The 121,896-nt window shown below is 55.3% G+C and overlaps 5 protein-coding genes and 3 long non-coding RNA genes across 26 annotated transcripts; 5 read left to right on the top strand and 3 right to left on the bottom strand.

Annotated features, from left to right (window-relative positions):
- Positions 1 to 616: 616 nt before the first annotated feature.
- RNF185 (ring finger protein 185) lies at positions 617 to 47,017 on the bottom strand. Of its 3 annotated transcripts, none has more exons than XM_008272146.4 (7): positions 46,861 to 47,017; positions 20,685 to 20,907; positions 14,676 to 14,694; positions 12,354 to 12,466; positions 11,077 to 11,131; positions 4,729 to 4,846; positions 617 to 2,951 (listed from the first exon to the last, which is right to left on the bottom strand). In XM_008272146.4, the coding sequence occupies exons 2-7, from the start codon at positions 20,858 to 20,860 to the stop codon at positions 2,854 to 2,856; spliced, it is 579 nt and encodes a 192-aa protein (XP_008270368.1). In that variant the 5' UTR covers positions 20,861 to 20,907; positions 46,861 to 47,017; the 3' UTR covers positions 617 to 2,853. The 3 variants fall into 3 exon arrangements, with proteins under 3 accessions (XP_008270368.1, XP_008270369.1, XP_069921940.1); XM_008272147.4 differs by lacking the exon at positions 46,861 to 47,017 and adding an exon at positions 28,190 to 28,548; XM_070065839.1 differs by lacking the exon at positions 46,861 to 47,017 and adding an exon at positions 28,247 to 28,548.
- LOC103351710 (uncharacterized) lies at positions 47,005 to 55,264 on the top strand. Of its 3 annotated transcripts, none has more exons than XR_007911875.2 (4): positions 47,005 to 47,199; positions 49,343 to 49,495; positions 54,709 to 54,855; positions 54,998 to 55,264. It is a non-coding gene; the product is annotated as an uncharacterized lncRNA (long non-coding RNA). The 3 variants fall into 3 exon arrangements; XR_011385154.1 differs by having other exon boundaries at positions 54,653 to 54,855; XR_011385153.1 differs by lacking the exon at positions 49,343 to 49,495 and having other exon boundaries at positions 47,009 to 47,199.
- A 1,067-nt stretch (positions 55,265 to 56,331) lies between these two features.
- LOC138847381 (uncharacterized) lies at positions 56,332 to 60,803 on the top strand. Its single transcript, XR_011385155.1, has 2 exons — positions 56,332 to 56,648; positions 60,747 to 60,803. It is a non-coding gene; the product is annotated as an uncharacterized lncRNA (long non-coding RNA).
- A 4,442-nt stretch (positions 60,804 to 65,245) lies between these two features.
- PLA2G3 (phospholipase A2 group III) lies at positions 65,246 to 71,145 on the top strand. Its single transcript, XM_002719711.5, has 7 exons — positions 65,246 to 65,904; positions 66,848 to 66,980; positions 67,219 to 67,353; positions 67,569 to 67,876; positions 68,826 to 68,955; positions 69,264 to 69,380; positions 70,047 to 71,145. The coding sequence occupies exons 1-7, from the start codon at positions 65,397 to 65,399 to the stop codon at positions 70,345 to 70,347; spliced, it is 1,632 nt and encodes a 543-aa protein (XP_002719757.3). The 5' UTR covers positions 65,246 to 65,396; the 3' UTR covers positions 70,348 to 71,145.
- Positions 71,146 to 71,243: 98 nt separating this feature from the next.
- On the bottom strand, positions 71,244 to 81,370 carry INPP5J (inositol polyphosphate-5-phosphatase J). Of its 3 annotated transcripts, none has more exons than XM_051826528.2 (13): positions 81,191 to 81,370; positions 78,667 to 79,751; positions 78,266 to 78,379; positions 78,030 to 78,138; positions 77,775 to 77,891; positions 77,375 to 77,550; positions 76,733 to 76,844; positions 76,476 to 76,585; positions 76,166 to 76,349; positions 72,622 to 72,759; positions 72,373 to 72,450; positions 72,133 to 72,237; positions 71,244 to 72,036 (listed from the first exon to the last, which is right to left on the bottom strand). In XM_051826528.2, the coding sequence occupies exons 1-13, from the start codon at positions 81,293 to 81,295 to the stop codon at positions 71,530 to 71,532; spliced, it is 2,940 nt and encodes a 979-aa protein (XP_051682488.2). In that variant the 5' UTR covers positions 81,296 to 81,370; the 3' UTR covers positions 71,244 to 71,529. The 3 variants fall into 3 exon arrangements, with proteins under 3 accessions (XP_051682488.2, XP_051682489.1, XP_069921939.1); XM_051826529.2 differs by having other exon boundaries at positions 78,667 to 78,727; positions 81,191 to 81,209; XM_070065838.1 differs by lacking the exons at positions 78,667 to 79,751; positions 81,191 to 81,370 and having other exon boundaries at positions 78,288 to 78,380.
- Positions 81,371 to 89,461: 8,091 nt separating this feature from the next.
- On the top strand, positions 89,462 to 91,743 carry SELENOM (selenoprotein M). Its single transcript, NM_001199842.1, is given in 5 exon segments — positions 89,462 to 89,665; positions 90,744 to 90,779; positions 90,962 to 90,996; positions 91,219 to 91,297; positions 91,384 to 91,743. Coding segments are annotated over 5 exon segments (453 nt in total). The 5' UTR covers positions 89,462 to 89,521; the 3' UTR covers positions 91,543 to 91,743.
- A 145-nt stretch (positions 91,744 to 91,888) lies between these two features.
- SMTN (smoothelin) lies at positions 91,889 to 114,180 on the bottom strand. Of its 13 annotated transcripts, none has more exons than XM_051826533.2 (22): positions 114,040 to 114,175; positions 112,222 to 112,352; positions 108,061 to 108,209; positions 106,073 to 106,166; positions 105,896 to 105,974; positions 105,694 to 105,794; positions 104,478 to 104,804; positions 104,309 to 104,381; positions 103,675 to 103,746; positions 103,066 to 103,593; positions 102,713 to 102,885; positions 100,712 to 100,804; positions 99,513 to 99,665; positions 99,363 to 99,438; positions 98,152 to 98,316; positions 97,986 to 98,048; positions 97,720 to 97,786; positions 96,718 to 96,891; positions 96,434 to 96,551; positions 95,898 to 96,049; positions 94,805 to 94,969; positions 91,889 to 92,189 (listed from the first exon to the last, which is right to left on the bottom strand). In XM_051826533.2, exons 2-21 carry the CDS (start codon positions 112,270 to 112,272, stop codon positions 94,825 to 94,827), a joined length of 2,853 nt encoding a protein of 950 aa, XP_051682493.2. In that variant the 5' UTR covers positions 112,273 to 112,352; positions 114,040 to 114,175; the 3' UTR covers positions 91,889 to 92,189; positions 94,805 to 94,824. The 13 variants fall into 13 exon arrangements, with proteins under 13 accessions (XP_051682493.2, XP_069921934.1, XP_069921935.1 ...); XM_070065833.1 differs by having other exon boundaries at positions 96,434 to 96,548; XM_070065834.1 differs by lacking the exon at positions 103,675 to 103,746 and having other exon boundaries at positions 114,040 to 114,180.
- A 138-nt stretch (positions 114,181 to 114,318) lies between these two features.
- Positions 114,319 to 115,529, top strand: LOC127484705 (uncharacterized). Its single transcript, XR_007911874.2, has 2 exons — positions 114,319 to 114,461; positions 115,311 to 115,529. It is a non-coding gene; the product is annotated as an uncharacterized lncRNA (long non-coding RNA).
- The last annotated feature ends 6,367 nt before the right edge of the window (positions 115,530 to 121,896 follow it).

Genomic DNA, 121,896 nt, shown 5'->3' with positions numbered 1-121,896 from the left:
TCTACTACTGCGTCTGTTTTATGTTCTTTATGGCAAACAAAAGCCCTGTTCTTTTCTTCCTGGGAATGCGAGTTCCTGACGGTCTCTTATCTTTGCACTCCCTACCATGTCTTGGCACTGTTCAGCTGGATGACTGGGAGGTCAAAGTGTAACAGGAAGAAAGGCGCTCTTGGCAGGGGCCTGACCTGCAGCTCTGGTGCACTGGGGGAGCTGGCAAGTTCACCAACATCTTCCTTCTCACACCACACCCCGTGTTTTGAGGAACCCTGGAGAGAGCCCACCTGTCCTGTTGCTGAACGTCCGGGAGAGATGCTGACACTAAGTGACCTGTGATCATCGTAAGCCTCTGATGGCCCCAGGTGCAGCCTCACTGTGGCAGCTCTCTGGCAAGCTCAGGAACTCTGCGCACTTGGCAGGACCGGGGCTGCCTGTCAGACAGGCTACACCCAGGGCAGGGCTGTGTGAAGCCCCACACCTCTCACCTGGATCAGTGGCTGGCGGAGGACTTTCATCTTCAGTGTGACAGACACACAGGTGGCCCGCAGAGGCCGGGCGGGTGGGGTGCCGCCCCACCCACAAGCTTCTCAAGACACAGACAAGGAGGCCAAGCTCACAATAATGTAAAACCATTTGTTTAATTCTAAGTCGAAATCACTTTCACCACAGTGAAAATTAGTGACTGGTCGAGGTGTGCCACTGTACATATTTCACCATTTTCTGCCTGTGGTCAGGAACCGGGTCTGGTCCTAGTCCACAAGGGTAGCAGGAGGCGGCTAGAGGCTGAGAACACGGGAAACACATGAAAGAGAGGGGCGCTGCCTTGGCAGAGGGGGAGCTGGTGAGCCTGTGGAGGGGTAGCGGAAGGGCTCCCTGTCGGCTCTCCTGCCCCAGCTCCTGGCGGAGGGTGAATGGGGACCTCTGAGGTTCAGAAGCAAAGGGTGTGGTCGGCCTGGCCTTGCTGGCAGGTTCCCAGGATGCCTCTGCTGGCAGAGCTCTCCTGGGCTCACCCTATTTCTTTAGAGTCCAAGCGATTCATCGTCCTATCCACAAGTCTTCTTGAATCTTCCTTCTGGAAACTCAGCTTTGCTGAGGCCATGTACCCCAAGTCTTCTCTCCCTCCTCTAGCTGGGGGCCGCTGCATTCAGGCAGTTGCACGCCCAACTCTCTCCACGGCAGAGGAACGCCAAGGGCCCTCTGCTGGGGACTTCCGGAAGGTGAGGAGAACAGCGCACCTGAGTGAGTGCCCAAGGTTGCCGAAGGCCCATCAGGCGCGCCGCAGGGCTGCGGTTTATTCCCACTCACGTGGATTCGGCAGCTGAACCACCAGCTCAACACTTTGTTTTGTCTCTTTAAACACTGAACTCTGGCACTGACAGGTGCAAAGGGGAAGGCGTGGGGGCTGCAGAGAGGGGAGGAGACTTCCCTCACCATCTTCAAGGGCTTGGTTTCCACAAACTAGAAACAGAGTCATATTGGGGGCGGGGGAGGAGCACTAAGTGTGGCTTTCTAGCATTTTGTGGCTCTTGCTGGGGTTAGCCAGGGGCAGTGTGGCTGGCGATGTTAGGAAGTCCATCTCTCGTCACCCTCGGGGTTCTGCAGGAGGTGGCTGGCAGAGGAGGAACAGCACAGCTCCACCAGGTGAACGGCCCTTACCTGCCAGGGCCCATACTACGTCAGTCAGATTTGGAACTGAGAAACAGATCAAGGGCTTGGGTTGGATGCTTTCCCCGGATTCCACGGAAGGAAGCCCACATCATCCCGCTGTGTGGAGGCTCCCAGGCCCTGCTGCCTGGCTTGCCCAATCAACAAGGCGGCTGCTCGGGAGGCCCAGGCTGCACAGGCTTCAGCCAAGCAGCTACACCAAGACCCGCTCACATGCTGCTCTCCCTCTTCGCGTGTCTTCACAAAGCACAACTCAGCCTCTGAGGATGGTGGTCTTGAACACGCGGCTGGGCTGAGCTGACAGAGCGCCGGTTTTCTCTGGGTGGGGCCCAGCTCTCACAGCCTCGAGGTCGGGCAGGGCTGCTCCTTGCTTGTTCCTGCAGAGCTCCAAAGCCCTGGCACCAGGTCTCTCCTAACACACAGCAGTCGGTCCCGGCGTCAGCGGCAGTCTAGGCCATGTGCCCTCTGCCAGGGGGAGTCAGGTGCACACAGGTTCGGCAGGAAAGCTGACGAGAGATCCGGAGGCCGCTCCAGCTGCTCTCTGGGGCTGAAGACACCAGGGCCGCTAAGAGATCTTTGCATCTCTGGTGACTTCATGAAATGACACCAGCTTCAGCTGCCACAATTAGGGTCTTCCTGGGACAGTAATTTCTTGAGTCTCTGCTGAGGAAGGGGTGCAGGGTTGGGGGTGGGGCAGTATGAGGAAAGAGAACAGAGCAGCACGGGAAGGGAGAACCCCCTCGGTATGAGAAGCCCCTCTGGCTTCTGAGGCCTCTATAAAGGGCGAAGAGATGCAAGTTTCCAGAAATACCATTTGGCTCATCCCTTGGTTTCGCAGGACTAAGCTCCGGTGAGATGGCACTCCGAGTGCCTCGACCCCACCTCCTCCCTGTGCAGTCAGGACCTGCTAAACTGGCTGGAACAGGATCTCACGGAGTCACTGGTGAGAGAGGACTCAGAGCCAAGGCCTGAGGTTACAGCAGGGTGTTTACAGCAGTGGTGACACTCGGGGATCCTTGACAACTCGTCTTGAGCTCCCAAGTTCTGAGGGAGAAGCGAGACTCCTTGATGTGTTACAACCCCCACTGATTGCAGGGGTCAGGATTAGCCAGGAAGCCAAACACCAGGAGTGAGGGTGGCACGTGACCAGTCCAGTGGCTCTGGACGGATGGATGCAGGCAGAGTCCAGCATTAGGCTATCAGGAGCCAGAACATGATCACCAGGGCCACAAACAGGAAGAGGCGTGACAAGAACTGCTCATCCACATACTGGGGCGTCCCAGGGACAGCTGGAGAGAGAGGAGGGAGGAGAGAGGCTGTCAGCACCACAGCTGTGCACACGGCCCACCTGGGCCAGAAACCGAGCGCCTCCATCTTCATGCATGCTAAAGACTGCCAAACCCCCAAGTAACAGCAGGCAAGGCAAAAATAAAAGGGACGGGGCTGGCGCTGTGGTTTAGTAGGCTAAGCCTCTGCCTGCAGCGCCAGCATCCCATATGGGCACCAGTTCGAGTCCCAGCTGCTCCACTTCTAATCCAGCCCTCTGTTATGACCTGGGAAAGCAGTAAAAAAGTCCTTGGGCCCCTGCACCTGTGTGGGAGACCCGGGAGGAGCCCCTGGCTCCTGGCTATGGATCTATGGATCATCCAGACGTTGCGGCCATCTGGGAAGTGAACCATTTAGATGGAAGACCCTTCTCTATGTCTCTCCCTCTCTCTCTAACTCTCCCTCTCAAATACAACAAATTTAAAAAATCTTAAAAAAAAAAAATACATGGGATAATGTAATGACAAGAACAAGGTCTCCAATTTACCCTTAAAGGGCATGGCCTGCACATGGGAAAACGAGTTGACTAACAGGAAACTCTAAAGGAAACAGTACAGGAAAAGCTACTGTTTATCAGGCACCCGCTGCATGCTGAGTGTTGCGTACACAGTACTGCTTGGTGGATACCATTACTCCCATTTCTCTTCAGCAGCCTTGGAAACACGGTAGGCCATGGCCTGCCCGAGAGCAGGAGGCTCCTGAGGCAGCAGCCAAGCTTGCCGGGGTGTGTGTGTGTGTGTGTGTGTGTGTGCACGTTGCCTCCAGAGCCCCCCTGTGCAGTGCCAGTGCCTCCCTTTCCCAAAAGAGAACTGGGGCCCAGGCAGGCAAAACGACTGCTCTCCCCCACCGCCTGGCACAGCCGTGGCAGTTGGGCTGAGAACCCTGGTCTATTCCTCTGTGCTCTGAGAAGAGCCATCGTTCTGAGCTCCCTGTCCTGACTCTGGGACAAGGAGAGGAAGATGATCTACATCCAGGATGGGCAAACTGTAGCACCCCTGCTGAGGGCAAACTCTGAGGGTGGCAGAGAAACAGGTTCAGAGCCCAGCCTGGCTGTGGAGTCTGTTTAATGGGGCGGCGGGGGTGGGGGGGCAGGGTGAGCCCCGGACCAGGTTAGAAGGCGGGTCCTGCTCCTGCACAGGGCACAGCAGAGCCTGGCCTTTGGGGTCTCCTTCCTGAGAATACCACGTGTGAACAGAGGAGAAACTTTGCAGGCAGATAAGGTGAGGAAGGGCAGTGGCAGCCGCCTCGGTGCTATGCTCAACTCCCCAGCTGGGGACGCTGATGGGCTCGTGCAGGTGGGCGTATCCACCCTCTGCCATGGGCCAGGAGCAGAGTGGGGCAGACAACCTGTGGGCCGACTCAGGAGCGGGTTCCTGGCCAGACCCTCCCTCTGGTCACTTCTGCATCCTGTCCTGTGCCCACGCACACGAGGCACTGGGGAATGCGAGTAGCTTCTCTCCTGGCCCCACAGTGAGGATCCTGGCTCAGCTGCCAGACAGCACTGCAGCCCAGGCTCCCGCCTCGCTGCCCGGCTCCGCGCCAAGTGCAGCTGCCACTCTCGAGCGGCCTGCCTGCCTGCCTATGTCGGTGCTGTCAGTACTGCTCGCTCGCGTTCCGGGATATGAAGAGATTACCCACGTAAGGACAGCTATCTGTAACTCACGTCTGTCAGACCGCAAGGAGCTTTCAAGTGGGATCATTAGGATATTCTCCTGATTTCTCAAGGGAACAGGGTCTTACCTGGAGGAGGTCGCCCATCATTTATGTTAAATGCTGTGGCAAAAATCCCAAAGGGAAATGCCCCAATTCCAAAAGACATCTGAAAGCCACCATCTCCAAATCCAAATCCTTGAAATCCCTGCGGAAGAAATGCAATTAAGAGGAGGAGAAAAACGTAGGCTGCTTCTGCACCTGCCAGATGGGGGACACCTTACATGTCACCTGTCGTGTGTCCCTCTGCAGCCTGTTTCCAAGAGGTGGACAGCGTTTCCACCCAGCTAGACCCCAAAGCAGAGGAACCTGGTGGCCTCTCTGCTTCTCTGGCCTTCATCCCCAGCTAAGGAGCAGGGAAAGGCCACAGCACTGGCTCCGACCCAGCGTGAAACACTCCGCGGACTCAAGCCAGAGTTCTTGGGCCTGAGGTTCTTTCCCAGCATCCCACTTTAGCCAGAAATTTCTGCACGCTTTCTAACAGCAGAATTGTCCATCATCCCCATGCCCAATTACAGGGCAGCAGCAAAACGAGCTATGCATTATCTGTTACAGCAAAAGTTAGAACCCCAATTAGCCAACAACGGAAGTCATGATCTAGATCTTAACATACTTTCAAAAGAACATGATGCTAACTTATGCGGCAACACAGAACTCTTGTGATCATCAGACAAGAGTCAACACCATGGTCACGAGCGCATGCTATCTGTAGGTAAGTAGGCAAGACACAGCTAAGTGTTTTTCCTTAAAAATAATTTAAAAAATTTTACAGCTGAAAATACTTTTTCTGACCACAAAAGTAATGATATATGCTTGTTATAAGAAATTCATGCATTATAGGATTGCTGAGAAAGACAGAGGTCTCTGAGTTAGACCCCCATCTCACAGTCACTTCCCTCAAGTCCACCTCCCCCCAAAAAACCCCCACTATCAGCAGATAAGCTATCATCCTCATTTTTTCTTATTTCTTTTCTTTCTTTTTTTAAGATTTATTTATTTAATTAAAAGGCAGAGTTAGAGAGGCGCGCGTGGGGGGGGGGGGTTCCTTCTATCTGCTAGTTCACTCCCCAAATGGCTGCAACGGGTAGAGCTGGGCCAGTTTGAAGCCAGGAGCCATGTAGGTGCAGGGGCCCAAGAACCTGGGCCATCTTCCACTGCTTTCCCAGACCATAGCAGAGAGCTGGATTAGAAGTAGAGCAGCCGGGACTGGAACTGGTGCCCATATGGGATACGGGCACTGCAGATGGTGGCTTTACCCGCTAAGGGACAGTGCTGGCCCCCCTCATTGTTTTCCATGTGCCGGTTTCAATGCTTTATCTTTCATATGAAAAGATTCAGTAAGGAAAATAATATTATGAACAAGAAGCTCCCTTTTTCTAAGTGTAAACTGTGCCACGCACCATTTACGTTCAGCACTGGGACACATGCATCATTTAATTCTTACATTTCTATAAAAGAATCATATAATTATATATTTGAATTATATATAAAAATTACATTTGCATTTTACAGATGGCCGAGGAGAAAATAACTTGATCATGGTGCAGAGTTTAAAGCTAAAACTGTCTATTTTATCTGAAAACTCATGCTTCTTAATTACTATGAACATCTTAGAAAACCTTTTTCTCTTCTCCTGCATCTCTGGCAAGATCTCTAGAGCAAATGATTTAAAAATAAATAAAGGGGCAGTTGGGACCTGTGTTGTGGCACAGCAGGTTAAGTTGCCACCTATGATCCCATACCAGAGCGCTGGTTTAAGTCCTGGTTATTCTACTTCTGATCCAGCTCTCTGCTAACGTGCCTGGCAAAGCAGCAGAAGATGGCCAAGTGCTTGGGACCCTGCCACTCACATAGGAAATGCAGATGGAGTTCTAGGCTCGTGGCTTGGGCCTAGTCCAGCCCTGGTCATTGTGGCCATTTGGGGAGTGAACCAGCAGATGGAAGATCTTTTTCTGTCTGTCTCTTCCTTTCTGTTACTCTTTCAAATAAATAAATCTTTTTTTTTTTTTTTTAAGGGGGATGGGGCAGTCATTTGTCACAGCGGTTAAGACCATATGAGAGTGCCTGGGCTCGAGCTCTGCTTCCAAGCTCAGCTTCCTGCTAATGCACGCCCTGGGATCTGGCTTCCCCTGTTGTGGGCATTTGGGGAGTAAACTAGCAGCTGTAAGATCTCTCCTTCCCTGCCTCTTTCTTTGCCTTTCAAATAAAATGAAAGAAAAAAATAAAAGGAAAAAAAGCCCTGAGGCAACTGCCCTCCCCAGAGTTGTGTGGCCTTCATTTGTAAGTTTTTTCGAGGTCACAAAAGTGGCTGTTCCCTGTCCCTGGCATCCAGCTGCCAGCTCTGTGCCAAGCAGCACCACCCATAAAGCCGGAACGCTGATCGAATCAGAGGGCAAACCTACGGGGAACGAAACAACCGGTTTCCACCTCTTCAGCACAGAAAGGCCTCCTCCTCTGACCCAGCATGGCTGAGTCTGAGGGCTCCTGGGACTGGCCTGCCTTACCCGGGAAGGTGTAACTGTTTCATCAGGAAGCACAGCGCTAGCAGTGAATCCCGAGGACTGACTGTCCACTCCCGTCTGCACCATCCCCCAAGTCCTCACTTCTGCCGGGTTCATGCTTCTGTGTGCAACAGGCATCACTAGAGGCTACAGGTGTGTGTGAACACTAGCAGCGGGCACTGCAGCCACTGGGGTCACAGCCCCTCGACCCCTTTCTGAGTTGCTAATGCTGTCAGGAACCAGAGCCCGAGGGGGCAGAAGGGGTGCTGCCTGGTGTTCAAGGACAGACACTGCAGAATCAGGCACATCTGGATTTCAGGTCTCTGTGGTCCTCAACGTCACTTCACCTATCTGGGCTTCAGTTTCCTCTTCCGCTACATGGGTTGAGGTGAGATTTAAAGGAGACCATGCATAGCAAGCGCTTGCCATGTAATGTTCTGCATATACCCATTCAACAACTGTTCACTGCTCACAAGTGAGCTAAAAGACCTTCAGTTCCCATCAAGACCTTTGACTCCTGGGGCCAGTGCTGTGGCATAGCAGGTAAAGCCACTGCCTGCAATGCTGGCATCTCACATGGGTACCAGTTCGAGTCCCGGCTGCTCCTCATCTGATCCAGCTCCCTGCTACGGCCTGGGAAAGCAGTAGAGACAGCCCAAGTCCTTGGGCCCCTGCATTTGCATGGGAGACCTGGAAGAAGCTCCTGGTTCCTGGCTTTGGATCAGTGCAGCTCCAGCCATTGAGGCCATCTAGGGAGTGAATCAGCGGATGGAAGACCTCTCTCTTTCTCTCTCTGCCTCTGCCTCTCTGTAACTCTGCCTTTTTTTTTTTTTGACAGGCAAAGTGGACAGTGAGAGAGAGAGACAGAGAGAAAGGTCTTCCTTTGCCGTTGGTTCACCTTCTAATGGCCGCTGTGGCTGGCGTGCTGCGGCCGGCGCACCGCGCTGATCCGATGACAGGAGCCAGGTACTTCTCCTGGTCTCCCATGGGGTGCAGGGCCCAAGCACTTGGGCCATCCTCCACTGCACTCCCGGGCCACAGCAGAGAGCTGGCCTGGAAGAGGGGCAACCGGGACAGAATCCGGCGCCCTGATCGGGACTAGAACCCGGTGTGCCGGCACCGCAAGGCGGAGGATTAGCCTACTGAGCCGCGGAGCCGGTGAACTCTGCCTTTCATATAAATAAATAATTTTTTTTTTTTGACAGGCAGAGTTAGACACTGAGAGAGAGAGAGAGAGACAGAGAGAAAGGTCTTCCTTCCATTGGTTCACCCCCTAAATGGCCACTACGGCCAGAAGACTGCAACCAGCATGCTGCGCTGATCCGAAGCCAGGAGCCAGGTGCTTCCTCCTGGTCTCCCAAGCGGGTGCAGGGCTCAAGCACTTGGGCCATCCTCCACTGCCTTCCCGGGCCACAGCAGAGAGCTGGCCTGGAAGAGGGGCAACCGGGACAGAATCCGGCGCCCTGACTGGGACTAGAACCCGGTGTGCCGGTGCCGCAGGCAGAGGATTAGCGCCAGCCAATAAATAAATCTTAAAAAACAACAAAAAAAAGACCTTTGACTCCTATTCCTGGGAACCTTAAATGAATGCACTAATTCAAATAAGAAAAAAGAAATGTATGCAAAGATTATCTCTAACATTAGTTTCTTAAATTTATTTCCTTGAAAGACATAATTACAGAGAGAGAGAGAGAGGCAGAGAGAGAGATCTTTTATCTGCTGATTCACTTCTCAAATGGCTGCAATGGCTGGGCTAGGCCAGGTCAAAGCCAGGAGCCAGGAAACCCATCCAGGTTTCCCACCAGGGTGGCAGGGGCCCAGGAACTTGGGCCATGCCACCTTCCACTGTTTCCCAGGTGCATTATTAGCAGGGAACTGGCTCAGAGGTGGAGAAGCCAGGATTGGTGCTCATAAGGAATGCCAGCATCGCAGAAAGTGGTTTAACACACTGTGCCAATACTGGCCCTTCTCTGTAGTATTATTCAAAAAATAAAATCCAGAAGCAACTAAAAGATCCTTCAAAAAGGAAAAATATCTAAATTATAATGCACAAAAATTCAATGGGATAAAAGGCAGCCTTTGAAAAATAATAGAGTGGGTGGGTGTTGCAGTGCCGTGGGTTAAACCAATCCTTAGGACACTTCATTCCACAATGCAGTGCCTGGTTCAAGTCCTGGCTACTCTGTGCTTCCAATCCAGCTTCCTGCTATGCCCCTGGGTGGCACCTAAAGTTAATCCTCTGTCTGCAGTGCCAGCATCTCATATAGGTACTGGTTCGAGCCCAGCTGCTTCTCTTCCAATCGAGCTCTCTGCTATGCCCTGGGAAAGCAGTAGAAGATGGCCCAAGTGCTTGGGCCCCTGCACCTGCATGGGAGACCTGGAAGAAGCTCCTGGCTCCTGGCGTCGGATTGGCACAGCTCTGGCAGTTGCAACCATTTGGGGAGTGAACCAGCGGATGGAAGCCCTCTCTCTCTGTCCCTCTTACTGTCTGTAACTCTGCCTCTCAAATAAATAAGTAAATAAATCTTTAAAAAAAAAAATAAAGAGAACATTTCAGAACATCATGGAAAACACTGCCAAAGTTAAATTTTAAGCAGCAGACAGAATTGTGGCTGCATAAATATACACAGGTACTTTTAAAAGTTGAGGGGAAATGGAATGAAAAGATAAGGTCATTTTGGTAAAAACCTTTTGAAATCCATGCAAAGTTTTCTCATAATACACATTTTCCGTGAACTTTCTGAAGATCCCCTGGTACAGACACAAGTAAGCAGATGAGAAGGCCATGGGGAATGAGCATATACCTGCTCTGGGATTCTGGCAGTCTGAGTAAATACTCTGCTTTTAAAATTTAACATTTTAACATGAAATTGGTGTTTTTAAGGATTAATATCTAATTTAAAGGTACATATTTTTGAGCAATGCATTCTAGTTCTATCAAAATGCGAATCTGCTAAAAAAAAGTGTTAAGTTCATCTACAATATTTTTAATACAGAAAAAATGAAGGAAATAGTTAAACAGCTAACAAAAGACTAGTTACGTAAATTAAGTCCACACGACTGAACACTAAAGACCCACTCAGTAAAATATTGCTGGCATGTAAGTCTCAAGTTGCGTGAGTACTGCTGAGCGTCTCCCACTCAGAATGTAAATGCCATTAGGGGTAGGGGTGCTTGTCATGTTCCTGGAAACATGACCACTGCTAGAATAGCCCTCAGCACGCAGAAGGCACTCAATATCTGTAGAATGAGTGAACTTTTTAAAAAGGGTTACAAAACAGGAGCCATGTGCTACAAAAAAATTGAAAATAAAAAATGGGAGGTGTTGTGGCTCACTAAAGTGAAGCTGTCACTTGGGACACTCACATCCCATACTGGCTACTCCGCTTCGAATCAGCTCCCTGGGAAGGCGGCAGATGATGGCTCCAGTGCCTGGGCCCTTGCAAACTACACTGGAGACCCAGATGGAATTCCGGGCTTCTGCTTCATCCTGACCCAGCTCTGGCTGTTGTAGCATGTAGGAAATAAACCGGCAGAGAAAAGATCTCTGTCTCTGCTGTCCTGCTTTTCAAGTTAATGAAAACAAGTAACATTTTTAAAGATTAAAAAAAAGTGTATTTACATCCCTAAAATCACAAATGTAAACAGATCTATAAAAATCTGTATGCTTATATATTTAATCATAAAAGAATGTAAGAGAAAATAGAGCAAATGTCCCTGGTGGTTATCCCTGGACGGCGGGATCCCACTTCTCCTTTCAGTATTTACACACTTTCCTTTCCTTTCATGAACAAGGAGAAAAAATGATAAGGCGAAGAGGGGAAACCTCTAAAGTCATGGGCTCATTTCTAGAAATTTCTCCTAGAATGTTTCTTACCCCTCTGTTCTCTGGCTCTGGTCTCTGTCCCTGAGGACGGGGAGGGGTCTTCTCTCTGAAACAGAAACGTTGTAAGGTAAGTTTACTACAAAATACTCTGCATTTCTGCTCATTGGAACTGGGAGCTCAAACAAGGTAAGGACCATGAACCTTATTCTCTGCCCAGCACATGAACTTACACTGAATTCAACCAAACACTAACTCTCCCGTCCACCTGCAATTGTTTTTCCCCAACTATTCAGAAAACCCGTGAGAAAGTCAGTCTGTTACAAGACAGCTGGCAGACGCACGACAGCCTACACCCAGAGCATCTGACGCAGACTGCTCTGAAGAGCGCCCAGACACCTTTCCTGGGACCGTATGATACTGGGCTCATGGATGTTAGGAACCCCTAATTCACACCGAGGCCAAGAGTGCTTGGCAGCAGAGCGGGCTGAGCTTCCGGCCTCTCTAGTCTGCCCGTTAGCTTCGCTATGCCTCTCGCTACTCCTGAACGAGTCCCCTTAAGCTATTCTTTTTGCCTCAGGGGTTTCGGCTTCTCTGATCACCCCCCCCCCCCGAAGGCAGGTGCTACCAATGCTGAGGCTGATGACATATGCGACTCTCGAGGTAGTCATTGTTTCAAGGGGGAGCAATACCATTCACAAAACGCTGTGGACAGGGACTTCCCTAATCCACTGAGGTGGGAGAATGGGTGCGAGCAACTCATGGATGGTGGGAAGAAACACAACTTCTAGGAGGAGGTGAGGGGGCCCAGGCAGGCCTGGGGGAGGCAGATGAGAGAGCAAGTGCAAAGCCTTACGAATGGGAAAGGGCAAGCCCCTTAGAGTGGACCAAGAGGTCTGGTGTACATGCGGGGTGGGGTGGGGTGGCAGAAGGTAAGAGACTCTTCTGGAGAGGCGTGGGTACCAGACCATGGAGGGCTTGGGCCTGCAGAATGCAGGACCCACCCACACCTCCATTTCTGGAAAAAAAGCCACCTGGACGCCCTGTTTGGTCCCCTCCATGCTAACACATGGCTGCTGCAGGAACCCGACTCCCTGCAGGCTCTATGGCTGCACGTCAGCCCCAGGTGGCACGAGGTGCTCTCTCTGCACCCTAGCAGCTGTGATGTCTCATGCGCTGCTGGCAGACGGCACTCAGTAGGTATCCGTACTGTGGCTTGGCAAGTGGCAACTTGGCTCCCTTCTAGACCAGAATGCCTCGGAACCGAAGGATCACCAAGCACCAGGCAAGGGTGGGGAGAAGCGGGTGCAAGAGGAACCCCAAATCCTCACCTGGGGTCCTGCTGTCCAGTGCTGCCCCTGCCGTAGAGCGGGATGACTTTGTCTCGGCTGATGCCAGCTTTGCAAACTGGACACACCTGTCGATTAGGTCTGGTCTCCAACCACTGCAAGCAGGAGAGAAAGAGGCATTAATGGCTCAGAGCCCATCACAGAATGGCCAGTCAGAGCCAGTGGGAAAACCACAAGGATCACAGACTTGGTGCAAAGAACACCTCGAGGAACCCGCGATTTCCTGCTCCTAGCACTCAATAAATATTTACTAGTGGTGAAATAAAAATTGCCTTTAAATGCCATCATAATTGAACAGGCTTCTTCATGCTTTGCTGCTCTCTAGGGGCTCCTAGCAATTCGGCGGCAGGAACCGCAAGCCTGGGGCTGTCAAGGGGCCGACGCATCCAGCCTCAGTTGAGGCTGCCAGAGTGGAAGGAACAAACCTTAAATCTCTAGCTTCCCCAGAGCCTCAACTGCATTACCTTGGCACTCATTTTTCGTTCTGTGATTTCTCATTTTTGTAGCACTTCTCAACAACTGTGTATCCTAAACATCAACATCGGGGCGTTAGCTGATCATTTTCTGGTGATTTACCAGATGCTAAAGGATAGATTCTCATCATTCTCTAAATTTGATTTTTCAAAATGCACTCTCATCAATTTTTGCATTTAATTAAGATTTTAAAAAAACCTCAGAATTCTAAGTATTTTTTAGGCCTTTTCACTAGTTTGATAAAGACATGTTACCTGCTGTGTCTTTGTTAAATAATTCTGTATGTAGATTTTTGTCAACATTTATTTTACAACGTAGAATACAAATAGATTATGCCTTGAGATCCAATGATAAAGGGAACTCTAGGACTACAGAGCTGTGGACACTACAGCATTTAGTGATTTTATAGCCCACTTTATTGAACTTGTTGTCGCCAGTTATTCTTCCGGAACTCCTAGCTAGCATGCTACCAGGGGCTGCTGGGGCCAGAGTGTACAGCCCTGTCCCTCCCTCCTTCCTCCCACCCAGGCTAGAACTTGACCTCCTCCACATTCCTACGCCACACACACATGGCGCTCTGCTGCTGACAACCTTGGAGGTGGTCATTGGCAGTGGTTCTTCACAGCCATTCGTGAATGCCAGGCCCAAGTCTAGCGCACAAAGCAATCTTGCTGAACGTGAACTGGTTCTCCTAACAGTCTAAAGCTGGGAAAACAGACTTTTCCTCTTCTTCACAAAAGCTCTGTTGATACTAAAAAGTTTTCCCCTTCCTAACATATTCAAGACCTTTAAGGATGGGAGGAGGGGCAGCACTGCAGCATAGTGGGTAAAGCCGCTGCCTGCAGTGCTGGCATCCCATGTGGGTGCCGGTTCCAATCCAGCTCTCTGCTATGGCCTGGGAAAGCATTAGAAGAAGGCACAAGCCCTTGTGGCCCCTGCACCTGTGTGGGAGACCCAGAAGAAACTCCTGGCTCCTGGCTTCAGATCTGCCCAGCTCTGGCCATTGAGGCCATCTGGGGAGTGAACCAGTGGATGAAGACCTCTCTCTCTCTCTGCCTCTGCTTCTCTGTAGCTCGCCTTTCAAATAAATAAATAAATAAATAAATAAATAAAATTTTTTGTTGACAGGCAGAGTGGACAGTGAGAGAGAGAGAGACAGAGAGAAAGGTCTTCCTTTTCCATTGGTTCACCCCGCAATGGCCGCTGCAGCGGGCACACTGTGGCCAGTGCACTGCACTGATCCGAAGCCAGGAGCCAGGTGCTTCTCATGGTTTCCCATGCGGGTGCAGGGCCCAAGGACCTGGGCCATCTTCCACTGCACTCCCGGGCCACAGCAGAGAGCTGGCCTGGAAGAGGGGCAACCGGGACAGAATCCGGTACCCCGACCAGAACTAGAATCTGGGGTGCCGGCGCCCTAGGCAGAGGATTAGCCTAGTGAGCCATGGTGCCAGCGTAAATAAATCTTTAGAAAGAAAAAAAGGATGGGGGTATACTGCTGATATGATAGGGGGTGCCTCTTCTAGAGGCAGAATCTCAAAACTGAAAAAGGACCTCATATATAAAATCCAACCCAACTTACAAATGAGGATTGAAATCCAAACAAGTGAAAACTGGTGGCAGAGCTGGGACCATCTCGGGTTTACGCTAACCCTTTACTTCATCAAGTCCCTGTTGGGGGACAGGTGTGTAAAGAGGGCTGGGGGGTGGTGAGCAAGCAAATGAGCCCACAAGCAGGGGACATTGCAGCGTCTGACAGCAGTCTCCAGAGACCAGGGCCGCCTTGTGCAACCACAGCTGATGAAAGACAAAGTAAAATGAAATGCATCTTACCTGATGTAAACATGGCCAACTGCAGGAGTCCCGAGGGCAACAGTCATTAAGGAGAAGAGAGAAGGGGAAAGGAAGAAAAATGCTTTCATTAGTAGAAACACTTGACAGGTGGGAGCAGCAGAACCTGGAAGGAGAACAGGAGAAAACCGGGCTATGCCATCCCATGGAGGTATCCGAGAACAGGAAAGGCTGGGCTACAATCTGGTCTCCACATCCGGGGTTCTACTACACGTGAAGATGCTCAGGGCCTGGACCACCCAGACCCAATTCCCCTACAAGTTAACCTTGGAGAAGTTACAACCTCTGAAGGAATCCAATAAAAGCTAAGGACCCTCTGCAGAAGAACTCAGGGACATTCTCACGTGTGCGCACACACGGACACTCTGACAGCCACCTGCAGTGGGCTCACAGCTCTCAGGCTCCCGGAGCTGGGTGGACTCCCAGGTGGTTGAACAAAACCTTGAGAGCTCTGCTGGCTGGAAGCAGCCTCCAAGTTCAGCTCTACTCAGAAAACACCTGTGAGTAATGGAAAGGTTGGAGATGCTACCTGGCAGAACAGGCCACCTTCTTAGCGAGTTGCTACCCAACCTCGCATCCTTCAAAAGAGGGAAATGTGGCTAAGAAACATGAAATAACTTGCACCAGGACTAACAACTACGTCTCTGGACTTCCAGTTCAATGCGCTTTTTATTGCCCAGCACTGTACGCAAAAAGTGACATGAATTCATTCTCTCTCATTCATTTCTTTAAGAGGTATCTATTACAAACCCACTAGGTGCCCGAGCAACGGAAGATGCACACACGGCTTCTGCACCTCACACATCATGTGTCTGCTACAGCCGAGTTCACCCTGGACTCAGGATAGTTCCTTTTTCAATTTCAGAACCAGGTTAGCTTCACAAAACAGTCCCACAGTCTCCCAGGACATAACAGAAGCCTCATCTCTAGCTCCAGCATTAATCATGTGACCCCATTCTGAACTGAGTGGAGGGTCTCTGTCACAGATCTCCCCTGGCAGCTTCCCTCTAAGGTTGTGGGGGGAGGGGGCATCTAGCTGGTGGTTAAGATGCCCACATGCCATATCTGATTACCTGGGGTCAATACTGGGCTCTAATGCAAACCTTGGAAGGCAATGGTGATGGCTCAAATAACTGGGTTCTGGCCACTCACATGGGAGACAGGACTGAGTTCCTGGTTCCCAGCTTTGGCCTCTCGCCTGGGGCCCCCACAAGCAAATAAAATAAATTTTTTATTTTTATTATTATTTTTTTTATTTTTTTATTTTTTATTTTTTGACAGGCAGAGTGGATAGTGAGAGAGAGAGACAGAGAGAAAGGTCTTCCTTTGCCGTTGGTTCACCCTCCAATGGCTGCCGCGGCCGGCGCGCTGCGGCCGGCGCACCGCGCTGATCCGATGGCAGGAGCCAGGAGCCAGGTGCTTTTCCTGGTCTCCCATGGGGTGCAGGGCCCAAGCACCTGGGCCATCCTCCACTGCACTCCCTGGCCACAGCAGAGGGCTGGCCTGGAAGAGGGGCAACCGGGACAGAATCCGGCGCCCCGACCGGGACTAGAACCCGGTGTGCCGGCGCCGCTAGGCGGAGGATTAGCCTATTGAGCCGCGGCGCCGGCCAAATAAAATAAATTTTAAATAAATAAATGCAAAGGCTGTGGGAGAGAAATGGAGGTGACTGAATGACCCTTAGGAGAAAGTCTGGGGTTTTAAGAACGATGGGGATTCCTATTTATTAAGGAATTACTGAGCAGGAAGAACGGGCCATCAAAGGAGGTACCTTTCTCTGAAGGGAGGAGAGAACTTCTGCTTTGCTTATGGCCTGGTCTAAATAAGGTCGGAGTTTGTAGACTCAAAAGGCTTCCATAGCCTTGGCAGCTCATGATAAGAGCCTCGGGTGATTACTGACGTCATAAATAAGAGTGTCGATTGTTAAATCAACAGGAGTCACTGTGCACTTGCTCCCCACGTAGGACCTCTGTCCTTAATGTGTTGTACTATGAGAATTAACGGTAAAACTTGTTTTCCAACAGTACTTTATATTTTGTGTGTCTGTGCGGGTGCAAACTGTTGAAATCTTTACTTAGTATATACTAAGTTGATCTTTTGTATAAAAAGATAATTAAAAATGAATCTTAATGAAGAATGCGATGGGAGAGGGAGTAGGAGATGGGATGGTTTGCAGGTGGGAGGGTGGTTATGGGGGGGAAAAACTGTTATAATCCAAAAGTTGTACTTTCGAAATTTATTTATTTATTTGACAGGCAGAGTGGACAGTGAGAGAGAGAGAGGGAGAAAGGTCTTCCTTTGCCGTTGGTTCATCCCCCAATGGCCACTGCGGCTGGCGCGCTGCGGCCAGCACACCGCACTGATCCGAAGCCAGGAGCCAGGTGCTTCCTCCTGGTCTCCCAAGCGGGTGCAGGGCTCAAGCACTTGGGCCATCCTCCACTGCCTTCCCAGGCCACAGCAGAGAGCTGGCCTGGAAGAGGAGCAACCGGAACAGAATCCGGCGCCCCAACCGGGACGAGAACCCGGGGTGCTGGCGCCACAGGTGGAGGATTAGCCTACTGAACCGCGGCGCCAGCCTCAAAATTTATATTTATTAAATAAAAGTTTTCTAAAAAGAAATTACTAGGGCCAGCATTGCAGTGCCGGCATCCCATGTGAGCACCAGTTCAGGTCCCGGCTGCTCCGCTTCTGATCCAGCTGTTATGGCCTGGGAAAGCAGCGGAAGATGACCCAAATGCTTGGGCCCCTGCACCCACATAGGAGACCTCGAAGAAGTTCCTGGCTCCTAGCTTCATATCGGCACAGCTCCGGCCATTTTAGCCAATTGGGGAGTAAACAAGTGGATGGAAGACTTCTTGCTCTCTGCCCCTCCTTCTCTCTCTGTGTAACTCTAAACTTTCAAATAAATAAATAAATCTTAAAAAAAAAAAAAAAAAAAAAAGAAGAAGAGGAGGAAGAAAAAAGAAATTACTGTGTGGGACGGACGCTGAGGCGTAGTGGGCTAAGTCTCCGCCTACGGTGCCGGCATCCCATATGGGCACTGATTCTAGTCCCAGCTGCTCCTCTTCTGATCCAGCTCTCTCCTATAGCCTGAGAAAGCAGTAGAAGATGGCCCAAGTGCCTGGGCCCCTGCACCCATGTGGGAGACCTGGAGGAAGCTCCTAGCTCCTGGCTTTGGATCCACCTAGCCCCAGCTGTTGCGGCTGTTTGGGGAGTGAACCAGCAGATGGAAGACCTTTCTCTCTGTCTCTCTCTGTCTGTAACTCTGCCTCTCAAATAAATAAAATATTAAAAAAAAAATTACTGTGTGGCTGAATAGCTCGTCATTGATTAACATCATTCGATGGTGTCATTAACCTACAGGGGGTGCAATTATCTCCACTTTACAGATGAGGAAATTGAAGAGAAGCTAGCAGATTTGCCCACCACCAGGCTGGAAGCATCCTGTTTTTAGAATCTGTGTTCTTTCCAATGGTAGTCTGCCTCTTACTTAACTCTGCCACTCTTTCCAACTCCTGGTTTTATGATTCCCTGACACAGCTCCAATTCCTTCCTCCCTCCCTCCCTCCCTCCCTCCCTCCCTTCCTTCCTTTCTTTTTAGATTTATTTATTTATTTGAAATGCAGAGTTAGAGAGAGGCAGAGGCAGAGAGAGAGAGTGAGAGGTCTTCCATCTGCTGGTTCACTCCCCAGATGGCCGCAACAGCCAGAGCTGTGCCCATCCGAAGCCAGGAGCCTCTTCCGGGTCTCCTATGCGGGTGCAGGGGCCCAGGCACTTGGGCCATCTTCTACTGTTTTTCCAGGCCATAGCACAGATTTGGATCAGAAGTGGAGCAGCTGGGTCTCAAACCGGTGCTGCACTGCAGGCAATGGCTTTACCTGCTACACCACAGCACTGGCCCTATATCTCCAATTTCTAAGAAAAGAGTGATCACAACTGTTTCTACAAAAAACCATGATTAGGGCAAGAGTTTGGAGAAAAAAAGAAATCTGTCCCATTTTATTCATTCACCAATAAATTTATCTTTACACTGTTGGCAATTTAAACTCTCTTAAATACTGCTTAAATGACCCTTTCTTCACAGCACTTCCCTGATCAAAAATACTCATTAACTCTATGTTCTCTCAGTCAAATCTGGGTTTGATAATCTGGCCCAACTCTCACACAACCATTCTTATTTCCCAACACTCCTCGCCTCCCATCCAGGGTGCTGTGAGAGGTATATAGTAGGCTCTGGATCTCATATGAATTCAACAGCCCACAAGCCTGTCCTTAGAAATTGCTTGCCTTAGGGTTGCACACATCCTTTGCCTCAACAGGCATTTTCCTATTTACCCAAATTTACCCTTTCAAGGATCAGCTCAAAATGTCAACAGAAAAAAACAGAACTCAGTATTCACCCAGGGTCTCCAAGCCAGGAGGCACTTCTATAACCACTGGGGTTGCAATGGACACTGTCACTACTACTTCATTTTGAGATACACTGATATATATATAAAATACAGTAAGGGGCCAGCGCTGTTGTATAGCATGTAAAGCCGCTGCCTGCAGTGCTGGCATCCCATATGGGTGCCGGTTCGAGACCCGGTTGCTCTACTTCCAATCCAGCTCTCTGCTATAGCCTGGGAAAGCAGTAGAAGATGGCCCAAGTGCTTGGGCCCCTGTACCCGCATGGGAGACCCAGAAGAAGCTCCTGGCTCCTGACTATCGATCAGCCCAGCTCTGGCTGCTGCAGCCATTTGGGGAGTGAACCAGCAGATGGATGACTCTCTGCCTCTGCCTCTCTGTAACTGCCTTTCAAATAAATATTTAAAAAAAAAAAAAAAAAAACAGCTACAGTAACAATTACTATGGGTATTGCTGACACAGTATTTTCTCCATGCTATGTGTTCCTCTAAGCCTTTTACATATTTCAAGTCTTTTAATACTCATAAACAGTTGAGTAAAATTAGGGAGAGTGCATGTAAGCATCTTGCCCAAGTTCATCCACAGGAAAGTGGCAGAGCCACGATTCAGAAGGAGACATCTTCTGAATTATGGCATACAGTCCTTGCTCATAACTACCATGCCACACTGCTATAGGCTAAGCAAGCAAAGTACAGGTAGCAGGTGCTCACAAAATGGTGAGTGTTGTGGCGTAGCAGCTTAAGCTGCTGCCTGTGATGCCGCCACCCATATGGGTGCTGGTGCGTGTCCCAACTGCCCCACTTCTGATCCAGCCCTCTGTTACCGTGCCCGGGGAAAGCAGTGGAAGATAGCCCAAGTGCTTGGGCCCCTGTCACATGGGTGACTCAGGTGTCTTCAGCCTGGCCCCAGTGCTGGCTGTTGCGTTCATCTGGGGAGTGAACCAGCGGATGTTAGATCTCTCTGTCTCTCCCTCTTACTCTGTTAACTCTACCTTTCAAATAAATCAATCTTTTTTTTTTTTTTGGACAGGCAGAGTTAGACAGTGAGAGAGAGAGACAGAGAGAGAGTAATAGACAGTGAGAAAGAGACAGAGAAAAAGGTCTTCCTTCCGTTGGTTCACTCCCCTAATGGCTGCCATGGCCGGCACGGTGCCGATCCGAAGCCAGGAGCTGGGTACTTCCTCCCCGTCTCCCATATGGGTGCAGGGACCCAAGCACTTGGGCCATCCTCCACTGCCCTCCTGGGCCTCAGCAGAGAGCTGGACTGGAAGAGGAGCAACTGGGACTAGTAACCAGCGCCCCAACCAGGACTAGAACCCGGGGTGCCAGTGCCGCAGGCGGAGGATTAGCCAAGTGAGCCACAGCACCGGCCTAAATCAATCTTTTTTAAGAAGGTTGTGAGTGTCATTACTCTAGAAAGGAGAAGGAGCATGATCTGCCCAAGGTCATCTAGCTCAGCAGCAGGCCCTGTGGGGTCCGAGTCTAACAGGACCCAAAATGGGCGGGAGGTCTTCTGCTCCAAGGCTTCCAGGGCTACCAGCCCCCCAAACGCAGCACCATGTTTTCTGGGGCAGCGGGTACTGACCAGAAGAGGTGGCCACACAGGCTGATGACGGCATCCTTGGCTGTGTCCAGGCAGATGTTGCACTCGAAGGTGCTGTCCTGCCCTCCGCTTTCCCCAGCGCCGTTGCTGCTCCCACTGGGGCCCCCTGCGCTGGAGTTCTCAGGGGATGCAGAGGCCGACGGCCCCTTGCTCGCCATCCTTGGCTGTCAGCAAAGTTTTTGGTGAAGATTCTGCCAGGGAAATCCTGAAAGGCAGAGAGCCCTTGGTTACCCACTTCTGCAGCCCACACCCCCTGCCTTCCATGCCAAACCACCCCCGTCCAACACGTCTTCTCTCAACTCCAGTCTCCGGCTGTGCCTGCGGCCCTGGGTAGACTTCCAAGGGTCTGCAAAGGACAACAGTTGTGGGACACTACCCAAAGGGCAACGACTCCGAAACTTCCCATGAACATGGCCCCGAATACACTACACAAATATATCAACCGCACATATACGTCAACAAGTTAACGGAAAAATACGAAAAGCTTATTTGAGTGCAGTAAAGTTTCTGAAATACGTGCAGCTTACTAATATATGCACTTTCAGGAGCCTTTTGAAGACCCCTGTACAAAAACCCTGCAGATGGCCTTCCACAGGAACCAGGACCCTGTCTGAGTTATCTTCACATGCTCCTCTGAGAACCCAGGTGATAAATATATGTTCAATTCCACGGAAAGTTCAGGCTGTCCTCTAATTGTGGACAGCCTCCAATACTAGCAATGAACTCTGCTCAGGCAGGAGGGCTGTGACTGGCACGTGCCAGACTATGAAGACATGCCTGTAGCGGTGAAAACCGAGGAGGTTACTAGGAAGGACCAGAAGGCTCATCCGGTCCAGTGTTTTTCACACTGTGATCTTTTTCACTGTCTTTTCTGCCACGTTGGAATATCACCTACATTATTTCGTCTAAATCTATCCACATTTTGTTTTAAGCTTCAATACATTTAAAGAAGAGGCTTATATCATTGTAATGGATAGAAATTAAATGGAAAACCAGTACTACCTCTACCATAAGTGGAAAACAAGGATTAATGTAACAAGGAAAAGCTATTTATCCTCACACCACCTGAAGTATCTGGCACGCTCATAATCTGCTTCGGGAAATCCTGCTCTGGCCCAGCCTCTTTTGGAAACTGCAGCCTGAGCTACCTTGGCTGGCTGACTCATGCGGAGCTGAACCACATTTGTATTCAAGCCACTGTACCACCACAGACCAGCTGACCGCCAAAGGCTGCTAGAGAGAGACCACTGTTGACCACCACCTCCAAGTTGAAGAACCCAGCCAGGAGCTGACCAAGACCAAGGGATGCTCAAAATTCTGGGTGCACATGAAGGATCCTCAGCTGGTCCCCTCAACATCCCAGAAATTCTAAGAAAGCAATGTTGGCTGCCATCGTTAGAGAACTGAGGCCTGAATGCTGGCCTCAGCGGAGCCTCCAGCTTGCCAGGTGGTTTGGGGACCTCCCCTTCCCACCCCCGGCCACCTTTTCCTGATCTGTAAAATGAGGCATTAGACTCCCTGGTCTCCGGGGTGCCCCCGCCAGCCCCTTGACTGTGCTGCTCCACATCTTCTCGCCTCCGCAGGTCTAGGACTCACCACTGGAGCACCTGAAGGCCACCTTGATGTCAGCTCCCAGAGTGCAGGGGGTAGGGACCAACGAGCTGCAGCCCTTGCAGACCTGGAAGCTGCCTTCCCTTCCCGCGGTAGACGAGAGCACTGCACTCAGGAACCTGCCTCAGCAAAGCAGCAGCTCGCCGCCTGGAGCAGGGAGAGGAGGCCGGCTCGCCGCCACTTTTTCACGCAGTTACATCATTTTACATGATGTCCCAGAAGGGCAGCAGGTTGCTGGCAGCACCGGTGCCTTGCAGGCCTTGGCTCCAAGACCTCCTCCCCGACCCTACGCTTCCCCTCTCCAACACATCTGCTCTCCACACCTTGGGGTGCAGTCTGTTTTGGGGGGGCCACACTGTGGCCTTTCCTTATCATTCCTGCTCAAGGAGCCTAGGAACCAACCCATTTGAGTGTCCTTGTTTAAAAAGATTTTTTAAAATTAAGAACTATGTATCCAGGTTCACTGATCAATCTTAACAACGCCTCTGACATGATGCAATAAGAAGTACACAGCACCACCAATGAAGCATTTGTATCTCACAATGTAGACCCCGATCACGCATCTAAAGTAAATGACCTATTTATAGAAAGTACACACATGTGTTAACTGCAGGGGAGGCCACTGTGGCTCAGCAGGTTAACTGGCTGCTTGTGAAGCCAGCATCCCACATCAGAGTGCTGGTTCGAGTCCCGGCTGCTCTGCTTCTGACCAAGCTCCCTGCCTATGCTCCTATGAAGGCAGCAGATGATGGCCCAAGCACTCGGGCCCCTGCCACCCACGTGGGAAACAGATGAGAGTTTCTGGTTCCTGGCTTCTTCCTGGCCCAGGCCTGGCCATCATGGCCATTTGCGGAGTGAACCAGGTGAAGCAGCGGATGGAAGCCCACTTTTTCCCCGCGACCACTCCTCTGTAATTCTTTCAAACAAATAAATCAATCTCAAACACACACACACACACTGTGTGTGTGCATACTCCATGACGATATAATCAGCCAAATCCAGAATGTGAAAGTTTCTACAGGAAAAATTACATTTCTCCAAAAATAAACAGCATGGGTGAAGCTCAGAGATAGAGGTTGAGAAATAAGACATCCTAACAATTTTCAGTGTGTGGATCTCACTGGAATCAGATTCAAACAAATTAATTATGAAAGACAGTCAGCCTGGGTATTAGTCAATTTCACAGGATCGTTAACTTTGTTGAGTATGATAACAGTATTTTTATTAAAAAAATTCTCATCTGCTAGAGATACACACTTAAGTATCTGTGAAGGAATAATAACATGTTGGGGATCTGCTTTAGAATACTCTAGGAGGGGCGGCGCTGTGGCTCACTAGGCTAATCCTCCGCCTGCGGCGCCGGCACCCCAGGTTCTAGTCCCGGTTGGGGCGCCAGATTCTGTTCCGATGGCTCCTCTTCCAGTCCAGCTCTCTGCTGTGGCCCGGGAAGGCAGTGGAGGATGGCCCAAGTGTTTGGGCCCTGCACCCGCATGGAAGACCAGGAGGAAGCACCTGGCTCCTGGCTTTGGATCGGCGCAGCACCGGCCGTAGTTGCCACTTGAGGGGTGAACCAACGGAAAAAGGAAGACCTTTCTCTCTGTCTCTCTCACAGTCTAACTCTGCCTGTCAAAAAAAAATAATAAATTAAAAATACTCTAGGAGGAAAAATACAGTGGAGAGAAAAGATGAAACAAGAATAAAGAAGTGATTGTTAGGGTGGCACTGTGGTGTAGTAGGTTAGGTAACCACCTGTGGTACTGGTATCCCATGGGGCACTGGTTCATGTCCTGGCTGCTCCTCTTCCGACCCAGCTCCCTGCTGATGTGTCTGGGAAAGCAGAGGAAGATGGCGCAAGAGCTTGGGCCCATGCACGCACACTGGAGACCTGGAAGAAGCTCCTGCTCCTGGCTTCAGACTGGCTCAGCTCCAGCTATTGAGGCCATTTGGGGAGTGAACCAGCAGATGGAAAACCTTTCTCTCTCTCTCTCTGTAACTTTGCCTCTCAAATAAATAAATCTTAAAAAAAAAAACAACTGATTGTTGGGGCTGGATGATGAATGGGGGCCAACTATATTGTCTATTCTTATGTTTGGAAAATCCCATAATAAGTGGTATCCTCCTTAAAAAGTCCAAGTTGTATAAGAGAATGTATATGAATTTACTTGGGTAAAAACAAACATTATAAATGCATATGTGTGTGAAAGAAAATGTGTAGAAGGCACACCCTTAACTAACAATAGTTACTTCTGGAATTAGAGCCAGGAAATGCTGAATTTTTATAGTCTTATCCTATTTTAACTTTTTATAACAAGTACCAATTTTAAATTAATATTTTATGCTATAGTAATGAATCTAAATATTAGAAAATATATTTTATGATGTGGAAGAACACACCAAACTGTTAATGGTGATTATCTCTCTATGGGTAGGGGCTTATGGGGGATGACTCATGCTTTTTAAGTCCTCTGAGTTTATAAACTGACATTTTTCCATATATTATTTTTGAAATCAGAAGAGCAATGGTACATTAAAAAAAAAGGTGTTTTTCACTAATATCTGTTTTCTCCAAGCCTGAAAGTCCCGAGTTTAAGTCCTGGCTCCATCACTGACAGGCTGCGTGGCTCTGGCTCTTCCCCTGGTGGCCTGCATCCCTTTTCTCACCTGAAAAGGGAGAGCACCAGCCTTCTACAGGGCTACTGAGGTGGCCCCAAGAGACAGCAGAGTGACCTAACGGGACCACCAAGGCAGTTCTAGCTCCTGGGCAGGTACACATACACACCACTTACCCTGGTCCCTAGACCCGGCAAGGCTCTGCACGGCCCCTCTTCCTACACCCAGACATGAAGGAGACAACCAGGGTCAAGGTAGGTGTTAGGGTGAAACTGGTCAGGAGACACGAACAGATCAGCTCAGGAGTTAGTAGGGAGTGGTGGCCTTGTAGCAGGCCAGCTCTGGGACGGACTCCCACGTCCTCACTCGACACAGATGGCGACACTCTCATTCTAATTCCTAGTAGGCTGACCACGTGATCCCTACCCAGGCCCTACAGTCACATCCCAGCCGGTACTCAGATATTTGCTGAGTGAGTAGCTGTAGGCATGTGTGACTGTTTGTGGTCAACTCCAAAGCCAGCGGCTCACAAACTCCTCTTTGCAACATATCCTGGGTCCTGGTGCTACATACCCATCCCCAGGACCTTCTCTCCTCTCCTCACCTCCTCCCTGCTCCTATGCACAGGAACCCCTCTCCACATCAGGGGACATGGCAGAGATGAGCAACCTCCCCAGGGACTGTCTGCAAAACAAAAGAATGCAGCCACAGCCTCATGGACCCACCAGGAATGGGACAGTGACCTAGAGGACATAGGGCCCTGGTCAGCTCAGGAACCATACAGAAGGAAGCAGGCCCTGAGCATGCCTGAGCTCAAGTCATGCCTAAATCTCTCCTGGTCCTTGGAGGGCCTATGAGCTTTAACCTAACCATGTTTTTTTGTGGCTGTTTTAAATTTTTATTTATTTATTTTCATTTCATTTGAAAGATAGCAAGATAGACACAGAGATAGAGAAATAGAGACAGAGACATAGAGGTAGGCTTTCATCCACTGGTTTCCTCTCCAAATCCCTGCAATGGCCAGGGCTGGGCTTGACTGAAGACAGGAGCTGGGAACTCAACTTGGGTCTCCCACGTGGGTGGCAGGGACCTAAATACTTGATCCACCATCTGCTGCCTCCCAGGGTGTGCATTAGCAGGAAGCTGGATTGTAAGCAGAAGAGCTAGGACTCAGATCATGCATATGGGAGATGGGTGTGCCAAGCTGCATTTTTTTTAAAGATTTATTTATTTATTTGAGAGGTGGAGTTACAGGAGAGAGACAGACAGAGAGAGGTCTTCTATCCGCTGTTTTCACCCCCAAATGGCCACAATGGCAGGAGCTGGGTTGATCTGAAGCCAGGAGCCAGGAGCTTCTTCCAGGTCTCCCATGTGGGTGCAGGGGCCTAAGCACTTGGGCCATCTTCTACTGCTTTTCCCAGGCGCATTAGCAGGGAGCTGGATTGGATATGGAGCAGCCGGGACTCGAACTGGCACCCACGTGGGATGCCGGCACAGCAGGCAGAGGCTGGGCCTACTATGCCACAGCACTGTCCACCCTCCCCTACCTCCTCCTAAATGACATCTTAACTGTTGTGCCAAACGCCCTCCCCCATAGCAACCTGTGGCTCCTGTCCCCAGCCTGACCATTCTTCATTCCTGATCTGGATCCACTTCCCAGTTTTCAAAGCAGGTTCACATCAATCACTGCTTTAGACATCAGTCTTTTTTTTTTTTTTTTTTTTTTAATTTTCTTTTTTTTCTTTTCTTTATTTATTTGACAGGTAGAGTTATAGACAGTGAGAGAGAGAGACAGAGAGAAAGGTCTTCCTTCCATTGGTTCACTCCCCAAATGGCCACTACAGCCGGCGTGGCGCCGATCCTAAGCCAGGAGCCAGGTGCCTCCTCCTGGTCTCCCATGGGGTGCAGGGCCCAAGCACTTGGGCCATCCTCCACTGCACTCCCAGGCCACAGCAGAGAGCTGGACTGGAAGAGGAGCAACCAGTACTAGAACCCGGCACCCATATGGGATACCGGCACTGCAGGTGGAGGATTAACCAAGTGAGCCAGGGCGCCGGCCTTGAGGGCATCAGTCTTAGAGAGGTTAGAGGACTTGCCTAAGGCCAGGTCACCATGCAGTGCCAAACTCAAACTTCCCAACACAACACTGGCATTCTTTCCATTCTTTTTTGTTGCCCTATCCACATGCTACTTTACAAAATACATGGTTCTCCCCGCTCTCCCGGGGACTCATCACACAACGTTGTAACTTTTGTGCTCTCTGGAGTACAAACCAAACTCTGCACTTCTCTATTCATTCGACCAACAGTTCTCCAGTGCCAAGCACCTTTAAGGAAAGTCCGGTGCTACCAACCGTGGAGGAGTCACACAGGAGAGCGACACCTGGAGTCTAGCGCAGGAGCTGAAGAAGGCACATGGATAATTTATATAACATTTCCTAACTAGGGGCTCCATCAAACACCTGTTTGTTGTGTGTGTGTGTTTTTTTTTTTTAAGATTTATTTATTTATTTGAAAATCAGAGTTACACAGAGAGAGGAGAGGCAGAGAGAGTCTTCCATCCACTGGTTCACACCCCAGACGGCCGCAACAGCCGGAGCTGTGCCAATCCAAAACCAGCAGCCAGGAGCTTCCTCTGGGTCTCCCACATGGGTGCAGGGGCCCAAGGACTTGGGCTATCCTCCACTGCTTTCCCAGGCCATAGCAGAGAGCTGGATCAGAAGTGGAGCAGACGGGACTAGAACCGGCGCCCAAATGGGATGCCAGCACTTCAGGCCAGGGTATTAACCCGCTGTGCCACAGCACTAGCCCCAACTCTGCCTTTCAAATAAAAAAAAAAACCACATGCATGTGCACGCACACACACACACAAAGCAATACTAACACAACACTGTGTCTGAGAGGGACAGGAACCTCAGGGAATGTCCTTCAGAATGCACAACCCCTGGTTACCATCCAGAGGGGCTACAGAGAGGTCAGATAAACTTGGGAGTGGAGGGCAAGTCTGTTGAGATCTCAGCCCTGCCAGACTTGGCCTACCTGGGAGATAGCTGATCATGTAAGAAAGGAGTTCACAGCTAGTTTTGAAAAACACTCCTCAGTTAAGAGATGTCAAGGGCAACCCTACGTGGTGGTGGGACTCAGGCCGATTTGCAATACTTAGCGATCCTGCAGAGACGCAGAGCCTGGCCGATGAGGGTGACTGGCCGGCCTTCTCACTCCTGTTACCGCCCCAGAGCTGCCTCCCTTCCTCTGGCCCCGGCTCACTTCACAGGAACGGAGCAAGTCAGAGAGCGCAGTGCGGGAGCCACCAGGGAAGCTGACCTCACGAGCAACTCTCTTCGCAGCATTCTCTGGTTCGGGTCTCCGTTTCTGCAGAACTGTAGGAATTCATAGTCTGCCTTCTCCATCTGTTTAACTCTGAGAATCCTGAACCAGAGTGCACGGAGGCACCTGGAAATGTTCATCTTGGTCATCAGCATTACAGATCTGTGTTGGTTCTCGTGGGCACATGCTCGTTCCTATGGGAGCTTCGTGCCAGGAGCCCTGGCATGCCTGAGCCCATCTATGCTGCTCACGAGGCTGCTCCCAACCACGTGGAGGCAGAGCAGGCAGGGATGAGACCTGCATTCCAAGAATGTCTACATCACACTCACCGGTCGGAATGGGAAGACATCTGAGTAACTTCAGTGGAACTCGGAACACACAGAAACCAGTTCTTGGGTGTTGAGGTCCCGAGGCCAGCCCACATGGACCTGACCCTCAAATACAGGACCAAGGGAACAAACGGCCTTTCAGCCCCCAAAAGACAGAGGATCCGCGAGGACTGGGCTCTTCACAGGCTGCACCAGCCCTTTTCTCTGGTACTCTCGTATCTCCCTATCTACGCGAACAACGCTACTCCTACCTTGAAAGGTTTATTAAAGATCCAGGCATTCAGGACACAGAGATATCCAGCTTCCTGCTAACGCAGACCTGGCAGGCAGCAGGGAAAGCTCAGCTACTCGGATCCCTGCCAGCTACGTGACAGACCTGGACTGAGTTTTCAGCTTCTGGCTTCAGCCTGGCCCAGTCCACGTCCTTTGCAGCATTTGGGGAGTGAGCCAGCGGGTAGGAGCTCTTTGTCTCTCAAATAAATAAAGCACATTTTAAAAGGATGCAGACATAAAAAAGCTTCAGTCTAAAGGAGGAAATAGAAAAGTAAACTAGGAAAGCTGCCCAGTTACCGGGCCCTGGCAGAGATGTGTAAGCACCTGTGTGTGTGAGGGCAGGGTATTCTGGGAGAGGATGTGGACACAGCACACAGGACAGCGCACAGTTCGCTGTGCCAAGGGCAGAGGAGCTGGAGCCCACAGCACATGTAGGGATGGTAAGGAAGCAAGGGCAGGCCTAAGCCAAGAAGAAAGGCCTTGGAGTCGCACTGCCTTCAGCTCTGGCTTGCATGGCTCACGTTCTCTATGAGAGCACATAACCCAGACCCGCCAAACCTTCCAAGGGGTCCCACGACTTTCAGGACCCTTTTTCTTCCCATTCCCTGGCTAAGTAAACGGGGTACTTCCTCATGGCAGACGACACTGGGTAATCCTCACTATCTGTTACACTCTCTTGGGCTAGTAAGCACAGATTACATTAAGCTTTCATACATGTTCTACTTACAAAGGAATTATAATTCTGACAGATGGTAAGTGAAAAAAGCAGGATGCAAAATTGCACACAAAACTGAAATATTTAAAATTTTTTAAATTTATCTTTTCGAAGAGATTTATATGCTATAAATAAAAATTGGTTGAAACAAAAATAAACAAAAAATTGAACATATTATATAATATCAACAGGTTAAAAAGACACAGGAAAAAAGAGGACAAAAATATTAATGATAATGGTCTCTAGATGGTGGAATTATAGAGAAGTTTCTTGGTTTTTTTCTTCTTTTTACTTATCCATCCTTCTTATTTTTCGCACAGTGAGTACTATTTTAATACTCAGGAAAAATGTTAAAGGTTCTAGACATTCAGATCTCTACAGAAGAGGGCAAAAAGAAAGCAATTTTATTAAGGAAGCTCCTTAATAAGAATAATTCTTAGAATAAATTCTCTCAAATTTTAGCATTTAAATTTTTTAAAATTTATTTTTAAAAAAGATTTATTTATTTATTTGAAAGGCAGAGTTACATGGGGCTGGCATTGTGGCACAGCAGGTAAAGCCTCCACCTGTGGTGCCGGCATCCCATATGAGCACTGGTTCAAGTCCCAGCTGCTCCACTTCCGATCCAGCTCTCTGCTATGGCCTGAGAAGGCAGAAGATGGCCCAAGTCCTTGGGCCCCCGCACCCGTGCGGGTAGACCCAGAAGAAGCTCCTGGCTCCTGGCTTCGGACTGGCCCAGATCCAGCCGTTGCGGCCAATTAGGGAGTGAACCAGCAGACAGAAGACCTCTCTCTCTCTCTGCCTTTCAAATAAATAAATAAATCTTTTAAAAAAAAAAAAAAGGCAGAGTTAAACAGAGAGGGAGGGAAGGAGAGAAAGAGACAGACATATCGATCTTCCATCCACTAGCTCACTCCCCAGATGGCCACAATGGCAGGAGCTGCGCCGATCCAAAGCCAAGAGCCAGGAGCTTCTTCCAGGTCTCCCACACGGGTTCAGGGGTCCAAGCACTTGGGCCATTTTCCTCTGCTTTTCCAGGAGCATCAGCAGGGAACTGGATCAGAAGTGGAGCAGTTGGGACTAGAAACAATGCCCATATGAGACACTGGAGCTGCAGGCGGCGGCCTTACCTGCTACACTGCAGTGCCAGCCCCTAGATTTAATTTTTAAAATAAATAAGCATCTGCAAGGCTCAAATTCAAACAGAACAAAAGGATACTGACCGTAGTCTCTCCCATTCCTGGAACCCAGCTGGCCTATCCCCCACCTTGGAGAACAATGGTACTAGACACTGATTTGGGATAAATCCAAGAAGTCGAAGTGCAAGGTCAAAAGTATCTAGGGGCTGGTGCTGTGGCACAGCAGGTAAAGCCACTGCCTGTAGGCCAAAATCCCATATGGGCACTGGTTTGTGTCCTGGCTACTCCATTTCTGATCCAGCTCCCTGCTAAAGCCTGGCAAAAGCAGCAGAGATTGGCCCAAACGTTTGGACCCCTGCAACCCACATACGAGACTAGTTGAAGTTCTGGGCTCTGAGCTTCAGCCTAGCCCAGGCCTAGTCATCGCTGCCATCTAGGGAATAAATCAGTGGATGGAAGATCTGTCTCTCCCTCTCTCTCTTCGTAACTCTGACTTTCAAAGAAATAAAGAAATTAAAAAAAAAAAAAAAAAAAAGCCAAAGCCACAGCTCACTAGGCTAATCTTCCACCTTGCGGCGCCGGCACACCGGGTTCTAGTCCCGGTCGGGGCGCCGGATTCTGTCCTGGTTGCCCCTCTTCCAGGCCAGCTCTCTGCTGTGGCCAGGGAGTGCAGTGGAGAATGGCCCAAGTCCTTGGGCCCTGCACCCCATGGGAGACCAGGATAAGTACCTGGCTCCTGCCATCGGATCAGCGCGGTGCACTGGCTTCAGCGCGCCAGCCGCGGCGGCCGTTGGAGGGTGAACCAACGGCAAAGGAAGACCTTTCTCTCTGTCTCTCTCTCTCTCACTCACTGTCCACTCTGCTTGTCAAAAAAAAAAAAAAAAAAAAAAAAAAAAAAAAAGAGTATCCATCTTTAGAACTTTGACAATGCCAAACACCCTCCCAAAACAATATACCAATTTGTATTCCCATGAAAAATACCTAGGTATTCTTATTTCCCATATCCTTGACAATGATGTGTGCTTTCAAAAGAGAATGCATCCTGGGGCTGGCGCTGTGGTGCAGTGGATTAAAGCCCTGGCCTGCAGTGCTGGCATCCCATATGGGCACTGGTTAGAGTCCCAGCTGCTCTTCTAATCCAGCTCCCTGCTAATGTGCCTGGGAAAGCAGCAGAAGATGGCCCAAGCCCTTGGGCCCCTGCACCTGTGTGGGAGACCTGGAGGAAGCTCCTGCCTCCTGGCTTCAGATTGGCTCAGCTCTAGCCATTGACAGCCATTTGGGGAGTGAATCAGCAGATGGAGGATCTCTCTCTCTCTGACACTCCCTCTCTCTCTAACTCTGCTTTTCAAATAAATAAATAAATCTTTAAAAAAAAGAAAAGAAAGAAAAGAAAGAAAGAAATTAGCATGGCAGAGGCTCTGAGTTCAAATCTCAGCTCCACCATTTATTCAGTAACTTTTCCCTGAGCATTTGTTTTACTCATCTGCGCAAATGGAGCTATTATCTTCTCAAGATAGTTGAAAGAATTAAAGTGATTAAACAGTAAGGAGCTAGCATGGCGCTCAGAAATGCTAATCTCTTTCCCTAATACATGCTCCCTCAGACTTCACTGAAGGTGTACTACTTATCTTCCACACAGAGCTATATAACCAGCAGGCAGTTGGTTAATTTGCTGAATGAGTCATAACTTCTCTTTCCGAATGAACATCATTCTTTGAAGGAAAAGCAGGTGAATCAGAACTATGCACGCTGATGTGCTGAGAGATCTAGAGTGACACGCTTAGTGATCCAGACAAAACCAGATACTTCTCAGGAGTGTTTAAATCAGAAGGCATTTGCCTATTTCTTGTCACTATTAAGCGGACTCACCCTCTGCCCATCCCTGTCTAATAAATGATCCCGTTTTATCTGTACTGCTTGCCTAGAGGTAAATACTCTATCCTTAGCATCCCCTGGGATGCTGATCAAGGCTCAGAGTAGTGCTGTCATTTGCTCATGGTCACATAGCCAGTCAGAGGCAAAGCCTCCCAACCCCAAGCCAGTGTGCTAAACAGATGGTACCTCGGTGATCTGCCCTTGTGTGTGTCTCCTCGCATCCAGACCCGACTTCCAGGTCCCTCACTCAACACAGGCCAGCTCCGCCAGAGTACCGGGCAGATCTGATGCTCAGGAGCACTTAGAACTTAAAACCAATCATGGCCGGCGCCGCGGCTCACTAGGCTAATCCTCCGCCTTGTGGCGCCGGCACACCGGGTTCTAGTCCCGGTCGGGGCACCGGATTCTGTCCCAGTTGCCCCCTCTTCCAGGCCAGCTCTCTGCTGTGCCCAGGGAGTGCAGTGGAGAATGGCCCAAGTCCTTGGGCCCTGCACCCCATGGGAGACCAGGAAAAGTACCTGGCTCCTGCCTTCGGATCAGCGCAGTGCGCCGGCCACAGCTTGCCGGCCGCGGCGGCCGTTGGAGGGTGAACCAACGGCAAAGGAAGACCTTTCTCTCTGTCTCTCTTACTGTCCACTCTGCCTGTCCAAAAAAAAAAAAAAAAATCAAGCTAGTCAGTTGAAGTTATGGGAAATCAGTATCTTTTAAGAACAAAACAGTCTTCAGTGATTATGTTCATCAAAACCAGAAATGTCAAATGACTGTCCTATAGTCATAGCTGTCTTACTTTTTAAAGAGGAAGCGCTGCCCCAAACCCTTCACTGGGGGGTGGAGGGTGGGAAATACCAGGGATCAGCAGCCAGAAAATAGTTCAAGTTCTCTTACATTGGCATTCACTTCATTAGAGATGCTACTACTCAGCCAAAGGATTAATTATGCGCTGAATAATCCACACTAGGGAGACATCTTCCAGGGCCAACAGGACAGTGGCTGCCAGGAGGCAGATGTTTGACCATAAACGTATGAGACTAAATGACGAGGATTTGCCAATTTCCATTCAAACCAATATAGCTGGGGAAAATACCGTATCAAAGAGATGCTCTTCAGACTGGAGAGATCCCAGCTAAAGGCTGTGGATGTCTTTTTTTTTTTTTTTTTTTTAAGATTTATTTATTTATTTGAGAGGCAGAGTTACAGACAGAGAGAGGGAAGAGACAAAGAGAGGTCTTCCATCTGCTAGTTCACATTCAAATGGTCGAAATTGCCAGAGCTGAGCTGATCTGGAGCCAGGAGCCTCCTCTGGGTCTCCCATGTGGGTGCAGGGGCCCAATCACTTGGGCCGGGCCATCCTCCACTGCTGTCACAGGTCATTAGCAGGGAGCTGGATTGGAAGTAGAGCAGCCAGGACAGCAGGCGGTGGCGGCTTAACCTACTATGCCATAGAGCTGGGCCCGGGGCTACGGATTTGGATTTCTCGGGTAACACTGTAGAAAGGAGGAACAATGTGGAGCCCGAGAACCTCACCTCAGAGGAAGCTCAGCCTCACACTGAGCCAGTGTCTTCACTTGCAAGTGGAGGTAACTGTCCCTGCCTTTGTTAATGGGGTTTTGCTGTCATTTTCATGCAGTTCACAGAAACTCATTAATTCAAATTCTACACAATCTCACTAATTCAGATTGTACCTGAGGTTGACCTAAAGGCTTCTAAAATAATCTGAAGGAAGAGTATAAAAAGAAAGTGAGTCAAGTTGACAAGATTCAACCATTTAAGAAGAAAACTTTCCAAAAGCAACACTCAGCCTTTATTTGACAAAACTCAGATCTCACTTTCAATAGGAGATCCCAAGGAGGACTAGCTATGGTTGAAAATAACAAAACAGGGGTGGGCGTTTGGTGTAGCAGGAAGACACCACTCGGGAATGCCCACATCCTGCATGGGAGTGCCTGGGCTCCAGTCCTGACTGTACTTCCAATTCCAGCTTCCTGCTAATGTGTACCCTGGAGGCAGCATGCGATGTCTCCAGCAGTTGGGGCCCTGCCACCTGTACAAGCAGACCTGGACTGAGTTCCCAGCTTTCAGCTCCTGCCTGGCTCGGTCACCACGGGCATTTGGGAAGTAAACCAGAAGATGGGAGTGCGCGCTCTCTCTCTTTGCGTTCCCCCTTCTCTGCCACTCAAATAAAATAAAATTTTATTTTATTAAGAAAAGAAAAAACAAGAAACGTCTGTGGGTTTGCCCAGGCTCCATTCCCACCTTCCGAGAGTGTTCATCTTTACAAACCCTTAGCACATGGCATTTCTAGGGAGTTACTGGGACAATGGGTATTACATGGACAGGTGCTACGGTGACTACCATGGGAGTCAATCTGCTGACTGGCCCCAGGATGGAATGGCCAGCCAGTCCCCTAGGTCATTTCCACAGAAGCAGGCGTGGCCTGACTCAATGACCACAACACTGCTGCCTCTGATCTGTGTCCCTGTCCCCAGCTGAAGGACAAGGACCCACCACTGAGGGGCTCCCACTGACCAGTGAAATGAAAATGGATCTGTGTCAGCTCTAGCAGATGTGAAGAGGAAAGAGGTAGGGTCATGGCAGCCAGGCCACAAATAGGGCAACCGCTGAGAATCTTAAACCAGAAGCCACTTGGTTCGTACTTTAAAAACTACATTTCTGGGGGTGGTTGTTGTGGTTAAGCTGGGCATATCACACTGGAGTGTCAGTTGGTGTCTCAGCTACTTACTTCCAATCCAGTTAATATGCCTGAGAAGGCAACAAAAGATGGCCTAAGATGCCATCCATGTGGGAGACAAGGTTGTAGTTCCTGGCGCCTGGCTTTAGCTTGGCCCAGATCTGGCTGTTGTGGCCATTTGAGAAGTCAATCAGCAGATGGAAGATTTCTCTCTCTGTCTCTCCCTACCGCTTTTTCAAATAAATAAATAAATCCTTAAAAAAAACCACCCTATTATTTCCAGCAATGAATTCTTGGATATGACACCAAAGGGAGAGGTAATAGCAACAACAAAAAAACCTGACAAATTGGATTTCATGAAATCTTTTAGGTTCTGTGCATCACAAGACACTATTAACAGAGTAAAATGGCAATAAACAGAAAGGGAAAAATATTTGTAAATCATATATCTGATACAGGCTTAATATCCAAAATATAATGAGAACTCCTAAATCCCAACAAAAACAATCTAATTCAAAAATGGGCAAAGGACTTGATGAACATTTCTCCAAAGAAAATATTCAAATAGCTAATCATTAGGGAAATGCAAATCAAAATTATAACGAAATATCACCTCACCCCATTTAACATGGCTACTATGATAAAAACGGAAGAGCAGCGAAGGTGAGGATCTGGAGAAATGGGATGCTTGGGCTTTGCTGGTGCGAATGGAAATGGTGTGGCTGCCACAGAAAACTGTACGGAAGTTTCTAAAAAAGTTAAATGTAGGCCGGCGCCGCGGCTCACTAGGCTAATCCTCCGCCTGCGGCGCCGGCGCCCCGGGTTCTAGTCCCGGTTGCTCCTCTTCCAGTCCAGCTCTCTGCTGTGGCCCAGGAAGGCAGTGGAGAATGACCAAGTGCACCCACATGGAAGACCAGGAGGAAGCACCTGGCTCCTGGCTTCGGTTCGGCGTGGTGCGCCAGCCGTAGTGGCCATTTGGGGGTTGAACCAATGGAAAAGGAAGACCTTTTTCTCTCTGTCTCTCTCTCTCTCACTAACTCTGCCGGTAAAAAAAAAAAAAAAAAAAAAAAAAAAAGTTAAATGTAGAATTGCCATATGACCTGACATTCTGCTTCTGGGTATATAACAAAGAATTGAAAACAGGGTCTCAGAGAGATACTTATGTATACATGTCCCTAACAGCATTTTTCACAATTGCTAAAGCATGAACGCAATGCAAGTGTCCACTGACAGATGAATGGACAAGCAAAAACAGTTTATTCAGCCTTAACAAGGGAGTAAAGCTGACATATGCTACAACCTGGAGGGACCTTGAAACATTTGGCTAAGAGAGATAAGCAACTCACAAAAAGACAAACATGGTGCCAGCACTGTGGCATAGCGGGTAAAGCCACCACCTGCAGTGCCAGCATCCCATATGGGCACCAGTTTGAGTCCCGGCTGTTCCACTTCCAATCCAGCTCTCTGCTATGGCCTGGGAAAGCAGTAGAAGATGGCCCAAGTCCTTGGGTCCCTGCACCTGTGTGGGAGACCCAGAAGAAGCTCCTGGATTTAGATCAGTGCAGCTCTGGTCATTATGGCCAACTGGGGGGTGAACCAACAGATGAAAGACTTCTCTCTCTCTCTGCCTCTCCTTCTCTCTCTGTGTACCTCTGACTTTCAAATAAATAAATCTTAAAAAAAAAATAGGAAGCTATAGTGGTTTCCTATTTAAAAAAAAAAAAATGTTTACAAAGAGACAAACACTGTAGGATTCCATTTATCTGAGATACTGAAAGTAGCCAAGTCACAGAGGCAGAATAGGATTGTGACTGCCAGTGGCTAGAAAAAGGAGTTTTTGTTTCAAGAGTGTAGTTTTGGGGTTGGCACTGTGGCATAGCAATTAAAGTCATCGCCTGCAGTGCCAGCATCCCATATGGGTACCAGTTCGAGTCCTGGTTGCTGTACTTCCGATCCAGCTCTCTGCCATGGCCTGCGAAAGCAGAAGAAGATGGCCCAAGGCCTTGAGCCCCTGCGCCTACGTGTGAAACCCAGAAGAAGCGCCTAGCTCCTGGCTTCAGATCAGCACAGCTCCAGCCATTGCAGCCATCTGGGGAGTGGACCAAAGGATGGAAGACCTCTCTGTAACTCTGCCTTTCAAATAAATAAATAAATCTTAAAAACAAAAAAAAAAAAGTGTAGTTTTGGTTTTGCAAAATGAACAGAGTTGGAGACACACGATGGTGAGGTTTCCACAACATATGAATGTACTTAGTATCACTGAACTTTAAATGGTTAAGTTGGTAAGCTTAATGTTATCTGTATCTTACCACAATAAAAAAAAAAAAATCAGAAAAAAAGCCCCTACATTTCCACAAAGGATAATACGTTGTGATTTCCTTACAGAAAATACCTGGAATTGGCAAATTAAGAGAAAGAAACTGGCTTAGAGGTTACTAAATGGGGAGGGGAGAATGGGGAGTTACTGCCTAACAGAGTTTCTGTTTGAAGTGGTGAAAAAGTTTTAGAAACACATAATGGTGACGGTTACACATCACTGTCAAGCTACCTAATGTCACTGAATCGTACACTTAAAAATGGTAAAAATGATAAATTTTATGTTATGTAAATTTAACACAGTAAGGCTTAAAAAAAATCTGTGCTCCTTTAAAAATGTATCCAAACTACATTTCCACCCTACTAAGAACATGCAAGTGCTTGTTATACACATTGTGTCTACACAATCAGACTTACTGGCTTACTGACTTATTGAATCAGTGAAGCATGCTTATGGAAGAGGCTGGCAAAGCACGCAGAGAGCAGCATTACAACGTCAGCAGGGAAAAGCTAGAGAACTGTGTACAGTGAATGATTCCAACCACTAAAAATGTACCTGGTGTGGAGGAACGAGGAAAGAAAGCAACTGTAACAAAGACTCTCTTCACATACTGGAGCTGGGGAAACTGGGGTGGGGTGTCGCTCCCCGTCTTCGTGGAGGAACGACACAGGACCCTGCGCTGTTCTTTCGTCTGCTCGGCCCTCCCCGGGTTTGCTGCTGGTTCTTCCCGGGTTGGCTACCGACCCTTCCACCTCCGTGGAAGGGTGGTTCCCCCTGCCACATTCCCCACTTCCGCGGGGGAGCGGCACACCGCCGGCCGGCTCTCTCGCGGGCTGCACAGGTGTTCCTTCAGGTAGATGTTCCCCTTAGATGTTCCTGGTGCATGCTGTCTCTCTCCTCCCTTATAGTCCTCTTCCGCCAATCCCAACTCTGCTACCCACACGCTGAGTACGCTGCTCTCCTCCAATCAGGAGCAGGTCCTACAGTTTATTGGTTGAACTGGAGGCAGCTGTGTAGAAGCTGTTTCCTCCTCTCCCAGCGCCATATTGTGGGAGAGCAGATGCATAGAATAAGTCTTAATTCCAGTAACTTAGTCTAGTCCGGTTTGCTCCCAGTTGCTCCCCACAGTGGGGGAGGGAGGACTTTCTGTATCCTCTGAAATGTCTACATGTGCAGACATTACTTTCAGAATTACTGGGCTTGTCTGTTTTAGAGTACGTGTTCAAGATGGTTAAGTTCTGGCCAAACGCGGTGGGGACGGACAGACACTGGTGTTCTGGGCCGGAGCTGCCTGACTACCGCCAGTTCTGAGCATTCCAAACCACCACTCCGTCCTTTACTCCTGCCGGCACCTACACACCAGCATAGCCCCAGAGAGGAGGCAGGAGCCTCCAGGGGCCCTACCCTACCCTATCTTTGATGATGCTGTTTCTGATCATAAGTAGTACCCATCCCATTCGATCATGAGCACCCAGCGCTGCAAAGCTCCCAGTCTCAAATGGCCAATCTGCTCTGTGCCTCAGCATTCCCAAAAGCAACTATGTTCAGAGCGGGGACTTACTGGCAGCGCCCCAGGTTCTGCACTTCCACTCACTCTTAGTTACCTCAACTGTTGATTGATTTAACACTGCACACAATGACATATATCCCAATTATGAAATGGGCAAAGGATCTGAAGACACTTTTCTCTAAGACAGATGCTAACAGGCACCTGAAAAGATGCTAAACAATGTCAGTCATTAGGGAAGCACCAATCAAAACCACAAAGTAGAGGGTAGATGTAATTTTTAAAACGGGCAATAACAAGTGTTGATGAAGATGTGGAGGAGTTGGAACCCTGACATATTCTCAGTGCAAATGTCAAATGGTGCAGCCACTATGGAAAATAGTTGGGCAGTTCCTCAGAAAGTTAAATATAGAGTTGTCACATGACCTGGCAATTCCAACCCCGCATATACATCCAAGAAAACTGAAAAAATGTTCCAGGACCTGCGCTGTGGCGTTGCGGGTGAGGCCTCCGCCTGCACTGCTGGCACCCATATGGGTGCCAGTTCGAGACCTGGCTGCTCCATTTTGATCCAGTTTCCTGCTAATGCACCTAGGAAGGTAGTGGATGATGGCCCAAGTGCTTGGGCCCCTGCTAATACATGACAGACCCGGAGGAAGCTCCTGGCTCCTGACTTCAGACTGGCCCAGCTCTGGCCATTATGGCCATTTGGGGAATGAACCAGCAAATGGAGTATCTGTCTCTTCTCGCCCACTCCCTCCCCCCAACTCTGCTTTTCAGATAATTTGAAAGGCAGAAGCAGAGAGAGAGAGAGAGAAAGAGAGAGAGGGTTTCCATCTGCTGTGTCACTCCCCAAATGGCCACAACAGCTGGAGCTGAGCTGATCTGAAGTCAGAAGCCAGGAGCTTCTTCCAGGACTCCCCTGTGGGTGCAGGGGCCCAAGCACTTGGGCCATTCTCTACTGCTTTCCCAGGATATAGCAAAGAGCTGGATTGGAAGTAGAACAGTTAGGATGCGAACCAGTGCCCATATGGGATGCTGGCGCCAGAGGCGGCAGCTTTACCTGCTAATCCACAGTGCCAGCCCCAAAATAAATAGATCTTAAAAAATAATATATATATATTCTAGCAAAATCTTGTACTCAAATGTTCACAGCAGAATTATTCATAATTACCAAAAAGTGGTAACCTAAATATCATCTGATGAATAAACCAACAGATAAACACAATGTGGTATATTCTTACAATGGAATATTACTGAACAACAAAAAGGAATGAAGTACTGGTAATAAAAGGAATGAGTACTGGTAATAAAAGGAATGAATAAAAGGAATGCAATACTGATGAACCTAGGAAACACTGCACTTCATGAAAGAAGCCAGACACCAAAGGCCACATATTGTATGGGCCCATTTACATTAAATGTCCAGAAGAGACAAATCCAGAAACAAAGAGATTAGTGGTTGCCAGGAGATGGGAAGGGGGTAGAATAGGGAGTGACTGCTAACATGTACAGAGTTTCCTTTTGAGATAGTAAAAATATACTGGAATTAGTGGTGATTGCTGTACAATCTTGTACTATACTAAAACCCACTAAAAGCCGGCGCCGCGGCTCACTAGGCTAATCCTCCGCCTAGCGGCGCCGGCACACGGGGTTCTAGTCCCGGTCGGGGCGCCGGATTCTGTCCCGGTTGCCCCTCTTCCAGGCCAGCCCTCTGCTGTGGCCAGGGAGTGCAGTGGAGGATGGCCCAGGTGCTTGGGCCCTGCACCCCATGGGAGACCAGGAAAAGCACCTGGCTCCTGGCTCCTGCCACCGGATCAGCGCGGTGCGCCGGCCACAGCGCGCCGGCCGCGGCGGCCATTGGAGGGTGAACCAACGGCAAAGGAAGACCTTTCTCTCTGTCTCTCTCTCTCACTGTCCACTCTGCCTGTCAAAAAAAAAAAAAAAAAAAAAACCACTAAATTATACAGTTTATATGGTGAATCTGATGATATTGTGAATATCTCTGAAAATACAACCAGTCCTATTCAAAAGTTTACAAGTAGGAAAGAAAAAAAGACAGAGGAACTGGCTCAGATTTAAAAAGACTAAGAGGCTTGACAATTAAATATGACGTGGATCTTGGACTGGCTCCTGGAACAGAAAAAAGACATACATTGGACAACTGACCTATAGATTTGTTAGTATTACACCAATGTTAAATTTCTTCTTTAGATAATTTTAATACAATATGAAAAGTACTGTGGCATAGAAGGTTAAGCCTCCGGCCTGCATTGCTGGCATCTCATCTGAGTGCCGGTTCAAGTCCTGGCTACTTCATTTCTGATCCAGCTCCCTGCTAATACACCTGGGAAATAGTGGAAGATGGTTCAAGTGCTTGGGCCCCTGCACCCATGTGGGAGACCTGAAGAAGCTCCTGGTTCCTGGCTTTGGCTCAGAACCAGCCACTGGGGTCATTGGGGGAGTGAACCAGCAATAGAAGAGCTCTCTATTTCTGCCTTCCAAATAAATAAACAAATCTTTTTGGAAAAAAAAAAAAAAAAGAAAAGAAAAGTGCTAACAGTAGGGGAAGTTATATGAAGGGTATACAGGAAGTTTGTGGTTTACTTTTGTAAGCTTTTTCAGGTTTAAATTATTTTTTAGATAAAAAAATTAAGAAAACATACATAAGGTCATACAGTACATACTTTACACTAGGTAGACCATATGGTTTTGTTGTAACATCAATTTCACTGTTGTAGCATTAAAGCAGCCAACACCAATGTGTAAATAAATGGATGGGGCTGAAGTTTGATTGCCTATGACTTTTACATATGTTATTATTCTTCTTTTAATTTATTCTCCACTTAAAAATGGAAAAACCAGGAGTGGGTGGTGTTGTGCAGCGAGTGAAACTGTTGCTTAGGATGGCCACATCTCATGTCAGAGTGCCAGTTTGCATCTTGGCTACTTGGCTACTTGCTGATGCACCTGGGAAGGCAGCAGACGACGGCTCAAGTACTTGGGTCCCTGCTACTCATGTAGAAGATCCAGATGGAGTTTCGGGCTCATGGCTTCAGCCTGTCCCAGCTCTGGCTGTTGCAGGCATTTGGGGAGCAAACCAGAAGATGGAAAATCTCTTTCACTCTACATTCCAAATAAAACAAAACTTTTAAAAAATGGAAAAACCACTGTTAGCTCACAGTCCATAAAAATAAAGGGGTGGGGAGGATTTGTCCAGATTTGGTTCATAGGCTGTTCTGCAGACCCCAATTCTAGGTCAGAATTTGCTAATGTATGCTTCGTTTTTTTTCTTAAAGAATTATTTTTACTTATTTTTTGAAAGGCAGAGTTACAGACAGAGAGAGGGAGAGACAGAAAGAGATGTTCTATCCACTGGTTCACTCTCCAAATGGCCACAATGGCCGGGGACCTGCTGATCCAAAGCCAGGAGCCAGAAACATCATCTGGGTCTGCCACATGGGCATGGGGGCCCAAGCATTTGGGCCATCTTCTACCAGTTTCCCAGGACATTAGCAGAGAGCTGGATCGGAAGTGGAGCAGCCAGGACTCTAACTGGAGCCCATATGGTATGCCGGCACCACAGGTAGAGGCTTAACCTACTCCACCACAGAGCTGGCCCCTGCTTCAATTTTTTAAAAGGTTTCACATTACATAAATTTGGCAACCCCAGATTAAGTGAGATAAGTTATTATCCTGGCTTACAGTCCATCTCTTTACTTCATGATCTCTTAGTGCCTATAATGTGGTTCTATACTCTGAGAAACTCCAAGAAATGATAATGATGTTATGGTCTGAATAGAATTTGGCTCTCAAACTCACCCAGCTGTTTAAACCCCAAAGTCATAATAGTATGGAGAAGACGGAATCTGATTACGGTGATTAGAGGTGGGGTCTAGCGAGAGGTCGTCAGACGTCCTTTGGAGGCATGTCCTCAGAAGGTAATGCTCAGGACTGGTGTTGTTATGGTATAGCCAGGAAAGCAGCCACCTGCAATGCCAGCATCCCATGTGGGTGCCCCTTAGAGCCCTGGCTGCTCCACTTCTGACCCAATTTCCTGCTAATGTGCCTGGGAAAGCAGTGAAAGATGGCCCAAGTCCTTGGGCCCCTGCACCCTGTGAGAGACCTGGAAGAGGCTCCTGGCTCCTGGCTTGGATCGGCGCAGCTTCGGCCATTGCGGCCATCTAGGGAGTGAACCAGAGGATGGAAGACCTCTCTCTCTCTCTGCTTCTCCTTCTCTATGTTAACTGTGTTTCAAATAAATAAAAAATAATTCTTTAAAGAGAGAGAGATCTCCCATGCACTGGATCAATCCCCAAATGATTACAACTGGCCAAGGTCAGGAGCCTGGAGCTCTATCCGATCTCCCATGTGGGTGGCAGGGGCCCAAGCACTCGACCATTGTCTGCTGCCTTCCCATGCACATTAGCAGGAAGCTGGATCAGAAGAGGAACAGACAGAACTTGAACAGGCTCAAGTATGGGGTTCTGGCATCACAGGTGGCAGCTTAACCCACTGCACCACAATGCCAGCCCCGAGAAGGTAACTCTGGAGAGAGGGTTGGTTGTAAAGCCTAGTGGGACACAGCCTGTCTGCTCTCTGGCTTGCCATGATCCTTCCTCCACAAGGCTCTGCTGCTGCCAAGTGGCCTAATCACAGGCCAAATCAACAGAGCCTCAGTCTTGGACTGTGAACTTCCAGAACCAGGAGCCAAAGTGAACTCTCCTTCCTAAGCAGTTTTCTCTCCAGGTTTTTACTGTAGTCACTTAAAGCCGACTGATACGAATGTCATGTCATTTTCCCCAAACTTATTTTCGCCTTCGAACCCTTTATTCAGAAACACTCCTTCAGACCAGTAGCCTGAAGAACACCCTTACAAAAACACTAATTCACGTACTTCTCTAAAAGGAAATGAGATGTTCTAAAAACTCCAACAAATCAAGAGTATTTCAGGGGGCTGGCGCTGTGGAGTAGCAGGTAAGGCCGCCACCTATAGTGCTGGCATATCATATGGGCACCAGTTCAAGTCCCAGCTGCTCCACTTCTGATCCAGCTCTCTGCTATGGCCTGGAAAGCAGTAGAGGATAACCCAAGTCCTTGGGCCCCTGCTACCCACGTGGGAGATCTGGAAGAAGCTCCTGGCTCCTGGCTTCGGATCGGCCCAGCTCCGGCTGTTGCGGCCAATTAGGGAGTGAACCAGCAGATGAAAGACCCCTCCCTCCCCATGCTTCTCTGTGTAACTCTGACTTTTAAATAATAAATAAATCTTAAAAAAAAAAAAAAAGGAGTATTTTGGAGTTGGCATTGTGGCAAAGTGGATTAGCTGCTGCCTGCAGTGCTGGCATCCCATATGGGCACCAGTTCAAGTCCCGGTTGCTCTACTTCCAATCCAGCTCCCTGCTAACACACCCGGGAAAGCAGCAGAAGACAGCCCAAGTACTTGGACCCCTGCACCCATGTGGAAGACCCAGATGAAGCTCCTGGCTTTGGCCTGATCCAGCCCTGGCCACTGCAGCCATTTAGGGAGTGAACCAGCTAGGACAATCTCTGTCTCTCTTTCTCTCTGTGTAGCTCTGCCTTTCAAATAAGTAAACAAATCTTTAAAAAAAAAAAAAAAAGAGTATTGTACCTATCACCTGGATAACATCTGAGACAGCATTTCACAACTTTTTTTTTTTTTTTTTTTAATCTTGAGAAACACAAACATAAGGATAAACAAGGGCAGGTTTTGGCTCAACTTCAACCCTTTTTGTTTGGGGGTTGAGGGGAGCAACAGCAGAATTTGGTCATAATATGGAATCTGTGCTCCATAAGACAACATAAGCGTTTCGAAACAGGCATTGGAAAAGTGATCTACTTGGAGTTGGGTAAAGCCACAAGGTGAGGAAATCTGATGTTTGATTAGAAAACTAAAAATAAGCGAGAAGCATCACGTGCAGATTACAGGGAGGTGGGATGGCAAGTCAGGGCAATAAAAGGATGGTTCTACCTACTGGACAGAAAGCCAGCCTATAGGGCCAGCGTGGCGCTGCAGTGGGCTAAGCCGCTGCTTGAGACGCCAGCATCTCACACTGGGTCCTGGCTGCTCCACTTCCAATCCAGCTCCCTGCTAATGCACCTGGGAAGGCAACAGATGGTGGCCCAAGTGCCTGGGCCCCTGCCACCTACATGGAGCTCCTGGCTCGCGGCTTCCGCCTGGCTCAGTCCTGACTCTTGTGGCCATTTGGGGAGTGAAATCAGTGGGTGGAAAATACATCTTGACCTTGCTCGTGCATACTCTGTCATTCTGCAGTTCAAATAAACAAATAAATCTAAAAAAAAAAAAATTTAAAGCTACCCTCCATGCAAAAATCCACGTCTATATAGACAATGCTGAAGAGAGAATTAAAGAGGGAGAATATTCCAGGGAGAAGGCTGGCCTAAACAACCTGAAGAGACCTTTCCACTCTCGGCCCCTCGGCTCTGTGACCCAAAAACTCACTGCCTTCTCCTGGTCAAATACAAGGTCTTCAGTGCCATTTCCAAGTTGTTCTTAAAAAATAAGCTACTAACTGGATGGGGTGGGACCCTGTTTAGTTATTCATAACAAACATCTATCAGATACTGGGTCATTCCAAAGTCCTCGAAAAGAAGGATGGTGCACAGGCCAACCAGGAAGAGATTACATAAGGGCAGGCGTGTCGGCCTCACTTACTGCAGGGGGGGATGTCAAGAGCAGAGCAAATAATAATAATAAAATAAAAAGTCACACTTCGGGGGCTGAGTCAGCACCAGAAAGCTGCAAAATAACTACTCAGAATCAGAGATCTTGGAAGGGACTTCTGCCCAACACCTGTATGTTCCCTGCAACCCTTGCAGCCAATCCATTCTACCGCTGGTCATCTCTGACCACTCTCCCAAGTAAAAATCTTTCTGTAGAATCCACCTACTGCCCGCTCCTAATTCTGCCTTAAAGACAAAGCAGAAGCCCACTTCACCCTAACTTTTTTTTTTCCCCCTCCGGTTTTTAAAGACAGCTCTGTTCTAGCGAGTGCTCTCTTGTCCACGTTAAACCGCCCAGTCCGTTCAAAGTTCCCGAACTGCCTTCAGTTGCTGTCAAGCCAGGAACAAGGACCCAGCACTCCGCGCAGCCAGGCGCAGAGAATGAACCGGCGCCAAACAGCCGTGTGGACAGGACTCGCAAGCCTTAGGCTCCCCAGGTTCCCGCCCAGACTCCAAGCCAGATGTCCGATTCGAGTCCGGAACTGTCAAGCCGGCATCCCAGGCGGTTTCAAAACACAAGGTGCTAAGGACCATATCTGGGGGCACACTGCCCCCATTTTACAAATGAGAAGGCTGAGGCGCAGTCCAGCGAAGACATCTGGCCCAGAACTCGAACCCGAGTCTCTTTCAGCCCAGTGCGGTTCCTCACGCTCCGCGGTCTCGGCCTTCCCGCCTCGGCTCCAGCTCGCTCCACGCACCCCGACAAGAGACAGAGGCGGCCCCGCGTGAGGCAGAAAGGGGTCAGGGTGCGCCCCCCGCTCCCGGCCCGGGCCGGAAAGAACTCATGGGAGCAATTCCCGTTCTCAAGGCCTCAGTTTCCCCACCCTGTGATCAGGAGACGGAACACTACAACGCCAGCCGACCTTCCTTCTGCGGCGGAGAACCCCGGGCTTGGGCTTGGGCCCCCGGGTTCGGGTGTCGCAGCCCGCGAGCCTCAGAATTGGGGCTCCCGTCCCCGTCCCCCATTCTCGACGGCCCCTGCAGCTTCCCCAGCCCCTCTCGTACCTCCTCCGCGGAGCTATCGCCTCCAAGGCCGTGCCAGGCTGTCGGTCTGTCCGCGACTGGCCGGTCCTACCGCCCCGTCAGTCTTTAGGATCGGACCTCTGACCCCTCCTACGCGAACTCTGATCACCTGACACGGAACCGCCCCTTTCCGAAGGACTTCCGGCCCTAACCGGAAAAGGCTTGTCCGCCGCGTTGTTCTCCGGCCCAGGAGAGGGGCTTTAAGGTTCCGCTTGCCGGCAGGAGGCGGTTTTTCAGGGGAGCTGGGGGTTGGGGCTGCTTGAAGGAAAAGTTGTTTCGGAAAGTATCGGATAAACCTGGAACATCTTGTTGTACCAGCATGTAAGGATGATGCTAATAAGAATGATGGGGGGTGGGGGGCGATGGCGACGCTGTGGCGCCGCGGGTCAAAGCCCTGGCCGGAAGTGCTGGCATCCCATATGGGTGCCGGTTCGAGACCCGGTTGCTCTACTTCCAGTCCAGCTCTCTGTTATTGCCGGAAAGCACCCTGCATCTGCGCGTGGGACCCAGAGAAAGCTCCTGGCTCCTGGCTTCGGATTGGCGCAGCTCCAGCCATTGCGGCCAATTGGGGAGTGAACCAGCAGATGGAAGACCCCTCTGTCTCTGCCTCTCCTCTCTCTTTGTGTAACTCTGCCTTTTAAATATTAAATAAATAAATAAATCTTTTAAAAAGACACAACTTATTAAAAAAAAAGTAGTAGAGTATAACTAAGTGAATAATACTCCATGAGTCTTTACTAAAGTAAATATGTGAACAAATAATTGGAGAGAAAGAAACTCTTCCTTTCAGCAGAATACCGATGACTAAACATGTTGGATTTAGAATAGCAATAATGAATGGCGAAGTAAGGGAAGCAGGGTATTTACACAGTAATAGTGTCCGCCTTGTGGATGAGATATCTCTTGGAACACCTGCATGCACTTCAGAGTGGGTTTGAATCCCGGCACTACTCCTGACTCCGGCTTCCTACTAATGTTGACTGGGAGGCAGCAGGTCATGGCTGGAGGTGGTTGGGTCCCTGCTACACAGATGGGAGACTCAGACCAGGCAGGTGACTCAGAAAAGAATTGAGTGTCTAGTCCATTTTGAACTGGATTTTTTTATGGATATAAGTGTGGATCCACCTATTTCTCTTCCTCTCCTCCCTCTGATGAGAAATTACTGGGTAGGGGAGTTGGCTGGATATGGAGTTTCCAAAAAGCCTCCCAGCACAGTATTATTGGACCTAATAGCCCTGTTGGTGCAGGGCAGGGGAGATTCCCCTAAGCGGCACCCAGGGACAGGGCTGAAACCCATCTTTTTTTTTTTTTTTTTTATCTCTACATACTCTTTTTTTATTTTTATTTTTTTATTTTTGACAGGCAGAGTGGATAGTGAGAGAGACAGAGAGAAAGGTCTTCCTTTGCCGTTGGTTCACCCTCTAATGGCCGCCATGGCTGGCACGCTGTGGCCAGCGCACTGCGCTGATCCGAAGCCAGGAGCCAGGTGCTTCTCCTGGTCTCCCCTGGGGTGCAGGGCCCAAGCACTTGGGCCATCCTCCACTGCACTCCCTGGTCATAGCAGAGAGCTGGCCTGGAAGAGGGGCAACCGGGAAAGAATCCGGCGCCCTGACCGGGACTAGAACCCAGTGTGCCGGCGCCGCTGGGTGGAGGATTAGCCTATTGAGCTCGGTGCTGGCCCTGAAACCCATCTAACGGAGTTATTGAACAAGAGTGATTACTTTAGGTGTGATTGTTGGTCTGCTTTCAGAGCTTATCTCCTCATTCCATTGCACATAAATTCATTTTCTTTAAAAATTCCATTTTCTTTGGCCCCTCTTGCACACATACGCTTATGTCTACCTTGCTACTTTAGCATACTTAGAAGGACACAACGTATGTTCTGTGGTATCTCTGTGAAACGTGCATAGTCCAAATCGCATGAATAGGCATCAAATACATCCAAATCGAGGGACACTACAAAATAACTGTCAGTGAAATGGAAAACTGAGGGACTGCCCCAGTTTAAAGGAGAATTAAGAATCATGACAGGAAAGTGTGAGGTGTTATTCTAAACTGGAATAACTATAATGGATAATATTGAGACAACTAACCAAACTGTACTATGTTCATGGGTTAGCTGTTAATGTGTATTCTATCAAATCATACCTTGATAGTTGACGGAGCTGCGATTTGCACCCATAGAGTGGTTCTCTGGAGTTCTTTTATTTATTTATTTATTTATTTTAGATTTATTTATTTATTTGAAAGAGTTACACAGAGAGGAGAGGCAGAGAGAGAGAGACGTGGAATAAGGCCATGCCAAGATGGCTGCTGACAACAAAGCCTGCCTGGCAACAGGCTATGATTGGTTAGGGCATAGACCGCCCCTTGACCGGATTGGATGCCTTGGCTATATAAGTTGCTGTACCAACTGAAATAAAAGAGTCTGCATGCTGCTCACCTCTGGCCGGCTTTCACCCAGCTCCCGGGGTCTGTGTGGTGACTCTGCGCCTCTTGCCCCCACCGTGCTAGTTCTCCTCCTCTTCTCAGAACAAATCAACCTCAACATCTGGCGCCCAACGTGACTGAAGGAGAAAGTGTCAGACTTGGCGAGAACCCCCCTTGATTTTGGCAAGTAAGCCCCTCGGTGTTTTGTGTGCTGTTCGGTTCTTGAGCGTGAACACAGAACCCCCTCCTATGCCCCTTTCCTTGTCCTTGTCCTCGATCGAAGTGACCCCAGGTTAGGCACACACTGCCCAGAAGCATATCCCCACTTCTTGGCTCCTCCTTTTACTTTCGATTTGAATTAACGTAAGGGACTGATCATTCCAGAATTTGGAACCAAGTCATTTTCCCTTGCTTGAAAGAGGTGACGCTCTGGAGACACCATGTGAGCATACTGCCTTGACCTAATGAATCAAGGAAGTCCCCCACTAAGTACAGGACATACTTACGATCTGATGCACCACTGTCTGTTCATCTAACATAGGGAAACCCTTGCAGAATGCCATCAGCCGCTGAGGTGTCTTTCCTTTGGCTAGAGTTGGCGTGGCGTGCTGCTCTTAAGTACTCAAACATGGGGAAGATACCCCCCTCTCAGAAACCCACACAGATTACCAAACATAATGAATCTGTGAGTGATAAGAGCCTGTCACTCCAGGCCTCTGCCTCACAGACAACAGTTGATGACTTAGGGAGAGAGAACTCTGACAGTGAAAATGACATGACAGCAGACAATGCAGCAATGCCTAGTCAGACACCCCTCAAATATCCGTGGGATGAACTTAGATGAACTCGAGGCAATAACCCATGCGAGGTCATCCCATCCACACCCAGTGAGGATCTCCATGTTTGTGGCAGACCCCAGGCTCTCAGGGCAGCTGCTAAACCCCATCCCACCTGCGTGTTTGCCATTAATGTAGGAACGGATGCAGAATTCAGGCCCTGGATTCCAACGCTCCTGCTCCCGGAGTCTGTGTGGTGACTCTGTGCCTCTTGTCCCCACCATGCTCCTCCTCTCAGAACGAGTCCACAGCAACACACCCAAAGAGTGGTTCTCTGGGGTTCTTTTTTTTTTTTAAAGATTTATTTATTTATTTGAAAGAATTACACAGAGAGGAGAGGCAGAGAGAGAGAGAGACGTAGAGATGTCTTCCATCTGCTGGTTCACTTCCCAATTGGCTGCAGCAGCCAGAGCTGTGCCAATTTGAAGCCAGGAGCCAGGAGCTACCGCTGGGTCTTCCCACGCAGGTGTAGGGGCCTAAATACTTGGGCCATCTTTTACTGCTTTCCCAGGCCACAGCAGAGAGCTGGATCAGAAGTGGAGCGGCCAGGACGTGAACTGGTACCCATATGGGATGCCAGCACTGCAAGCAGCGGCTTTACCCACTACGCCACAGAGCCAGCACCATGGAGTTCTTGGCCATTATCTTCACCATTCCGTTTACTCTATAAACATTTATTTGTCTATTTATTAAAGATTTTTTTATGTGAAAAGAATAATGACAGAGAGGGAGAGACAGAGAGAAGAGATCTTCTATCTCTGGTTTACCCTCCAAATGGCTGTAATAGCAAAGGCTGGGTCAGTTTGAAGCCAGGAGCCAGGAGCTTCTCCCACGTGGGTGGCAGGGATCCAAGCACTTAGGCCATCTTCTGCTGCCTTCCCAGGTGTATTATCAGTAGCTGGATGGGAAACAGAGCAGCTGGGACTCAACTGGCACTCCAGTGTGGTCTGCTGGGATCATACACAGTGGCTTCACGCTCTAAGCCATGACACTAGCCCCACTGAACAAACATTTATTAAGTGCCAACAGTTAATCCAGGGACTGATAGAAACTGGACCTGAGTAGGAGATGAATGTAGTAGGTGAAATAAATTCGTAGTGAAATCTGCCAACAACCTTCTGAGTTTGTTCTGAATACGCAGTAACATGAAGGACTTTTGTCATCACACAAATCTGGATTTGAGTCTATGTTTTGAGAAACAGAAAAGCAGCCCCTGACATGCTGGAGGTCTGGCACTCACTGCTTAACTTCGGTGTTCTCTTGTTGAACATAAAAATCTCATAAAACATCAACCTGTGACCATGATGGGTCAAGATGATAGCAAGATCCCTCTGTAAGAATGTCTGAACTGGGAGTGGTGTTGTGGTGCAGTAGATTAAGCCACCACCTGCAATGCCAGAATCCCTTATGTCTGCTAGATGGAGTCTCGGCTGCTCCACTTCTGCTATAGCTCCCTGCTAAAGTACCAGAAGACTGGATGGAATTCCAGGCTCCTGACTTCACTTGTGGCCATTCAGGGAGTGAAACAGCAGATAGAAGAGCTCTCGCTCTCTCTCTCGCTCTTTCTCTAACTCTGCCTTTCAAAGAAATAATAAATAATGCCTTTAAAAAAAATGAATGTTTGAACCCAGACGAAACATCTGCCTATCCACAACTAAAGACAACAGCTTTAGCCTTAGCCTACCCTTCTCTCCTTCTAAATAAGATGTATTAAGCTTTCCACTGGCTGTACCCAATCCAGATCAAAGCCCCACTTCCTTAAACCCTCCTCAAAATCTCCTGACACAGCCGGAATTCTACCCAGCCTTTCTTACAGTGCTGCTGAGATACTGAATTGTTTCTCATGGTTCATATCTTGCTACCTCCCTACCTTCCCAGATCAAATGATAATCCCAACTTGTCTAACCACAGATGTGTTCTGATTTATTTCTACCTCAGAAGGTTGTGAGGATACTTAGAATAGGCTAAGGATAGAGTGAGCTTTCAACATACTTTTTAAATTTTCTTTTAAATTTTTTATATAGTCATTATTTGAGAGAGAAGAGAGAGAGAGAGAGATCTACTACTTGCTGGTTCATTCTCCAAATGACAGCAGCTGGCGCTGAGCCAGGTTTAAGCCAGGAACTCTGTCTAGGCCTCTCATGTGAGAGGTATGGACCCAACTACTTAAGCCAGTACCTGCTGCCCTCAAGGTGTGCATTAGCAGGAATCTGGAATCAGAACTGGAGCTGGAATTCGAGACCCAGGTACTCCAACATGGAATGTGGGTATCCAAGTGGCATCTTAACTGCTGAACCAACCACCTGTGCCTCAACATAGTTAAAAAAAAAAAAAAGAAAACAAAAGAGAAGTCAAGGCAAGACACCTGCTTGGGGGCTGACACTGTGAGTAAAGCTGCTGCTTGCAGTGCTGGCATCCCATATGGGCGCCGGTTCAAGTCCCAGTTGCTCCACTTCTGATCCGGCTCTCTGCTATGACCTGAGAAAGCAGTGGAAGATGGCCCAAGTCCTTGGGCCCCTGCACCTGCATGGGAGACCCGAAAGAAGCTCCTGGCTCCTGGCTTCAGATTGGCCCAGCTCCAGCCATTTCAGATGGGACATCGGTGATGAAGCCCACAGCAGCAGACCATCCGCATGAATTTGCAAGGAAAAGTTCATCTTGCCTGTGCCCTCACTGAAGAGGGCCAGCAACGAACAGCAGAAACAATAACCAACACCCAGACACTTCAGTTGGTTCAGCTTGCCCAGTTATTACAGGAAAGCTGAAGCAGAGGGAACTTACTACTTTACAGGTACCAAAACTGCTGCAGACAAGCGTGGAGTTTTCAATAGAAATTCTAAACACGTGGAACCAAGATCTTGAAGCATTTTTTCAAAAAATTGTAAGAGAAATAAAAAAATGGGGGGGGGTGCTTTTTCAATAGGACCCTGAAGACAAAGTACAATCAAAGCAATGGCTGTCAAGAGATGGGAGTGGCCCAGTCAAAGCAGAAGCAGACCTGCCGGAAGCAAAGGTCAAGGCAACAGTTCTTTTGGAATGCTCAAGGCATTATGTTGATTGACCTTCTGGAAGGCTGAAGAACAGTAACATCTGCGATTAGGAGTGTTTTGAGAAAGTTGGAAAAACACCTTCAGCGGAAAAACACCTGGGGAAATCAGAGTCCTTCTCCACCATAACATCGTAACATTGCTCCTGCTCATTCCGTGCGTCAAACAAGAACAACTGTGTGCGAGTTTTGGTGGGAAATCACTAGGCTTCCACTTTACAGTCCTGATTTGTCTCCATCTGACTTGTTTTTGTTTTCTAATTTTTTTTAAAAATAAGGTTTATTTGTTTATTTTAAAGGCAGAGTTCCACAGAGAGAAGAAGAGATCTTTCATCCACTGGTTTACTCCCCAGATGGTTGCAACATCTGGGGCTGGACCAGACAGGAGCCAGGAGCTTCTTCCAGATCTCCCACATGGGTGGCAGGAGCCCAAGGACTTGGGTCATCTTCTGCTGCTTTCTCAGGTGCATTAGCAGGGTGCTGGATCAGAAGTACAGCAACCAGGAGTCACGAGCTGGTGCTCCTGTGAGATGCCAGGATTGCAGGTGGCAGCTTAACCCATTGTGCCACAATACCAGTCCTTTATTTCCTAACCTTTGGGGAAAAAAAATCTTTGGAGAGCACTTAGTTTTCTTCAGTTGGTAATGTGAAAAAGACTATATTGGACATGGCTACCTTCCCCAGGATTCAGACGAAATGATTTGTTTCATTGCTTACAAAAGTATCTCAAATGTGATGGAGATTGTGGTGAGAAATAAAGCCCAAGTGCTTGGATCTCTACCACCCATGTAGGGGACCTGGCTGGAGCTCCTGGCTCCGGGCTTCATCTTGGCTCAGATCCAGCTGTTGCATGCACTTGGGGAGTGAACCAGCATATAAAAGATTCTCTCTCTCTCTCTCTCTCTCTCTCTCCCTCCCTCTTTCTCATTTAAAATAAATTTGAAAGTCAGAATAACAGAGAGAGAGAGACTTCATCCATCTGTTGGTCACTCCCCAAATGACCGCATCAGCTGGGCAGACTGAAGGCAGGCCCCACGACTTCCATCTGTGTCTCCCACATGAGAAGCAGTGACCCCAAAACTTGGGCCATTAGCCACTGCCTTCCCAGGAATGCTGGGTAGGGAGCAGAGCAGCTGGAACTTGAACCAGCGCTCTGCTCTGGACCACCAGGGTTGCGAGTGATGGCTTACCCTCTGGGCCACAATGGGCCCTCCATGAATGTTTTGAAGAGCCCTCGTAGAGCCTCTGGGGGTGCCAGACCCGGAGGCCTCAGATGTTCACCTGCCGTGTGAGCAGGGTGGGGTCCGAGAGGGCCCTGGGGCCTATTTGGTCGTTCAGGCCTCCCAGGTCCCTGCCTTTCCCTGGGCCTCGTTTTTCTTATCCGTTCGGTTCAGGGAGAAAGGATTCTGGAACCACTCCACTCTGGGAAACCAATGTCTCATCCTGAGCCTTTGCCTGGCAGGAGCCAGAAGGTTGCTTGGGCCAAGCCTCACTCCAGGTTACCCTGTCATCCTAAAGGAAGATCCTGTGTGTGGACAGGAGTGAGAATAAACCAGTGAAACCCCGGCCCCAACCTTTCCACGGAGGAGGTGGACAGATGGGAGTGTGGCCTCGTTTGTTGCTGATTCTGGAGCAAGTAGGCGGGTCCTCTCCGTGTGCCTTCAGGTATGTCGCCGGGACCCTGGCTGTCAGGTGCCTCTCATTCTCTCTGTGGGGTTCTGGGGTCAGACTGAAGCCCACTGCACCCCTGCCCTAAGCTCCCTGCCCCCAGGAAAGCTCAGAGTCCATGTCTTCTGCCTCTCACTAGGAGGCTGAGTTCAGTGTTGGGATGCCAAGAAAACAGGTTTGCACCTGCATGGGAGACCCGGAAGAAGCTCATGACTCCTGGCTTTGGATCGTCCCAGCTCCAGCTGTTGCGGCCATCTGGGGAGTGAACCAGTGGATGGAAGACCTCTCTCTCTCTCTCTCTCTCTCCCTCTCCCTCTCCCTCTCCCTCTCCCTCTCCCTCTCCCTCTCCCTCTCCCTCTCTCTGTCTGTAACTCTACATCTCAAATAAAATCTCTTAAAAAACAAAGATGCCTCTTAGGATGCTTGCATCCTATATCAGGGTGCGTGGGTTCGAATCCTGGCTCGGGCTTCCAACTCCAGCTTCCTGTGATTGTGCAGGTGATGGCTCTAGTCCTCAGCTCCTTGCCGCTCTCGTGGGAAACCCAGATTGAATTGTCAGCTGCTGGCTTCGGTCTGGCCAAGCCCTGGCTGCCGCAGGTATTTGGGGAGTGAACCAGCTGATGGGAATGAACCCTCTGTCTCTTAAATAAATACATTTTTTAAATTATTCATTCTTCATCTTAGATTAAAAATACTGCTTTGGGCCGGCGCTGCAGCTCACTAGGCTAATCCTTTGCCTGTGGCGCTGGCACCCCGGATTCTAGTCCCAGTTGGGGCGCCGGATTCTGTCCTGGTTGCTCCTCTTTCAGTCCAGCTCTCTGCTGTGGCCCGGGAAGGCAGTGGAGGATGGCCCAAGTCCTTGGGCTCTGCACTCGCATGGGAGACCAGGAGGAATCTCCTGGCTCCTGGCTTTGGATTGGTGCAGCGCCGGCCGTAGCGGACATTTAGGGGGTAAATCAACGGAAGGAAGACCTTTCTCTCTGTCTCTCTCTCTCACTGTCTAACTCTGCCTGTCAAAAAAAAAAAATACTGCTTTGGTTTGTTTGTAATTGTGGCGGTAGAATGTCTCGGTGTCATGAAGGGACAGAGCCTAGGACTGTGCTGCCCAGGAGGGTGACGTAACCCATGGCTCAAGCCAAGAGCAGGCTGAGGCACCAGCACCAGGCCACCAGGGGGCAGCCAAGGTCTGCATAGCGCTCATGTGGATAACCCGACACTTGCCCAGGGCCTGGGGTACAGAAGACGTCAGCCATCCCCAAACCTGCGCCCCACCTGTCCTCCCTCAGCCTCCACATCCCAGGAAGTGGCCACACCAGAAACTTGAAAATCACACGTTGCCCCCCAAGACTACGTAGAGTCTGCATACTAAAAAGGACAAAGTCTTTTTTTCTTTTTTAAATATTTATTTTATTTGAAAAGCAAAGTTGAGAGAGAGGGGGAGGGAGAGAGAGAGATTGATTCTATCTGCTGGTTCATTATCCAAATAGCTGCGACAGCCAGGGTGGGGCCAGGCTGAAACCAGGAGCCAGGAACTCCATCTGGGTCTTCTTTGTGGGTGACAGTACATCCTCTGTTGTTTTCCAGGTGCAGTAGCAGGGAGCTGGATCAGAGGCAGAGTAGCAGGAACTCGAACCAGAACTCCAATATGGGACACAGGCATTGAACATGGCAGCTTAATCCAGTGCACAATGATGTGGCCCCCAGACCCTGAGTCTCCTGGCTTGACATTTGACCTCTTCCAAGTCATACCCTTCCCTGAGACATCACCCAGTCCTCAGTAGAAACCTAAAGTACGCTTGTCCATCCTGGTGGTGGTGGGGGGCAGGGGGGGGGCTCCCTGGAAGGGACAGCTAACCAACATCTGCAGCATGAGTAGGAAGAAGTCAGGGGAGGGAGGGGGAAGAGTGTGTGCAAAGGCCCTGGGACAGCCTGGTGATTGAGGATGTTCTTGGCCCAGAGAAGTGGGGAGTGGGTGAGGTCAGCTGGGTTCAGATCCTGCAGGGCCTACCAGGCTCCCAACAGGGAGTGGGGAGCAGGGGCTGGATTTAGACAGGGGAGGGACCTGGCCAGGTCTGTGTTTTAGAAAGATTGGGCCTGCTGCCAATTGGAGAAGCCTTATTGTAAGAGAGAAAACTGAGAGGCAGAGGAGGGGGCTTGTTCAGGGTCATACGAGGGTGGTGGAGCCCAGGACAGGGAGGACTAAGAAGCCAGGAGGGATCAGACAGGTGCAGTTTCCCAGGGAGGTACTGGTGTTAGCCTTCCTCTAGGTGGCAGCAAAGTCCATGGGCCTGGGGCAGCGCCCCCGACCCCACCCCACCTGCCCCCTCTTTCTCACTGGCTTCTGGTTCCCGTCTCCCTGGTGTGGGCGTGACAGGACTGCAAGCCTGGCCTCCTCATTCCGACCTCGGAGCAGCAAGAAGAGCCCCGGGTGTCAGGAGGCTCAGAGACTGGCCCTGAGCCCCGACTCCCTGCTGCTGTTGACCTTGGGCAAGTTCAAGTTCACAGAGAAAACTGCTTGCGAGAACTTGAGTCTTTGGCTTTGGCAGTGGGAGGTCTCTGAAGCCAGGTCTCTGAACTGCTGGCTCCTCACCCGTAGGGCATACGGGCTAAGATCTCGCCCAGGTTCAAGCCTCAGCCCCCGAGCCCTCAGTAGAATGAAAGGTGGACAAATAGCAGAGCTCTGGACAACCCCATCTCCTTCCTGGGCCTCCACTCTGCGTTCCCTCCTCATTCGCCCCTGTCGAGTGGAGTTGTCAGATGCAGCCCATGAGAACACACAAGGGGCAGCTCCCAGTTCGCTTAGAATTTCAAATAACCAGCCGGCGCCGCGGCTCACTAGGCTAATCCTTCGCCTGTGGCGCCGGCACACCGGGTTCTAGTCCCAGTCGGGGCGCCAGATTCTGTCCTGGTTGCCCCTCTTCCAGGCCAGCTCTCTGCTGTGGCCAGGGTGTGCAGTGGAAGATGGCCCAAGTGCTTGGGCCCTGCACCCCATGGGAGACCAGGAAAAGCACCTGGCTCCTGGCTCCTGCCATCGGATCAGCGCGGTGCACCGGCCGCAGCGCGCCAGCTGTGGTAGCCATTGGAGGGTGAACCAATGGCAAAGGAAGACCTTTCTCTCTCTCTCTCTCTCTCTCTCACTGTCCACTCTGCCTGTCAAAAAAGGAAAAAAAAAAAAAAGAATTTCAAATAACCAAAGACGAATTACAACATTTGGAGCATACACTTAGGTGACCCGTGGTTTTCCAGAATCCACATTTAACGAGGCATCTCTATTTATTCTCCTTTTATTTGACAGGCAGGGAGAGGTCTTCCATCTGCTGGTTCACTCTCCAAATACGCACAAAAGCCGGGGCTGAGTCAGGCCCAAGTCAGGAGCCAGGAACTCCATCTGGATTTCCCAAGTGGGGTGGCAGGGATCCAAGTACTTTTGAGCCATCGCCTGCTGGCTCCCAGAGTGCACATGAACAGGAAGCCCATGAGGTGGCACTCTGACGTGGGATGTGGGCGTCCCAAGTGTTGACTTCACCGCCGAGCCAAACACCGCCTCTAGGTACTTCTATCTGATATGGCAACCCTGCCACTGGACATGGCAAATGGCATTGGAACAAGAGGAGTATTTGTGCTGTCCCATACCCCAAGGTTCCCAAGGCCCCACTGTCCAGCTAGATGGAGTTCTGAGGGCCCATATTCTAACCCTTGCTCCCATGGGTCTCCCCATGATTCCTTGCTGACTCTGAGGTTTCTACCCCTCAGTAAGATCCTTGTCCCTTCTCTGGACTTCGTCATACCCCTGGGAAGTAAAAAGTAAAGGCACGATCATCCCATCACCCCAGCCAGTACGGGGATTCAGCCAAAGGAAGTGGCTTGCCCAAGCGTGCCCCGTCAGGGGAGGTGGAGCCACAGGCTGAACCCATGATATGGGTAAAGGATCGCCTGCCCGTGCTTTGTAGGAGCCCTGCTCACAGGCTGGGGTCTCCTGGGATATAGAAGGAGCCCCACACTCTGCAGCCTGGAAGCCAGATATCAAATCAGTTACACGGTCATCTCAGCTGGCTCTGGCCCTGAAGTCTCCTTCTTTCTATTTGAAAGGCAGAGTTACAGCGAGCGTGAGAGGGGGAGAGGCAGAGAGAGAGAGAGAGAGAGAGAGAGAGAGAGAGAGAGAGAGAGGTGTCTTCCATCTGCTGGTTCACTCCCTAGACAGCTGCAATGGCTGGAGCTATGCAGATCTGAATGCAGGAGCCAGGAGCTTCTTTCAGGTCTCCCACATGGGTGCAGGGGCCCAAGGACTTGCGCCATCTTCCGCTGCTTTCCCAGGCCGTAGCAGAGAGCTAGATCGGAAGTGGAGCTTCTGGGACTCGAACCAGCACCCATATGGGATGCCGGCACTGCAGGCGACTTTACCCTCTACGCCACAGAGCCAACCGCATGACATGTGCACTCTTATCATCTCTACTTCATCAATAAGCCCCAAAGGGCCAAAAGGTCCTTTCGCACAGAAAATAAGGACAAAATCCAGCACTCCAATTGAGGCCTGCCCTGGGCTTGTTTTATTTTACCATACTGCTTCCCCTACACTCTAGCTCTTGGCTACTCCTGTGATCCTAGGTAGAAAATCAATCTACAGGGGCCAGAGTTGTGGAACAGCAGGTTAAGCCGCCACCTGCAAAGCCAGCATCCCCTAGGAGCGTCAGTTTGAATCCCAGCTGTTCCACTTCTTGTCCAGCACCCTGCTAATGTGTCTGGGGAGGAAGGGGAAGATGGCCCAAGTCCTTGGGCCCCTGCTACCCATGTGAGAGACCTGGATGGAGTTCCTGGCTCCTGGCTTTGGCCTGGCCCAGGCCTGGCCATTGTGGTTATTTGGGGAGTGAACCAGCAGATGGAAGATTCTCTCTCTCTCTCTCTCTCTCTCTCTCTCTCTCTTCTTTTCTCTCTGTAACTCTGCCTTTCAAATAAATAAGTAAATTTACATATATATGTGTATATGTATGCATATATATATAAAATAAATCTCACACCATTTCTGAAGGTTAGGAATTCAAGGGTAGCTTGGCTGCATGGTTCTGATTATGATTCATAAAGTTACCATCATGAAGTCAAGCATGTTGCTCCCAAGAAGACGGACAAGCAGCAACTGTGAAAAGTTGCTCAACATCATGACCCATGAGAGTGATGCACATGGAAGCCGGTGAGAAGCTTCCCAACAGGACGGCCACAAAGACAGACGATCACTGATGTTGGTGCAGATGTGCACAAATCCGAACCTGTCGCACACTGCGAAATGCCAGGGCTGCTTTCAAAATCAGACTGGCAGTTCTTCTGGATGCTAACTATAGAGTTCCCGTACGATCCTGCAATTTCATTTCTTGGTGTAGACCCCAGAGAAATAAAATTCCATGTGCACGCACAGATTTGTCCTTAAATAGGAGAGTTGTTCATAAGAGCCAAAAAGTGGCAATTACTCAAGTGTTTATTAGCTGCCGAGTGGGGAAACCCACAGTCTTTCACACAGTGGAATATTGTCCAATCATAACAAGTCATGGAGGGGCCGGCACTTTGGCTCAGCAGGGAAAGCCTCTACCTGCAATGCCGGCATCCCATATGGGCGCTGCTTCAAGTCCTGGCTGCTCCACTTCTGATCCAGCTCTCGGCTATGGCCTGGTAAAGCAGTAGAAGATGACCCAAGTCCTTGGGCCCCTGCACCCACGTGGGAGATGAGGAAGACACTCCTGGCTCCTGGCTTCAGAGCGGCACAGCTCTGGCCATGGTGGCCATCTGGGGAGTGAACCAGCAGATGGAAGACCTCTCTCTCTCTCTCTCTCTCTCTCTCTCTCTCCTTTCTCTGTGTAACTCTGACTTTCAAATAAATAATTAAATCTTTTTTTTTTAAGGCCTGGAGGAGTGACACACAGAATAGTGCCGATAAACCTTGGGAACCTTACACTAAATGGAAGAAGCCAATGACAAAAGACCACCTGCTGTATGAGTCTGTATGAAAAATAAACAGCAGGTAACTCTAAGGAACACAGCATAGATTAGTGGTTACTAGGGAAGGGACAGGAAGAGGGAGGAAGGCAAGGATGGCTGTTACTTGGGTACAGGTGTTTTTTTTTTTTTTTTTTTTTTTTTTTTTTTTGCGGGGAGATGACCTGGAATTTGATGATGGTGATGTTGCTCACCCACGAACATCCTAAAAACCACTGAATATTGCACTTTAAATGGGTGAATTGCATGGCGTGTGGATTATATCTCAAAAAAGCTGTTACAAAAGAAAAAAAAAAAACAGGGGCCAGCATTGGGGCACATTGGTTTAAATGACAGCTTGAGACTCTGGTATTCCATATCAGAGTGCCAGGTTGGAGTCCTGGCTGCTCCGCTTCCCATCCAGCTCCCTGCTAATGCGCCTTGGAAAGCAGCAGAGGACGGCCCAAGTCCTTGGGCCCCTGGACCCATGTGGGAGACCAGGATGGAGTTCCTGGCTCTCTGCTTTAGCCTGGCCCAGCCTGGGGTGTTATAATCATTTGGGGAGTGAGCCAGTGAATGGAAGTTAGCTTTTCCCCCGCCCCCCGCCCAGCCCCGGTTGCTCTGCCTTTTAAATAAATCTTTTTAAAAATATCAGATGTGGCTGAATTCACCTGAAGACTTGATTGGAGGTTAAGGGTCTCCTTCCTCGTGGCTCAACTCCTCCCTCCCACAAGGGCTCCATCCTTGTGACCTGGGGACCAGCTCCCTCGGAGCGCGTGTCACAAGAGAGAAAGCACAGGGCTGTTCATGGCTCAGGCCTCAGAAGTTACATCGCTCCCAGCACATTTTATCTGCTAGAAGCGAGTCACTTAATATAGCTCCTCCTCCTGGAGGGCAGTGAGTGAGCACCTAGAAATCTTCCGGGCACGGCCCTGTGCCCACCGATCCCTAGCCCACGGCCTGGGTTTGCCTCTTGGGCTTGCTCCCTACATGCCGGAACCCTGCTGTCTCCTGGTCTGCAGAGAGCCTGCCCCAGGGAGAAGCTGTGTGTCCAGTCACACCTGTCTGAGCAGCGTTGAAGCAGGGGCCTCTGTCTTCCCAGGGAGCCCCTGGCCAATGAGTGGGTGCAGCTGGGGGCGTGGCTGCCCGGCTGGCACTCAACTGTGGGTCATGGCTGAGCCCCCCTCCCACCCCCGTCTCCCTTCCCCACCGTCTCTCTCCTCATTGATGTGGGAGCTGAAACAGTCTGAACACTTTCCCTACCTCATCCTGCTTCCTCCCCTTTGTTGGTTCCAGGCATTTCCTCCAATAAATCTCTTGCACTTCTAACTCTTGGCAGTGGCCTCCTGGAGGATCCAAGTGACACTGGCTCCGTTCCCCACTACACCGGGGCGGGGGCTGGGTTTCCCTGTCCTTCCTTCCCCCGCCCCACCTCTCTCGGAAGCGGGCTCTGTCCAAGGTCTTGATCTGTGCCTGGCACCCAGTAGACGCGGCAATGATTTGTTTTCGAATGAACACAGAGAGTTCTGGAGTGAGGCACCGCCCACCCTGTTCTCCTGGCACAGAGAGCCACAAGCAGCCCTCGAGTAAGCCTGGGAGTGCCAGCTCCAAGGGGCGGAGTGGGGAGGAAGGCCCCCAAGAGGGGAGCTTTGGGGGGACCCACAAAAGCGTCTCCCAGGTCCTGGGGAGGCTGTCGCTCCCTGGCTGGTTTCTCTCCTGACCTGCTGGGTGACACCCACAAGTCACTCCCCTTCTTGGGCCTCCCCCCACCCCCCACCCCACGCTGTGAGTGAGGAGCCCCACCCTGCCTGTCTCTCCAGGGAGGGGCAGGGGCTGGTCATGGCTGGGAAAAGGTGAATGAATGGGAAAGAGCGAGACACACCCAGGGACTTCTGTGGGCCTGGGCCTGGGGTCCTGACGTGGAAGCGGGAGTCACGGTATGGAGGTGGGCAGGGGGACAGACAGAGAAAGGGGAAGAGGAGAATCAGGAGAGGGGGAGGAGCGGTAACACAGAAGAGAGGGAGACACACACACACGCACACACACACGCAGGTGCACACAGAAGCAAAGTTCTAAATGGGAGGTAGAAAAAAAGGGGAGGAGGGGAGGAGGAGGAAAGGGAGGAGAAAACCGAAAGAGAAACAAAGACAAACAGGTGCAGGTTCGGGGGTTAAGAGAGGGAGGCAGAGAAATAGAAGAATTGGGAGCAAGAAGAAAAGAGAGTTTGGGGTACGGAGAATCGAGCAGAAAAATGAGAAAGAGAAATAGGGAGGGAGGGAGGGAGGGAGGAAGAGAGAGAGAGAGAGAGAGAGAGAGAGAGAACACATGGGAGAGATGGAGGAGATAGAAAGAAGGGAAGAATTAGCACCAGAGAGAGAATGAGAAAAAGAGAGACAGAGACAGAGACAGTGCCCAAAGCCAAAGGAGGCGGAGAGGTGGGGCCCGAGGGAGACAGACGGTGACAGATGGTCAGCCCCCGACCCCCCTGGGCACCCACCTCACCCCAGGTGGGTGGGGACTCAGAGGAACCCTGAGGCCGCCCTCCGTGTGCAGGGCAGGGCCCATCCTGCTGGTTCAGGCCTCTCTCTTCTCTGCTCAGGGGCCTCCGAGGGGAACCCCGGTGGCAAGCCAGGCACAGTGTCCTGTGGGCTGAGTGACGTGGCTGCCTGGGGGGAGTCTGGCCTGCCTCCCTTTGGGCCCTGGACAGGAAGAGACCCCAGAGGTCAGCTGCACTCTGTTTGTTACCACAGAGAGGAGTACAGCCCCTGGCTGCCAGTCCCATCGTCCCCACCCATGCACCACGCACGGGTGCTGTGGGGTGAAAACCCTGGGACTTGCTCTGCCCTAGGGAAGCTGCTTCCTGCCCAGTGGCAGAGAGTCTCACCCAATGTCCTGTTAAGTGACTGCTGCGATTGTGCCCATTATACAGATGAGAAAACTAAGGCTCGGAGAAGTCACGACGGCTAAACCTAGCTGGGTCTTGGAAGCTGAGTTCCTGCTCCGATACCTCCCAGCCTCTCCAGTGATGGGCAGGGCAGCGATTCAGCAAGGGTAGGCAACAATCTATAACAGGACAGAGTGACCACAATGGTGGCTGATCCCGGAGCCAGAGAGGGGCCTGCCCACCCTGCGGCTCCCGTCCCGTTCTGGTTCTGCTGCACACTTCAGCGTCCCCTCCCCAGCTCTGCCCTGACTCTGCCCCCCGCCCCCACCGCAAGAGACTCTGACAGAGACGGTGGGGGTGGGGAAGCCCTGGGCTAATGGGCAGCTGGACAGACAGACAGGTCCCTATCCCAGCCAGCCCCGCTTCCCAGCCAAGTCTCTCAGGAGCGGCATTCCCAGCCTCCAGCCCCTCTGCCTGTCACCCAAGGGTGTCGCTGCGCCTCAGTCTCTTCGTCTGCACAGTGGGAGCAAGCACACCAGCCTCCCAGGGCAGCGGCAAGCTGGTGGCCGTAACTGCTGAGCGTGGCCGGTTCCTGGTGGAGACAGCCCTGTTTCTCAAGGACACATGATGCCCGCGGGGTCCCGCAGAACCACCCCCCACCCCGGGGGGCCACTCCCTGCTCCAGAGCATCGGGCCTGCCCTGCGTTGTTCTCCAGGCCTGCTCTCTCTCCCATCTGTCAGCCCATGAGGGCTGCTGCTGGGCCAGGCCTGAGCTTAAAGTCCCAGGAAGTGGCGATCGCTGGGACATTGTCCCCTCGGCAGGTCAAGGGGATTTCTTTTTAAATATTTATGTATTTTATTTATTTAGGAGGCAGAGAGAGAGAGAGACGGGGAGGAGGGGCTCCCATTTGCTGGTTCATTCCCCCAAATGGCTGCAATAGCCAGAAACTTAATCTAGGTCTCTGGGCAGGGCCCCAAGTGCTTGAGCCACCACCTGCTGCCTCCCAGGGTGCTCATTAGAGGGTAGGTGGAATCAGGAGTGGAATTGAGACTCGAACCCTGGCACTTTGATATGGGCGGCAGGCAACCCAAGTGTCCTTGGGCCAACCCCCTGCCCCAACCAGGAGCCTTTCTAAGGGGCAGGACTGGGGCTGGGGGTGGAATGGGGGGAGGCACTTCCCAGGGTGGTCACTCCCCAGCCCTGCCTTTACTTCCTACACCCAACCTTGAAGCATTGTCCCTGGCTTTCTGCCAGCCTGAAGGTGGGTGTGGCAGCCAGCGCTGGAGACGGAGGCCCAGGACCGGTTCTGGGAGCCTCCTCCAAGCTCTGGAACCCTCTTCCCTGCCCAAGGTGACCCAGAACCCCACCCGGCACCTGGCCTTACCCCCACAGCCGAAAGCCTTGGCCCCCACAGTCCCCATCCAGGCAGGGCTGGCAGCAGGTGACTGGATGGCGCTGAGAAGGGCTGGGTGAGTGGGGGCGTGGGCCCTGCAAGTGCACTCCTCAGCCAATCAGAGGCTTGCCCGGCCGGTGGATTCGGTTACAAGGCCAAGATCACCCCATACTCCGGCCTCTTTCCTCCTCCTCCGGCAGCTCCATTCATTGGCCCCGCTGCATGGAGCCTGCTGGGCACTGCTTCCGCTCAGCTGCTGCCTCGTGGGGCAGGCATCCCAGGGGCTTTGTCTGGCCAGGATGGGCCGGGCTGGGCTGGGGGTTCTGGCGGTACTGCTGGAGGCACTAAGCTTCCTGGCGTTGGCTCCGGGGAGCTCCCCTGCTCTCCACGGGGACACCACCTCCTGCCACTTGGTCAGGTCCAGCCCTGGCAGCCCCCTGAGCTCGCTGAGCTTCCTGGGCAAGGATGCCCAGCGCCTGGCACTGTTCCACGCCCGCTGGGATGCGCACGGGAGGCTGCAGGCCTGCAGCCGGCAGGATGAACCGAAGCTCACAGCAGCGTATGGCGCCCTCTGCACTCATGAGACCACCCGGGGCTCCTTCATCCACACCCCTGGACCCGAGCTGCAGAGAGTGCTGGCCACGCTTCCATGGGAGGCCTGCCCAGGGGCAGGGGCCAGGGAGAAGCGATCGGCCAGGCAGAGCGGAACGCCTGGCGGAGGGCGCTTGCGGGTGAAGAGGGGCTGGACCGTGCCGGGCACGCTGTGGTGTGGAGTCGGGGACTCTGCTGGGAACTCCTCGGAGCTGGGTGAGTCACGGGGGCGTGGGCTGAGGGTCTGACAGGGGCCAAGTGCCCGCTTCACTCCCCTTGGCTGTGTGTCCTCGGGGGAGTGACTTGGCCACTCTGAACCTCCATTTCCTTGCCTGCAAAATGAGGGTTCCTGTGAGTCTCGTTATGGGGTGCTTAAACGAGGTGGTGGGTGGAGACGCTTTAATCCCCCTCCAAGCGAGGGGGTACACTGGGTTGAATCCAGAGTCGGCTGAGCCAATAAAACTACTACCCAAGAATAGGTTTTTACTGGGGCACGTGCCAGGAACCCCAGCCCAGCGCCCTGAAGCTGAGCCAGGAGCCCCCCCCAACCCCAGTTTCCACACCTGTAGAGATAAGGTTCCTCACCTGTAAAAATAAGGCGGCACCTCCCTCGCCGGGCTGCCATGAACTCGGGTGCGGAAAGGGCTGGGCCCACAAGAAATGCTCAGTACTGCTTGTACGGTGATCAACTCGGATAACCTTTCTACACACTCAGTACAGCTCTTCCGTGCGCATACGTTGGGGCTGGGGAGGACTCTGCACACGAGCAGGGCAGGTTGGGGGGCTGGAAACGCCTCCTCGTGCCGGTGAGAAAGGATGTGCCTGTTTGCCATACCATGAGTCCTAACCCGGGACTCCTCTCCTTGGGAGCATGAGCTTGGGGACTCTGCAGAGAGAGAGAGAGAGAGACTCCCCAGTTCCCCAGAGGGAAAGTGCTCGCGGCTGGGGGGCTGGGAATTGCCCTAACAGGGGAGGGGCTGCAGCCTGGGTGCTCTCTGCAAGCTTTGAAACTGTTGTGGATCCCCCCAGAGGGAGAGGGGTGTGCTCCGGCCCCCAGGCAGGGCATCTGTGGGAGGGCTGGGACGAGAACCAGCAACTCTGCCCTCTGGAGGCCAAAGTGGGTAGAGCTGCTGAGCCGGCGCCGGGGCCCTCCCTGCAGGGATCTTCCAGGGCCCCGATCTCTGCTGCCGGGAACATGACCGCTGTCCGCAGACCATCTCGCCCCTGCAGTACAACTATGGCCTCCGCAACTTCCGGTTCCACACCATCTCCCACTGCGACTGTGACACCAGGTTAGTGGCCTGCAGGGGGGGGCAGGGACTCTGCTTGCCAGGTCCTAGATGTGGAACCGGACGGCACGGAAGAAGATCAGCCAGCTTGGACCCCATGGTACGGGTGGGAAAGCGGAGGCCCCACGGAAAGGACTTGGGGCTCCAAGCCAACCGGCAGGTGCACGGTGCCAGCGTGGGCCTTGGGAGGAGCCGGGTGGCCCTGTGTGGCCCAGTGACCTGAATGCTTGCTCTGGGGCAGATTCCAGCAATGCCTGAGGAGCCAGGGCGACTCCATCGCCGACCTCGTGGGCGTGGCCTTCTTCAACGTGCTGGAGATCCCCTGCTTTGTGCTGGAGGAGCAGGAGGCCTGTGTGGCGTGGTACTGGTGGGGCGGGTAGGTGGCTGCTCCCTGAGTCCTTCCCCAGCCAGAGCGGGAGCCTGGGCTGCCCTCCTGGTGAGGAGCGCTGCCTGCACACCCTTCCTGGGTGTCCCCCCGCCCCAGGGTGGGAGATGGGACTGGCACAGCCTTGGTCTCCTTGTGGGGTTGGGGGGGTGCTCCTGGGAGTGGGGATTGCAGGTCACTCATGACCACCAAACGCCACCCTCCAGGTGTAGGACGTATGGCCTGGTGCCCCTGGCACGTCTGCAGCCCAGGACTCGCTACAATGCCTCCTGGAGCTCCCCAGCCTCCTCCCTGCCTCCCAGCCCCCCAAGCCCAGCCCCTACCAGACCTGCAGAGAAGCCTCACCTGCGGAAGTGGTGGCCACGGCAGAAGGGGTCCCGGCGTCTCAGCACGGCCAATGCCACAGCCCCCCAGTCCCCTGGGGCCTCCCCCAGGCCTGGTGTGGGCCGCACAGCCCAGCCTGGGACCCCTCAGCCAGGCCTCCAGAGCCCACGGGGTGAACTCAAAGGCCAGGGTGAGCTCAGAGCCTAACCTTGGGGTGTCCTGATGGGGGGGGCACTGTTCTGACCTCTGCCTATGTGTGTGTCGGGGGAAGGGCAGGAGGGCCTGCATTGCTTCTTTTCCTGTTCCAAATGCATTCCAGGGGGTGGGCATTTGGCGAAGCCATTAAGACACCCCTTAGCAATCCTGCATCCCCTATCAGAGCGCCAGGTTCCAGCCCCAGCTCTGCCTCCCATGCCAGCTCCCCGCGCATCCTGGGAGGCAGCAGGTGATGGCTCGAATCCTTGGATCCGCTGCCGCCCACGTGGGAGACTGAGACTGAGTTCCTGTCTCCTAAAGTTGGCCTGGCCAAACCCTGACAGTTGCAGACATTTGGGGAGTGAACTAGCAGATAGAAGATCTCTCTCTCTCCTCTCTCTCTCTCTCTGCCAAATAGAAATAAATAGAATTAAAAACAAAAGCCAACGCCTCCCGGGGTCTCCCAGCCTTTCCCATCAAATCGCACCGCTGTGAAAGATGCTCCTGATCCTCACTTGCCGCTGAGCCGTCCCCTGGTGCCCCAACATCCGGGCCTCCAGGCCCTGTCCTGGCAGACCCCACTCCACAGCTGCAGCTTCACACACTTCCTGTGGTCCCACAGAAGCGGCAGGCTCTCTTCCACCTCTGGGCCTTTGCCCAGTCTCTTCTCCTCTTCTTCTCCCAGCCTCAGCTGAGCAGCCGCTGCCTCCAGGAAGCCTTTCCTGACCTCCTCTCAGCACCCTGGGCTTCCTCTACAGTGGCGTGGCTGTGTGTGTGTGTGCATGTGTGTGAGGGGGGGCGGGGTGCACTCCCGAATGTGCAGCACCCAAACACAGAGCGCTTGCGACACACAGGGAGACCAGGGTTTCTCCTGGATGGTGGTGGGCATTGGTGGGGCGGCCCTGGAGGACAGGGCTCCCATGACCACCACCTGCGCACCCCAGGTGCTCAACGGGCCTGCCGCAGCTTCCGCCGCTTGGATCAGTGTCAGCTCCGGATTGGCTCCCAGGAAACCAAGTTCCAGCTGCTCAATGGGGCCCCTGGGCCCCTCTTCCACTGCAACTGCACGCGCCGGTGAGGCTGACCAGGACCCCTGGGGGTGGGGCTGACCAGCACCCCTGGGGGTGGGGCCGACCAGGATCCCTGGGGGTGGGGCCGACCAGGACCCCTGGGGGTGAGGCTGACCAGGACCCCTGGGGGTGGGGCCGACCAGGATCCCTGGGGGTGGGGCCGACCAGGACCCCTGGGGGTGGGGCTGACCAGGCCCCCTGGGGGTGGGGCTGACCAGGACCCCTGGGGCTGTGCTGCCTGCTTCCAGGCTCTGGGAAGGGGCACCCGGCTGGCAGGGCAGAGCCCCAGCCTGAGCCTGCCTCTGCCCTCAGTCTGGCGCGCTTCCTGAGGCTCCACCGCCCACCCCCGGGCACCAGCGTGCTTTGGGAACTGCTGGGCACCACCTGTTTCACGCTGGCCCCGCCACTAGGCTGTGCTGAGAGTGAAGAGTAAGTGGTGGCAGAGCCAGGAGGGACGGGGGAGGGGGGAGTTTTCCCCAGAGGGCTACATCCTCTTTGAGTGTCTGGGGCCAAGGGGGTGGGGTTCTCTGAGCACCATCATCCTCCTCCTGTCTCCTGCTGCCCCAGGTCCAGCTCTGCCGTTGGCCTATGGGGGTCGCATCTTGGCCCTGTCATGTAGTTCCCGGTTGCCGTCGATAAGTTGATTGACTTTTCAGAGCCTTTATTCCCTTGTCTGTAAAATGGGTACAGGAAGTGGCCGAGGCCATGGCCCCCGGGGACATGACACTACTCAAGGCCTGACTCACGCACAGGAAAATGGCCACGGCTTGTTCCTAATCCACAACCTCAATTGGATTCTGGTTTTCAAAGCCAGCATCTCGTGGCCTATTTCACAGGGGGAGAAACTGAGGCCCAGATTGGCTCTGGTTTCCACAGCCGGCTCGTGGCAGGACTTGGGCCTCTGGGTACCGGCCCAGGTTTATTACGCCCCCTTCTAGGCATAACCCAGCCTCCCCCTTCTCCCACCATGCCTTGCAGGTGATTCTGGCCCCAGTCCTGCTGCTCTCTGGGCCGGCTCCCTTGCCTGTCTGCAGAGCAGGGCGACATCCTGGCCAGCGCCCTGACCACCCGCTCCCCTCCCCTCTGTCCCCACAGCTGTGCCAGGGACCCCAGGGCCATCAAGGTGTCAGCTCGGCATCTTCGGCGGCTTCGGCTTAAGCTCCAGGATGAAGACCCAGCGGCAGGGCAGCCATGGCCGTCAGAGCCCCCAGGGGCTCCCGTTTCATTCTATGAGCAGTGCTTGCAGCTAACCCAGGCGGCCTGGGAGACCCAACGGGCAGCACGAGGTCCCGAGCCAATGACCCCAGCTCCAGCTCTCCCGGGCACCAGACTGGGCATCGCCCCTGGCTTTGCCAGGCCTTGGGAGTCCCGGCCTCCTCCCCATGAGTTAGAATGAAGCATGGCAGAGGACATGCCAACAGCCTGGAGGCTGGCTGTGGCGGAACCCAAGGCCCAAATGCTGGACCGTGTCTCCCACTGTGCTGGGTGACACCGAGCTAGTCACATAACCCCTCTGTGCCTGCACGTCGTGTTCAGGAGGCTCCCTCTGATTCCCTGGGCTTAGACCCCGCCAGGGGATTTCACATCCCGTTGGGGAGGGGATACCTTATTGCAGTCGCCCCAGGAGGTGTCGGGGTACCTGCTCACTCTTGTAGCACAATTAATACATCTCAAGGATCGGCCTAGGGGAGCCCCAGCACACGGCAGCTGAGGCCCAAGGCAGCAAGTGAGGATATTAGGGTTGTCTCAGAATGGCTTACATCTGAATCCAGGAACGCACGCCTGACTCTAGGGGGCGCTGGAGAGGCCTTCCCAACTCCCCTCTTCCCAGGGAGGCCCCCTGTTTTCAACACTCCCTCGCTCAGCCGCCCTGGCCGGTTCTCTCTGCCCTCAGCCTACATTCAAACCTCCTCCTCGCCTTTGCACCAGGGACCTCCCCGCCACTTCTCTGAGAAAGGGAGTCTTAGACAGGAGCTACCTCATAAGGTTGTTGAAGATTCAATAGGCAAGCAGTGTTTAACACCTAGTAACTGTTCCTCCCCTTCAGCACACAGCCAGTCTGTGCGTTGCTGTCTGATCTTAACTTTTGGAGGCCTCAGTTTGCTCGCCTGGAAAATGGGTCTAAGAATGGCACTGAACCTGCAAGGCTACGGTGCAGATGAAAAAAAAAAAATGATACAAATGCCCCCAGGCGGCTGGTGCCTACTGAGTGTGAATTCTGTCCTGGCCTGCCTCTGCAGTCCTGCCTCTGACGACCCCGGTGCCCAGACTGCTAACAAGGCAGGCAGCAGGTGGGAGAGAACTGGAGAATTTAATTCCTAATGAGTGACCTCCAGGACCCAGTCGTCTGCCCAAGCTCCCCACCACCACCCCAGATGGGGGCCCAGACAGGGCTTGGCTGATTGTCACAGTTTGAGGGGCCGGGACTGAGATCTGGGGGACCCCAGTGAGCTTCCCTGGGCCAGGACAGTGTGACAGGAACAGATGCAGCTGGTGCAACAGCAGGAGAGAGACGAGTGGGATTGCAAAGGATTGTGGCAGAGTGGGGGCCGCCTGGGCCCATCCATCCAGTCCGCCCTCAGGGCCCCAGGCCTCCTTCCTCCAGCCCCTGCTGGCCCTGGGGGCTGGGAGACAGGCTGGCAGGGGCCGAGGCCTCCCGCTCAGGTCCCCAAGGGCCGCCGCCACCCGGGTCTACGGTCTCCAGCCGCAAGGCGGGTAGCAGGCCCAGGCTTCGAGGCACAGCTGGTGGGAAGGCCCAGGAGCCAGGCAGCCCAGAAGGCCCCTCCTCGCAGCTGCCCTGGCTGCTGCCACTGTTGCCCCTGTCGGGGGTACCCCGAGACAGCCGGCGGCTCTGGGGCGAGGGGCTCCGGCTGGCAGCACGGCGCTCGCGGGACGAGGGTCGGAGAGCGAGGCCGGGGAAACGGGCCAGGCCTGGGCTGCGGCTGCGATGTCGCTTGGACTTGCCAGGGCTGGGGCTGCGGGACTTGGGTGCAAGCAGCTCCAGGGTGCTGTCGTCCTCACCCTCTGAGCTGGTGCCCGAGCTGTCGGTGCTGCTGCTGGCCAGCTCCGAGGTAGGCAGCGAGATCTGGGGGCAAGTGCCGGTCATCGGGGTGCCCAGCCCAACCCGGGACCCTGCAGGTTGGCTTTTTTTTTTTTTTTTTTTTTTTTTTTTTTTTGTTACCTGGAAGGGTTCCGTGACACCGATGAGGATGCTGTGGTGATGGCTATAATAACCCAGGATGAAATCTCCATGGCCCTTCGGCAATGATTCCTCACTGAACGTCACCTGGTGGGCCCAGGGGTGCAGACCCAAGGGGGGGTTAGGTGGGCAGCCTCAGGACACGGCTGAGCTGAGTCCTGAGGTTCCCCAGACCAAAGGGACTCTCCCACCCGACCCCAACTCTGCTGCTCCTTCAAGTACCTGGTAGACACTGCCGTCCACGTCCTCATGTTTGGCCCAGACATAAGCCACGTAGTCCTTGCAGTGGCGAAAACCCACCTGGAGCGTGAGGAATCAGGGCGTGACACCCTCCTGCCCTGCCCCGCCCCTCCCCGGTCAGTGCCTGATCCCAACAGCTTCCAGGTGCGGCATCATAAAACCCGGGTCAAGTCACGTGCTCCTCCCGGCCCGTGGCCTCCCCGACGCCCAGATCCCACTCGCCCTACTCACCCGGTACAAGCCGATCCAGTCCCAGGAGCTGCGGGCGAACACGGTCTCCACGCGGTACCGCACCACAGCCTGCTCCGGCCGCACCCACTCATCTGCCACCTCCAGCCGCACCAGTGGCATGTCGTCCCTGAAGGCAAACTGCCCGGGCGAGGCAAGGGGGCCTGCATCAGGGGTCTCCCTCTAGCACGCCATGCACCTAGGGACTCTGGGGACTGAGTCTTCACAGACCAGCCCAGGGCTCCTTCTGCCCCTAGGAAGTGAGTGGAACGCAGCCCTGTAGCCAGCGTACCTCGGATTTGGCCCTGGCTCTGCCTTTGACAGGTTATACAACCCTGGATGAGTACCAAGGCTTCTGAATGCCAGCCAGGGCCCTTGCCTGCAAACTCATGGGCTCCCTAACTCTTGGGGTTGCTCTGCAGATTCAGGGAGGTGCCATTTGTAAAGCGTCCCAGGGGCCGGCACTGCGGTGTAGTAAGTAAGGCTGCAACTTGCAGCGCCGGCATCCTATACGGGCGCCGGTTCGTGTCCCGGCTGCTCCTCTTCTGATCCAGCTCTCTGCTATGGCCTGGGAAAGCAGTAGAAGTGCTTGGGCCCCTGCACCTGCGTGGGAGACCTGGAAGAAGCTCCTGGCTCCTGGCTTTGGATCGGCCCAGCTTTGGTTGTTGCAGCCATTTGGGGAGTGAACCAGTGGATGGACTCTGTATCTCTGTCTCTCCCTCTCCCAGTCTGTAATTCTACCTCTCAAATAAATAAATCAAATCTTAAAAAAAAATAATAGGCTGGCGCCGTGGCTCACTAGGCTAATCCTCCGCCTTGCGGCGCCGGCACACTGGGTTCTAGTCCCAGTCGGGGTGCCGGATTCTATCCCGGTTGCCCCTCTTCCAGGCCAGCTCTCTGCTGTGGCCAGGGAGTGCAGTGGAGGATGGCCCAAGTGCTTGGGCCCTGCACCTGCATGGGAGACCAGGAGAGGCACCTGGCTCCTGGCTTCGGATCAGTGCGGTGCCCCGGCCGCAGTGTGCCGGTCGCAGAGGCCATTGGAGGGTGAACCAACGGCAAAGGAGGACCTTTCTGTCTGTCTGTCTCTCTCTCACTGTCCACTCTGCCTGTCAAAAAATAAATAAATAATAAAGCATCCCATAAACTTCCCAGCATAGCAGCACGTGCTCAAGACGTGATCTCCCTTAAATGCTGGTGAGGGAGACAGGTAGAGGCCTAACATGTCCTGGGCATCCTGGGCTAAGCTGTGCACCACTGAGCGTGCCTGAATGAGAGATCAGAGGCCTCAGTTCATTTCTAGGCCCTGCCATTAGGCTGCTCTGTGACCCCAGACAAGGCCCTGGCCATCTCAAGCCTCAGTGTCCCCATCTGAATAAGGGGCCGTAACGATTGCTGGGTCGGCAGCGCATAAAACCTAATGATAGGCTGGCGCCGCGGCTCACTAGGCTAATCCTCCGCCTTGCGGCGCTGGCACACCGGGTTCTAGTCCTGGTTGGGGCGCCGGATTCTGTCCCGGTTGCCCCTCTTCCAGACCAGCTCTCTGCTGTGGCCAGGGAGTGCAGTGGAGGATGGCCCAAGTGCTTGGGCCCTGCACCCCATGGGAGACCAGGAGAAGCACCTGGCTCCTGCCATCGGATCAGCGCGGTGCACCGGTCGCAGCGCGCGGGCCGCGGCGGCCATTGGAGGGTGAACCAATGGCAAAGGAAGACCTTTCTCTCTGTCTCTCCCTCTCACTGTCCACTCTGCCTGTCAAAAATTAAAAAAAAACAAAAAAACAAAAAAAACAACAAACTAATGATAGCCACAAGTATCGAGGACCAACCCAGGTGGATTGAACAGGGCGTTACCTACAGGAGTGGCAGGTGGCCAGGGTACTGGCTCCACCTGTGTTCCCCGGGCAGGCAGGCGGCTCAGGTGTTGCCTGCAGCCTGGGGCCCTTGCTCAATTGTTTATCAGGTTTCAGGTTTCTCTCCCACAGCTTCTGAGCCAAGCTGCTCCAGAAGAAACTGGGACATGCTCTCTCGGCCCCTGGATCCCTAACAGCAACATCCGGCCAAGGGCAGAGCCTTGGAGATGGCCTCCAAGGTCTTAGCAGGGAGTCCTGTTCTGACTGCATTGTCTTGGGTGAGCAACCTGCGTTCCCTGAGTCTCAGTTTCTCTCTCCAGTAACACACAGAGGGGGAATTTAGGACACTTCAGGCCCATGGAGCCGTTCAAAGGGATGACAACAGGCAAAATGCTCTCCACAGGGCCTGCCGTGCCGGAGGTACTCAGCAGGTAATGTGTGGAGGGACAGGGTTCTGGGCGAGAAAGGGGCGATTCTCCAGGCAGCACCCCTGCCTGAGGGTTAAAACAAGCCCGAGCCCTTCATCAAAGGTCACGGCTGGCCAGGCACAGACAGATCTCCTCTCCCAGCTGAAAACATTGGCTGATGGCCCCACCGACTTGACCATGTGACCAAGTGACCGGGAAAAACATCCTCCCCCTGGAAGGGTTCCTTCTTATCCACCCAAGAAATCCGGAGAGCCCAGAGTTGGGTTTTGGGGCTGGCAAGATGGGATCGCCACCACTCCGCCACTGCTGAGCCTGCGTGGGACTTGGAGCAAGCGCCTACCCCAGCAGGAGCCTCAGATTTCAATTCCAGGATTTCTCCTTTGTAACTCTGGCAACCGGGGAACTCAGTCCTAATACAGTGCTAAGTTATAGTAGCTGCTTAGAGGTTAGCTTTGTAATGGCTAGATCTCTGCTTTCCCCCTTCTCATCGCTAATCATCATCCTCAGAATGCCTGGCACACGGGAACACAGGAAATAGTAGGTATATATAAACAATGAATGAACTTGAAGCGAGGTTATATGGGGTTTGAGGAAGTGTTACAGTTTTGCTAGTCTCATTATGTTTGCTGAATTGCAACATCATGTGCCCTAACCTTTTCTTGAAATAAGGGTAATAGAGGTGAATGAAAAAAAGGCATGAGCTATGGGCACTGTGGCGTAGCAGGTTAAGCCACCACCTGCTGTGCCAGCATCCCATATGGGCACTGGTTCGAGTCCCGGCTGCTCCACTTCCGATCCAGCTCTCTGCTGTGGCCTAGGAAAGCAGAAGATGGCCCAGGTGCTTGGGCCCCTGCACCCACGTGGGAGACCTGGAAGAAGCTCCTGGCTCCTGGCTTCAGATTGGCTCAGCTCTGGCTGTTGTGGCCATTTGGGGAGTGAACCAGTGGATGGAAGATTGATTCTCTCTCTGTCTCTCTCTGTCTCTCTGAAACTCGGACTTTCTAATAAAATAAGTAATTTTTAAAAAAAGTTCAATGCTTAAAAAAAAAAGGCATGAGTTCTGAGATTGGACTGGCTCAGGTTCAAACCCCACTCTTCCTCTCGGTAGCTGTGTGACTCTGGGCAAATGTTGCTGTGTCTCTGAGCCAAGTCCCTGGGTCTCACTTGGTTATGGCAAACAGCTGCCGCTCGGAGCAGGTGCAGGGGTTCCTGGTGGGCAGTGGGGTGCTGTACTGGGCTCGGGGTGTCATAAAAAGCCAATGCCAACACTCACATGCAGGATGAACTGGGCAGCCACGGGCTTGTGGTCGCTGACTGTGTATTCCATGTGGCTGCGGTAACTGTGCTGGGTCACCTGCAGCCGGTGGCTCTCCCGTCCCGACGGGCTGGGCCCCCCGCCTGGAGCCTTCACCTTCCACAAGATCCGGTCGGTCCAGGCCGGCTTCCGCTTCTTGGCACTGCAGTGGGCGGGGCAGCCCGAGTTTCAGGGGTCGAGGGTTAAGGCCCAACCCCCAGCCTTGCCTTCTGTCTGGTCTCGATCTCTCAAGACCTTACCACCTCCACGCCATCCCTGCTGAGCTCACCTGGTATCATATTTATTGGTACCCACATCGAACTTGAAGGTGGGAGCGAAGTTGAGGGGTCCCTCCTGGAAGCCTTTCAGGATAGGCCAGGTGTTCTTGGCCATGTTGAGCTGGGGGAAGAGCGAGTCCAGAAAGACCAAGTTGTACAGAAGCCTGGGCCCTTGGGTTCCCAGGGAGGGGTCAGGGCAGGTGAGGGTAGGGGAGTCCTGGGCATGCTTGGGGTGCTTGGGGGATGGGGAAGGGCTGGGATCCTCCACCTGGTCCTTCTCCCAGAGCTGATGGAGCTGGTCGCTGTCGATGGCGAACTTGACAAAGTGCAGGTCATAGCTCTCAATGCGGAAGTTCAGGTCCCCAAACCAGAACACGAGGCTGTTCGGGAGTGAGAGGGTTAAGTGGGTCCCGGTGGAGGTGGGAGGAAGGATCCTCCCTGGCGCCCATCCACCCCGACAGCACTGGCACCCCTAGAAATGCTTGCGGGTGGGCAGGGTGCTGACGCCTGAGTCCTCAGCCAGCCAGAGAAGCAGAGGGCAGTGAAGGGGCTGGGTCTCCAAGAAATTGGGTTCAACCTCCAGCGAGGCCCCGGCCCGTCGGCAAAGCTCCACCCCGCAGGCTCCGCCCCTCTTCGTCTACCAGCACGCGCGCCCTCACCCACCTGTAGTCTGGGGCGGGTGTCGCGCACTCCCACAGGCCCCGCCCCTTTTCATCAACCTGCAGTCGTGCCCCCCACCTGTGGTCTAGGGCTGCTGTCACTCACCCTCATCGGCCCCGCCCCTCTTCATCAACCTGCAGTCGTGCCCCCACCTGTAGGCTGGGGCTGCTGTCGCTCACCCTCACGGGCCCCGCCCCTCTCCTCCGAGACGGGCGCGGAGCCGCTCTCCCAAGCCCCGCCCAGCCCGTACTCGTGGTCCAGGATGCCGTGGGCGCCGGGGCCCTGGAACTGCTGCAGGCTGAGGATGGTCTGGAAGTTGTCCTTGCGCTGCTCCGCCTTGTCCATGTGCGCGGGCAGGTGGCAGTTCAGGAAGCAGAGCATGTGCCCGAAGGCCGCCAGGCGCACGCTCACGCCTCCCTTGTTACCCTGGGAAGGCGGGGGTGAATGAGTAGGGGGCGGGTCAGGGGGCTGGGCTTAGGCCGGGAGGAGGGCGGAGTGGGAAAGAGGGAAGGGTCTGGAGACTTGGGCGGGGCTTGGACGGGGCAGGTCGCAAGGTGGTGCCTGGAGTGCGCAGGGCGGGGACCTTGCAGGGTGCGAGTGCAGGTGCGGGGGGACTGGCGAAGCACTCCTGGGCCCGTTCGCACTCTCACCCAGTAGCCTCCGAGGCCAGTGCGCGTGCAGTCGGTCTGCACGTCCCGCAGGAAGGGCAGGTGGTAGTACTTGGCGAACAGCAGCAAGATGACGCCCTGCATCCTCACGGTACTCACCTGCGGCGGCGGGAGGCGGGGGCTGGGGGCGCCGGCTCCACCCCGCTCTCCCCGCCGCCGCCGCACCCTGTCCTTTAGGTCTGGGTGGGGAACCCAGCGTTGGGGGGGGGTCTGTCCGGAGGGTGAGGGCCGCCTTACCAGCACGAAGTTGAATGGCCCCAGCGCGTCCATGAAGAGCTCGCTCCACTGGTCCGTGAAGAGAGCGTCCTTGAGCCGCTTGTTGATCATGGAGTTCACCTCCTGCAATCTGGGGGAGGCGAGGTGGGGCTGCCATCGGATTGGAAGGGGTTTCCTAGAAGCCCCTGCTATGGGCGAGGAGCTAGGGGAGGCTCCAGGGGCTGGGGGGGGGGTGCCCACGCACCCTGGCCCCTCACCCTATGGCGATCATGTCCGCACCATCACTGTCATCGCCGCCGCCCAGGTGGAGGAGGGACGTGACGTCATCGGGGGGCATGGCTGTGCCCACGTTCCAAGTGACCACAGTGATCCTGGAGACAGGGCCATGGGAGAGCTTACTCCTGGGCTCCACTCCTACTCCCTCAATTTCCCTCTACCGAGCAGTCCACGGGGGAGACCAACCAAGGAGGGGACAGATCCCCTTAGATGGGGACCCAGGCTTTTGAGGGTCCCAAAGCAAACCCAGCACTCCCCTCCTCCCAACCAAGGACTCTTCCTTGGGGAGGCAAGCTGAGTCAGAACCGGCCAGCCACCCCAGAAGTGGGGCTCGGCTCAGAGCTCAAGCCCCAGCAACCTTGCTCAGGAAGAAGGCCCTCACCGGAACCCGGGGTCGCTCTTGCAGGTTGGCTGAGCTGACCAAGAGGCAGATGGCGAGATGGCTGTGGAAGGGGAGGTGGAGACTGGAGCCGGCGCTTCTTGGGTCTGGAGGACGGGGTTTGGGCACCTGCTAGGTGCCACACTCTGGGTGCCAGGCCTAGGGAGGGCTGTGTCAGGGGCTGGGGGCACATAGGAGGCACGGTTGGGGGAGCGGCTAGGGGAGCGGCTGGGAGACCGGGGTGGCTTGGGCAGAGGCGGGGGCACAGACTGGCCTGAGAGTGTCCCCGGCCGGAAGGTGGGGGACAGAAGTCCGGGAGAGCGGGTCCCAGGTTCTGCAGAGCCCTGGACCGCATCCAAGGGCAAGGTCTGCGGCGGCCGTGGCAGGACGGGACCTTCGGGGCTGCTGCGGGAGGCCTCGGGCCGGGCTCGGAAGGAGGGTGAGAGCCGGGGGTCTGGGGAGGGCACAGGACTGGTGGCCTGAGCTGGGGACTGAAGACGCCCCTCAGAAGGCGGGGTCAGCCTAGGGGCTGAGGCATCTCTGGGTCTGGCTGGGGTCCACCCTGGTGCCGGAGCCAGGGCCTGCTCCTGGGGAGGTGACAGAACGGGACTGGACACTGGAGAGGGTTTGGGAGGGACCTGTCGGGGCTGCTCGTGAGCAGCCACAGCCAGGCTCAGGCCTGAGGCTGCCAGCGCTGGCTTGGGTCTCATGGAGGTGGGTGACACCTGTTTCTGGTCCCTGGAAGCTGGAGCCGGACTGGGCCCCAGGGTGGCTGGCGGAGGCTTCGGGCCAGCCGAGGCAGAGACGACCAGCTGCCCTAGAGACGCTGGAGCCGGGACTGAGCCCGCGGGCACCGGGGGAAGGCTTGGTCCAGTGGAGGCAGACATCTGCAGCTGGCCTACAGATGCTGGGGCTAGGCTGGGGCTGCGGTGGGCGGGTGCGGTTTTCTGTCCTCCAGGGGTAAGGGGAGGGCGGGCAGACTCCAGAGCCAGCCTTGGTGCCTCAGGGGAAGGTGACAGAACTGCTCGCGGTCCCACAGGTGCCAGGGCCACCCTTGGTTCCAAGACTGCTGTATCCTTGGCTGAGAGCTGAAAACCACAGGCCACCTTGTAGAGGACACATTAAAGGCTCAGGGTGACCCTAAGCAGGGAGTTGGGCCCAGGTTTCTATGGAGACCCTGGCAGACCCCATCCAGCTAAGAAAGACACATTTTTCCAAGGAAAGTCCTTCCTATTATCTCACCCCAGCCCATGCTGCTGCGGGTCAGCTTCTGTCCTGGAGCAGACAGGACACAAAGCCCTAACCCCACCTCCTTCAAGTCGAAAACCCCTTTCTCAGATGGGCAAACTGAGACCCCGACTGGGATGAGGCAGAGTGTGGGTCTGAACTTGAGGTTCTCCCTGTCTAGCTTTCCCAGGCAACTCTCCCACTCCAGTCTCTGCAGCTCCTCCATGCCCAGGGGCCACTGACCCCCACCAGGCCCCCTGCCCCAGGTCTGCCCACACTGGCGCACTGGATCCAGCCGGGGAAACACTTCTTCCTCCTCCACAGGGCCCACAGACCCTCTGAACATCCCCAGACTCATTGCCAGGCGGATGACCCTCCCCCAAGGGCCTCAGTTTCCCTGTCTGTAAGACAAAGGGGCTGGGTGAAGGGTCCCTGGCCACACCACATTCGAGGGGAGGGGTGTTTCTCTGTCTCCTATTCTCTACCCCGTTACGAGAATTCCACCCAGCTCCATGGAACCAGCCATCCTCCCCAGGTACAGTTGTAACACCAAGATCAAGTTCGGGATTCCAAGTTGATCCTGCTGTCCCACCTCCCTGCCCTCTGCCATCTCCCCTGGGAGCAGGTGGAGCCCCCTGCTAGCACCTCTTTCTCCATTCTTCCCAGATTTCAGATGCCCGCTGCCCGCAGAAGAAAGCGCCCTTTGCCGTGGCCCAGAGGAAGGTCTATCCTCGCCCCAGGGTGGCCCCATCCCTGCCTCCAGAGACGCAGCTGTGTCTCTGTCCCGTGTCCTTCTCGCTTCAGGGAACCCGAAACTCTGCTTCCACCTCCAACTCAGCTCCCCAAACTCAGCTCAGGGAGGCTGCATTCTTGTCTCCAAGAGTCCCGCTGTGTGCCCCCTCCCCCCCCACCCCACTGCACCGCCCCAGCACCAACAACTTAGACATCCCAGATGTCACAGTCCTCGTCTTCAGAGACAAGCCCTCTCATTTTGCAAGGGCTCAGAGAGGATGAGCGACTTGCCCAAGGTCACACAGCATGGGCTGGAGCACAGCTGGATCCCCCGATGCCCCAGTCCAGGGCTGTCCTGGAGGCTCCTGGAGATGGTGCACTCCATCTCTCCTGCGCATCCTATTACTACCCCTCAGCTCCCAGGGTGCCCTCTGTACCAGCCTCTGCCTGGTGGGCGGAAGAGGGAGCCAGCCCCTCAGTTGGGGGCACCAGGGTGCCTGCAGTGTTTGTGTGTGGGGGTGTGGGGCCAGGGATCAGGAATGGGGGAGCTGGGTTTTAGCAGTCTTACCTTGGAGGGTGCCCCAGTTTGGGAAACCCCGTGGGGCACAGACAGGGAGCCCAGGGCAGCCCGGGCCCCCGGCCTCCTGCTGCTACCAACGCCCTGGCCCTCCATGTCTGCAGCCCCCGGCAGCCCGGCTCCCTCGGGCTCTGGCCCCAGCTCCTCGGCTCCCGGGAACCAGTGATGTCATCAGCCGTTTCAACCTGCTGAGAATTTAAAGGCACAGGCACCCGCTTCCTAGCCTGGAGGTGGCCAGGGCAAGGTGGCTACCCCCTGGGAGCCCTTAAACTGGCCGCTGAGGCTGCGATGGGCATGGGAGGTGGGAGACAGGGAGAGGGTGCCCGTCGGCTTGGAGCAGGTTCCGACTGGAAGCAGAAGGGAAGCTCTCTGCCCCCACCTTCCTGCTGGTAGGCTGGCCAGGCCTGGCTCCAGGGAGGGGCATGGCCTTTCCTGCAGGTAAGGCAGGGACAGGTGTTGCAGAAGCTGTCACCCTCTGTGGGGCCTCAGAGACACCTGACTCCTGATCTGATCCCGTGGCCTGGCTGACTGACTCCCTCCCAGCTCAGGGCGTGCCTTGGCTCCCACCCTTGCCCCATTTTTCAGGCTTTGGTGCCACCTGCCTCTCCCCACCCCCATTTCCCAGACCCCTGACCCCTGACCCTATATCTCCCCCATCCCAGAGCCAGGCACTCGGGCTCCAGCCCCACCTCAGCAATGCCTTCCTCCTCTGCAGATACCTCCGTGCCCCCAGATGCCCCCACAGCCAGGCTCAGCGCCTCTACTCAGCGGGTGTGGTGTGGGAGGAGGGGACTTGTTCAAGGTCACCCAGGGAACTGGCAGGGTCTCGGGAGTTTCGATGACCCTAGACCAGCGTGAGCAAATTCCGATAGCTGGGTGAAGGGAACCAGGGTGGAGAAGCAGCCGGCAGTGGGGAAGAGATCGGCAGGGTAGTAGAAAACAGGCTGGGCACAGGTGCTGGGACACAGCAGGTTGAGCCCGGGACACCTGCATCCTGTATCAGCACACCAGTTTGAATCCTGGCACCTCTGGCTGCTGATCGAGCTCCCTGCATTAACAGCTTGGGAAAAAAGTGCTTGGGAGAGCAGCAGATGCTGGCCCCATATACTTGGATCCCTGCCACCCACGTGGGAGACCTGGATGGAGTTCCTGGCTCCTGGCTTCAGCCTGGCCCAGCCCTGGCTGCAGTGGCCATTTGGAGAATGAACCAGGAGATGAAAGAATTGGAAGAATCGAATGATGAATTGGCCAGGATTGGCTGTGAGCTCTCTATTTCTGCCTCTTTTTAACCCCACTCCTCTCTCTTGAAATTCATTCTTCCAGAATGGCTGGGCTGCTTGGTGATCCCTGCCAGTGTAGGCAGGAAGTGTTCAGGGTTCTGAGCCCGGAATTCCCTACTGGTCCCCAGTCAGCCCCACATCTTCATGGGATGCTACGGTTCCCTGGGTCAAGGTCACATAGACAGGTGCTTTGTTCTCTCCTGGGTGAGCCCCCATCCTGCTCCACTGTCTCTGGGTCTCGCCTGTATTTCTAGGCCAGTACCGGTGTGAGGCTGGAGTCTGTAGGGGCTGAGATCCAGGTCGTATGAGGGTGCTGGGGTAAAAAGGTTCCTGGGCAGCGGTGGTGGCGATGGTGGCGGTGGCTGTGGGGTGGTGATTGCAATGGTGGACGTGATGGTGTCCTGAATTACGACAATGGAAGGGGCATCCTGACAGTGCTGGTGGAAGTCATGGTGATGGTAGAGGGTGGGGTGATGGCAGTGCAGAGGATGGGTGGCGGGGAGGGGATGGAGGCCCATGAGATGGTGGGGATGTTGTGTTGATGGAGGAGGTGGAGGTGACAGGGAGGGAGGACGTGAGAGGTCCTGATGCTGACTTTCCGGTCACCAGAAGAGAGAAGGATGAGTCCAACTCACCCTGCCCCGCCCGCTGACTCCTATTTCACAAGTGAGAAAACGGAGCCCACCCCCACAAAGCACCCAGCTTCTGATGCAACCCTGGAAGGGATAGGAAATGGACCCAGGCCCTGGGGACCAGTCCTAGCGCTCAGCCCCCAGGGGCTGGGACAGGGCCATCCATGGTCTTTGGAAGCCAGGCAAATAAGCAAATGAGTGAGCAGAGAATGCCTCGGGCCCCAGGGGAGCTTCCCGGGACTTCCCATCATGCCCCAGTCCCTGAGCTCAGATCCCACAGGGGCCTTTGCTTCTGGCCCTGTCACTTGATTTACTTGGGGAGGAGGCCACTTTAGGCTCCTGCTTTGGATCAGGGAGACGAAAACCATAGCTACGTCCTACGTGGCTGCTGTGAAGAAGATTAGCAAGAAAGAGCCCAGCAAGAGCAAGGTCTTAGCTGCTCTTTCATTGTCGTCGTCATCACCATCACCATCATCTTCATCACCATCATCATCATCACCATCATCATCGTTGTCTCCAGCCTGCCCATTTGGCAGATGCTGAAACTGAGGCCTGGAGCGGTTGTATTCCTGGGAGGAAAGGGAAAAGGGGCGGCGGGGGGCGGACCCCCGGCTCGGAGGGGAACAGTGGGAGCTATATTTGAGCTCCTGATGTGATGACTAAGGAGGCTGATAACAGGCTCTGGGGCTCAGGGCGGCAGGCAGGCCGGGGGCAGCTGCCAGAGAGAACCGCCCCCTGCAGACGGCTGTCTCCGGAGGCCCCTCCTGGCTCCCTCCGTTCCCTCAGCTCATCCGCCCCTTGTGGAATCTCTCAGTGCTACCCTTTAAGCTAGGGAGTGGGGCGGGGCGGGGGGGGGCGCGCATAGTTCACAGCTTCTTATTCTAGTCTCTGTTGCTAGCTAGCAATGCTGTGAGGTTGGTAATACAGGCCCCCATTGCACAGAGGAAGAAACTGAGGCCCATAGAAGACACGGGCAGTAGAAAACCGAGCACTGGGTTCCTGGCGAGGTCGCAGATCAATGTCCCCTGCAGAAGAGGGGAGCGTTGAGCCCCTGCTTGGAAAGAAGGTCCCTGTTGCCAATCCCAAAACAAGCAGCTCTCTGAGAAGCAGAAGGAAGAGCAGGGACAGAGGTCTGGGGTGTGCAGGTCCCGGCTGTGAAAAGATGCAGCATCTGGACGTGTGCCCTCTGCACTCGGCTCCGAGCAAACGCATCCTGAACGGGGAAGGCAGTGGAGTCCTTCTTTCTCCCGTCTTCCCCTCCTCTTCCTCCCTCCTTCCAGGAGCAGCCAAGGCTGGCAGTAGCACAGGAGGGTCTGGGCTCCCCTCTCCCTCCCTGGGCCCCCTGATCCACTCTCCGGGAATCATCTGGAAAGCTGTAGAGGACCCCACGAGATATGCTGTGGGAAGGTGGAAGGGATCAGCCCCCAGCCAGGGCTTCCTTGAGGAAGACGCCAAAGACCACCGCTTCTCCCCAGATTTGGCTTCAAGCATCCCGATCGATCGGGGTCCATGGGATGCACTGGGCCCTCGTCCCCACCCTCTGGGGCAGGTGTCGTCCTGGGTCCCAATTCTACCTCTCGGGCAGTGGACTGGAGGGGGGAGAGACTTTGCCAAGGTCATACAGTTGGGGTTGAGCTCTGGCATCCAGTCTCTCTCCTCGGCTCCCCTCCTCCCAGGCAGCCGGCACCCGCTGTCAGCTGCTGTGGAGTGAGTGGCTATTTTTATGCTGGCGTGAGGGGATCCAGGCAGCAGAAGCAGGTAGGTTAGAAGGCTGCAGGACACAGGTCCTTAGCAGACAAGGGGACGCTTACTGCAGGGACCAGACCCCGCTGAGCTGAGATCCCCCCTCCACCAGGGACGGGTTGGGGGTGGAGGAAGGGGAGTCTCATTTCCTGCAACTTGACCTGTCCTGGGGGGCCATGTTACCAGAAACTTCATTTGTGGAGCTCAGAACTTGAGCATGGAGCCCTCACAGGGACTCAGCTCCTCCACGTGACCACAGGCACCTTGGTCGTAACCACCATCTTGTCCCTTAGGTAGCTGTGGTGGTCATCCCAAACGTGATGGGCTAAAGGAAGTGGTTAAGGTAACCTGGCAGGTGTTTTGTGCCAGCTGGGACTCTGGAGTGTCCCTTAGAGAAAGTCCTGGTTCGCTTAGGGGAGCCCGAATAGCCCTTATCTACATACAAAGCACTTTTTCCTCCTGCCTTGTGGCATGGGGATCCATTGTCTTGTTTCTGTCTATAAGCCCCTCCCCTAATAAATCACATTCTGTGTAACCTTGGATTGATCCTGCTTCTTCAGTCTCTAGGCTTTGGTAGCCAATTCTCTCTCTCTCTCTCTCTCTCTCTCTCTCTCTCTCTCTCTCTCTCTCCCTCTCTTTTTGACAGGCAGAGTTAGACAGTGAGAGAGAGAGACAGAGAGAAAGGTCTTCCTTTGCCATTGGTTCACCCTCCAATGGCCGCCGTGGCAGGCACACCGCGCTAATCCAATGGCAGGAGCCAGGTGCTTATCCTGGTCTCCCCTGGGGTGCAGGGCCCAAGTACTTGGGCCATCCTCCACTGCACTCCCTGGCCACAGCAGAGAGCTGGCCTGGAAGAGGGGCAACCGGGACAGAATCTGGTGCCCCGACCGGGACTAGAACCCGGTGTGCCGGCGCTGCTAGGCGGAGGATTAGCCTAGTGAGCCGCAGCGCCAGCTGCCAATTCTCTTATGCCAGGTTTTTTTCAGCATAGCCCTGGTCATGTCCCTGATCCCAGACCCAACCTGAGCCATACTCTCGGTGTTGACTGACCCCTAATCTCATGCCAGCTCTAGAGTGAGTTCCAACCACTGTCTACAGATGAGCTGTGATCCTAGCCCGAGTAGGTCTGATCTCAACTGGAGACCTGCATTCTGGATCTTGACTGAGCCCCGATCCTAGCCTAAGACTGAGCCCCAGTCACACACTGGACCCTGACCTCAGTACAGACTCATTCTTGTTTTAGACTGACCCCTGATCTTGGTCACGGACTGAGCCTTCTTTACTTATTTGAAAAGCACAGTTACAGAGAGAGGAGAAACAGAGAGACATCTTCCATTCACTGGTTTACCCCCAAAATGGTCACAACAGCTAGGGCTGGGCTGGACTGATATCAAGAGCCAGGAGCCTCTTCCTGGTCTCACACTTGGGTGCAAGGGCCCAAGGACTTCGGCCACCCTCCCCTGCTTTCTCAGGCACATTAGCAGGGAGCTGGATCAGAAATGGAGCAACCAGGACTTGAAGAAGCACCCATATGGGATGCTGGCGTTGCAGGCAGTGGTTTAATCAGCTAGGCCACAATGCTGGCCCCCCTCAGATCGAATTCTGACCCTGGCTCTTGTAAACTGTGGTCACACACTGAGCCCTGATCTCATATTGTGCCCTGAATCTGGTCAAAGGCTGAATCCTAAACTTGGTAACTGACTGAGTCTCTGCCTTTGTTGCATACTGAGCCTTGATCCTGGTCGCAGACTGAAGACTAAGCCCAGTCATCAGCTGAGCTCTAATTTCAGTTGCAGATCTGCGCTTCAGCTGAGGGTTGACCCTGACCTTGTCTGAGCCCGTCCTGCTTGCAGTCTGAGGACGGCTGCTGGCCTAGATTACCTGCTGCCACAGTAGGGGCCGGCGTTACGAGCACACATCTGTCCTGGGAGAGCTTGAGCCTCCCATGTGGACAATGCCAGAATGTTCCTGGCACTATTGTGGCCACTGTCTCCACGGCTGGTTCCTCTGGCTGGTTGGTCAACCCTGAGCAGCCCCAGCTGTGGGCCCAAAGGCCGCAGTGTCCAGGTTAATGCATTGAGAGTGGTTTGGTGGCATCCGTCCAGCCAACAATATGGGCCCACGGGGCGCTGGGGCTTGGCTCTTTCAGCAGGAAAACCACAAGCTTTGTGGGGCATCTGGCTTCAGTTGCGCTGGGGTCCTTGCTGGGGCGGGATGGGGGCACAGGGAGCCAATGGGACGGGTCCTGTGATGTTTGTAAACAAACTTCACTATTTATATTTAAGCAAAACATGCTTATTATAGAAAATACAGAAAAAAGTGTCAAGGAGAAAAAAAGTCACTTATAATTAATAATTGACCAAAAGGTGAGCATTTTGACCTTTGGATTGTCTCTTCCTCGGTTATTATTATTTTTTTAAAATTATTTTTGGTCTAAGTGCATATTTTATAAAATTGGTTGGCTACTGTGTTGCCATCTATGCATTGGAACTGAACAGGAGCAGGAATACAATGGCACCCACCCACAGCTGAACCCAATTGGTCAAGCCATTGAGTAATGCCCACCCCTGAAGGCACGTGATTGGATCATGGACAAACCGTCGGAGACACTTGCTGAGGACTTTGGGAAGGAAAACTTGTTTTCTCTATTGAGGGGGGGTTACCAAAAAGATGAGCATAGCTCCTGCCGGTGTGGGTGAAGGGGCTGCGAATCCTGCTTCTGCTCTTCCGGCCACCATGTAGGTAATGGGCCCCCATAAGCTGACATCATGGAAAGCAGAGTGGACGGAGGCCAGGTCTTGGTGGCTCCTTCAGTTGGCTCTAACTCCACCTGAAACTCTCGCTGCCACCAGACTTCTCTATCATTATTTGAGCCAATAGATTACTTTTAAAAAATTTAGTTATTTGAAAGGCAGGATTACAGAGAGGCAGAAGCAGAGAGAGAGAGAGAGAGGTCTTCCATCCGCTGGTTCACTCCCCAAAAGGTCACAATGGCTGGAGCTGTGCCGATCAGGAGCCAAAAGCTTCTTCCGGGTTCCCCACGCAGGTGCAGGGGACTAAGGACCTGGGCCATCTTCCACTACTTTCCCAAGCCATAGCAGAGAGCTGGATCGGAAGTGGAGCAGCCGGGACTTGAACCAGCGCCCATATATGATGTTGGCACTCCAGGTGGCAGCTTTACCCACTATGTCACAGCACCAACCCCCTATAGTAATCTTTTTACCAAAGAGGTTGTAATATCCAATTTTTAACATCTTTTTTTTTTTTTTTAAGTCAAGGAGGAGGCCCAGGAAGACAAAAATGCATAGGATCCACTAACATCATAGCACAGCCTTGGCTCAGTGTGGAGGAAAACTCCAGATTCAGCGAGGAAGAGCTCACTGATTGACAGCGTTTCCGTGTACAGGTTGGGGATGGATCCCAGGACATCCTCCCCCCAAACCAGAGGATGCACAAGTCCCCTAATATAAATGCAATGTATATTGACGTCACACGGCATTGTGCAGAGAATAATGACAAGAAGCAAGTCTGTACGCGTTCCGTACCGATGCAATTTTCTTCTGAATATATATATTTTAAGATATATGTATTTATTTGAAAGGAAGAGTGACAGAGAGACCCGACAGAGATCTTACGTCTGCTGGTTCACTCCCCAAATGGCCATAACAGCTGGGGTTGGGCCAGGCTGAAGCCAGGAGCCAGGAACTCCAGCCGGGTCTCCCACGTGGGTGGCAGGGACCCAAGCACCTGCCTGCCAACATCTGCTGCCTCTCTAGGTCACTGGCAGGGAGCTGGGTACGAAGTAGAACATCGGGACCAGGATATGGGATGCTGGAGTGGCAGGTGCTGGCTTAACCTGGTGCACCATGAGGCTGGCCCCTTTCTGAATATTTTGGATCCCAGGTTGGTGCGCTCTACAGATGGGAAGCAGGAAAAGAACGGGCAGCCTGACTTGGCCACCCTCGGTCTGGAGAAATCAGCCCAGGGACGTCCCGGGGTCAGATCCCCTCACCGGCCTGAGCCTGCAGAACGGAGCTCACGGGGTCTCGAGGAGCTAAGGAAGTGACCAACAACGAAGGCTGACGCTGTGCCAGGCACCCTTCCAGTGGGCTGTGTGTGTGCTGTTGGCCCCTCAGCTTCCCCGTGCCCATGGCGCAGGTGACACTTCCATCGTCACCATGTGCGCCCTGAATCGCAAACCTCGGTCGGAATTTCCTCCCAGGAACTGAAAAAAGCACAAACCAGGGCTCCCCCCAGGCACCCCTTTAACTCATCTTCAAGTAGCGGGTCTGGCCCACAAACTCCCGGGTTGGTGCGCGTCCCGCCTGCACCCCCTGGCGGCGAGAGGTGGCGCCGTCCGGCTGCCCGCTGCAGCAAGCGTGTCCTCCGGCACTGGGCAGCCGCAGCGAGGACAGTCTCGGCACCGGGAGGGCGAAGGCCCGAGCGCCAGACTGGAGCCAGGACCCCCACCAAGGAGGCGACCGCGCGAATCCCCGGGGCCGAGACCGAGCGCCCGGGGCGGGGGGCGTGGCCTCCTGCCGGGCGGGGTCTCGGCGGGGGCGGGGGCGGGGGCGGGGGCTGGGGCGGGGCCAGCCCGCGGGGCCAGACGTGGCGCAGCGGCCGGGTGGTTCGCTTCCAGCCTACGGAGGAGCTTCCGCCGGGAACCGATGCGTCTCTTGCTGTCTCCGCCAGCGCCGCCGCCGCCGCTGCTGCTGCTGCTCCTCGCGGCGCTTGTGGCTCCAGCCACCGCCGCCAGGACCTACTGGCCGGACTGGGGCCGCCTGCGCGGCCTGGCCCGGGCCCGGGTAGAGGTGAGTGCGCCGACCCCCAGCCCGGAGCATCAGGGCCTCCCTGTCCTGCGGCCACATGGCTCTGGGATCATCCCGCTTCCCCTCCCACCGTTCCCTCCGGCGCCGGGACCGTCCCCTCCGCCCCCCCCCCTCCCCGCATGCCTAGTACCCCCTGGTGAAAATCTTGCACACCCGACCCTAAGGCCTGAAACTCCAAAGCCTCCTCCAGCTCCCCATCTGGCAGGTCAGCGAGCTCCCAGACACGTTGGCCCTCTAAAGGGGCCTGGGACTCTCCCGAGCCTGCTTCTTGGAGCGCAGCTTCGCATCACTCCTGCTTTTCCCGGGAATTCCACCCCCCCATGCCAACCCTAGGGCTTGAGGAGTCCTGGGAGTCTCTCTTACCCCCTGGGGGCCAGAATTTCTGGGCGCCTCCTAGCAGGATCCAGGGAACTGACACCCCTGGGCAGCAGCTCCTCACCCGCCTGCGAAGTCTCTGCTTCCATGGCCCCTGTGACTTTGCGCCTTCCTTGTGGGCCTGTTTTGGTCTGACAAATGCGGGTGGGCTGGGGAGGCTTGGACTGGCTAGTCCTGGGGTCCTGGCCTCCTCTGTGCGAGTGCAGGGAGGCGCCTTCCACATGCCCGGGTCAACAAGCAGCCATATGGTCTGTGGGTCTAGGCCGCAGGTGGCAGGCAGGGCCAGCTCTGCGTGGGGTGGGGCAGGGACCAGATGGCTGGAGTCTCTGGGGGGGGGGGGTAGGGGCCATTCAGAGCCATTTCTTCTTGATCCGCCTCCACCCTGAGGCTCTAGGGGCCAAAGGCCAGGCCCAGATGTATTGGCAGAGAGTCAGCAGTTTGGGGGCAAGGCCCACCCACTTCCCTCCGGCCCCACCCCCCACCCCCGTGTCACCAAGCCTGAATTCCCTCAACTGGGAATTCATCCATCGGCGCAGAAGGGACCCCTGCCAGCCCCCTCACACTGTGGGGAGAGCTGTTCCAGAGATAAATTCATAACTGGACCCTCCCTGGGTTTGAGGATACAGTGGCTTTTGGGGGGTCGCGGGGAGGGGCACCTGGCCTTTCTCATTTGCTCCCCTTGCAGAGCTGCGGCGGATGACAGCTGAACCGCCTAAAGGAGGTGAGTTTGAAGGAAGGGGGTCCCCCAGCGCTGCCCTGCCCAGCCTCTTGGGGAGCGGGCACCATGGTTGCAAGGACTGGGGGTGGGGTACGGTCAGGAGCCTGCCCCTTACTCGGGTTCCCATCTGTCCCTGGGGGGTGAGGGTGGGCGCCCTGTGGCCTGATTCTCTGGCTCCTCCCTAGGTGAAGGCCTTCGTCACCCAGGACATCCCATACTAGTATCCTTGTCGCCTTCTGGGGAGGGCGCCGGGAGACAGGGAATTCGGAGGGGTCTGCAGACTGGGTAGGCAGGAGAGATTGGTTAGTGATGACTGCCACAGAACGGGAGAGGCAGACCCACGCCGCTTTGACCCTAATCCCCACTTAGCCGGAGTGGACATCCAGGCCGGAGCCCCCTCGTCCCTGTCCCCCCCCCCCCCCATCCTTAACACCTCCTGCAGCCACAACCTGGTGATGAAACACCTCCCAGGCGCCGACCCCGAGCTCGTGCTGTTGGACCACCGCTACAAAGAACTGGAGGTGAGGCTTCGGGGCGGAGGGGGTGGGGGGAGGCGGGCAGGGGGCGGGACCCAGCGCGCTGACCACGCCCCCTTCCCCCGCCCCAGCGCATCCCGCTTAGTGAAATGACCCGCGAAGAGATCAACGCGCTGATGCAGGAGCTCGGCTTCTACCGCAAGACGGCGCCCGACGCGCAGGTGCCGGCCCAGTACTTGTGGGCGCCCGCTAAGCCCCCAGAAGAGAGCCCGGACCGCGCCGACCTGTAGATCTCGGGGCGCAGCGGAGCGAGCGGGGCCACTCGACCTGAACCCCGGGAGACACGATGAAGCGCTCAGCATCCCGGGAGCCCCCTCCCTTGCTGAGGGCCGACGCCCCGTCCCCCGGGCCAGCAGGAATGGAGTGGGGGGGTTCCTCCCAACCCCCCTTGCTTCCTCCCCCAGCTCCACTAAATCTCTTTCGCCCTGACTGAGGCTGGACTCCCTTCCTTGCCGCGGGCAGGTTGGGTAGGAGGTCGGAGCGGGAGCCCCCCACCCCTCGTGAGAGCGGCTGTTGGGGGCGGGGCCTTCATCCAAACCCTGCCCCCTCCCCAAGAGAGGTAGAGAGGAATCCGGATCACTGGAAACCAATAATTTATCAAAACGCTGCGTGTGTAGGCGGGGGAGGGTGTTGCGACAGACGGGGCGGCAGTGGGCAGGCTCCCTGGGTGGGGAGGGGACGGTGCCGGGAGGGTGGGGGGCGGTGGCCGGCCGCGGGCGGGGCGCGTTAGACGTTCTTGCCGCGCAGGCGCAGCTCGTGGCGCCGCAGGTGGTTGTAGAGCGACTGCACGTAGGTGAAGACGCACTTGGGGTCGGGCTTCTTGCCCATGATCATCATGTCCTCGACCTCGACCAGGGGCACGCAGTCCACCAGCATCCTGCGGGGAGGGGGCACGGGGCGGGGCGGGCTTTGTCAGCGCCGGCCCCGCCCCTGGCGGCGCCCCTCGACCCCAGGTCTTTTTTTTTTTTTTTTTTTTTTTTTTGGTGATGGTGGTGGTTCTGTTGCTCTCTCATCCACTAGGGGAAAAGCCCAAGGCCCCAGCCCCAGGAGGGGAGAGCCTAGCTAGGCAGGTGGAGCTTTGAGAAAAAGCCCTGCCCCACGGATGTCGGAACAGGTGCCAAGTCTGGCTCTTCCCAGCCCAACGATTTCCCTGGAGGGCTGCCTCCTGCTTAGCGGCACCCTCACACTGCTGTCGGTAGGGGCGGCCGCCCCCAGAGAGGCTTCCCCATTGCCAAATCTTTCTCCAGGGCCAGGCATCCCTCCACCCCCCGCACTGACCTTCTGGGCCACTGATACTAGCTGCCAACTGCCTGACCTGGTGTCTACTATCATGAGGCTCAGGAACCCCAGCGCTGGTCCCAGAGGGCTGTGGGGGGGGGGGCAGGGGGAGGCAGAGGAGGGAGGGGCCCAGTCATTTACACCAGCCTCAGTGGACCACCCACTGTGCTTTAGCTAGGCTGCAGTCATTGGACTCAGCAGGTTGCAGGGCTGGGCCTGGCGACCCCTGCCTGGAGCCCCCCTCCCCACTGTGGGGTGAGAGGGATGTGGCCACCAAACACGAGCAGCCTCGGTGCTGCGAAGCTGGAGCCTGCCCACCAGCTGCAAGACCTCTCTTCCGCCCTGGCTCCCTGCTGGCCTCTCCCAGCTCTCAGGATTGCTGAATGAGTTTCCTTTGGCGGGGAAGGCACAGGGCAGGCAACAGCCCAGGACCACTTCCCATCCGCTACCTGCGCGATCAAACCTGGCACTGGGGTAGGGCGGGGCCCACGGCCAGATCCCAGGGGCTCCCTCAAGGAAACCTCTGCGGTAGCCCTGAACAGCTGTAGATGGTAGATAAGGCCTTGGCCTGTCCAGTGACTCAGTCTGCTTGTTTGTAACAGTGGCGTCATCCTCGGCTTCATTTAAGACCATGGAGACACTTGAGGTTCCTGGCTGTGCTGCTCATGTGCTGGGTACCCTTGGGGTCATCCCTGCCCTGGAACGGGCTTGTTGCCCCAGCTGACCACAACACCGAGGCAGCCTCTGTCTCTCTGAAGCTTCTTCCAGCTGTGGCTGTCTTCCCGGGAACCCCGGCCTCCCTCCCCCAGCCTGGAACTCCCTCCTACCCTGGTGCCTTCCCCGGAGACCTTATAAAGCCATTGTTTACACCGGGGCGCACGGCTTAGGGCTCAGGCTGCCCCAGTGACAGGCCAAACACCCGGCAACATCGCGGTTGAGTCACACTTTCCAAAGGGATCAAAGCTAGGCTGGGCCCCTCTCCCCGCCGGCCAGCCTGCTGGGCAGCAGCTCCTAAGTCCATATATGACCCGGACAGAACACCAAGCCCATCCTCCCCTCACCTGCACCGCTCTTGTGAGTATCCGGTGTATGCGGGGGCTGCTCTGTGCAATGGCTCCAGGCCCTGAGGGGCATCTCTGTTGCACCTCTAGCTATGCTGTCCCGGACTCTAGTACTTGGTGCAATCCCCTTGCTCCCTCTGGACTTTGGTTTTTAATACTTTTCACAGTATGGGTTGGGGGAAAGAGGGATGGGGCAAGGGAAGGAGCTACCGAGTGGGGAGTCTAGAGTCCCAGTTTGGGGGTCCGTCTCTGCCCTCACCCCCCTCCCCACCTCGCTCCCCCTCTGAGCTGTGTGTCGGTAATGCACAAGTAGTTCAGGGGCTGAACTCTCTATCCTGGCCCAGAGAGGAGGTGACCGGAGAGGAAACACCACGGGCAGCTTGGGGATCCAGGCCCCTCCAGCCAGGAGAAACGTCTTCCTGTTGACTGAAGTGGCTCCACCCCGAGCTCCCCGGTTTGGACCATGGCACCACCAACTCGAAGTGCCCAACCCGGAAGCCTGGGAGGCTTCCTGATCCCCCCCTCGTCCTGTCCAAACCAGATCTGTCAGGATGCTTGTCTTCCTACTTTTTACACTGTTCTGGCCATCTAGTTCATCCCAGGTCTCATCCAAGGAATGTTCTAGAACGCTGACTTGACTACACCCATCGCTCCTGTTTGGAAACCTTTTATGACCCTGTTGTCTTCAGAAGGAAATTTAAATTCCTGATGGTGGCCCCTGCCTCCACCCCCACGCCCAGACTCCAGCCCTTCTCTGCCTGCTTGGCCATAATCTCCATCTCTGGCCCCTGGCCCTGTGCACAGGCCGATCTCTGCCTGGAACTCCCTCTCCCTCCTTTGGCTTGAGCTTGTTCAGATCCTGGCTTGGTCTGTACTTTTTTTTCCAGATGGCCTGGGTCAGGTGCCCGCTGGGCTCCCAGGGCTTTCCAGGGTTCCCTCAGTCCTGCTTATTGGGCTCATCCTGCACGTTCAGAACAGTCTCACCTGCTAGGCCCTGAACCGCTACAGGACAGGGCCACGTCTGGCTCCGCTGGCTTTCCTAAGGCTCATTCTCCCCGCCCCCCCGCCCCGCCCCACTCCCAGGGCCCTGGCTGTGCCCCGCTGAGCAGATGCCGGTGCAGTGGGGGCAGGTGGGAGAGGCGGCGTTTCTCACCGTGGGGCCCCGAGCGGGGGTTAGGACTTTTTGGTTTTTACCAGTCCCTTCTGGACCAGACAGCGGTAGAACTCCTGGATGTACGTGTACACGCACTTCCAGTCGGGCTCTCGAAGCCGCACCATGTCCTCTGTATCCAGGAGCTGCGGGCAGTCCGCATGGGTCCTGGGGAGGGTAGGGGACCGGGAAGGGGCAGGGGGCAGGGCCCGGTCGGGGAAGAGAGGCAGAGAAGAGAGCGGGGAGGAGGAGGAGGAGGAGGAGGAGAGAGAGAGACACGCACACACACACACACACACAGAGACATGAGTTCAGTTCCGTTCTCAGTGCCGCAGTCTGCCAGCCACCCCCCCGCATGCCCCCTCCCCTCCGACAGTGGACGTGCCGCTCACTACCCATCACTAACGGTGTGCGATGCAGACAGGGGTGGGGCCAAACCAGTCGCAGGTGCAGAGAACTCTCGGGGCAAGCGGGAACGGGGGGGTGGGGTGGGGGCGAGGGCGTTGGCACCAAGGTTGGAGAGGAGGGCTGTGCCCCGGGGAGGGGGGGTGAGGGAGGCGTGAGAGGAGGTGGGGGAAGAGGAGGAGGTCTGGGGGGGAACCAGAAAGAGAAGAGGGGGAAAAGAAAGACAGATGGAGGAGGGTGCTGAGGGTGAGGTGAGCAGACGGGGCAACGATTCCAAAGTGGAGGGCTTGCGGATGTCCTATATAAGCCACTGGTGGCATCTATATAGGCTGGGCGGGCACGGTGCCCGGGCCAGGAGCCTCCTTTTGGAATCTCCAGCCGGGGTCCCGTGGGAGCAGGAAGCTCTAGTGGGAGTGGGAGGAGAACAGGACAGAGAGAGGGAGAGAGGGAGATGGGGGGGCGGAGGGAGGACGGAGGGGATATGGACAGGGCCACCTGGTGGGCCTTGGCCTCGGCTGGTAGGCGGGCCCGCGGCTCCTTGGTTCCGGCGGGCACCTGGCGCACTCGGCAGCGGGTGGGCGGGGGCGGAGGAGGACACGGACACGGGGCCTCGCTGGGGACGGGGATCTCAGCTGCTGACTGACAGTGCGGCTGGCCAGCCGACGCCAGCCGGGCTGGGGCAGGCACTTACTCAGCGGACGAGAAGGCCACCTCGAAGTTCTGGCGCCGGTTCTGGGGGCTGAGCTGCGCGTAGTCAAAGGCCTCTGGGAAGAAGTTGTGCACCAGGGCACAGAAGGCCATGCCGTCGCTCCAGCTCGAGGAGAAGTTCTGGATGTCCACGTGCTGTGGGCGGTGGAAGGAGGGGCTGGTGGGGACCCTGGGGAGCCAGCTGGGCTCAGAGAGGTCCTGTGGGCTGCGCAGCGGGCTCCGGCCTATGGGCCTCCTCCAACTCAGTCTGTTAGCGCCCCCAGGCTGGGATGTTGGCGGTGGGAACCAGAGACCCAGCACCACCTGTGCCCAAGGTGTAGACATTCACGCAGCACCCCCTCTCCCTAGGCATCAGCTGGCCTTGAACTTCACGCATTCCCTCAAGGGGTCCTCAGTGGGCCCTGCCACTCAGGTCACTTGTTCCGTGCCTCAGTTTCTTCACCCCACACTCCCATCCCGGAGTGAGGCGCATGGCCAAGAGACAGGTTGCTGGGCCCCCAGGAGCCCCCCAGGGCTCACCTCGTAGCCACGTGTCTTGGCGCGACACCAATCCAGCAACATTTGCTTGATGCTGTTGGCGTTGGGGACCCCGAAGCTGGTGGAGCGCTGCACGGCTGCGCGGGGCGCGCCCGGGCTGCTGCGGAGGGGGCGGGGTGGGGGCAGGACCCGGTCACAAGACTGTAACATGCCCCCCTCTCTGGGGCCCACCCTGCCGTCCATGGCCTTCGACCGCTTTGTCCCGCCTCTGGCCCCGCCCCCAAGCCCCCAGGCCCCGCCCCACGGTCCCGGCCCCAGCCGCTCACCCCGCGGCGCCCTCTTTCTCCAGCTTCTCTATCATGGCTTTGCGCGCCTGGGACGCCGAGGTCTTGGGCAGGCTCTGCGCCTTCATCAGCTCTTTTTTCTTCTCCGCCTGGCGTTTCTCGAGCGCCGCCAGGCTGCCGGGCCGCGGGCTGCTCTGGTCCTCGCGGTCGAAGATGCTGGGGGTGGGGGGGGCGGCCACTGTCACTCTCCAGCCAGACCCCCTCCCACCCTGCAGAGTCTCCGGACAGCCAGGGCCAGGGAGGCGGCAGCCTCTGCATCACACCCATTTTACAGAAAGGGTACACACTGAGGCTCAGGCGGTAGGGAAAATGCGAGCCAGGCTCTCTTCACCAGGCTGGCCCCTGCAAGTTCTCCGTGTTGCCAAGTTCGGATTCTGTGCGTTATCAGCGTGAAACTGACAACCAGCATACTACTACTAAGGGCAGTAATAATAGCAGCTCCTGTCTCTTGAGCCTCTCCTGGGTGACATTTTAAAGTTCACAAGAGGAGGGCGAGACTTTTCTACCAAAGGTGATGGAATTGAGGCCTGGGCACGAATTGTCCAAGAGCTCAGGGGTCCTGGGGGAGGGGGAAGAGTGCCGGTCTCTGGCTCACAGTCCCTGGACTCTCTGCTTCTCATTCTGGATCCTGATTTCATCCCCGCTCTCTGCCACTCCCGACACCCTTCGCGACATGGGGGTGTCCCCGTCCCTCAAGGGGCTAAGCTGTGCAGAGGCTCTGTGACCCAGGAGGTGACAGTGCCACCGGTTCAATGCCGCTGCTGTCACTCGGAGCCATGAGACCCTGAACAAGTCTCGGGCCTCCCTGGGCGTCTGCCTCCCTCCCCCTCCCCCCGCCAGTGTGGTTGAGGATTAAGTGAGGTCACAAAGCAAGCAGGCAGGAGTGGGCTGACTCCTGTTTCAGCCCTCCCTGGCCCTCAACCAGGCCCTCTGCAGAATGGGTATGCAGTGTGGTCCCCCTGAGGTGTGGGTGGCCGGGCTCACCTGCCCATCTTCTTGGAGGAGGACGAAGAGAAGGTCTTGGTTTGCACCATGGTGCTGCCACCGCCATCTGAAAAGAAAAAAAAAAAAAATGGGGCAGGGAGCAGGGGTGAGGCACAGGGAGCTGGGATCTGCGGGATGGTGCTGGCCGCGGGTCGAGAGGAGGAAGTGATGGCACAGCTGCGGGCACAGAGGACAAGCTTGAGAAAGACCCGAGAAGGCCGAGAGGCAGGCAGACAGGCGCAGGGCGTGCCAGGCAGCGGCCTTACTCTCCGAGCGCCTCATGAAACTCGACTCCACCGTGGTGGTGCGGGCCGTCCGAGTGCCGTCATCTGGAGGGGCAGGGGACACGAGGGCGGGTGTGAGAGGCACAGGGGGTCCGTGGGGAGGACACGTCCCCCCACCCCGGGCCCGAAGCCCCGCCTGGCCCCTTACTGGAGTGGACGAGCCGCTCAGTCTTGGTGACGGTGCTGACGGCCGAGCCATCGGCTGCCCGCTGGCTGTGCCGTGTGGTGGTCTCGGTGGCCGTGTTGCCTCGGCCCTCCCCTGGCCGGGCCCGTGCCTCCTGCAGCCGCTGCTCCCGCTCCTTGTCCCGCTGGTCTGGGTGGCGGACACCCCCGTGCATGCCCAAGAGGACCGGCCCAGCGCCCACACAGCACATACGCACAGGCGCACGGGGCACACAGGGTGGGGTGGGGCAGCTTGTTAGAACCGCCAACGACACAGGCGACACGGCCTCTCTGGGAGCAGCTAGGGCTCAGGGGATCCCCATAATTTGGCAGGGAAGGGGGCTGGGAGGGCATTAGGGACTTGGGCAGAAGAGCAGGGCATAAGAATGGCTGACACCACAAGGGTGCTGGGACCCAAGGGGGAATGAGTAACTGTCATGAAGGAGTATCCAGGGCTAGGGAAGGAGTAGCTGAGTCTAGGGAAGAAGCTGGGCTGTGTGCAGCGAGAGAAAGGGAAACCCAGGTCCAGGGAGGGAGGCATTGGTGGAGGGAGGTCCAGGGAGGGAGGCGTTGGTGGCACTGAGGAGCCATTTCATCCAGGGAGAGTAGCTGGGAGAGAAGCGGGGGAGGGATGTTCACTGGCCCCAAGAAGAAGTGGGTGGGTAGGGACAGGAACTGGTGTGGCCACCGCTGGGCTCTGGAGGCGGCAGCCGGATTCAGAGAGGGAGTAACTGAGCATGTCGGGAGAAGCAAATGCATCTAGAATTTTTGAGAATAAGAACAGCTGTGCCCAGGACAGGGGAAGCTGGTGAGAGCAGAGGCTAAGGGGGCCGCCGATGGCCCTCAGGGCGAGAGGAGCAGCTGGGAGAAGGAGTATCTGGATCCAGGAAAGGAGTAGTTGACAGTACTTGGGGAAACGATTGGATCTAAGGAGAGAGTAGCTGAGGGAAGGAGTAACTGAGTCTAGGAAGGAGAAGCTGGTTGGGGACAGTAACTGGGGTGGGCACGGGGAGAGAAGCGGTTAAGGGAAGGGAGCAGCTGGATCCAAGGGAAAAAAGGCAGGGGAGCAGCTGGGAGTAGAGGAGAAGCTGGATGGGGCAGCCACTGAGCTGAAGTGTCCACAAATGGGCCCCAGAGGAGGGAGCAGCTGGAGGGAATGGAGTAGCTGGCTCTAGGGCAGGGCACTCGGCTCTCTACCTCTTTTCCTTTGTCGGAGCTCACGTAGCGCGGCTCGGATGAGCTTCCGCTCCTCAAAGTCCGTGGTCTGATCCAGCTGCAGACGGCAGAGCCATTGTCACCGCCCACCCAGGGCCTGCTGGTTCCTGCCCCCCAGCCCCGGCCATATACCATCTTGTCCAGGACTGCTTCATCCTCGATAGCCATCAGCTCCTTGGCGCTCAGTGGGGTCCGCCCCTCTGGTGCTTTGTCCATCCGGGTCTGCTCTGTGCCATTGGCTGCTTCCACGGCCACGGAGGGGGGCTCCACTGGCTCTGGCTCCATCTGTGGGGTGGGGTGGGGGAGGGCCTGCACTTTAAAGCAGGGGTCCAGGTGAACCCCACCACGCCTACCATGGATACCAAGGCTGCTGGCACAGCTTTGGAAACAACCAGTGGCCCTCCCACCTGCCCAGGGATGGTGAACACTGACAGCCTGGCCATAGGGTTTCTCCTGTACCCAGAATCAGATTCATGCAATGGACAGCGACAAGGATGGCTTCGGTTCAGGGGTAAGTGTTGTGTATACACTAGGGATTATGCTCACGTGTCCCTATTTAACAGAAGGAAAAACTGAGGCTCAGAGCCACTGGACGCCGTGCCCAGGGTCCCTCCACAAAGTGTGAAGCAGCCCGGGGGCCGAGCTGAAGGGGGCCCGGCTCCTAAACCTGAGTTCCTGCTGCTGCTCCAGCCCCAGCCCCCTCCCAGGCAGGTTCTGCTCTGTCCTGCCAGTTCCCAAGGCCTGGGTCCTCCTGGGCCAGTGCCCGGGCAGCGCACACCCCACCCCCTCTTGCCAAGCAGCCTGGACCCGGGCCCTAGGCTCCTGACCAGGTGTCTGACTAGGGCAACCCCGAGCCAAGACTTCTCTGAAACTCTCCTCTGTGCCACCTCCGTCCCCACCCCCAGTCCTGTCCTGCTGGAACCTTCTTCCAGGGGGCCTCTAGCCCAGCCCCCTACCCCCTCCAGGGGGTATCTCTGCAGACAAGGGTCCAACCCAACTCCCACAGCCCCTCCCCTCCTGGCAGGGCCTCTCCATCTGCTGTCGGGGTAAGCAGAGCCGAGGTGGCAGCTGTCCCGGGGAGGCTCGTCCTGGCTGGGGTGGGGGCGAGGAGGTGGGGCTGGGGGTTGGGTCAGGCGAAGGGGCTGCCAGGGCAGCTGCCACGCGTGCTTCGGGGCCGGAACCTGGCATCCTCTCTCCCTAGCCTTGGAGTACGAGCACCCCAGTCCTCTGTACAGGCTCAGAGAAGGTGATGGGATGTCTAAGGGCACCCAGCAGAGGCAGAGCCTGGCTCAAAACCACTCCCTCCCACCCGCTCAGCGTGGCTGACTTACGAGACTGCTGCTGCGGGTGGGGCCGCTGGAGGAGCGGCGGCGGGTGCTGAAGGCAGGCGGGTGGGCCACGGGGGTCCCGGCATCCTCAGCGGCCTGGAAGAGGGCCTCGGGGTCGGCAGCAGCCAGGAGCAGCTCGCTGGGCTCCAGTTCAGGCTCCAGGTCGGGCACGAGAGGGACCCCCATCCGTAGGCTCAGCACCTCCACCTGCCTGCTCAGTGCGTCCAGCCGCCGGCTCAGGGCCGCTGTCTCCACCCGCAGCTCCTCGGCTGCCCGGGCCACTGGCTCCACGGTGGCCGCTGCTGCCTGGGCTGCCTGGGTCACTGCTGCTCGCCCAGCCTCAGCCACCGCCCGCAGCTCCTCCAAGGCCCGGCCCAACCGCTCCTCCAGGGCTGCGGCCAGCTCAGGCCCAGGCCCTGGGACCCCCGGCATAGCGCTGGTGGGGGATTCTACGAGGGGGGTCCGTAACGGTGGGATAGTGGCAGGGGCTGCTGCCTCTGGCTGGCAGTGTTGGAGTCTTTGTAGCTGGTCCGAGGGCGAAGGCAAGGGCAGCGGGCCTGCCCCGCCCCTGCCGGCCTCCCAGCCCACCACCAGCCAGCTGGAACTGCGGCCCAAATAGAAACCTATTCTGGGCTCATCCGAGGAGGGGACAGTGGGGGAGGGGTGGCCTGTCCAAGCAGGCGGACCGCCAGGCCCGGCCCTGGCCCTGCAGAGACCACAGACCTGCAGCATGGCAAAGCCACTTGGATTCTTGGCAGGATTACCGGGACCACAGCCCCATGCCTCGCAGGTGGGGGAACTGAGGCAGGGAGCGGGGGAATGGGGCCTGTCCAAGCCACCAAGTCTATTAGCTGCAGGGCTCCCTTGCCCTCACGCCTTGTTGTTTTTGAAAGCTGTCAACAGACGGGGGACCCGGAGGCGCAGGCACTCGGGGCGATCGGCTGCAGCCAGCGTCTCGCACCGAGAGAAAAGTCCTCTAGCCCGTCCCAGGGGCTCAGATTCAAGCACAGACTCTGAGCGAGTGCATTACAGGAATATCACATCTGCTTCCCCTTGGTTCTAGATGGGGAAACTGAGGCAAGTTTGCAGCGTCAGACTCCAGTCTCACTGCGGCACCTCCCATCCACTCCCAGGGTCTCAGCTGCTCTCCCCACCCCACCGAACCCCTTGGCAGAGAGGAGCAGGGCGCGTCTCTGCTGGAGGACTGGGGGCTGTCTTACCCTCACACTCTCCCTGTGTCACCCCTGGGAAGGCCCAAAGCCAGCTCCAGCCCTCTCACTTCAGCCAAAGCCCCATCAGGTCTCCCTGGGGAGGTTACCTGGGTAGCCGGGCAGCCCACAGGGGGTTCCCTCCCCAGCTGGGCTCCCAGCCAGTTGATCCTGGGCTCAGGAATGAATAATGGAAGGGTGCGAGGTGTTCAGTTCCCTTGGTACCTGCTGGCCTGCTGCCTCACCTGATCGGCACCCCCCTCCCCAGCCTGCCTGTCCCCCCATCAGCACTTCGGCCCAGCCCCCACACGGAGGTTGACGCAGATGCTAATCGCTAATCTCCAATCCTCTAATGGGCTGGGCTGATCTGGGATGGTGGAGATGAGCGCCTCTAACACCTTGGGGCTGGTGTCCAGTTGGGGGCAGGAGCGGGGGTCCTGGGGCTGCCACCAGAAGACAGGGGCAAACTCCCACCACCCCCTGTGAGCCTCAGTATTCCCGTCTGTTCATTTGGAATGAGCCGACCAACTTTGGAGTGAGGAGCACAGATCAGCAGGGGGGAAGTTCAAGGTCAGTACAGAGTGAGGTTCTGACGTGCCTGCTGGCTGACCCGCTGGCACCCACCAACTGGCCGTGGACCGTGGGCAGCCACCTCCCATCTCTGGGCCTCAGTTTCTCTGTGTGTGTAGCAGGAGGTGAGTGGAGCAGAGGGACCTCCTAGCCTTAGCCGCTGTGAAGCGGTTTCTGGGGGTTGACAGATGGTGAGACTGGCTGGGGGGGTCAGAGCAGGGCTCACCTTGAAGCTGTAGCCTCCTCGGTTACCGGGGGAGGCATGGCTGAGGCTGGTGACATGAGTGACACTGCCCAGCCGGGTCAGGGTCCCGGGGCTGCTGACGTGGGTGATGGTGCTCTTGCCCCCACTGCTGGTGCTGAGGAGCGTGGGGGGCGCCCGCAGCCCCAGCGTCAGTTCTGGGCGGGGAGAAGGGCTGGGGTCAGGATCGGGTAGGGTGAGAGTGGTGCCAGCCAAGGTCAATGGCACCCCCTTGCTCCCAGCACACCCCTGGGAGACACCCTGAGCCCCTGGCTGCAGCACCTGTCCTCGGTGCCGAGCTAGGCGGCTGCAGCAGTGGGAGGCGGGGGGAGGCCTACCTGCCCTCTGGTTGCCCGTGGGCAGCAGGACCCGGCCCGTGGAGGCCTGGCCACGGCCATCCTTGATCTCGATGGTGAATGTGGTCTTCATACTGCCCCCGGGCTCGGCAGCAGTGCCGACAGCCACGGGCTGCGGGGCACTGGGCTCCTCTGAGCAGGCCCCGGGCCCCCCTGCTCTGTTTTCAAGGGACCTGGCAGCCAAGCCCCGCCCCTGAGGGCCCTCCTCTCGGGGGCAGCTTTGAAGCTGGGCCAGGGGCCGAGCTATGCCTCGTGGCTCCTTGCTGAACCGGGAGGAGGTGTTGCCACCGGCACTCCGAGAGGAGGAGCCGCTGGAGGAGGAGGCAGGGGTGGTGCTGATGAGGGAGGGGCCCAGGAGCTTCGCAGGGGTCTGGGGACCAAGGGCAGCCTGGGGTGGGCCGTCCTGGAGCCTGGCAGTCGCGGGAGAATCGGATGTGAACTTGCGGACGCGGTCCCGCACAGAGCCAGCCCGCTGGAACGGGGAAGGTCCGGTGGCAAGGGGGGTGGGCTCTGCAAGGGACAGGAGGGCTGTCAGCGGCCGGGTGGGACGGGGGCTGCCCAGAGCCTGGGGGAGTGGGGGCGGGGTGGTACCTCGGTTCTGGGCTGGCTGGCGGGGGCTGAGCACGGACAGGGAGCGTTGGCAGGGTCGGGGTCCGGCTGGGTCTGGCAGGTTGGGGAGGAGACGGCAGCCATGTCGGGGGAAGATGGAGAGTAGGTTGGGGGGGCCTTCCCACCCCTCCTGCATACCTCAAGGCTCTGGGGTATTCTCCCATTCAACTGCCTCTTTCTTCCTGGCCCCTCCTACCCCTCCCACACTGACCCCAAGATGACTTGGACGCTCCTGGGGGCCAGAGCAAGGCTCGGGCTACAGGAGGGGTGCCCGGATCCTCCCTGCCGATGGGGATGGGGCCAGCCTCCCCCCCCCCCCCCAGGCCAGTGCTGCCCATGGCTCCAGCTGGGAGATGGGCGCACTCCCTTATTGGGGAGAAGAATGTGTCTGCGGCCCGTTGCCTTTCAAGGCTGCAGGGAGGCCTCTGGCCACGGTGGCGGGGGTGGGCCTGCTCAGGGGCGGGGACACCCCAGGAGCAGTGTGGGGTGTGTGTGTGTTTTAGGGACTGCCCGGACCTGGAAGCTGGAACTGTGATGGCAAAAGAGCCCATTCTGCAGGCAGGGAAAAAGAGGCGGGGCTAGGAGGAGGCTACGCTGCCCCTGCTGGGACCCTCACCTGATCTCTTTGTGTCGGAGGGGCCTCTGGCAGGGCCCTGGGCAGCAGGGGGCTCTGTGGGACCAGGCAGGAGCTGCAGGGGAGACACAGCACGGGCAGGGCCTGACCCCGACGCACACACTTGGAGGAGCGCCTCTGGGGGGTGTCCCTGCCCTTCGTCCAGACTCACCGTGTTGGTCACCTGCCTCTCGGTGCCAGAAGAGGCTGGTGGCTCCTGGGGCTCAGGGCTGGCGGTGGCCCTGGGGGGGCTGGCGGGTGGCTCAGGGCTGCCTGGAGCTTCAGCAGCGGGGCACTGCGGCCCAGCAGGCTCCAGGGGAGGCTCGGGAGAGGCGGTCGGGGGGGAGCTGTCTGGTGAGGCAGCTGAGCTGGGTGTGCCTCCGGCAGGGGCCCTCAGCAGGAGTGTCACTGAGGTCACATCCTGGCTGATGACCTCAGGGGGGGTTGGGGTTGGCTCTAGGACCTCTGCTTGCTGCTCCTGTTCCTTTCGCTCCGGCACCTGCGGGGGACCCATAGGATATGCCCAAGTCTCTCCAGACCACGGGTGCCACACCTACTCTCTGAGCACCAGGCTGGCAGGTGCCCAGGGCAGGGCATGCAAAGCAGAGGAGCTGGGCATGACTTCCTGTGGGCACACCTGCATGGGCACTGGCACGCTAGGGGCAGCCCCTGACCCTCAATCTCTAGGCACAGCCCAGCCAAAGGTAGCTCACTGAGGGCCAGGTCCTAATGTCAGTGGTTGGGGGTGGCAGGAGACCTAGGCTTAACAGATCCCTTGGGCAGACCCTAGATCCCTTGGCCTCAGCCTGATTAATCAGAGTCCGGAGATGGGGGCCTGCCAGGACTAGGGATGCAGCGGCCTCTGCTGGTCACTTAGGGAACCTGCACAGCCTGACAGCTCACCCACGCTCCCTGGAGAACAGAGGGGATTCTGTGAAAGTGCTTGGGCCTGACACACAGGCCCTGGTAAGAGGAGGTAAGGAAGGGGGGGAGTGTGCCTGGAGGATAAGGAACGGGGGTTAGGCAGGGGGACTTCCGGGGTGAGATTTGCATTTCTGGGAAATCCCTCTGACTGCTGGGGGTGGGGGGAGGAGGGCAGGTGCGAGGAGTGCCTGTGTACCAACACAGGTGGCCATGGGAAAGGGCAGAAGTGGGAGGCAGTGTAGAAGGGAAGTCCTGGGTAGGGACAGGGTTTGCGGTGGGGGACAGGTCGCCAGAGATTGCCTGGGAGTGTGGGCGGAGCCTTGAGATGGAGCCCCGGTGTCTACAGGCTTAGGGATCCTCTCGCAGTCAACCATAGTTAAGCAAGGACTCTCAAGGGCTCTGCACTGGTGGCATCCGTGGGCCAAGGAGCCCGGGCCAGCCTCCCACGCTGCCGTGTTCCCTACCTCACGCCGTTCGAGCCTGTGTGCCGCCGCCCGTCCCTGGCCGTCGTCTCGCGAGCCGCTGTTGGGACGCCCGCTGCACAACCTCCCGGCCACGGTGGCAGCTGGAAGGGAAGCGGCAAGCAGCAGGTGAGTGGCTGGGAGGTGCCGTGGGCTGCTGAGCGCAGGGCAGGGGTGAGGCCAGGAGAAGGCAGGCCACACGCACCCTCGATCTCCTGAGCCCGGACGCGGCGGATGGCAGCTCGGATCAACTTGCGTTCCTCGTATTCCGCAGCACCTCGCAGCTGGAAGCGGAGACGCAGGCCATGGGTGCTGCTGGGTTTTGGCACTCAGGCCTCCCCCCCAGGCTGCCCCCAGCCCCTGCCCCCGGCCTGGGCCTCACCAGCGTGGTCAGTTCCTCCACGTCATTCATGGACTCCAGCTGTCCCGCCAGCCGTGCCAGGGCGGCCTGCTGCTCAGCTTCCCGCTGCTCGGAGCTGCAGAGACATCATGGCTGTAACACCACGTCATGGGCGGGTGGTGGAGGAGGTAGGACAAGCGTCGGGGCCAGGACCCGGCACCCGGAACCCTGGCAGAGGTCCCTAGAGCTGTGCACTCTAGTGCACGCACGTATGTGGCCATGAGCACCGATGCCACGTGCCACGTGCACTGGTGTGGCCAGGCCACCGTGCCCGGTTTACAGTCCGTGCCCACAAGCAAGCCTATGTGCACACATCAGAGTGTATTTTAAAGTTTGTGGAAAATGGAATTGAAAGACAAGTTTGTGGCCGGCGCCATGGCTCACTAGGCTAATCCTCCGCCTGCGGCACCAGCACTTCGGGTTCTAATCCCGGTCAGGGCGCCGGATTCTGTCCCAGTTGCTTCTCTTCCAGTCCAGCTCTCTGCTGTGGCCTGGGAGGGCAGTGGAAGACGGCCCAAGTGCTTTGGCCCTGCACCCCATGGGAGACCAGGAGAAGCACCTGGCTCCCGGCTTCGGATCAGCGCTGGCCACAGTGGCCATTGTGGGGTGAACCAACAGAAAAGGAAGACCTTTCTCTCTGTCTCTCTCTCACTGTCTAACTCTGCCTGTCAAAAAACAAAACAAAACAAAACAAAAGACAAGTTTGTATGCAGAAATATTTGAAACCCATGCATTTAGGGGTTTTCAAACAAGTTCACAAAAAACACCTATGATAAAAAAAATGCATGGATTTCATTTTTTTTTTAGCAAAGTAAACTTATCTTTCAGTCCATTTTTCCCATGAACTTTTTTTTTTAAGATTTATTTATTTGGAGCCGGCGCCGTGGCTCAATAGGCTAATCCTCCACCTTGCGGCGCCGGCACACCGGGTTCTAGTCCCGGTTGGGGCGCCGGATTCTGTCCCGGTTGCCCCTCTTCCAGGCCAGCTCTCTGCTATGGCCAGGGAGTGCAGTGGAGGATGGCCCAGGTGCTTGGGCCCTGCACCCCATGGGAGACCAGGAAAAGCACCTGGATCCTGGCTCCTGCCATCGGATCAGCGCGGTGCGCCGGCTGCAGCGGCGGCCATTGGAGGGTGATCCAACGGCAAAGGAAGACCTTTCTCTCTCTGTCTCTCTCTCTCACTGTCCACTCTGCCTGTCAAAAAAAAAAAAAAAAAAAAAAAAAAAAAAAAAGATTTATTTATTTGACAGGTAGAGTTAGACAGTGAAAGGGAGAGACAGAGAGAAAGGTCTTCCTTCTGTTGGTTCACCCCCTAAATGGCTGCCACAGCCGGAGCTACGCCAATCCGAAGCCAGGAGCCAGGTGCTTCTCCTGGTCTCCCATGCGGGTGCAGGGTCCAAGCCCCTGGGCCATCCTCCACTGCCCTCCCGGGCCACAGCAGAGAGCTGGACTGGAAGAGGAGCAACCGGGACCAGAACCCGGCGCCTATATGGGATTCCGGTGCCACAGGCGGAGGATTAGCCAAGTGAGCCACGGCACCGCCCTTTCCCATGAACTTTTAAAAAAATCTTTTCATTCAATGTGAAGGACACAGAGACAGAGAGACAGAAATCCTTCTGCTGGTTCACTCCCAAGTGCCCATGACAGCCAGGGCCGGGCCAGGCTGAGGCGAGGAGCTAGGAACTCAACCTGGGTGTCCCATGTGGGTGGCAGGTGTTCAAGCTGAGCCACCCCCTGCTGCCTCCCGGTGCGCATTAGCAGGAAGCTGGATAGGAAGTGGAGGAGCCAGGACTCCAGGCAGGCACTCTCCCGGGATGCAGTGTCCCAAGTGGTGGTTTAACCACTGGACGGACCCTCATTCTGCCAACTGCACACACAGACGGTAGGCAGACGCCCCTGCCTGCACACAGGAGCTGAGCCCTGGCACACGCGCCCTCTCCCCCCTGCACGCCCACCGCCCCGCCACTCACTGCAGCCAGTTCTCCTTGTTGTCCTGCCGCTCGGCACGGAAGCGCTTGGATGCCAGGGCCTCCTCCTCGCGCTCCAGCTCCTGCCGCTGCAGCTCTCGGATGGCCGAACGGATGCGGCGCCGCTCCGCCAGATCTGCCGTGACCTCCAGCTGAAGGGCAGGCGGGGGCGAGGGGCAGGTCATTTTTGGCTGCTGGGGGGCGGAGGGCTGGCACCAGCTGCCCACGGCTCTGCCTGGGGCACAATGAGGGGCCTGTCTCCACTGCCTGTGCCCGAAGCCTTTGACGTGCCTGCTTGCCCACTCAGGGTCTCAGGAGGGGAGACCCAGCTCAATGCAGCAGGGCTCCTGGTGGTGGTGGTGGTGGGGGGTCCACAGAATACCTACTGTCAGCAGGCGGCCAGCAACTTGACTCCTCCCCTCAGAGCCTTTCACCAAACCCCTAAGAGTCAGGGAACCACCAAGGGGCACTGACAGCTGAGGAGGATTGGGGGGGGGCAGCTGGACTCCACCCTGGGAGCAAGGGAGTCTCTTGATCCAGTCCTGAAGTGCTGCAGCTGCATCCACGTAGGACACACGGGGAAACTGAGTCAGGTGCACTGGAACCCTAGCTCCCTGCTTGGCTGGGGCTATTTCTTGTCCCTTCCAGAAGGAGCCAGGGCCCAGAATGGGAGGCCAGTCCCCTAGAGGGATAAGGCAGCTGGCACCAGGAGCTACCCAGAGCCCTAGAGAGGGTGTCCCTGGGGGAGAGGTTCCCACCAGCTTCTCGGGAGATTGGAGGGTGGCTGGTCCAACCAGGTCCAGGACAGGGCACTGCCCGGGGCTGAGTCAGCTGAGCCTGGTGCTCTCCACAGCTGCAGCTGGATGAGCTCCCCACCCCCGCCCCTCCTGGATCCTCTGTCCTCAAGGGGCCCTGGGAAGCTAGGGCAGAAATAAACCTTCCAGGTGGGCTGGAAGAGCAAGCAAAGGCTGGGTGACTTCCCCGGTCGCCACCCCCCAAAGCAGTGAAGTGGGAGGGCCAAGGAGCCCAGGACCCCTGCCTTGCTGGCCTCCCCTCCCCCAACATTCCTTCCTGCTCAGCAGGGGAGCCGGGTGGCAGGGGTGAGGGGGTGGGGTGCAGATAGAGATTTCACAGGGAGCTGGGGCTGGCTCCACTCCACCAGGGGCACCGGCCAACCCAGTCCCAGTGTGAGCTGGTGGGGGGGGGGACGACTGTGGGGAATAGAGCCCCCCCACCAGGCTCCACATTCCTGAGGAGGCCTGGGAGGGCCCCCTGCAGCTCAGGCCAGAACCCCCAGCTGGCAGCTTAACCTGAACCGGAACCTGTTTGGGTCTCAGTTTTCTCATTTGCCAGGTGGGACCATGCCCGCGCCCCCCCCCCCCCCCCCAGGGCAGTGACTCAGGGGTCCTGCAGCAAGGAGCCACGCTTTCTGCTGGGGTCTAGCCCAGGAGTCAGGATTTGAACCCAGGTCTCTCTGACTCGCCTGCCTGCCCTTTGCAGGTGGGGACCCCCCCAGTCTGGACTGGAGGTGCCCTGAGGCCTTTCGGGGGTGTGGGATGGGGGCATTAGTCTGGCAGTGGGAGAATGAGGCTCAGCTCCCCACCTCCCAGAGCCCAGAGCCCCTGTGGTACATCTGGGGCCCAGGGGGCTGGGGACAGCTGGTCCAGCCCATCTAGAGGGTAAAGGGGTCCCTCAGGCGCCCTAATTCCCAATGCGCTGGGCTCGAGGCAGGTCTTTTTCCCTGAAAAAGGGCTGATGTGGGAACTTGGCCACCTCTGCAAATTCTGGGAGCCTCAGCGGCCCCCACTTGGAAAACGGGCGGCTCCCTCTGATCCCCCCACCAGAGTGGCAGGGCTGGGCCCCAGGGTGGGGCGGTGGCCCACAGTCATTCCACAAAGGTCGGCCCACAGAGTCCCCGCTGTGTCCTGCGGTCCCCGCCCTCTCAGGCGCTGCCAGTGTGTGAGGAGGGGGCCCGAGGAGGGAGGGAGGAAAGTACAAAGGGCCATTGTCCACCCGCGGGAGGAAGTGGAAGGGGCCGGAGCTGTTTCCGAACTGCCCAGTGAAATTCTCCCGGGAGGAAAGAGGGTGCTTCCTCCTTCCCGAGGGGGCCGGGCCGACAGTGCTCGCTGCCCTTGCTGCGTCCCTCTGGGCCTCTGTCAGCCCCTTTGCGCAAGAGGGGGCTCTCTGGAGGCGGTGGCTAAGGACAAACTGACCCAGGTGGCCCAAGGAGGAGCCGCCAGCAGTGGAGCGAGGCATCGCTAGGGGGCGCTCAAGGCCCGCCGGCTCCGGAATCGTCCGCGCCCGCCGGGCCCCGCCCACGGCCCGCCCGCCGGGTCCGGCTCTGGGCGCCGAGGACAGGAAGCTCCCCCCTCGCCTCCGCCCGCTTTAATGTCCCCCATCTGCCGAAAGGAAACGGCGGTTCACAGATCTGAGCCTTCTTCCCGCCTCCGGCTGCACAGTTGTGAAGTGTCGGAGCCCGACCTTGAACCCGGGACCGAGGCGGAGGGCCTCCCGGCATGGGGCGCAGAAGCCTGCGGCGTGCGTGTCCCCGGACGCCCCCGGCCCGCCCGCAGGAATGTGCCGGAGCCGAGGCCGGAAGCAGCGGCCGGGGTCCCCGAATTGGCCCGACGCTGGGGCGCGGGGCGGGTGCCACGGGGCCGGCTTTCCCTTATAAGGCCCGGCCCCGCGGGGAGGAGCCCGGCTGGCGACGTCCCCCGTTCCTGCCACGAGGCCGGCGGGCGGGACCCCCGGCGGGCGCTGAGGCGCAGTCCTGGCGGGCCGGGGGGCTGCAGGGTGGGAGGGGCGTGGGGCGGGGTCTCTGCGTCCTTTCCCAGGGAGTGGGGCGTGGGACAGGGTTGGGCCGACTGCAGCCGCCGCTCCGGCCTCTTTGAAACCCTGGCCCAGATCCTGCGTTGAGACCCAGGAAGGTGGCGGCTGTAGACCCCCGAGCTTCAGAGTGGACCCCCGGACCCCCGGACGTTGGGCGTGCGCGGAGAGCGAGCAGTCCCGGCGTGCGGTGTGTGCGCGACTCTGCGGCTCCCGCCTGCCCTGGGTCTCTTCCTGACCGCTGGCCGTGCACCCGCGGAAACCCCACCCCGCAGACAGTGGCGGGGGCGGACACAGGGCTTTGGGGACACAGCAGCCGGGCACTGTCCAGTATCTGGGCCGTCCGGGGCTGGCGTTAGTCTTTGCCTCTGTGGAAATGGCACAGGGTAGGAGGGGGTGGGGGTGGGGGAGATCACTTGTCCTCTGCGCAGGGAGGTAAATCTTTAATTTCCCCTCCAGGACAAGGGTCAGGGGCTGGGAAGGTGGGCCTGTAGCCCCTCCCCCAGGTCAGCTGCTGCCTGGCCTTGCTGGGTTGCCTCACAGCCTGTCTGTGCATGGGGGGTGGGTGGGGGTGGGGAAAGGACCCTCAGGAAGAAGCCGAGGGAAAGGGACCCAAGGTCTGGGAGCGAGTGTGCCTCATTCATCCATACGCCAACCCCAGGACTTGGGCTGTGTTTACACGAACCTCCCCATCGCCATTTCACAGGCAAGGCAACCAAGACCCAGAATGGGAAGATGACAGACTAGAAGTCACGGAACCCAGAAGGTCCCATAAAGTCCTTCTCTGCCGGCCTCGACCTTGCCACGACTCTTGGTGTCCCCCACAGCTCTCCCTGGGGCTTGGACCTTGGCACAGCTCCCCAGCTGGGTGCCCTTCCTGACTGGGCAGGTGATCCAGCTGTGTGAGCTGCAGTGTCCTGGCTCTGGGAGCTGCTGTGAGCATGCAATGGTGCGCCCAGCCCGCCCTGTGCCATCCCCTGCGTTATTAATCATTGCTGCCACCATTATCACGTGGGCCAGCTTCCAGGAGCTGTTGCTTGGGAGAGGCGGATCCAGCCTCCCCACACCTGTGGCTGCACATGGGCGAGTCCTCAGCAGTTACTGTTTAAACAGGTGGTGGCAGTGGGGTGGGGTGGGGTGGGGGGGAGCTGGGAGCCACCAGGCTTGGGCACCTGGTGTGGACGGCACATGCCACAGGGGCCTTGGCATCAGTCACACGGAACAGGCCTGGCCCCTCCTCCATCACCCGCTTTCTGCCAGCTGGGAGGTAGCCGGGGCTGGCCCTGCCTCTCTGGCCCGGCTTGTCCTTAACTGCGGTGGGCCCACTGGGGTGCTTACCAGCTTCCGAAGGGCTCCCTCGTCCAGCCCAGCTAAGGCTTCGTCCGCCATTTCACTGGCCCCTAGCTCCGTCCGCCTCCTCCCGGTAAGATCCTCAGTGCCCACGGCACCTGACACCAGCTCAGGGGGCCCTGCAGGGGACAGACATGAGTTAGGCCTACCAGGGTTGGGCAACGGGGCGGCACCCGCCTCATTTCCTTCTGCAACCTGTTACTGCCCCATCTTTGCTCTCCTATCCTGGCTGGGAGTTGAACTCTACCTTCGGGTGGTTTGCTGGAACCAGGGTCCCTGGTTTCAACTTGCCAGCTTCACTGTTACTCTGCTGCTGTGAGGCCTCGGGCCCTCATCCTGTTCAAGTCTCAAAACAGGACAGCAGAGACCTGGATGGAAAAGCCACCGCGCCCAGCAAGGGCCACCCACTGTGCTCACCACCAGGGGGTGCACACCAGTCTCTGGAGTTTCCTGCCCCACCCACCCATCCATCCCCAGGCCTGCCCAGCCCCCCACCCACTCGGCAAACCCAGGCTCTGGCTGTGGGCTGAGCCCTGTGCAAGTCCTTGCTGCTGCCGCCACTCTCGCTGCCCAGGCACTGCAGGTACATGGACAGCGTCTTCCAGTCCACGCAGCCAGCCCTCCACGCACACCCCCCCACCACGCTTCCCGTCCCTGCCTTCTCCCTGCCAACTCCCCGGACCTCAGGAAGCCAGGTGTCTGGGCACCCAACTCCTCCTAACAGTTCACACACAATTCAATGCCTCCGTTCCCGGAATGCCCACTGGACGCTGACCCCGGCCAACGCCTGGACTTGATGCAAACGGAGAGGGTGGGAGAGGACCAGGGATTTGTCACGGGCGCGGAAAGGACCCCAAAGGCTCAGAGGGCAGGGAGGAACTGAATAAAAGTCTTAGTCACCTCCAGTTTCTCAAGCAGCCTTCTGAAGTCCCAGGCGCCCGGGACACTCCACATTGCCCCCGGCACTGCTCATCAAAACGGATCCCGGACTCCCAGCCCAGCCTCCCCGTGCAGCTCCCCTTCCTCCGCAGCCCAGGTATCTCTCTGGAAGCCAAGGGCACACCGGAGGTGCTCCATTCATGTGCGGTGGCTCCAGGCTCCCCCCTTCCACTGATTCATTTCTCAAGCATCCTTTTACCCGTCAGAGTCACCTGGCGAGTCACCCCAACCAGGGAATGGATCTTGGGGGGGGGCTCCTAACCACACAGTTGGGGTTTGTCTGACCTTGTCTGTTCAAGTCACTGCTTGCTTCCTGGTGGGTTCAGACCTGTGTCCCCCACCCCACTGCCGGCCTCCCTGTGTGTTAGGGTCCTTGTCCCTTACCTACCTATCTGGAGTAACCGTCTTCCCCAGGAAGTGTCGCTCAGTGGGCACCAGCCCTGGTTCTCTGAACACTGTGTTCCCACCTAGGCTTCTTCTGAAGGGTGGGGGTCCCTCGTGCCCAGGCTCGGACACCCAGGAGGCTGTGAGAAGTCTCTTCGTCCTCAGAAATTCTCCGGCACCCCCCTCCAGTCCAGTCCCATAGCCCCCTGTCACAGAGTCTAGCCTCGGGGGTCTCTGGGGGCTTCCCTCTCGAAGTCTGTACCCACAGAATAGTGCCCCGGAGGTGGGGAAGCCCCCTGTTGGAGGCCGGTGGGCATCCCTCTCCAAGGCCTCAGAACCTTAAGTATCCCCACGGCTCCTCCTCCCCGAGGAGGGAAGCAGCTCTCAGTTCTCAGAGTTCCAGAACCCGGGTAAGAGATATCCGGGTTCCACCCTCTGGACCCGTCGGGGGTCCTGGCGCCGTCCCGAGGTCCGCACACTCACCTCTCAGTCCAGCCCGCCCGTCCGGCGCGGGCTCGGGTCAGTTCGCTCCGGGCGCGACAGTTGCAGATTAGAGACGGTCAGGCGGGAGGCGCCGCGACCTGGGAGCCCAGGCCCGCTCAGCAACCGTCCCCTGGACTCTGCGAGAGCTGCCCGTCCAGCCGCGCCAGCAGCCCCGCGGGCCCCGCCCCGCGCCGGCAAAGCAGCCAACCCGCGCTGGGGTCCCGCCCACTCTCCCGCCCCATTGGGGGAATTCAATTTAGTGGTCACGCCCCCCCCGGAGGCGGCCCCCGCCCCTCGAGGGTCCCGCGAGGTTGGGGATTGAAGTCTGGGGGCTGCCGCCGCGGTCTTCCGAGGGTCGGGAGGACGCCGGCAGGGGCACGCGGGCTCCGTGCCCAAGTCCAGGAGGGTCCCCCCGAGCCGAGGTAAGTGGCCCGGGACCGCGCGAGTCCCTGAGCCTTGGGACAGCCCCTCCCCGCCTCCTCTTTGTTCGGAAGACCACGTCCCCTCCCTTTGCTCCACCTCCTCCCAGCGTCAGGGCTCCAAGTCGGTCGCCGCCCCCAGGCCGCTTTCTCGGGACACCCGGCCTGGGCCACCTCGGAGCGGGGACCGAGCGGCCAGCACACAGCACGCCTTTCCTCCCGGGTCCACCACACACCTTGTCCTGCGCGCGCCCCTTCCCAAGCCCTTCCGGGTCTGCCCCTTGGAAGCGCTGGAGCCCACACGCAGGCCCAGAGGGAACCGATGTGCCCGAGACTAAATGAAGAGTGAGCTAGGGGACAAGAGCCCACCCGGTCCACCCCGAGCAGGACGCCCTGGAACCCCCCCACCCCCACCCGGGGGGATCTCTATGGGGACCAGAGGGCACGGGGCTGGGAGAATGCGCTCTGGCGTGGCATCTGTCAAATGCAATGTCAGTTCCTGTGATTTGTGTGAGGACACTTCAACATGTTTGTGGAAGACGGAAGCAGAAGTTTATTTTGGTGCAAAAAAAAAAAAAAAAAAAAAAAAAAAACCTGAAAGCCATGCACATGAGAGATATTCAAAAAAGCTTGTGAAAGGGTGGACGTTTAGCCTAGTGGTTAAGGGCCCAAGTCACACACCCGTGTGCCCGGGTTCGGGGTTCGGTGCCTGATTCTTGGCTAATGCGGACTCTGGGAGACAAGGGACGTGGCCTGAAGCATTGTGGCCCAGCGGTTTAAAGCAGCTGCCTGCATTTCTGGCATCCTGGATGGGCACCGGTTCAAGTCCAGGCCGCTCCATTTCCCATCCAGCTCTCTGCTATGGCCTGGGGAAGGAGTGGAAGATGGCCCAAGTCCTTGGACCCTTGCCACCCGCGTGGAACACCCAGAAGAAGATCCTGGCTCCCGGCCTCAGCTTGGCCCAGCCCCCGCTGTTACAGCCAATCTGGGGAATGAACCAGCAGATGGAAGACCTCGCTTGCTCTCTCTGTAGCTCTTTCAAGTAAATAAATATTTTTTTAAATCATGAAACATGTATATTATTTAAAAAAAACTGCATGGATTTCAAAAATGTGTACACTCAAGCTTGTTTCTAAAATTCCATTTTCCACGAACTTTTTGAAGTCCCCTCATTGTCCCCGTAGCATGCCTGTTAACAGGTTGGGTCAGGGGTCCATTTTACAAGTGAAGACAGCAGGTGATAGGTAGTGAGTGGGGCTGGGGTTTGTGGCCATGGGCAGGCGCTGTCAGCTTGTTGCCCCAGAGACCCCCCCACCCCACCCCGGAGGTCCAGATCCTCTGTGTACCTTCCACCCCTTCCCCCAATCTAGGGAGAGACCTGGTAGCCCGCTCTGGGAGTCTTGGCCTTATTAGCCCCTTTCATTCCCACCTCCCTCAGAGGTGGTGCCATCTTACACCTTGGGAAACCCAGCGACTTGCCAAGGGAGGAGTAGCAAGAAGAAATCGAGTTTGAAGGCTGCGGTTGGAGGCCCTGGGTTCACTTTACCTGGTCTAGACGCAACCTGATTCCCCAGAACGTGGGTCCTTTCTGCCCGCCTTCCAGTTTCCCGCGCTTTTGGGCAGTGCCCCTGTGAGCGCGGCATACCTAGACCTCCTCAGATTCGCAGGGCCTGCCCGAGTGGCAGCTGTGGGTGCCAATGAGTGGCCTGCTGTGTGCCAGCTCTGCCCTCCCCAGCAGGGAGGCGCAGCGCAGGTGAGTGCCCGCGCGAATGGACTAGATTTCTGGTGCAGGCTCTCTCAACTCTACAGTAGGGACCAGAAGGCTGGACTCCGCCCCCAGACCCACCTGCCCATCTTACAAGGGAGGGATGGTGGGGGTGGGGAGGTGAGTGCTGGGGCTCAAAGGGCGGCCCACAGACTTGCTGGGGACGCTTACAGCACAGCCCAGGGGAAGAGTAAACATCCCGTGAGCACCTGTTGCCTTTCAGACCTGGGACTCTCACTATTGCAGTCTGACAGGTGTGCAAGGTACGTAAGGCATCGCAGTCTCAGTGGGAGCTGCTTCCCTCCTCCCTGCGGCCGGGAGGCTTCTCAGGGCAGGTGGTGTGTCCTTGGAGAGGAGCGCAGAGATTCACCCCACGGAGAAGCGGGGGAAAGGAACAGATGGGCATGTTGTGGCAGCACGGTGTGAGAAAAAGCCGGGCGACTTGTGAGTGGGCCAAGGAGGCGGGTCGGCTGTGGGTGGAGCAGGAAATGAGAGTGGTTCCATCTGCAGTGACCCTGAGGTCAGATGAGCAGTGTGAATGTACCTGGTGACACTGGGGGACAGGCAGGTAGGGAGATGCTTGGACTGGCCCCTTCAGGCCCCCCTAGGGCAAAGGACTGTACTAGGAAGGTTCCAGATTCTTCCAGCTCCATCTCTGGCCTGGCAGAGCGGGGAGTGACGAGAGCAGTTCTTTTTTTTTTTTTTTTTTTTTTTTTTGACAGGCAGAGTGGACAGAGAGAGAGACAGAGAGAGAAAGGTCTTCCTTTTGCCGTTGGTTCACCCTCCAATGGCCGCCGCTGCAGCCGGCGCACCGCGCTGATCCTGGCAGGAGCCAGGAGCCAGGTGCTTTTCATGGTCTCCCATGGGGTGCAGGGCCCAAGCACCTGGGCCATCCTCCACTGCACTCCCTGGCCATAGCAGAGAGCTGGCCTGGAAGAGGGGCAACCGGGACAGAATCCGGCGCCCCGACCGGGACTAGAACCCGGTGTGCCGGCGCCGCAAGGTGGAGGATTAGCCTATTGAGCCACGGCGCCGGCCAACGAGAGCAGTTCTGGGACCAAGGTTTGCTCTGGAGCCTGAGGTCCAGAAGGACTATTTTACCAAACTGGTAGTTTTGCTTCCCAAGTCACCCTGGCTTTCCTGCCCCAACTCCCCCCAACAGTCAGGATCCCAATGAGAAAGCCCAGACCGGGATCAGGAAGCAAAAAGGGTGATGGGTCAGCTCCCTGCCCCCCCCCCCCCCCGCGAGACCACTACCCCCTGGGAGCCTCAGTTTCCTTATCTGTACAGCGTGGGAATTCTGCCTTGAGCTCCTTATTAAGTCCCCTCTACCCAGCCTGGACAACAAATTTCCAAGGTGTCTCAGGGAGGAGGCCCCCTTCCATCCTGGGCTGTGAAGCCGGGGTCTTGGGGCCATGGGGGGACCCAGGGGCTGCTGGACCATAGCAGGATGGGGGGCTTGGAGAGGGCTGGAGGAGGGTGGGAGGAGGGAAAGGTGGCCTCTGGGCTGTTTGACAGAGCACAGCCCAGGTATGGGGGAAGGCAGCCTGGGAAGGCACAGCACCAGCAGAGGAAGGGAAGTCAGACAGGGGAGGCTGGAGCTTGGGGTCCCTTGAGAAGAACCAGCTCCCGCCGGCTCGGCTGGATCCAGAGACTGTGAGACTCCTCCTCACGGCATAATCGGAGGCCCCCAAGGTCACAGCCAGCAGCCCTGGGAGTGGGACTGAGGACCTGTTTGGCAAACCAGTTTGGCAAGGCCATCACCCCCATGATGTCACCCAGCTGCTGTGAGTTCTGGGCAGCAGTGCCATAAAGACTTCCGGCCTTGGAGGAGGAGCGTTGGGCCTGAGACGCGCACTGGGCAGCAAAGCACTTGGGAGGAGCTCAGCCTCGTAGACAAAGGCTAGGGCTCTGGACAGGCCAGCCTGGACCTCCTGTGACTTCCGGCGGGGGTGGGAGTGGGGCTTCCCTGGAGCCTGGAGTGGTCTAGGCTAATGGAGGGGGCAGTGTGTCATTGTCATCTAGTGGACAGGGTCCTGGCTCGGGATCACCCTGAAAGTACAGGGGTGACACCTTTGTCATCCACCTGTGACCCTCAGGGCTTGAGTCCTGTGACCTTGGACATCGTCATGCAGACAAGGAGGCAGTATCAGTGAGGACAAGCCACACTAGCACCACCCACCCAACTGGAGCACAGTCCCTTGGTGGTTGTGTGTGTGTGTTTCCAGGCCAGCTCTCTGCTGTGGCCTGGGAGTGCAGTGGAGGATGGCCCAAGTGCTTGGGCCCTGTACCCCACGGGAGACCAGGAGAAGCACCTGGCTCCTGCCATCGGATCAGTGCGGTGTGCCGGCCGCAGCGCGCCAGCCGCAGCGGCCATTGGAGGGTGAACCAACGGCAAAGGAAGACCTTTCTCTCTGTCTCTCTCTCTCACTGTCCACTCTGCCTGTCAAAAAAAAAAAAAAAAAAAAAAAAAGGCGAGAGCGAGTGAGCAAAGCTCCCAGCCATGGTGCACCCCCCAAATGCCCACAACATCCCAGGCAGAAGCTGGAAGTCAGGAACTGGATCCAGGTCTCCCATGTGACTGGTAGGGACACGACAGCTGGAGCTGTCCGTCAGCCCTGCCTCCCGGGGCGTGCATTGGCAGGAAGCTGGAATAAGGGAGGAGAGGCAGTACTTGAACCCAGGTACATGCCAGTGCGGGATGCGGCATCACCACTGTGTTAAATGCCCGCCCAGAACCTTTGCTCTCAGTCACTGTACCCCACCCATCCCCCATTTGGGAGTTGTAGAGTCCTTGCAGCCCCATTTCATGGTCCAAATCGTAATCTGAGCCCCAGAGAGGCAAAGGCTGCAGGTCACTCAGCAAGTCAGGGGCGCCTCACGTCCTCTGTCTCCCCTAATCCCTCTTCTGTTCTTTTGAGACCTGCCGCACCTAAGCATGAAATAACCATAGCAACCGATATAACCGGGGGCCTCCTGCGCACCCTTCACTGAAGTCATCACCCCAGTCCTGGGACGTAGGTGCTAAGCTTTTGCCCATTTTCCAGATAAAGAAACTGAGGCTTGGCGAGGGGAAGTCACTTGGCCAGGCTGACCCAGCACGGTGGTGGACTGGCTGGGATTTAAACCCAGGTGTGTGAGTTCTTCCCCCTGTGGCCCCAGTACGCCTCATCGGAGGCAGGGGGACATGCACACATCAGGGCAGGGGGTCCCTTTGCAGTTCTGTTCCATCTCCACACAGGCCTGGCTTCTCTGGGGGCAGGCAAAAAAGTGCTGAGGCTGCACAAAAGCTCAGAGTCTTCCCAGAGGAGGCGGTCAGGGTGGGAGGGAGCGCTCGGCACCAAGCGCGCAGAGCCAAGTGTCGACGTGGCTGCTGGACCAGCTGCAGGCGAGGGAGGGCCGGCGGGGTGGAGCCCAGCCCAAACCCAAACCCAAACCCGGCCTCCCAGCCCTGTTCCCAGCCATCCGCCAGCCGGGCCCGGCCTGCCCGCCCGCCCTTGCTTTTCCATCTGGGTTTGAGATGAGGACACTGGGCCTAATAATAGCCAAATGGCAGCAAAGGCAGTGTCTGGAGCCACAGGCAGTAAGAGGGGTGGGAGACCCCCAATCTTCTCAGGCTGCCCTCAAACAGGCCTTGGGACTTTAAAAAAAATAATAACAAGTGCTTACTGATGTTCATACTGCCTGCCAGGGACTTCGCTAGAGCTTAGCCGCAGTAACTCCTTTATTCCTCGTGTCCATCCCTGTGGGATAAAACTGTTATTAGCCCTTTTGATGAGTGGAGAAACTGAGGCACGGAGAGTCACGTCAGTTTCCCCTGGTAATTGGATTTGTCAGTCTCCGGTCCTGGCACTGTGCTAAGCATTTTCCATGTTTGCTTTTTTTCCCCATTGATTTCCCTCGTAATTAATCAGGCAGATCCTCATTTATTTAAATGAGGGGACAAGGAGGCTCAGAGAGAGATGGGACTTACCCAGGGTCACACAGCTTTGAAGGGCAGAATTGAGACTGAAACCCAGAACTCTAACTGTGGATAGTAGTGCAGTGGTTAAGTTAAGGCTTGAGAACCCACATCTCATATTTGGGTGCCTGATTTGAGTCCTGGCGATTCTGCTTCTGATCCAGCTTCCCGCTAATGCACACCCTGGGAGGCAGCGGGTAATGGTTCAGGGTGCTTGGGTCCCGGCCACCCACGTGGGAGACCCGGATGGAGTTCTGGGCTCCTGGCTTCAGCCTGGCTCAGCCCTGGCTGTTATGGACATTTGGAGAGTGAAACAGTGGGTGAAAGGTCTCTCTCCACCTCTCTCTCTTTTTCTTTCTCTGTCTCTGCTTTTCAAATAAATAACAGCTACAACAACAACAACAACAACAACAACCTGAGCTGCTGGAATCAGATAAATTGGAGGATGGTGATGGTATCTCTGCCTCTTAGCTGTGTGTCCTTGGAAAATCACAGTCTTTCTGAGCCTCTATTTTCCCCTCTGAATAATGGGCTTTGGTTGAGATGATATTAACACCACCTGCCAGTTATTAAGCCCAAGTTGGTATCAAAGGTCATTTAGATTGTGCACTCCCTCATTCAGCTGTCACAGCCACCCCAAGGTGAGGACCTGTCTCTTCTTGAATCCACTTTATAGAAGAAAAATGTGGGGTTCAGAGAGGGGAGGGGGCTTGCCCAGAACCAACCAGCCAGGGAGTCAGGATATGAGCCTGGCATCGTGATTCCAGAGGCTGGAGTTCTTCTCCCTCTGTATTTTGCATGTTGATACTGTGGCACAGACGGGGTTTGAGGGGTTATGCCCTGGGGAGGACAGCAAAGGAGGTCTTTGTACATTTTGGATAATAGTTTGGGTAGCCTCCAAAGGCGCACGTGTTCATGGCTCGATCCCAGTATCTTAGGTTGATGGATTAAGGATGGAGATGCATCCAGTTATGGTATCTAAGGTGGGGCCTTGGAAGTGGTTAGATTGGGTTGGTGCTGTGATGGAGCCCTGTGACTGAACAGTAATGGCTCCATCCGAGGAGACCCCCTAGATGAGCACTCCCCTGTCTCTCCCTGCTTCCCAACTACCCGAATGGTTGTCCCTTGCACCTGCTTCGCCATTCCTGGCCTCCACTCTCAGTCCCCAGAGTCATGAGGCCGGCTGATCTTGGACTGTGAAGCTCCCAAACTGTGGGCTGAAATAAGCCCTTCTTCCTCCGCAGGTAGCTTCTCTCAGGAATGCCGGTCGTAGTGACAGAAAGCTGTCTCATAGGGTCTCTGTAGCCTCTGTCGTGCAGAGTCCAGAAGGGGAGGGCTGGCCTGCCAGCCCCAGGTCACTGTGGTCACTGCTTCTCTGGGCTTGGAGTTCAAGGCATTCCCTGGCCCCCCAGATGAATGAGCAAGCCCAGCTGAGGCCAGAAGAACCTTCAGCTGAGCCCAGCACAAAGTGCTAGTTTGCAAGTCATGAGCTAAAGAAATATTTTTTTTTAAGATTTATTTATTTATTTGAAAGTCAGAGTTACACAAAGAGAAGGTGAGGCAGAGAGAGAGAGAGAGAGAGGTTTTCCATTTTCCATCCACTGGATCCACTAGTTCACTCCCCAATTGGTTGCAACTGCCAGAGCTGCCCTGATTCAAAGCCAGGAGCCAGGAGCTTCTTCCAAGTCTCCCATGTGGGTGCAGGGGCCCAA

This window comes from Oryctolagus cuniculus, chromosome 21, assembly GCF_964237555.1.
Source record: "Oryctolagus cuniculus chromosome 21, mOryCun1.1, whole genome shotgun sequence".
NCBI lineage: Eukaryota > Metazoa > Chordata > Mammalia > Lagomorpha > Leporidae > Oryctolagus > Oryctolagus cuniculus.
The sequence above is the reverse complement of the archived record's forward strand: the minus strand, read 5'-3'. Positions and strand labels throughout refer to the sequence as shown.

Coding starts and splice junctions, on each gene's coding strand:
- RNF185 (XM_008272146.4), bottom strand. CDS start 20,860: ATGGCGAGCAAGGGGCCGTCGGCCTCTGCATCCCCTGAGAACTCCAGC. Junction 11,132..12,353: donor ACTGGACAGCAGGACCCCAG/GTGAGGATTTGG, acceptor TTTCTGTTTCAG/AGAGAAGACCCCTCCCCGTC. Junction 4,847..11,076: donor CAGAGCCAGAGAACAGAGGG/GTAAGAAACATT, acceptor TTTCTTCCGCAG/GGATTTCAAGGATTTGGATT.
- PLA2G3 (XM_002719711.5), top strand. CDS start 65,397: ATGGGCCGGGCTGGGCTGGGGGTTCTGGCGGTACTGCTGGAGGCACTA. Junction 67,877..68,825: donor GGGTGAACTCAAAGGCCAGG/GTGAGCTCAGAG, acceptor TGCGCACCCCAG/GTGCTCAACGGGCCTGCCGC. Junction 68,956..69,263: donor CACTGCAACTGCACGCGCCG/GTGAGGCTGACC, acceptor CTCTGCCCTCAG/TCTGGCGCGCTTCCTGAGGC.
- INPP5J (XM_051826528.2), bottom strand. CDS start 81,295: ATGGAGGGCCAGGGCGTTGGTAGCAGCAGGAGGCCGGGGGCCCGGGCT. Junction 77,892..78,029: donor GGCCATTCAACTTCGTGCTG/GTAAGGCGGCCC, acceptor CCGCCGCCGCAG/GTGAGTACCGTGAGGATGCA. Junction 76,845..77,374: donor CACGGCATCCTGGACCACGA/GTACGGGCTGGG, acceptor ACTCCCGAACAG/CCTCGTGTTCTGGTTTGGGG.
- SMTN (XM_051826531.2), bottom strand. CDS start 112,272: ATGGCGGACGAAGCCTTAGCTGGGCTGGACGAGGGAGCCCTTCGGAAG. Junction 99,439..99,512: donor AAGCAGTCCTGGACAAGATG/GTATATGGCCGG, acceptor TGCCGTCTGCAG/CTGGATCAGACCACGGACTT. Junction 92,190..95,897: donor GTGGCCTTCTCGTCCGCTGA/GTAAGTGCCTGC, acceptor CCCTCCCCGCAG/GATGCTGGTGGACTGCGTGC.